Source organism: Lolium perenne, chromosome 3, assembly GCF_019359855.2.
Source record: "Lolium perenne isolate Kyuss_39 chromosome 3, Kyuss_2.0, whole genome shotgun sequence".
NCBI classification, from domain to species: domain Eukaryota; kingdom Viridiplantae; phylum Streptophyta; class Magnoliopsida; order Poales; family Poaceae; genus Lolium; species Lolium perenne.
Window position 1 is genome coordinate 19371878 of NC_067246.2, and position 107213 is coordinate 19479090.

A 107213-nucleotide genomic window follows, 5' to 3' on the forward strand; every position below is an offset into this window, starting at 1 on the left:
TAGGGGTTTGTACGCACGACGGGGAGGGAGCCACCCCAACAGGTAGTACGTGACGCTACTCCCTCTCCGTCCCGCTCGCATTTGCGACCACCCCCTTCCACCTCGCCTTCGTCGGACCGATCTCAATTCCACGACGCATCTCTCCGACTTGATGGCGTACAACAACGTCTCGTGCCCACCCCGCCCACAAACTGTTCGACCATGTGCCTAAGTACATATGTTTGGAAGATTTTGTTTTCTTGGTAGATTGTTCCGTATTTGATTGCTTCATTGTTCGATAAATTGGTTATGGATAGAGACAATGAGATGATGATGTATCAACTGATGCCATATGAAGTCGATTCTGCCACCCATAAAGAAGAGAAGTTGATGATCATATATTTTCTACTTCGTTTACGAGCGAAGATTAACGCCCCACTTTGGTGAGGAGTTTCTAGGAAGTGGGAGAAGAAGAACAAGCACATGCAGTGGATGCAGGGTGCTATGATGCTTGAGACTGCCTATTTTTCATATAACCCAACACATACATCTAAGGACTTTTGGCAGCGCTTGAGGATGAACAAAGAGTTGGTCATGAAGATTTTTATTGGTGTCAGCTAGTATAATGACCTCCTGGTATTTCCTGGCAACCACGACAGTGTTTCGACCATTCTATTTGAGAGTGCTAAATGAAGAAGACGCAACTGATATTTTGGAGCATAACGCGGTGAGAGGATTTCCCGGGATGGTTGCAAGCGTTGCATGTATTGAGGATGGAAGCATTGTCCATTGGCTTGGAAGGGAATGTACAAAGTTTATATTGGGAGAGTGGATCGTGGTTGTTTAAAGCTATGGCATATTATGGCCTCTCGACCATTGGCGATGTTTTCTCTTGAGTAGGGGGAAATACCACAAACCAAAGGAGTATATATACATCCAAAAGGTCCTGAAGAAGACGGAGAAAACCACATACGAAAACGAAAGACGGCAATGGTCGACAGGAACGTGCACCAGCAAAGCAGGCGACCTGCCCCCGTAGCCTTCTCGTCCCCGGCATCGCTACAGCATGTTGCAGCAAAGCCAATTTGGGTCACTCGCCGCACGTACGGCTAGGAGCACGGAGCGCCCCTATTCATCTACAGCCGTCGACCCATGCTGTCTTCTGTCTGTCGCCCATTCCAGGCCGCCACTCTCCATTTCTCACCACTGTAGAGACGACCGCGATATCTGCACGTACGTACATACACTGGCAATGGGTTGGGAGGGCCCGTCGATCTCATGCCTACCTGCCTAGAGATCATCGATCGTAATCTCTTTCGTATGCATTCAAAGTGTGATCGGCAGCTTGCCCTTGTTTATCCCTGGCCATGTGACCATGCTCCGGCCCGGCCTGCCTGCAGTGTTCATATTCGCTTTGGCGTTTGCATATACAGGAACTATACTGTACTGTATGGAGATTCCTCACGGGACTGGGGGGGGGGGGGGGGCTGCTTCTGAATCCTACTTTCGTCAACAATGTTCCAGAGAGACTGGGGTCATTAGCTAGTCGCGATATGCATGGGGCTGTCGCCCCGGTCGCTCCAGGGCCCCAGCTGCTAACCGGAGCATAGGCGGACCTAGAAAATTTTCAAAGACTGAGCAAACCGAAATGTGACAAAAAAAAATCTTATACACATCAACTAACCATAGACATCAGATAGGAAAAATAAACCCTCAACAAAAGTTTTCACATATAAAGATGGACATGGTACATAAAAATGCATAATAGCACATGCAAATGTTCATCGGTACCAAATACGAGATTTTTAACATTTAACAATGGTGGACCAAGAAGCAATCAAATGTTCATTGGTACTAGACAATATTGAAACTGGAACGCTTGACCCCAAAAGCTTGTAGGAGCCTTGGGAGCATATCCTCTGGTGCAGGTATGTGCTGCTCCGCCTGTGCTCGTAGGACAAGACGTGGCACCTTGGGAGACATGCCCTATGGAAAGACGTCAATCTTGTACGAGTTCGCAATTTGTGGGTTTATTTATAAAGCGGGACAAACTCTATTTTGAGAGAATTTTTCAACATTGTTGACAGGTTTCTTTTATTATATTTGATTTGTACGGTTGTGTAAACATTTCGTACCACATAGCCGGTACCTTTAAAAGAATATGAAATTCACTTTTGATCTTGGATGCATATGCAATGTCACCGGAAAAAACACTCTAAAAAATCAAGAAGTTACAAACAAAAAATTGACGCGTACTCTTGACATTCTACGTGTGCATCTTAAGTTTCTTGAAAAATCCAACATGTTTTGTTTCATGCATGTGTTGTCGTGTGAAAAGATTTTTTAAGTACCAAATTTCATCATTTTACACATAGCATCGAAACCATTGTTTTTTTCATGAAACAACTTTGTGAACATGTAGAATATCGAGATGTATGCACGATTGTTTTATTAGAATTTTTGCATTTTAAATTATATTTCATAAATCAAGAGGATGTGCTCTCCCAAGGTGCCACCTTGGGTGAACCTTTCTCATTTCAAGTCTATGGGCCCTTGAAGTATACACTGATCTTTGCAATCTTCTGGTGCATGTATGTGCTGCTTGTAGGAATTGCAACCATATGGGTGAGTGTATGTACGTACTTGTGAGTGTCTGCGTTCGTATTGTTTTTCGCAAAAATTTTTGCAGCCATCCATGATCGAACTAATTGTGTTTGGGAAATAATAATAAAAAGCTATCTTGAACGGTGCGATGATGGACAAGCTTTAACCTGACAGCAGAGGATCACCTCACCCGTGCAAATCTAGTTGGGCTTGGGCCCATGGAATAGGAAAGAAAAATGATTGCATGCTGATCTGTATTTTTTCTTTGGTGTGGACCTCGGTACGCATTTGATTATTTTTTAGACATATACAAAAGCAAACACCTACATATACTACCTAATAAATATATGGCGTATACTTTATTTTTATGCACATTTTTGAAAGACAGGGTCTAAGAAACTGATCCAATCGGTCTTAAGGTTTACAAATTTATCACAAATGTCTCGTTATCAACGGAAAACGTCGTCTCCAACTTAAATGTATTAGGGTAGTTGACAGCTAGAAAAGGGCAATATACCTTTATCTCGTTGTCATACTTTTTATATCCATATATATACTTTGGAAGCGACACGCGTAATTCTTTGCTGCCAAGTAAAGGGTTTTACACTTTTAGTCGTGATATCACTGATGCTACACTTTGCTTCAGTTTTAGTCTCTTGTGTGGAGTACATTTTCTGAAACCTTTCCCAGGATGCCCCTGCAGTTTATTTACGAGAAACCAAGATGGTGTGGTTAATTATCTGGTCGAGCGATGCCATTCCATTTATACTATATGAATCTTTTTTTAATTGTGTGAACTAATTTTCAGATACAAACAACTTACTTGCGTTTAATTTTTTTTGTTGCGACTTAACTTGTGATATGAAAAAACTCAGTTTCCACCTTGTTTACAACTAAATATTTACAACTGCACTTGCAACTTTTGAAACATAGGAATCGCGATACAAATCTGTTAATTTTGAACTTGGTGATTAGCAAGTAATTCTCAGCTACTCCCTTTGGACATGTTTAATCGACGCAGCCGTAGTATGTAGATAAGCTACTTCCGGTTAACACTCCGCGACAATTTTATCCGTCAGGAGGGAGTAGGTAGCAATTATTATAGGCCGATACAACAACCACTCCGGATAAGGAAACGAGAGGCGCCACAACTTTAGGTGCACACGCGACACGACAATACGGGACAGCGAAAGAGCCAAAAGCGAGACAGTAACGTGTGACACGAACGGGCACAAGCTCTCCATCGCCCTCTTCATCGCCACAACGGATGGGCATCTGTCGCCTGCAGCTCTTTCGAAAATACAACTCTACATATACGTGGGTGTCCCGGGCTTATCCTGGACGTCCACTGCTGCATTAAGATTCGTGCAACCCCTTTTGCATTTTGTAGAGAACACCTTGCACTATACATTTTTCGTGTCAGCAAGTCCCTTCCTGTTTACATGACATACCCTACGGTCTTCACATTTCATAGAAGGGAAATGATACAAGAAAGCGCCGCACGCACTTCTCACCGTGCGGCGGTTGCATCGAGATTTGCGCGTCTGCATCTAAGGAGCGCGCAAGAACAACAAAGCCAGTCAACCATATCACCTCACGGGCTCTCTAGTCCACTCGTTCCCCTCCCTCATCTCTCTCCCAAATCAGCTGCTCAGCACCTTATCTCTCTTCCTGCTAGGACGTTCGAGAAGAGCTGTGCCGGAGAGGCACGGAAGGAGGAGGCCGCCGCAGGGCCGCACGCATCAGGGAGGCCGGCGCCGCGCACGCATCGGGGTTGGCCGCCACCACCGCCGAGCACGCGAGGAGGATGCTCCCGTCGCTATCTTGAGGACGCCGACGAGGCCGAGCACACGTCGGGGAAGCCGCCACCGACAAGCGCCTCCGAGGCCGAACGCGCCGCTGCGCACGTCGGTGGAGGCCGCAGCCAACCGCGCGTGAGGAGCAGGCTTCCGTCCCTAGCACGGGGACTCGGCCGCCACCGAGCTAGCGTGGGGACGCTGTCGCCACCGAGCTAGCGTCGTGAGCAGTCCGGCGGCTTGCGCAGGGAGGCCGCCGACGAGCGTGATGCGAGGAGAGCGCCGTCGAGGAACACGAGGAGGAGGTCGCTGCGGGGGTACCAAGAGGAAGCCGCCATCGACGAGCAAAATGGTGGCGTGCGCGCTGTGTTCGGCGGCCTGATTTCCCGAGTTTTTCCTCTCCCCTGCATCTCAATCTGTCAAAACTTTTATCTCTTGTTTTTTTGGTGGATATACTACTGGATTTTCTGCTTGTAAACCATTCTCTGGGTGATTTTGGCAGTTCCATGTGTGTCCACTTTTTGGAGGACAGGGGATTCACGACATTTTTGCAATTTTTTTTGTTGGAAGCAAGTAGCAATAGGAATTTGGCAGCTGGGTTTTTGGAATTTGGCAGCCATCAACGTAGTATTTTGAAATTTGCACATAGTCACTAAAATCTGGGAGCTAGTCAGTGACAATCGGGCAATTAGACGTCATAATTTGGCAGCCATCAACATAGTATTTTGAAGTTTGCACATAGACACTAGAATCTGGAAGCTAGTCACTGACAATCCGGCAATTAGGCGTCATAATTTGGCAGCCATCAATGCATGAGTATCTGGCAATTGGGCATTTTGAATCTGGCAATTAAGTGCTAAAACTAACTTGATAATTAGTCATTGACAGTTCCAGTGATAGTAGATGTTTGCTAAATAACCTGGTAGCTATGGACTAAATAATCTGGTGACCGTATTTTTTAAAACTTGGCATTTGTTTTGGATAAAATCTGTAGCTTTTCTCAATCTAAAAGTTGCACAATAAGTTATGTGAGAGTTGGCTCAAACTTTTTAGGACATGCAAGCATTTTGCTAGTGTGTGAGGGTGACACTGCAGTTCTGGTAATGATATGGGAGGGGACTAATGCAAAAGAGTGACATCACAGTGGTACTACGGTCTACGGCTATTACTAGGTTACAGTACTGTATTTAATATTGACCTTTCAATGAAGACGGAGCTCGGCACGGGACAAAATGAGCAGAAAAAGTGAACTGCAGAGACACGGGTCTGGGAAATCGTAAAGTGGAAGGAAACCACGAGGAATCTTCCTTTTTCAGCCGCCGCACAGAAGTAGCATATGTGCGGCGCCGCCGTGTAGTTCGGTCCATATTATTACAGAGATATTTTGATTAGTTTGTACTATCATATTATTTGTATGTAAAAAAACCTTAATTGGAATGTTTACAGCAAGGTATGAACATTAACTTAATTGGATCTGGACTAAAAAATATTCCAGTACGTTAACTGGACCTGGACCAATTTAACATGTATGAGCAAATCTCCATTGTTCAGATTTAGGAGTACAGTATGTTCCCATAAGAGATTAAAGAAATCTATGAGCACTTAATTTAGTGTTACGGTGAACGTTTACTGCCCATGAACATGTCATACAGATTTTTTTTTTTTTAAGAATGGATTGTAGCATGTATCTGGAAGCATGGCAAAAAATTCTTCCATTTTTTAGTACAGATGTCATTGTCAAAACATTCACTCAACATCAGGATCTCTGAACAAAAATAAAAATCCATGGAGCATTTGGTTCTGAGAAAATCCATGGAAAATCCGTTCTCCTCAAACAAGAACACCCAAAAATGACAGCAGACCACATGGAAAAACGATGAAAAAAATCCATGTAACTATCGACGGATTTGAGCAAAGTAAAATAAATGGAGCATTTAGTTCTTGCCCTCCATGGCCAGATCTGAGACGAGGTAGGCCATCGTGTCCATGAGCAACGAGCTCGTCGTCCGGCAGGTCGTCGGAGAATCGCTCCACCCGGATCCAGATCTAGATCGGTGAGCTCCATGGAGGAGAACCGCTCAACCCAGATCCAGACGGCGATGCCACGGTGGAGGACCAGTGCCATCGATGGCCTAGTGGTGGAAAGGGTGCTGGGACACGAGCTCCGCGTCTAGCGGCCGGAGGAGACTGGAGAGAGGAAGGTGGAATGGCTGCACACGATGTGTACGAGAACGAAGTGTTCCTGTCCACTTTGGATGCCTATAGGAGAAGAGATGGGAACTGTACAACTTGGTTCATATAGGGTGGTGGGTGCAAAATGAACAGAACGGATCTCAAACACAGGATGGACAGTGAGGATAAGCCCGAGACGCCCACAACGTTGTAGAATCTCTGCGTCGGCAGCTCTTCGTTCTTCAGCGCTTCATCACTGTAGTCTATAGGTTCTTCAGCGGTTCGCGAAGTGACAATGGGTTGGGTTGTTCTTGTTCACCCGTCATGTTCATGCATTAGCATCACCAAGGTCAAGGTCGATTCCAAACTCTATTATTGCATATATCAAGCTAGCGATGAATACTTACGCAAGCTGATTGGCCAGAGAGGTTGGACGTGATCGGCAACTTGGCCCTTGTTTATCCGTGCTTCTACATGTGACGATGGACCCTGGCCTGGCTTGCGGTGTTGATATTCGTCTTGGCATGTACGTGTATGTACCTCTAGTGTAGGGAGGTTCCTTACGGGACTGCTCCTGAAACCAAATCTCCAGAACATTGTTTGGAAAGACCAATTGTGTGGGGAGACTTGTGTACGGCCTCTTCATTAGGTGAGATTATGATATCAGCTCATCAAAATTATATATTCAAAATGCAAAAGAAATACGAGAAAAGCTTGTACAGCGTACGTATGGGCTGTATGTTCAACTCCAAAGATATTCTCAATCTACATTTAGAGACCAAATTTATCTTTTTTTTGGATCGCTAAATGTAGCTTGAATTCGAAGAAAAAAAAATTCATGTTGCATGTATAACACAAAAGCATGTTGTCAATCTTTTTGATAATATTTGAACATGTTTTTTGTTTTGGAAAAAATCATCTCATATCGTCCTATCTAAAACCAGATCCTACCCAACCCTAATTGTGTGGAGTCAAGAGTTAGTTAGTTGTCACACAAAAAATCGTGTTTGTTAGTCGTGATCGACGGGCGTAGCCAAGCGTGCGTAGGGCTGCATGATCCGCCTATTTGCTTTTCTTCTTATAAATATCAGAGGAAGACCGCAGAGTTAATCACACATATATAGTTACAAGGAGAAAGATGCAAATCTCTAAAAAATGGAAATAAAGAAGGACGGCAAGGCGGACCACACAAATATGGCCCATGGCCTAACATAGAGCTACGGGCTAGAAACTAGTCATTTCCCCCAGTGTTGGCTGACAAGGGCAGCCTGACCAAGATAGGCGACCAGGTTGGGGGTGGTTTACACCGACCTGCTCGGTGGGTAGTGACGAGCCGCACACCTCCTAGCCATTTTAAATTAGAATAAATTTTAAATAGGAATAAATTTTAGAATTTTTTATTTTTTTATATATGAACAATTTCCGAAAAACATTTTTAAAATTTGAACAGTTTCTGAAGACCATTTTTAAAATTTGAAAAAATTATTAAACAATTTTCAATTTCAATTTTTTTTATATTTGAATAATTTCGAATTTGAAAAATATTATATTTAAACATTTTTTGTATTTGAACAATTTTTATACTTGAACAATTTTTGAATTTGAACAATTTTTATACTTGAACAATTTTCGCATTTGAACAATTTTTATACTTGAACAATTTTCGCATTTGAATTATTTCAAATATTTGAGATAGAAAATTTTACATTTAAAATATATTTAAAATTTAAAAAGTAAATCTTAAAAATGAAAAAAGAAATAGAAAAAGAAAAATAACAGAAAATAAAAATAGAAACCATAAATAAAACAGAAAACAAAAAATAACACAAATTGGGCCGACCAGACCGGTCCATACCGCGCGCGCGGGGCTGTGTGGCGCGCGGTAGCCACTGACGTGGTCGGCATATAGGATTTGCCACCAGGTTGACGTGTATGGGACAGAAACTGGTCATCCTCCCAGCAAACTGTGGGTTGTATGGGCCTAGCCCAGGTAGGCGTTGATGTTTTTTTCTTCTATTTTTCTACTTTTTTATCATTTCTGTTTCATTTGTTCCTTTTCTTTCTTTCTTTCTTTTTATTTGATTTTTAAGATTCAAAAATGTATAAATTTGTAAAATGTTTCGATACAAAATATCCATATTGGATTTTTCAGATTTTTTAAAATGTTAAAACAATCAGAATAAAAATTATGAAAATTTGAAAACTGTTCAAATTTTTAAAACTATTGTAACTAGAAGAAGCTAAATTTCTAAAAACTAAGTTTTATATAATGATCAGATTTGAAAAACTTTATATTTATAATTTCCAATATTTAAAAATCTTAAAATTTTAAAATAAGAAAAAAAGAAATAAATAATAGAAAAAAGAGAGGAAAGAATAGAAAATATAAACAAAGGTGCCAGGCCAGCCCAACTCTCCAACCTAGGGTGTGCGGCACATAGTAGGTAACGGCTGACCTGGCCGGTATGGTGAACAGAAGTTGGTCGGCAAAGGCCTTTCTGGGCCAGGATTTTGATGACAAACAAGGTCGGTTAGAATAAACCATTCCCGATAGACTTCTATTGCTAAAAGTTGTTTTGACACCCAATTGAGTTGGTGGAATTTGCTTTTGTGGTGTAGCAAATATGTTGAAAATTACTTAGACCCTGTTTGTTTGGGCTTCCACTTCTGCTTTTGCTGCTTTTTGGGGTCCAAAGGCAGAAGCCCAAACAAACAACCAAAAATAGAGAAGCGCTGTGGGCAAATGAACTACGGGAACCGCTATCGATCGAAGAAGCCCGGGAGGTGCTTTTGCCTGCTTCCCGAGCTTCCATAAATACGGTGGACAAAATTACCCTCATGGCTTCGGAAGAACTACGAAAAACTGCCACGGAGAGGTGCCCCAGACTGACACTCCCACCCCGAGTTCCCATTTCCCCCCACGCGCTCCCTGTCCCGAGCTAGGGTTTCCGCCGCCGCCGTCGTTCTTCCCCATAGCCGCCGCGTTTTCCACCGCCAGCGCCCGCCGCCGCGTTCTCCGCTGCCAGCACCCCCCACTCTCCGTTCCCGCCGCTGTGTTCTCGCGCCATCCCCGAATCGGCCGGGGCGCCATCTCCGAAGTGGCAGGAGGAGCTCGTCCACCGCCGGAAGCTCAGCGATCGTCGCCCTGACCCATCCGCCGCCTCCGGCCACTTCCGCGACTACCTCCACCCACGGAAGCTCGCCGCCGGGCTTGATTCGGCCGCCGACGGCCGCCCGGACGAGCTCGTCTCTGCCTCCGCCGACTCTGCCTCCAGCCTTCTCCGCCCGGTCGAGCCCGTCTTCCGAGCTAGCCGAAGCCTGCCGGCGCGTGGAGCTCATCCTTGTAATATTGTATTGAATTGATGTATTAATTTGATGTATTGTAATATATTGTAGGTATATTAAAAGTGCAAGTCCTGTCGGTGAGCACAATTTTTTTGATTATATGTATTCTTTGTGATTTACGAGGTGATTATGTTTGAATTATAACCTACTATAGGGCTCATCTGGACAAGTGTTGTAATATATTGTAGGCATGAGAAAGTTGTAATAAAATTTAATATTATTTTAGCAAAAGCCAAAAGTCAAAAGTCAAAATTATTTTAGCAACAAAAAGTAAGTTGAGTTAATTCAGTTTTTACATGCTAATTATGTAATAAAACAGTCAGAAACAGCAGATTTATTCCAAAACAGCATTTATACAACAATCTTCGATACTTAGGGACATTTCAGACATTTCACTCCTACAACCAGCAGCAGCAAATCTCGGCTTTCAACAGCAGCAGCCACAACTGATTTTTCACAGCCCAACAGCTACAGCTGCTTCTCAAAAGCTGCAGCCCAAATAAACATACCCTTAGTCAGGTTGCAAGCATTACAAGCAATAGGTCAACGTCATATGACATCAACATAGAGTACTAGTTCAAATCCAAAGTTATACAACCCATAGTCAATGGTTAACCCATTGTTCAATTTCTTGGTTGATATCAAATGCATAAGTCGGAAAACATGACATACAAAATCAATCTTCCTCGTGTTTGCTTCCAAGATCATCAGCTTCAGTAAGGTTCTTCTTTAGAGACTCGGTGCACAAGACACGCCCCCGGTACTCTCCAAGGGCCCAGATAGGAAAAATATTCCTGTATTGGGAGTAGCTGATCGTGCAATTTCTGTTAAAGACTCCAGTGATCTCCTGTTATATGTCAAAGCGCGTCAGGAAAATAGACATAGGAAAATCATGGGTAATTGCCAAGTGATGCATGCAAGTAGACATTCCTGTAGCATAACTGGCCGGGGACAATTCATTGATTATACCAATGCATTAAGGTAACTTACATTCAAGTATGCATCACTCTTTAGTTCTATAAAACTGGTTATGATTAAATTACCTGCTGAGGGAACTCTCCGTCATCTAACTGTAGGTTAATCAAAACCTTAGCTGCCCGGTGCAAAGGCTCGGGATCTCTCTCAGCCTGTTCCAGTGGAATATGTCATATACAAGTTGTTGTATATTACCAATCCACACTTAAATTAACAATATTAAACATGAAAGAGAAATAGGGATGCGGGGAGGAAACCTGTCCAGCATCAATTAAGGACAGCATGGCCCAACTAGTGTTGACTACATGGGCGCGTTTTCCTTCAAGTTCGGTGTAAACCTATTTGCAGAAAATTACAAAAAATGAATACGATGTGAGCAAATGGTATAAAGTTGTTTTATGGGATGAAATGTAAAAAAAAAGTAAAGTGGAAGCATCAATGGAAAACACTGATGTGATGTATATATCAAATCGAATTTTTATCTCATAAAATCATCTTCAACTCTATTTTTAACTCCTAATACTTCAACCCTTATAAACAATGCTCCTTAAAACAAAGCCACCGGGTCAATATAAATTATAATATATCAACCACCCAATATATGATTTATTTGGAAGTTGTTTCCTGAGGCGCGCGGTGGCTTCTCGTGCTATGCGCGGCAGATCTTCCATGGTGGTGTCGACAACACGATTGGCTCCCCCATTTCGAAAAAGCTAATTGCATTCGAAATACATATATGCCAAGTATTATCTTCCCGTGATTCTTATTTCTATAATTCAGTTGCCTTTTTGAAGTCGGTCTAAGCTAGCAGAGTACCATTTATGTACTACAATTGCTTCAGTGCTAAGTCCAAGACTGTACCATCTATTCATGTATTCATTCAACACTTCAAAGATAATTATCACCAATTTCATCAGATTTTTGTTAGATCTCACCTTTGACTCTTTCTGTTCAAATATTGTATGTTGTTTATTCTAATTTTTTTGATTAAGAGAATGTATTAATATCAAAAGATACTAATTACACCCAGCCTCTACAACAACGCAACACCCTAATGGCAGTACGTATGCACACATCAAAAAAAAAAACTAAGAAACAAAAGTCCCGCTAAAGCATTCTAGACCTAGCAACAACAATACATCCACCACCAAGACAACACCTGAAATACAGACTCTCCTAAAGCGACGCCTCCAAGAAGGGGACGGTGCACCAGTGACGTCGTCGCCCGACCAAAGATCTTAGGTTTTCACCCTGAAGATAGTCCTCGCTCTCAAAACAATGCCTCCAACAAGGTCATTGCTAGGCACAACCAGTTAAGGCCAGACCTTGGATTTTCACCCTGAAAGGTAGGACTCTGAACTTCACCTGTGCTATCGCCCCCACTTTCATACCTCTGCTGCGGAGCCCGGAATGCCAAGCAAGTCCCTCAACATCGCGGAGACTTGAACCTCCTTTAGCTTGTCTTCCAATCCGACCTTTATGATATTTCTTCTTCTGAATTTACCGCCGTCCAGAACCAAACGGTTGGAATAAAACCATGGGTGCGCGCGACCGAATACCACCTGATCCAGCAAACTCCAGGTAAAAGATGCACTGTTCCATTTTCCTGCGGAGCTTTCCGGAACTCATCACTCCAGCCAGATCAAGGCAGACTGGCATCCGACAGGTCTTCGTCTTCGCATGAGAGAAATCCGAGGACCGCCACCATTATAGCTAGACCAGCAGCCCCCACGCCGCCAGTTACTCATGCAGGATCACCAGAGAAGAATAAGATGGCACATAGCACCGACGATGGCTTGGCCGAAGCCATGGATCCTGCGTCGATTGGGGGCAAGAGCATCCAAATCATACGTTGATCGCCGCCAGCGCTGAACCTCCACTGGGGGCGAAGGCCGCCACGCTCCACTCATTCCTCCATGATGACCGCCGAAGTGCATCAGGCTACAGCCATCGCAGCCGTGCCGCCCGACGTCCTCAGCCTGCACCTCACCACCTCCCATGAAGCGCCGCCGTGGAGCCCTCTCCACCCCATCGTCCTTTGATGGGAGGGGCACCGCCACCGCCACCGGAGATGGTAGCAGCGGCAGCTGAGGGGCGGGGGATGAGGGGCCGCTGGGGGCTTGAGGATGGGGGCCTCCGCCACTGCCCGGGAGAGGGGTTATATAAGATATAATTTTTTACAGCACCTCGCGAGGTATCATCTAGTTAATATTACAATGTTCGAAAAAACTTGAGGATTGTGCGTGCGTGGATGGAAAATATAGTATGTTGGTGCATGAATGATACAAATCCAAAACATCATATTTGAGGTGTATTACTATTTCCCAATAATTAATGCTCCATTTGAGTCGCCTCTTATAAGTTATCATATCTCTATATGATAAAAGTTTCATGTTAGGGCATCTCCAACGGGGCGAGCATCCGTTTGCATCCGCGTGGACCGAAAATGCGTTAGGATCCTGGTCCAGCGGGGCGACGCAAAGTGACCGGGCCGTCCGCGGCGACAAAAACGCGATCCAAATATGCGGCAGGTTTGCGTCTCCGTGGATGCTGCGCGGACGCACCGAGCTGTTTTCTATCAACGAGTCTAGAGGCCTCCTAGGCATGATTGGCATCATAAATTGCATGCACTGGGAGTGGAAGAACCGTCCATTTGGATGGCATGGTCAATACAGCGGCCATGCGGAGGGACGCACTGTCATTCTTGACTTGAAGAAGTGATATCTCAAGATTTATGGATTTGGTATTCATTCTTTGGCATGGTCGGTTCCAACAATGACATCAATGTACTGCACCGATCAAGGTTTTCAATAGGCTTATGCAAGGCAAAGCTCCCCGGGTGAGGTACGTGATCAACGGAAAAGAATATGACAAGCCATATTATCTTGTTGATGGCATCTACCCTGACTGGGTCGCACTGTTGAAGACTGTCCGTAATCCCAACACGGAGAAGACGAAGAGGTTCGCCAAGATGAGGAACGAGGATTTGGTGTGCTCCAAGCTCGGTGAGAAATTGTCCATCACCCGACAAGAACATGGTCGCTGAAGACTATGCATGAACTCATGACATGATGTGTTATCATGCACAACATTATCGTTGAGAATAAGCATCCTAATGGCCGCAATGAGCACCAATGGCATTTCTAAGGTGAGCTGGTTGCGCCAATCCCTGAGGCATTATCCTGGGAGTAGTATCTGCATATGAATGGATAATTCACTGACGAGATCGTGTCCAAACGTCTACAAACGGATCTGACTGAGCATCAGTGAGCATTGGCTGGTCATGAAGACAATGCCTAGAGGAATACCATCTTATTTTCATGTAGATTTTTAAATTTTTTGATGTAAGCTAAGTACTTTGAACATGTTTATTTTGTTGTTTTAAACATCCCAATTCTTACGGACGCATAAATACGTCGCCCCAGTGGAGGCACCCCTAGGCGCAAATTGATGCGCAGACCAAAACGGTCATTTTCGCGTCCGCCAAGCGACACAAACGAACGCACGCGGACAATTTAGGTGTCCGTTTTCTGTCGTCCCGTTAGAGATGCCCTTATACCCCATTTGAATAATGACTGGGATAGGGATACAAGAGGGTTTCCATCGTCGCAGATTTGGGATAAATCACCCAAATCTTATGGTGGAGATCCTAGGAAAAGAACCAGCTGATGGTATCATTGACTTTTGTTGTCGATGATCGCATGCCCCATACCGAAGGGGTTAATTTGTCCTAAAGAGGAACCAACCACTAGATTATACGTAACAATCGCACTAGTAGAAAACAGGCCATTCGTCCAAAATCCCTAGGAACTTTAGTCCCGGTTTAAAAACGAATCGGGACCAGTGGAGGCATTAGTTCCGGTTCAAACAACGTAGGCTTTAGTCCCGGTTCGTTTGGACCCTTTAATCCCGGTTGGTAATACCAATTGGGACTAAAGGGGTGGCAACAAGCTACCTCCGGGGTGAAAGGCTTTAGTCCCGGTAGGTCTACCCTTTAGTCCTGGTTGGTGTTACCAATTCAGACTAAAGGTTTTCTAGATTTTTTTGGCATCCCACGCACCTTCACTCCTCCCTCAGTGGATCGTCTTTTTTAGCTTTGTAAAATACAAAAGAAAACGATAGAAAATTCAAAAAAAACTATTGAGATTCTGTTTTGTAACCTACTATTATGAAAAATTGACAAATTTAAATTTTGACTTTTATGCAAAAAAGGTTTGCAAAAAGGTAAAACGTCTTTTCTGGTTGCATATGACGTCGAAAAAAAAGTATAATATATCAAAATGATCCGTGGGAAAATTTACAACCGAATTCACCCGGGTTTACCCGGTTGGCCAATTTTCAGATTCTCAAAATTCCAAATGAAAATATGAAAGCAGGAAGATTTTAGTTTTTTCTAGAAATTCATGATTTTTATATTTTTTTTAAATTAAATAAATAAATGCATTTCATCATAAAGATTCCTATTACTTAACCATAAAGGAGGTTACCCAATTTTTAGATTTTCAAATTTTCAGGTTTATGTATGGCAAAAAATTTATTAAAAAATTAGAAAAATAAAACTAATAAGAATTTAAAAAAAGTTAATGTTTATTTACTCAATATTATTATTACATCATTGATTTTATGTATTAAAATAATTATTTATAATTCAAATAATAAACAAGTATGACAATGACCAACATGTTAATAGAATTCATATGATTCTAGTATCAATAATATGGCGTGCGAAGCATTTTGAAGCGGGACGGGAATGAACTTAGAAGTTAAGCGTGCTAGTGCTGGAGCAGTGGGATGATGGATGATCGAGTAGGAAGTTTGACCACGATTAAGTAATTTGACTAGAGATTAAGTGTAATTAGAGACTAAATTTGTCAAATAACTAAAATACTAGAAATTCTGTAAAAAAATGGAAAAAAAGAGTGAGTGAAAATAATTAGAAAAACAAATGGATAAAAAAGTTAATGAAATAGCCTTTAGTCCCGGTTTATAAAGGTCGTTCTCCCCGGCGCGTGCCAGTCGTCCACATGGCGGGGCCTTTAGTCCCGGTTTGTATTACAACCGGGACTAAAGGGAAGGGCCTAGCTTTAATCGTGAATGGCTAGTTCCGGTTGCAAAATTGGGACGTTCCGATTGCAAAACCGGGACTAAAGGCTCTTATTAACTGGGACTAAAGGTCCTTTTTCTACTAGTGTCTTAATTCACATCCCCAGATCCCCATCCGCATCTCACTTAATTTGAAAGAAGCTTTCGAAAATAGAGACTTGTATACAGATTTCATCTCGACATGATACGCTGTTTGATACGCTGTCACTGCTACATAGGACATCCACGAACAAATGGCCTTAGCTTCTGCATCAAAATGATGCATATGGTTTTTACAAACAAATAGCATTATTAACTTGGGGAGAAATGGGTATATATATATGTGTACCTTATCTTTGCACGACAAATAGCTTTCTCCCCAACCTCCAAAACGAAGCTCTTTTGACAACAAAAACTGGCACGCCTTCCTGATTGCAAGAGAGTTCGTGTATGTGCTTCCTGCAACAACTAATGCTCTCACTGCAAACCATGTCCCATATGTGAAACAAACAGCCCAGTTGCCGTACCTGTTACAAGGGAAATGTTTAATCAATGATAGCAGCAAGTGCCTTCTAGTTCTACTTCGAGTGGAGACACCAAGCTAGAGAACAGAAAATTGTATCACTATTTCCATATTTTATTTCAAAATGGGTGATCCTAGTTTCTGCATAAATCGGTGCATATGGCATTTATTTAAATTTTATTCAATAAAGACATGCGAAGAGCATACCTCACACACCACGAATTCACTACTCAACACTGAATACCTGACAATGGGCGAAGAGACGTGTCGTCGGGGCCTTATGCCTTAAAAACATGACCAACTCCTTATCGGCTAATTACCTAGGACACCACAGAGTCACTCTTTGATAAAATAGGAGCACACATCCGGTCTAGACAATCATTGTGGGTGTTTCATTCCCTCACTTCAAGGGTCGTCACTGCCATAAACCGTTGGTCCATCTCTAGGCAAAGATTTGCATATCCATTGTCAGGCCTATCATCAACGACACCATGGTGCCAGACAACGCCGCTACCCTGAGTGAGTCCATCACACCACAACTGTCATCGGGGCCCCTCTTTAACACGATGCCGAGACTCTCCGTCATCGACGCGGTACAAGCACACAACTCAACCTCCTAACTCCACTCCCGACATCTACTCCTAAAAGAATGCCTCATGAGGGAGAGAACCACCGACAGTGTGGCCATCGTACGATCTGGGAGATCTATGATTTCCCTAGAGTAGACACAGGCTGCAACGTCAATACCATCAACAAGGCAGCAACGTGAATATGTCGTCACCGCCATACTAGTACAAAACCAACCATTGAAGACGGCCCTTATAGCGTGTTTACCCAAAACAAAATAAAATCTAACTTAGGATATGAAACCCTCAGATGGTCGTAAATTAGATGTCGTCACTAATAAGTTTCGAGTCGGTTGAAAATAGCGTCCGTGCTTAAAGTTGAGCAGTCATGGAAGAAAAGTAGGCTCTAGATACTCCTCAGACGGCCAATATTTTTGGTCTTCTCTAGTAGTGCGAGACTGCTAGTATGGGAGGCAACCAATATTTTTAGCCACCTCTAAGAAGACAAGTCAACGGTTCACTTTTCAGGCACGACCATGCCACTTCACCTTTCCGCGCCACGTATGCAGAAACTTCTCGAAGTGGCCTCCAGTATATAACCCCTATGATTTCATCATCTCCCACGGTCCCCACTTTGACGCCCAAATCTGTCAAAAATTCAGCTTCTCGCCGCTCCACTCCTCTATTAAATCACCACCCGTGACTTCAAGATATATATGAATCCAACGAGCAGTGTGGTCGCTGCCATGGCTATTGCAAAGCGTCTGCCGACAATCGGCGCCTCCTTATAGGATGTGAACTTTAATAGACCCGTTGCCGGCGATGTCGACGCCGCATGCGCTGGACGCTCGAGGACAAGATGGCTGAAGGTGGCTCTTTTGCCAAGGTCAAGTAGCTTCAGTTCCTCCATCTTCGATTATGAGTTACACATCCATGCATCCTTGAACCTATCTAGTTGTTACGCACGGTCATGAGGGTTTTTTAGTTGTCTACTCCCCCATCTTTGATTAACAGCCACATACGCAGTTTAAGATAAACTTTAACCATTGATTTGGTAAAAAAAAAAATATGTCTACAAAATCTATATCATTAGATTCGTATGTAAAAAGCTTTCCAATGATATAATTTTTGTGACATATATTTCATATTTTATTTACCAAAATAATGGTCAAAACAATTTTTTAAACTACGTGTGCACCTATTAAACTGAGATGGAGGAAGTAATATAGTTCGTGCATCTACAAAAACATATTAAACTAATGGATGAATTCTACAACCAGATGGAGAGTGGGTACTTTCTACATTTCTTTGTCCATGTAAAAGAAATAGCAACATATATTGTGCAAACAAATTAGAAATTTATATATGTAATACCTAATCGCAACCGCTTCCAAATATTGGACTTCTCTTGTAAATTTAGATTTGTAAATACCTGATCGCGACTGGTGACCAATATTAGTTGTCTCTAGTAAATTTTAGAAATGTAAATATGTAGGTTAATTTTAGAATTGAACTTTGGTGGTAGTCCCCTTTAAGAAGAGATGCTAGACAGATCCGGAGCCATTTGGCCCGTTTCCAACAACTGACGAGAAGGAGGTATATATAAAAATTATCTATTATTTTACTGTGCATATAATTATGTTATTTCTAGTATTTTTTATTACTGGGCGTAAATTACTATATTTTTGTTAGTATTTATTGGAAAACAAACTTAATTTGTAGAATAGTGAATATAATGGTTTATCAATGTAATATTATAATTTGAGTAAGACTTTAAAAGGACAACTTTATGTTTTTTTGTGAAGAGGAAAGAGTTAGAATGTCTTCAGAGATCTTTAAAAAAAGATCCTTAAAGGGCATATCTAAGGACTAATTTCTGGCAAAAGCTAGTGAAAAAAATAAACTCTATGTCTCTAGATTTAATTACTTATGCTACCTCTTTCTTTAAGGATCTTTTTTGGGCAGGTGATAAAATAAACTCTATATCCCTATATTTAGTTACATGTTCCTTGTTCTTTAACTCTATATTCCTATATTTAATTACATGTTGCTTCAGCCGGTTACATATAACAATTTGTGTTTGATCCCTTGTAATTCTATGCTCATGTTTTATTTTATGCAACATGACGATTCTAATGCAGTACACAACAATTCCGCGTCCTGTGCTAAGAAGAGTAGAGATACACCCTTTGGAAGTTGCAGTAGGGTCAGTACCAATACCAGGATGGAGATAAGTACATCCTCCCCCTTCTGCAACACAACATGCTTATGCATACTGAGTCCCTTGGCTCCTCCTATATCAATGTTGAAGAAGATGTTTCCGTTCCTGTTTTCATGGCTAAACATGCAGCTTTTTCGGGTCCACTTGAGAAAGCTGTGTGCCTTGGCAATACAGTCGGGTGTTGTGCAACCGCCAATGCAGAGAAGAAACCGTGAAGGTCCAGGGACAGGGGAGCAAAAACTGGAGGATGTCTCGGAGGAGGATGATGTGAAGAAGTTCTACGTTGTTCCTGTTGTTCCTTGCCGGTGTCTCCTAATGTTTTAGTTGTTTAAACTATCTGAATGTGAATGTAACGGTTGCCTGAACTTCTTTGTGAAAATAAATATATATTGTGTTGTTGAACTAGGTACTCTATATATGTGCTTGTAATGCAGAAAGTTGGCCATATGGGTTACATATACGTTTTGGTTAATGCCTACACCAGCTTACTCTCTTGGTTTTTCCGCCCCTACATTTCTGTTTTTGTTTTGCATAGATTACAATTTCTCCGTCACATTCGGAGTGTCCAAATATATACGGACTGTCCGAATAACCAGTTTTGAGAAATCATTCAAGATAAATTCATATCCTTGCAAATGTTTCCTATCACTTCAAATACCGCATAACATGGCTAATGTGATTTTTTGGAATATTATAAAATTTGTTTGCTATTTAATCCTGAATTAAATGAATACTTAACTATTTAGCAGTTTTAAACGAAATCTTAACTAACTCTACATTTAAAAAAATAAAATGGATGAAAATTACGTACCTCTATAACCGCATTGTTTCATATCATAAATTTAAATTCGAAATTAAATAAATTGATTGATTATATTTGGACCTACAAGAGCAGTTATAGGGCTTTTGAATTTTTTTAATATCTAAAAATTGTTGGAAAATTATGAAACATGTCATGTTGGTGTGGTAGAAATATAAGTAAATTCTAATCACTTCAGCCAATGTTACATTGTAACGAGTACATCGACATTAGAAGCGTCATACCTTTCAGAGTTAATTCCCATCGTTATACTTTGTGAGTATATTTCCTTCAACGTATGAACTTCATTTTTCTATGTAACTTCATTTGAAGCTATTAAGCATAGATGCACCTTTATTTGCATCTTTGTTTTAAAAAAGCATCTTTTAGAGTAATTAATCATTCAGTGTCCGAATATATGTGTACTATCCCAATAACCAACTATGAGCAATTCTTCTAGATACATTTATGCACATCCTTCCAAATGATTCCTATCACTAAAATACCACATAATATATCTAATGTAATTTTTTGAATATTATATATTTTTGTTAATTATCTTGAATTAACAAAATATTTGATTAATTAGCAGATTTAAATAAATCCTTAACTAATTCTACATTGAAAATATGTTTTAAATGGATGTAAATTCATATTTAGGTACCTTGATAACCATAGCTGATATCATAAATTCACATTAGAAATTCAATAGATTGATTGACTTTTTTTTGGATCTACAGGAGAAATTATAGGGCTGCTGAATTTTTATGATGTCTAAAAATTGTAAGAAAATTATAAAATTTCCATGTTTTTATTTTAGGATACTAGATGGTTCTGTAAAAAATATATGTCAATTCCAAAACACTCTCACCCATCTTACATCGATGCTAGAAGAATCATATCCTTTACTATTGATTCCCAACATTGTACTATGTCAGTATATTTCCTTCGACCTATGAACTTAATTTTGGTATATGTATTCATTTCACACTATTAAGCATAAATGCAATTTCGTTTTCCTCATTGTTTTAAAAAAATGCATCTTTCGGATTTAATAATCATTCGGAGTGTCCCAATAATTCGGACTGTCTGTATCACCGGGTTAGTGGATTTAATGGAAATTTCTATGACCTTTACATGAAAAAGGGATGTGCATGAAAAAATTAGTTCCTCTATGGCTTATGGAGACGTGTGATTTGTATGAAAATTCATATCCGGAGTCTTTCCATTTTGTACAGGACGGTACAAATACCTTCTTATGGAGAGAGCCGTAAAATTTGGCTGTCTCAGGGTTGAGCAGTACTTCCTCTGTTCGACATTATAAGTCCCGAGATATTTTTTTGAATTGTTAAGAGTTATATGTCCTATCTCATTGATTGTCCTCTCTCTCCCAATGCATTTTTTTTTATCTCTCTCCTCTCATGCATGTGAAGCTATTAGTGCATGGAGTAACTAATGAGATAATTTGTAGACTTTCTCGATATTTATCAAATTGGCCCTCATGCCTTATAATCCTAAACATATGTAGTATTAGAGACGGCTATAAATTTTAGCCGTCTTTGGGGTCAATATATTGGAAGAAAACTAGATAATTTTTAGGGGCTTGAGTTATAACGTGGGGAAATTAAATTGGGGGAACATGTGAAATTATCCTCACCCCCCCCCCCCCACCCCAACCCGTCCAAACCCTCCCCGCGCTGCTGCTCCTCTTCACGGTCAGCCACCCACCGCCATTCCTCTTTGTGTACGACCATCCACCGCCGCTGTCGGTCGCCTAGCGCTCCTCCCTGCTTTCCCTCCCAACCCTCGGCCACTCTCGCACCCAAATTGGCTCGCCTCGGGCTCCTTATTCGTCCCCAATGGGCACCCTCGCAGATCTGTGAGTATCCCCTAATTTATAATCTCTCGGTAGCTCTTCTGGCTGTATCCATTTCTGTTTCTTTAGATGGATTCGTATCCATTTTAGAACTTCGGTAGGTCCTCCTTTTAGCTCAAAGGGCTCTGCCCTTAATTTACTACGCCCGGTATTGTTGTAGTTCATCCATTTGATGTGCAAGGCCATGTTGTTTTGCATTGTTCTTTATGTCAAGTGTTAAACTAAACACTAAGATTCAGTTTCGTCAGTTAGACTCGTGAATGTATTTTTTACATGTTTTACTTCGTAGATTGTTCTATCAAGGAGTTTTTTTTGCTAATTAATGCTTATCGTTAGACAGTGATTACATACTAGGCTAAGTAACTCTTGGTCACTGAATTGGATTTGAGAAATGATTAACAATGATATTTATACTAAATCGCCACTATATTTTATAATGTATATTTTCCTTTCATATAAATGTAAGAACATTTCTCAATGTTGCCACCCGGCACTTTAGTAAAATTGGTTGAGATCCGATATGGTTCATACAATTTTTGTTCCATGCTCCAGTAAAAATTCTTAATGTTTATACCATTTACTTTGGAAAATGCTTGATATGTGCATGTTCTTCTATGTTTATGACTTTAACAACTATTAGCTGAAGTATACTCAATTTTATTGGATTTTACGGTGGCCATCTGCTTTTATTTGGTGCATATCATATGTGCTTGACTCTTAGATCTAGAAAATTGGAAAGTGCATGGCCCATTTTTAAAAATATTATACTTTGAGTTTCTGTGATATTGATTAAATTTAGGATTTTTGAAATCCCTTGACCGGCCCATTCTCTTTCTAAAAAACAATATTATATTTTGGTTTTGTGTGCCGATGATTAAATTTAGGATGTGATCCCGGGATGGTATAGGAGAACCATGTGATATGAACAAATATAAATCTTGTGCAGGTCCATGGGCTCCGCCCCTGGGATTTTTGTGTCCAATGTAAGTATAAGGAAAAATATGATTTGTGTGTCAAATTATCTCTTATGATTTGGTTCAACCTTTTTTCTATTTGTTTGCACTAAGTATGAAGCTCCTGATTCTGCTAATGATGATTATACAAAAGAACCATATCTAATGAGGCAGGGTACCATTAAGACCATGTCATATGTCCATTCATATTGCTTGCGCATTTGATTTGGTCTTGTAGGAACTCTTTTTTCCTTGTGTGGTCTTTATATATGAGGCTTTACATATATGATTATTCCTTGTTATATTTCCCATAGAATGTCTCACTTTATTGTATATAAAATATCAGCTGATGTTTAATTCAGTTAATGTGAGCTCGTGTTACTTAATTCAGTTGATGTTACGTAATTACTATTGTATCATTTCACACCAGAGGTTAGGTATATCGTGACCTACATCAATCCGTTGGCCAGAGTGTTGTTGTAGCCGGATGCCACAAGAAGAAGGTTCTTGTCTATTTTTATGGTCGTGGCATGAGATCGAGTGTCTATCAACCTTCTCCTGGTTGGAAGCAAATGTCTCAGTCGGCTCATGTTGAACCGAAGAACGAGGTCCTCATGCACTTTATCATTCTGGGTGGGGGGCAAGAAGCGTGTTGAGCGTGCGCCTATATTTTGGTTGCTGGCAAGGATTGTAAGCAATCGAAGAGTAAGATCTTGAGGGAATACATGCATAACCAGATCACCCCTTTTGCCAAGTACTCACAAATCTCCAAAGAAGAATAGGCTGAGTTTGTGCGGGCCAATGTTGCCAACTAGCTATATATGACTTGCCATGCATTATGCATGCATGTAAGGAAGTGTTAATTGTAGTTCATAACAACATTTTTGTTCTAAAACTTTAGATGTCCTATTGATTTTAACTAGTTTGGATCCATATGCTGTGCTGTAATCTTTCACCCGTGGATTATATCTTTGCTCCTCTAATTATATTATACTGCTTAAATAATATGTGCATCCACACTTCCTTCTTAAATACCACAAATAGCGGGATTACCAAACTTTTCGGAATCCCCCGAATATTACAGTTTTGTTGCAACCATGTGGGCTGGAGAGAAAAGTCCGAACCTACAGAGGTTATGGCAAGTTAAAAATAAAAGCTGTCTCAGGAGTCATACAAATGGATCTGGCTATGAATAACGGTAGTCTCCGATAGTCATAGTACTATAGCCGGCCAGTAATAAAAATCGTCTCTTGTTGACAAGCTAGTGGAGACTGGGTATTTTAGCCGCCTGAGGGCATGGGTACTAGAGACGCTTTCTCAAACCGTTCTAATGTTAATCTTATTAGAGACCATGGTTTGAAGCCGAATGGTTATTCCGACTCTGGCCTATGTATAAAAACTGGCTCTAGGGGTGGGTTTTGTACTACTCCAACCATGACCAGAGTTGGGGCTCAGTTTTCACCGGGAGTAGCGCCACCTCAACTCACCACCAGAAATAGATGTGGAATCATGAGATCAGCCACAGAAAGCTAGCCAACCACCTTCGACGGAGGAGGAGGCCACCACAACCATGCTTGGAGCCGAATCCCCCCGGCTTCTCATGCCACATGCCAACCCTAGGAGGACCACCGGTTGCCAACATCGGGACCGTGGAGATGCAATTCATATTTCGCGGCCCGACCAAGTCCATCTTGGCTTAGATAGTGCCTTCCTGCTCCTCGCCGGCACCATGCGTCACCCGCCGCTGCTAGACCACCGAGGCACCCTGGTCCCGTACATCGCCTACATCATTGCCGCAAATGGCCGGAGCGGCAACCGCTACCGCCACGTCACACGGGCTTTCCCGGTGATGCCTCCGGTGGCGGGTGGGGATTAGATCAGGGGAGAGAGGGCGAAGGGCGCTGGCACTGGGCACCCTAGTGCTGTGTGGAGCGCCTCCTCAGATGGGTGGGAGGGTTCGGTCGGGGGTGGGAGGGTTCATCACAATGTGCATATAGTCTCTTCTGTAATGGAGTTTCAGTACTAACCATGAACCATCACTTCTTTGGAGACTCTCAATGAAGTTGCAAGCTTTATGGATGCAGTTGTCTATCTCTTCTCTTCGATGATCCGGGTAGTGCATTCTACATAATGCCAGGGCCTGGATCACTGCCGAAGTGCATTCAACACAACTGCAAATCGATCGAGTGTACATTTTCAGTTCTTTTTAACATGACAAAGCAGTAAAGTAATGTAGTTGGTTATTCATCTTACGGGTAATCACTCATTATGTCTTCAAAGCTCTCGGAAGGATTGAGAAGCTAAACAAAGGAAGCATCTAATATTAGAAAGCATAGTATACAAACATGAGTAAGTAAGAACAACAGTTCCATTTGTAACTCAGACGAAAGAAATTTAGTACTCACCTCTAGACAGGAGTAAGACCTTAAGAGTTCATAAGATCCAAACGAACCATTCTTATTCTTAAAAAAACAAAAAAATTATCATACACTATGTAAATCCCGTTTTGACAAATTAAAAATACACTATATATTTAGATCATTGCAAACAAAGAAACTTATTTGGAAGCATTAAAAACAGAAACAGATTCATAAGAACATAGACCGAAGATAGTGATTGATAACTATGAAGGCTGATTATAAATACCATCCATGAAAGCAAACAATTGACAGCATCATAAAGTCTCCTCTCTTCAAGTGCTTCTCCAACAATATCCGGAGAAATCTTTGACAACAACAGTGATGTCTAATAGAGAAAAGAGTTAGAGAGAGAGAGAGAGAGAGGGAGAGAGAGAGAGAGAGAGAGAGAGAGAGAGAATTACAACAATATGATCATTCATGCAGAGTTCAAGTGAAGGACGAGACAACACGACAGAATATAGTTAATCTGACACAATAGTACCTCTGCAAATATATAGAGTTCCTACTTCTTAGATCCTGGAACAGAGCAATCTGGAACTTTCCATGAATTTATCTATCTATCATGGTAATACCGATTACTGGCGACCTTATCATATACCATCTCCATTTCAGAATATTTGCATTTTTTACTAGTTCAGATTTCAGATACATTCCAACTCCCATTTTTTTTAAAATATATACTAAAAGTTCTATAAAGAAAAAAAAACTTTTGGAGTACATCCACTAGCAAATCTATTACTATCATTAACAACTAAAAATCTTAATACTGTATCCATGGTGCCAAGACTTCTTTTTTAGGAACAGAGATAATACCATAAATCCTTCTGCAGTACAATCTGATGTAGGCCAACCTTGATCAGAAGTAGAAAAGCCCCATCCACCTTTAGATATATGGCGATACCACAAACTCAAATCTCCATGGCAGTCCTTACGAATCTTCCAGAAAAGAATATATGTAAGAATCAAATGATACTTAACCTCGTCAGAGTATTAAGCAGTTACCTGTGTATTTTTTATGTAGTCGTGAGCTAATTTTATAGTATGACCAAACTCTTGTATAAGGCCAGTGGACAATATAGCTTGAACTGTGAAAGCTGTGTCCCAGAGCTGGCTACCATTTTCACCCTACAATGGCGGAATAGGAATATCTTAACATTAATATGTCCACATGCTCTTAGTATGTCCACATGCTCTTAGTATATCTCAAGATTTGACCTATATAATTCTCAAAAAATTATTAGAGCTAGATATGTTTAATTAAGTATGTTATACCTGAACTGAATTGATAAATTTAGGCTCTCGATTGAACTGTCAACTAAAACGGGTGGAGTAATGTATCAACAATATTACTTTCTTCTGTTCAAATTAATTACCTAAAAATTAATGTATCTAGAGGCAATTATTTTAAACTGGAGGGAGTAAGATATTTTACTAGTTGTTTAGATGAGCCAAAAACAACATGCGAATAAGTCTACCGATGGCCTTGTCCAAGAGTAAATATAGTGGATTAAAGAACAGCCCAAAAAGTCACCTGCATCTTCATGCCATCTTCAGCAAGCCACAAGTAATCATAGACTCGTGGAATATGTAGCTTGAAAGCTTCTGACTTTGGATTATCAATCCAGCAAGCAAGCATGTTCAATGCCTGTGTATAAACAAAAATCAACACCAGATGAGATACTGCAGCGTGGGAAAATATTAAGCTGATCTAGCTATTAAGGTATAAAATTCTAAAATAAGTCCACACCAGTGGAAAACTGGCCTTTTGCACCGGTTGGTAGGGGCTATATGCACCGGATGTCCAACCGGTGCAAACAATCCGGTGCAAAAGGCCCCACCCTTTTGCACCGGTTCAGTTACGAACCGGTGCTAAAGGGTGCACCACGTGGCGGCTGCCGGGCGTCCGAGCGGGAGGAAGGGTCTGCCGCGGCAGAAAAATGCCCCAAAACGCTGCCGCGGTAGAACCCCGCTACCGTAAAAAAAAATTGAATTATTTTCTACTCCCTATTTTTTTCTTTTTTCAGAATTTCTAATATTTTAGTTATTTCACAAGTTTAGTCTCTAACTACCCTTATCTCTTGTCCAATTACTTACTCGTGCTCAAACTTTCTGCTCGGTCACCCATCCTCCCACTACTCTAGCACTAGCACGTTTAACTTCCAAGTTCCTTTCCATCCCGCATCCAAGTGCTTCGCGCGCATGTATGTGATACTAGTACCAAATCAATCCAATTAACATGTCGGTCGATGTCATATTTCTTTATTGTTCGAATTTCAAATAATTATTTTAATAAACCAAAGTAATTTTGTAATAATAATCTTGAATAAATAAATAAACATTAACTTTATAATCTGTATTATTTTTAAATATTTTCAATTTTTAAATTTTCAATTTTTTTGCCAAACCTAAAACCTAAAAATTTGAAAATCTTATAATTTGCTAAAAGTAATAGTAATCTTTATGCAGGATGCAATTATTAATTTTAATTTTAAAAAATATAAAAAAATATAAAATCCTAAATTTCTGGAAAAAGCTAAAATCTTCCTGCTTTCATATTTTCATTTGGAATTTTCAGAATCTAAAAATTAGCTAACCGGGTAAACCAGGGTGAATTCGGATGTAACTTTTTCCCATGATGATTTTGATATATTTTACGTTTTTTCGACGTCGTATGCAAAAGTTCATGCGGTTTTACCATTTTTCAAACATTTTTTGCAATAAAAGTGAAAATTCAAATTTGTTAATTTTCCCTAATAGTAGGTTGCATAACATACAGGAATCTCAAAAGATTTTATTTTTTGAATTTTCTATCATTTTCTTTTCTATTTTACAGTGTTAAAAAAGGCGATCCACGGGGGGAGGGGGGGGGGGGGGGGTGGGTGGGGGTGGACGTGCGTGGGGAGCAGAAACGAACCGGTGCTAATGACCCTTTAGGCACCGGTTCGTAATGCCGCGGCTGGTCCCCTGGACGTCCAGACCGCACGAACCCGTGCTAATGACCCTTTAGGCACCAGTTCGTGCCAAATCCGGTGCAAAAGCTTTTTGGAGCAAAAAACCAAAACCCTTGTTTCTACTAGTGCTACAAGCTACAAAAAAGGAAGAACACATGGTCAGGATATGAGGATACTTTGTCCCCTAAAGCAGCAACTTATGGATGAAGCAATCAATCAACAAAATTGCTGAACATGCATAAGAAAATTAGTTCGTAAAAAGAAAAGGCGTCTGGTTTGTCAAATATGAGTCTCTACACAAAGAAGTAAAAAAAAGGAGAAGTCCTGTAATATTAAGGTTAACAAATCGTTCAGGTAAAAATTATTTGACATATCTGTTAGAGATATACATACCCCTTTTTCTTCTATGTATTGGCCTTCACCCCTTGTCAATGGTAGCTGCTTATTTCCGACATGATATCAAAGCCTAGCTAGGGTCTCTCAGTTGCAACTCCATGCATTTTCTCCACCACCATCGCCACCCGTTGCTTTTCTCTTTACTGGTGTGTGCTCCTTCTCCTTTGTCGGTGATTGGCGGCAAGTTCTGGATTTGGATCGAAGCGTTCGTACCAGATCGAAGCTACTCGTGCCCGATATGTTCGCAGATCAATCTACCGCAACTCTCTTCATTTCGGCTGGCCACCACATCAACTCCACATCCGTCCGCCGTCCTGAGCCGACTCGGCCCACCACTATCTCGTTCCAGCCGGATTCATCCTTCCGCCGCACCTCATTGGGCTGCCTCTAGCCCCGATTCGGCAGGCCGTCGCCCGGCACCGCCAGCCCCGATAAGGACAGCTGCTAACCATCCTCACTGGCCACGGCCTTTTTGGCCAGCCCCTACCCCGATCCATGGACGATCGATCCTCAATCGGCCATGTGCCTATTTGGTTGGCCCCGAACCCGATCTGGTGTCGTAAGTTCGCTCAAATGTGAGTTCATTTGTCAAAAAAAAGTTCCACTATGGATGATGCTTCTCAGGCTGCTAAGGAGGCAACCAAGGCTGTCGAGGCTTGACACTGTAGATGATGCTTAATTATGATCAGCAGATACTTGACTACTCAGCTTCTCTTGGTGCTTATCGTGATGGTCTGGCTGCTTGCAGTCAGTGGTGTGATGAGGATGCTAAGGGTGCCGCATTTCTCCGTCAGAATGTTCAGCTTGGGTTTGCTTCTGAGTTATTGGGCCTCATTACCGTCTCTATGATAGTCTCACCTTCATCAGCGCTATTAGCCCTCTAGAGATTCTCTCTATTTGTCTATGGTTCGTTAGGAGCATATTGTTTAGTAGGGTGACTCCACTATTGATGAGTTATATACATAGAGCTTTGCTATCTAGCTTCAGCTCGACTCACTCCATAGTGTTGTTTGTGGTTCTTCTGCGTGTTAACAGACTGTTACCCTTGGAGTTTTAGGGGACCTACTAGTTCCTGTCTTGGCTTCCCCCAGATTTGAGCCCCGATGTGCTCAATACCTTGTTTGGTCAGGGATGTGTTCCTATCTCAGAGGTGTTGTCTGAGCTTCGGGCTGAGGAGCGACTCATTTGCATGGTGTTGGTTTGCTTTGCGGTACCCTCTATTTTTACCTCTCAAGCTCCTCCCTTGCCAACTTACGCACTAGGGCCCTCTCGTCATAGTGCTTCCTCATCGCTCCTACACACACTAGATGTTAGCAGAGGTTATTGTTCTCATGGTACCAACAGTATTGTCCTATATATTGTACGGATATTGTCAAAAGCTAGGACACCCAAGGACTGATTGCTTCAACAAGATGCCGGACTTGCGCCACAGTGTGCCACCTCCTCTACTATTACGCGTGCTCTTTCTTCAGCGGCCTCTCGCAATGAGTAGGAAACTATGAGCCTTAAGGACATGCTTGCCACTTCTGCCTCTTATTCGATGGTTACTGCAAGATCTAAGATAGGTACTTCCAGTACTGAGCGTCCACCATCTACACAGTTTAGTACATTTTCGTGGGTTCTTGATTCCAGAGCTTCTTTTCACATGTATTTTGATTCTTTTGTTGTTTCTTCTCTTCGACCTCTTGATCTTCGTGTTAAGGTTCTCACTGTTGTTGGTACTTCCCTTCATATTACTAGTCGCGTGGACCTTTTATTACTCCGTCCTTCTCGGTTTCTGATATTTCTCATGTTCCATGTCTTACCATGAATTTGTTTTCCAATGCTCAGCTTAGTGATTCTGGTTTTCATGTCGTTCTTGATGTTGATTCATGACATTAGTTGGGATGGGCCCTCGGCGTAGTGACTCCTAGGTTCTTTGGGAGCTCGATTGGCTTCGTGATCCTTCCACTGCCCGCACCCACCACTCCACGTACTCTTCTCGTTTCAGCAGTGGCATCATCGGCTCAGTCATCTGTGTGGTTCTCATTTGTCGTCTTTAATTCATCATGGTATTCTGGGGCTTGTCTCAGGAGATTTTTCGATACAGTTTCAGGGTTGTAGACTTGGCAAATAGACCCGGTTACCTTATCCCACTAGGGTGTCAGTGTCTGAGTGTCCTTTTGACTTGAACCGTTCTAATGTATGGGGTCTGGCTCCCTTCACTTCTAAGGGGGCAATCATTATTATGTTATATTTATCGATGAATTATCTTTCTACACTTGGCTTTATTTATGATTTCTCTCAGCGTGGTTCTCTCTCTATATAAGTGTTCTATTGTGAAGGTTCACACTCAGTTTTACATGCCTATTCGCATGTTTCGAGCTGACTCTGCTGCCAAGTATGTCTCCCACATATTGCATGGTTTTTTTGAAGAGAAAGGTACTCTTGCCCAGTTCTCTTGTCATGGTGCTCAATATCAGAATGGCATGGCTGAGCGCAAGCATTGGCACCTGCTTGAGACGGACATGCGACGATGATTTCCAGCTCTCTTCCTCCTCACTGTTGGGCTGAAGTTATGTATGTTTCCACATATCTCACCAATATTCATCCCTCAATTTTCCAGCAGGGTGGCATTCCTCTCGAGCGTATTTCTAGTCATTCTCGTGTTTACTCAGCACTCTGCTTGTTTGGTCATTCTCCTAATTAGTCAAAACTGCATTCCTCATGGCATGGTTTTCCATCTCCGATGCTCCCTATATGGCCTTAAGCAAGTCCCTTGCACCTGGTTTGAGCACTTTGCCTCTATGGTGACTCCCGCTGGCCTTTCCCCTAGCGAATATGATCCAACGATCTTCGTCCACATATATTCTCGTGGTCACGCTCTCCTTCTGCTCTATGTAGATGACATAATGATCCCAAGTGACAACTCTGAATACATTGCCTTTGTGAAGGCCCGTCTCCGTGAGAGGTTTCACATGACTGACCCTCCTGCTCGTCTTTGCTACTTCATTGGGATTGAGATTTTTTCTACCTCTGGTGGCTTCTATATCTCCCAGAAGAAGTATATTCAATTGGTTGGGAGCCTTGTTTGTCTAGATGTTACACGCCTAGAATCTCCTATCATGTTCACATTCTAATTCAGTTTGTCTTTTCTCCCACCTCACTCCACAAGAGTCACCTCCTTTGTGTCCAGCGATATCTTTGTGGCACAACATCACACACTATTTTCTTCCCTCTTTTTAGCTCCATGCCTACTCCGATGCTACATGGGCTAGTGATACTTCAGATTGCCGGTCACTTTCTACCTAATGTGTGTTTCTTAGTGGATCCCTCATTTCTTGGAAGATGAAGAAACAGATAGTTGTCCCTCGTTCGAGTGTAGGGGCCGAGTTCTGAGCTATGACTCTATTGACTGCAGAGGTGACTTGGTTACGTTAGTTATTGTAGTACTTTGTGGTTTCTGCTGCCACACCGAATCCTCTCTTGTCTGACAGTACATGCTCTATCATCTTTGTGCGTGACCCGATGGCGCATGAGCTCACCAATCACATCATGTTGATGCCTCCTTTTGTGTGTGTTGTTCTGCAGGATAAGGTTGTCGCTCTTAAGTATATGCCTTCCGAGTTAATGTTGATTGATTTCTTCATGAAGGTCCAGACTAGAATGCATCATGGGTTCTTTATCTCCAAACTTAGTGTTGTTGATCAACTATGAGTTTTGGGAGGGGGGTGTCCTAGAGATATACATACTATTTTCTTGTATATTCCAGTGTATAAGGGGTTCCCTCTATATTTTCCCACACGTACGTGTTTGGTCCTTCGTCCCCCTATGAATGATAGTTACTAATTCCCAACAATATCTAGCTTGGCCTATGGGAACTATAGCTTGTCATTTGAGCCAACCAATTGAATTTCATAACTTGTAATATATTATCATGCAGGATGCAATGACTACATAATTCTGCAATTTCTAATCTTAAAATTGAAAGAGATGTGACCTTCTTGTGGCTTACACAAGAAAATAAAAGAACCCATATCTTTCTATAAAGAATCATTAGACTATCACATTCTCTTTTTTCCAATTTTCATAACTATCACATTCTATTGTTTGCCGAGTTTACAAGGAAAACATAAATGAATCAACTGGAGTTACTTTGTGTAAAAAAACGAAGCAATCATACATTATCCTTTATTTTACCTTGTTTACAGGACCAAGACAAATGTAGTTAGTGCTCTCATCTTCATAATGGATGTGTTGCATGACAAGTTTCAAAGCTTTCTCCCTCATTTCATTTGCAGGCCAACACATCATAACAGGTTCAACAAATTTATGGAGAGCGGCCCATAAAATATCTTGTATTAATGGATGGGGATAGTACAGATCTTCCTGCAATGCATATTAACTAAAACCTCAAGATAGAAAAACATAGATCATAACAAGATATCTTTTAGACAAAGAAATATATGTATAGATGATCTTAATATGTGTCTTAGAAGAGCGAGAGTTAATTTTAGTGGACACAACTATCTTGGCAGAGCTAACCCCTCCCTGTAACCTAACCCCTCCCACCCTCATGCGGCGGCGCTCCGCGCCGCACCAGGGTGCCCAGCCGGCGGCCGTCCTCCCTCTCTCCCCCGTGCTCATCCCCTCCTGCCGCCGCTGCCGGAGGCGCCACCGGGCAAAGCCTGTTTGGCGTGGTGGTGGCGGCGGATCTCCTCGGTCGCCGGCATGGTTTCGCAGCGGCGGCGCCCGCTCCGGCCATCTAAGGCACTGCTGCAGGCGGCGGTGGCGGCCAGGGCCCCTCGGTGATCTCCGACGGCGGACGGCCATGGCTGCGGGTAGGCGGGCCAGATGTGAGCCCATCTGGGCTTGGTCGGGCTGGGTATACCTGCATCTCTGGCGTCCCTGTTGGTTGTCGGTGGTGCTCCTGGGTCTGATCTGCAGCATGAGGAAGCTTGGGCGGTGGTGGTCTCCTCTTTCGTCGGAGGGGATCGGCCAGTTTCGTGGCTATTTTGGCGGGTCTCCAGATCCGTCATCTAGTCCCCAACGGCGAGACGTGGCTGCCGGTGAAAACCGGCCTTGACTGCAATCGTGGCGGACGATGGCGGCACCTGTTTGTCGCATCCTTGTTGAAGGCATTGTTCCTGCAACTGCATTAGTCCTAGACGGCGGCGTGGCTGCCGGTGAAAACCGGTCTTGACTGCAGTCATGGCGGACGATGGCGGCGCATGTTCGTCGTATCCTTGTTGAAGGCATTGTTCCTGTAGCTACATTTGTCTGGGCTGCTCTGGGGGAAACCCCAGACTCGGGTCTCCCGGATCGAACGATGGCGGTGCGCAACGCTGTTCTCCCCGTTGGGGGTATTGTTTTTGGAGCAGACAACGGATGGCAGTGGTGCTAAGGTGGAGCGGTGTGCTTTTGTTGTGTCGGCGTCGTCGAATCGCCATGGCATGGTGCAGTGGTGTCTCGGGACGGATGCAGTGTGATGGACACGCGCAGGATGGTGGAGTCGTCTGGCGCCGTGGCTACATCGATGGAAGGCATGGCATGGTCGATGCGATGATCTCTCTTGAAGATGGAGTCGAGGAAGACGGTGGTAGCAACTTCTACGGCGTGGGCATTGGCGTATGCTGAGAGTCTGCTTCACTGGATGTGCTTCTCATCTGCTATTGGGCGGCCTGGAAAGGCATTTGGTTTTTGGATGATATGAGTTGGTGAATTGTCACCCCCTTCATCCCTCTGTAGGTTTAGCGAGGTGGCTTCGAGTTTTGATCTTTTGTATTGCTCTTGTAAGGTGTTGCGAACAAAATAATAAAAAAAGTCATGTGCATCCTTTGGATGCAGACACTACTAGAAAACAGCTTATGAGTGGCGCACATGTTTTGCTTATCAGTGGCGCACTAGTGGTGCGCCACTGATATCACGCCACTGCTAACTTTTAGCAGTGGCGCACCTACAAGTGTGCCATTGGTAAGTTATGTAGTAGTGGCGCACTAGGAGGTGCTCCACTAGTAAGCGTATAATGCCCCACTGTTATAAAAACGAGGTGCGCTGCTGCTGTAGCGTTAGGGTGCGCCACTGTTACTACGAGAATAAAATAAAAAAATAAAAAAGCCCACATGGCCTGGTTTTGGCAGGCGGTGGACCCGAACAATAAAAAAGTCAGTGCTTCAGTGCTCCCTGAATAAATAAGAGTTTTTACAAGAACAAAATAAATACAACCATAGTTTCTATAATTTGCAGCTAGGAACCTAAAAAATATAAGAAAAGCAATCAAGTCCTTTTATGCAAGGGCTCGTACTTTATCTGAAACTGCTCGTGGCCACGTCGACGCACTGGGGCACGATCTGCTCCTCGATCTGGTACTGCTAGTGCTCCTCCATCTGGCCGCCCGGGAGCTGCGCCTCGATCAGGTCCTGCAGCGCGCACAGCTGCGCGAGCCCGCGGGGCACGGCGCCGGAGAAGGCCTTGAGTTGGAGGTGGAGCTGCGCAAGGAGCTCGTCCGGGAAGGCGCCCGTGAGGTTGTTGTCGCGGAGGCTGAGCACCTGAAGCGCGGCGGTCGAGCGTGCGGTGTGGGACCGGGCCCGTGAGGCCGAGCCCCGGTAGGCGCAGCTCGATGATGCGGGCGCCGTCGGCGCTGCAGAGGACCCCGTCGAGTTGGCGCAGATGGGGAGGGAGGCGGCCCAGTTGATGCGCGCGCGGACGGCGCCCACCCCTGCGAGGAAGTCGAGCAGCGCCGCCCTGTCGGTGTCCGGCTCGGGCGTGGTGGCATCGTGTTGGCGCCGCGTGCGCGTGGTGGAGACTCGAGTCCGACGTCACCACCCTGCTCACCTACCTCCACTACATCCTCCCCGGCCGCCCCCTCGTCTGCCACTCCCACCACGCCGCGCTCTCCGCGCTCCTTCCCCCACCCCACGACGCCGCCAACCGCATCAGCGACCTCCCCGAGGGCCTCCTCCGCAACATAGTCTCCCGCCTCTCCGCCAAGGACGGCGCGCGCACCGCCGCGCTCTCCTGTCGTTGACGCACCCTCTGGCTCTCCATCCCGTGCGGGGTCTGAGGGAGTGGGGAAGGGTTGGGCTGCTGCTGCTCGTGGTGCGGGGTTGGGGCTAGGTCGAGGTAGGAGATAGGGAATCCATGGATCTACAGAGATGAAGTTGGAGCTTGTTGGGGGGGGGGGGAGAGAAACTAGATCTTGGAGGAGGAAGAAGAGGGTGCACTAGTAGGAAAAGCCTTATAGACGGATCTTATTTCTGTGGCGCACCACCAAAAAATGCGCCACAGAAATTTGTTTTGTGGCGCACCAGACACGGTGCGCCACAGAAATAGCTTAATTTTGTGGCGCACCAACAATCCATGCGCCACAGAAACTTGGTGGGGCCAGCCCCAATCATTGGTTTCACTACTTCTGTGGCGCACAGGACCACGTGCGCCACAGAAATAAGACATTCTGTGGCGCACTGGTCCTGGTGCGCCACTGAATTAAGACTTTCTGTGGCGCACGTGGGATGGTGCGCCACAGAAACTACATATTTCTGTGGCGCACATGAGTTCCATGCGCCACAGAAGTTTTTTTTGCTCCCCACGCAACCCCCCCCCCCCCCTCCCCCCCCTCCGTGGATCGCCTTTTTTACCTCTGTAAAAAATGAAAGAAATAGATAGAAATTACAAAAAAATAAATTCCATCAAGATGCCCATGTATTATGTCATCTTTTACCACTGCAAATTAACAAACATAAATTTCGACTCTTTTTGCAAAATTGTGTGGGAAATCATCAAACTGGATTTCTGGTTGCATATGAACTCGAAAAAAGACGCATAATATATCAAAATGATCCCACGAAAATTCTACATCAGAATTCACCCGGGCTTGCCCGGTTGGACAATTTTTAGAATCGTCAAATTCAAAAAGAGTAAAAAGTTACGGCCAGTTAAAGTTTTTTTGCTGCAAAATACAAAAAAAGAAAAAAATTCTGTGGCGCACCTAGTGCCCATGCGCCACAGAATTAACGTCCAAAATTTAAATTTTCTGCCGCCCTCCTCCACTTCTCCTCACTACTCCTAACTTCTCCTCTTTGGATGCAAACTTCTCCTCCACTTCTCCTCCTCCACCACCACCACCACCACCACCACCACCATCACCACCACCACCACCTCCTCCTCCGGCCGGCCTCCTCCTCCACCACCACCACCACCACCACCACCTCCTCCTCCGGTCGGCCTCCTCCTCCTCCTCCTCCACCACCACCACCACCTCCGGGGCCGGCCTCCTACTCCGGCGACCTCTTCCTCCGTCCGGCCTCCTCCTCCTACTCCGGCGACCTCCTCCTCCGTCCGGCCTCCTCCTCCTCCTACTCCGGCGACCTACTCCGGTGACGACCACCTTCTCCTCCTCCGGCGACCACCTCCTCCTCCACCACCACCTCCTCTTCGTCCACCACCTCCACCACCACCTCCTCTTCCTCCACCACCTCCACCACCTCCTCCTCCTCCACCACCTAGTCTTCCTCAAGCGAAATTTCAAAAAAAAATTAAAATTTTTGGCGGCCCCAGATCTAGATCTAGATCTGGCCGCCATTTTTTTGAATTTAAAAATAAAATTTCTGTGGCGCACCACCGCCAGTGCGCCACAGAAATAAGTTTCTGTGGCGCACCACCGCCGGTGCGCCACAGAAATAAGACTTTCTGTGGCGCATGGGCAGGTGCGCCACAGAAAGCTTATTTTTGTGGCGAGAATTCTGTGGCGCACCGCCCATGCGCCACAGAATCATTTTTTGGTGTGCCACTGATGAGGCGTTTCCTACTAGTGGTGGGAGAGAGAAACTGGATCTTGCAGAAGTGTGTCTCTCGTGCGGTGGTGAAGAGATAAGGCACGAGACCACGCAGGAGTGGGTGGGCCCAAGCACTGCACGAAGCAGACGATGGAAATGCATGTGCCGCGGGAACTCGCGCGCGGCATGCATGTGTGGTGGCCGGTGGCGCATGACTCTAGTGCACTATTAATATCTGAGGTAGTGGCGCACCACTTATGCATGCGCTATTGGCAATTTAGTACTAGTGGAGCACCACTTTTTGGTGCGCCACTGCTATTTAAATAGTAATGGCGCACGTATATTTGGTGCGCCACTACTAACTTTAGACTAATCTATAACCCAGTTACACACTTAGTAGTGGCGCATGACTAAACTAGTGCGCCACTGGTAATTTACTACTAGTGGAGCACCACTTTTTGGTGCGCCACTGCTATTTAGCAGTGGAGCACCTGTGTAGTGGTGCGCCACTGCTAGCAATCTTACGGCAAGCCTTTTCCTAGTAGTGAGAAGCTGGGGCGATATTTGCCCCATTTCGAAAAAAAACTATCTTGGCAACAACGATTTATCATATGCTTTCCTTGGACTTGCCCTCGTGGTTCTTCAACTATATCAATAAAATATACTGTAGGGGCTTCTCCTACGGTTCCACGGTCAAAACAACAAATTGTATCAATAAGACACTACGAGTGTTATTCTGATCCGCTTCCAATGAGACACGAAAAGACTAGTGCTTAGTCGCGTGGACACATTGTGTGCACCCAAAACCCTAGGCAGCCTTGGAGTAAAGAACATGCACCTATTGAATCATGCCCTACGCTTCAGATTCGGAGATGGGTTGAGAAAGTGGACTCGGACAAACCCTGGCCAGGTTTAGATTTTTCGATTGCGAAAGAAGCATAATAGGTGTTTATGTGTAGCACAACTTGTGAGCCGGGGAACGGAAAGAAGGTCAGTTTTTGGTGAGATATGTGGTTGAATGGACGTAGTGTTTATGCTCTAAATCTGATGTAACTCCAGCGTCCTAGACAAGGCCCTCACGGAAGACAGATGGGTGGTACAAATCAGAGGTTCCCCTTCAATGGCCACCATTGCCAAATTGATTGAGCTGTGGGAGATCCTCAAGAGAAAGAATTCGGTGGATTCAGAAGATAGGTTCACCTGGAAGTTGATAGTGAACCGTATTCGGCAAAGTACGCATATGAGGCGTTTTTCATGGGTAGGTTGGCGGCTCGATGTGCAAAGGAGTTTCCGAAGGATGGGCACTGGAGAGCAGCAAAAGTACCATCCACGGGACATCCCGTCCATTTGAATCATCATATTTCATTTGTTCCAATGCGATTAATTCTTCAAATACACTGAAACTAAGAGGTAACATATTGCACGAATCTTAAAGAATTAAATTGAATAAAATTGGCAGAGGAGACTCCGAAAGACCTCCATTAAATTGAATGGTAGAAATTCATTTCACCAGGACAGTACTACTACAAAAAGTTAACATGTGGTTGATGCCAAGAGCAAGCTATGGACAGCGGAAAGGTTGCAAGCTCGTGAATTAAAGCACCCGACCCAATTCCCATTGTGTCAAACTGAATGAAATCAACAGATGAGACAGCACGGGCGATACATGTAAAATGTATGCATGAACTTTGTAGTTTTTTGACACATATTCCCATATATTTTCAACATATACGATGTTATATCCATATTTTATATTGATTTTTGGAGATTTACCAATGATCCTCTTTATTTTGGTTATAACCATGCAGGACAGGAAAACCCTTTTTTTTTTGTATATTTTTAGGTTTCAGGAACCTAAACAAAGTCAAATGGAGTTAAGACTTTGGGGATGTCAATATTTTAACAAGAGAAGCATCTGAGACACCTGGACCTCATGAGATGGCTAGGAGGGCCAAAAGAGAACAGGTGACACGCCTAGTTAGGGTGGCCGTGCCACCCAACCTCTTTGGCTCCTCGACCATCCAATCACTTGATTCTTTCACCCACAAACTCTGTCTGAACTGAACACCTCTATATAAAGGATTTCCCGAGGCTTCCTCAAGGAGAGTGCCACAGAAACACCGAAACACTAAAATAGAGCTAGAACCAGCGAAGATTGGAGGGTGAAACTACGTCAGAGCCGTTGCCGGAGGGATCACTAACTTCTCCATTGTCTCCACCATCATCACCATGATGAAGATGGAGTAGTCCACCTCTGGACTATGGCTTTGTGGAAGTAGCTTGATCTATTTCTCTCGTGTTCTTCATAGATCTAGTACCATATGACCTTCCCAACATGTTTATCGTCATATATGTAACTTCTATGTGGTCGATCTTTATTCTGTAATTTTATATATGACATTGGACCTATTAATTGTAAGATGTATCGATAGATGCATATCATGTACCCCGTTTCTAAGTACTTGTTCTGATCCAACTTGTATGCAAGAGCATGTGTGGGGAGAAGTATGTATTAGATTGAGTAGCATGGTGGTAGTGATTGAATAGTGAGAACAAATTTAAGATCTACTATGGTATTACCTTTCTTTTTTTCTTACTCACTGGGGATAAAGTAAATTCATGTGCTATAATTATCTTGTGATAGTTAGATAATTTTGTTTGGTCAAGGTAGCATATTTTTTATTCAAACATCATGTCAAATTAATTAAGGCTATACTCTATTGATTTTTAATTCAAGAATACTTAGAGTTTTCCCTTTCTTGAGGAGTATAAAAGGGATGTGTTGCAGTATCTCTATGTTAGGACGTGATTCCCATATGAATGCTTATCAATCACATGTTGAATTTCCACCAATATTATTATCTTTGATGAACTGTTTGTGTACACTACAACTTAAAAAAAGAGTAGACAAGTAAACCCATGAATTCCGTTCCATTTTAAATCATAAGAAACACCTTTCCAACACAATTACCACCATTCATATTTTTGCAGTTTATTGATCCAAAAATACAAAAAATACTTTCTTCACTTGCAAACACATACAAAAACCACAAAACAACTATCCTTTTATATTTATCTTGCTTGCTCAGTATATTTGCTTTACTTTACTTCTGTTTATTAGTATATTTTATATTATTAATATGAAACCTTATGCTTGACAGCAACACGGTGGAGTTGAGGACACACTTGCTTTGCAGGTTGTTATAATAGGAGGAGAAAAAAATCGCCCTCTAGCCAATTTCTCAAAAATTCGATATAAATCCTCGAATCACCCTTATGGGGAAAAGACCATTGATACAATACTACACCTCGAGTTACACACGGAGTTGTTTCCATCAACAGGACATCCCTTGCACGGTATAATAACATTTCACTGGCTCACTACTGCTACACAAAGTTCACATACGGTTCATGATCAAGACATGATGTGAACGGTGGACATGTTGAAAGCTCATGGATTACAGAACATGGCCCAATATCTCCTGTGTTTTCAGAAGTCGGGGACATACGAACACCTAGCCCTGCAGTGCTCCTTTTCGTTGCAGGATTGGTACTCCTTTCTTTCCCATACCTCCTTCATCAGTTAATGTTGGGTGCAGCAACATAATCCCTAGTTGGTTGGCAAGGACTTTGGAGAGAAAATTACAAAAAAACCTGGAAATTCAATTCGACTCCCGGGTGCGTATGCTCCCTCTACTAAAATTATATTTCTAAATGTCGAAAAATTCGGACAAAAAATTCTACATGTACATCTTCATTCGTCAAGTTTCACGAAAAACCAATATTTTGTGCGGTCTATATAAAAAAGAGAAAGTTTATGTTGTTAAAAGCATTATTTTTAGCACTGAATTTTGTCTTTTGTGTACACGTCACATGATAAGTCGATTTTTTATGAAACGACTTTGTGAACACGTAGCACGTGAAGATGTACGTGTGAAATTTTAGTTTCAATTTTTAAAAAAATTTAAAATGTATGTAAGATGCATTTCGAAATATAAAGAGCATATGGACCCATGATCCAAAACACCGCTCCCAAAAAAACCACCACATATCAGGCAGACGTTTTAAAAAACCACCACTATAAGAAAAAGTTTCAAAAAACAACCACTCTACGGTTCACACGTTGCAAAAAGCACTAATTCCACTCTGATGTTGATTTAATCGCGAAACTGACATGTGGGTCCTGCTGTCGGGTTGACGTGATATGCACATTTTGCGGAAAAGACCTTTGTACATTATAAATTTTAATTTTATGGCCCATATTTTTTTCTTACTTTTTCTGTCCCTTTTTTTCTTAATAATTTTTTCCACCACATCATTCCACACTACCGACATTCTCTCAAAAAAGAAACAGAAGACAACCACCAAGCGGCACGACCTGTCCCTGCTTCAGCACGGCGAGGCCGGAGAAGCACCAGGCGGCGGTGCTATGCGGGAGCACCATGGTCAGCTCCTGGCTCGCGCTCGCCCCACCTGGCCCATTCCCGGCCCCTGGCCGGACCTCGCCCGCGCCCGCTCTTGCCAGCACTCTCCTCGCGCGGCCCCTTGCGAGCCTCTGCCCGCGCCACCCTGGCCGGACCTCGCCGGCGCCGTCCTGGCAGGAGTTCGTCTGTGGGGGAGGCAGGATCTAGGTCTATGGATCAGGGACACATGTCAGCCATCGCGTCGATGGAGCATGGTGGTCGGCGGCCGCGATTGCTGATTAGGGTGGGGTCGGCGGGTTAGCGCAGGTTCACGGTGGGCATTGGAGGCGGAGCTCCTCTCGTGCTTGATTGGGTGGCGCAGGGAGGGGGATTCCAGGGCGGCGGCTGTGATTTCTCGCCGGAGGGGCGATTTCAAGGCGGCGGCGGAGGGACGACTCTAGGGCGGTGGCGGAGGGGCGATTCCAGGACGGTGGCGGATGGGTCCAAGTCCATCACCTACGCTGCTCAAGCCAAAAGGGCCGCGCCTCCTCCCACGCGGAGCGGCGGTGGCTGTAATTTCTCGCCGGAGGGACGACTCCAGCCGGCGGCGGAAGGGAGACTCCATGGTTTGGCAGAGTGGCGATTCGGAGAATGTGGTGGAGGGGCCAAATCTGCCGCCTACGCGGTTTTTTTCACGTGACTAGCGGTTTATTTTTAGAAAATCAAATCTTAAATATTAGAACCTCTCAAACATTAGTTCGTAGAGAAGAGGATATTATGACAAGTGGGTCCCACTAAAATTTGCAAAAAAACCCAGAACTAGAACCGTCTTCTCCCTTCATCATAATTGACCGCCACGTCAGCCAGACAGCGGGACCCACATGTCAGTTTGGCGATTAAAACAACATCATAGTGGAATCAGTGCTATTTGTAATGTGTTAACCTGTGGAGTGGTGGTTATTTGAAACTTTTTCGTATAGTGGTGGTTTTTTGAAACATTTGCCTAATATGTGGCGGTTTTTTGTAATTTTCTCGACTTTGGATGATGTACCAGGACATCATAAAGAACTGATTTTCCTTGTCATACTAATTGCACGCCACCTCTAGTTGTAGCGGAACAAGAAGGTGTTTGACAATGTTGCTACCATGCCATGGGAAGTGAGTAGGATCATGAAGGCTAAGTTCCAGTTGTGGAAGAAAATTAAGCTTTGTGGAGTGGCAGGTAGCATTTAGTTAGCTTTTGGTCGTGTGTTGTGGAGAGGATGATATGAACCACTTATTTTTCATTTGCCCCAAAATGTTTTGAAATATTTTTTCAAAATTGGATGGCTCCCCGCCCTCTTCATCGAAGGATGCACACTACCTTCACTAAATATCTTGTAACAAAAACCTTCTCTATTTGAATATAGAGGAGACGCAAGTCTCATGCATGTTCTCGAAAAAAGTCTAATACCAACTTGTGGACACTAAAATAGTTTCTTGACTTGTGTCTGTGTATAAACAAAAATCCCAATCCCATCATTTCTTGACTTGTGTCGTGTATAAACAAAAATACTTTGACCATGTTTGCATGGAAGATGTACCTAGATAAGTATTTTATCTTAGATGGAGGCAAATTTTCTGCCTCAATATATTAATTAAGAAGAGAATTGCAGATCGGTATTATTACACTGCCCATTTAATGCCACAAACATAGTTTTTCTGCAATAAGCCACGCAAGTAGAAACTTGGATGTATGAGGCATTGTGAATGGCTGCTATGGAGCTGCCGTTGAAGAAGCCGTTACACAGATCGACTCTGCCATGACAGGCTATTCCTAGCTTCCCATGCATAAAAATTTCTATGATGCATGGCTTGGTGGATTTTTTTTTAGTTCATGGGGATTTTAATGGGACTTGATTTGATTTGATGGCTAATATTATTGCATTTATTATTTTGCAAAAAAATATTATTGCATTTATTAAGTCTGATATTTACTTTAAATCCAATTTCCGCAATAAGTGATTTTTGGGGAAAATGCTTTGCCTCAATCTATTTATTAAGGAGATTGACAAGCAATTTAAAACTATTATTACAAATTCCTACTCTCCTAGCATCATTTCGCATAACTGCTTAGTACCCGTGATAAGCCACAAATGGGTTTCTTTCTTAATCTTATGTAAAAGAACAAAAGGTGGTCCATGCTTATTATGAAAGAGAAAGACCCTCACATTGCAATCATTCCAAACCTCCTAAGAAGTGAGCAAGGGGAGGGAGCAGTGGCGAACGCAAGAAAGAATTGGAGGGGGGGCACACCTCCAAAAAAAAAATTTGCACCTACCATAAAATTTTTTTTCGAGAAAACGCAAAGAACCTTTGCAACCTCCATCATAAATTTAAACATTTTCTTCAGATCGAACATTGCCAATTGATATATAAAATGCTAACAATGCCTATGCAGAAGGTAACAATATAATGGAAAGAAGGCATGCACATTGTCAATTTAAAGAAAATTCTAATCTGTAGTAACCTGTGAAGTAATAGATGATGTTTGTGATATTCAACATTGAGTAATACCGGTAATAGAAATGGCGCTCTTGTCGCCAAAATACACGGCAGAGATTTATAAATCAACAAAACTAATTGGGACTGTGCTCTAGCCAACAAATCAAATGTGTTCCGTCAGGATAAATGAACAGTGTTCCCTCGACTTGATACGATCACAAGAGAGCTCTTAACCATACCTTAACCACACAGACAACAGAACTGTAATTCAGTAATACGGATACTGTCCCCTTGAAAGTTCAAGTCCTGCTAGATACAAACTGGATGCCATTAAAGAGTATGAAATGAGTATGAAACTGGATGCGATGAAAGTTCAAGTGCTGCTAGACACAAATTGAATACCGTGCGGAACCGGACCTGCTGCCCTGCTGAACTTCTGGAGCGCAGGCGGGAATAGCCGCGGAGAGCGGCGGCGGTGTGGCGGCCGGCCGGAATAGCCGGGGAGAGCGGCGGCCGGCGGACAAGCCAGGGAGAGCGGTGGCAGATGGATTCCGGGAAGAAAGCGTCGAGGGCCCGAGCTAGAGGGGGCAGGGCGGGCGGCCGGCGAGGAATCGGGCGTGTCGCGTGACCTCGTTTCTGCTTCTGTTCGATACAGCTGGAAAGTTGGAGCGTGGAAGCGAAATTGGGCCTCTTGGGCTTATTTTTCCAAAGGGTACCCAAATTTTTTTTCACAGATTCTGGGTGGGCCACGGCCCCCCTGGCCCCCCCGCTGCGTCCGCCCATGGGAGGGAGGCCATAGCTTTGCGGCTTGGGATCAGTCCAACCATCATGTACGTCCACCAACTTTCAATTGTTTGATCTTCCCCTAGCCATTGTTGCAGATGGGTATCTTGAATGCCTAGAAAATCCTTAATAGAACTCAAAAGACGAATGGTGTACCTACACTTAAAAAATAGTGCGACTCGGAAGAAAATGGTCAATGTCTATAGTTTCCCCCAAATTTATCTTCCCAATCAAGCTCCAAAAATTGCACAAGATGGTCAATGTCTATAGTTTCCCCCAAATTTATCTTCCCAATCAAGCATCAACATTTAGGGCTTGAGAGACCTCCCACTTCTTTCTTCAAAAATGGTAGGTGGAATTTCCATTTGTTATTTTTCATCCAGCCATCGTGCTTTCCAAAGGGTGTCTTGCGAGCATTGCCGACCGTGATTGAAGTGGCGGTGTAGAATCTCCATATCCTTATTGGTGCAAGGCTTTCCCGACTCCTCCCGAATATTTGGGGTCCTTCCACTCTAACCAAGGCCAACGAAGCCTTAGCCTCATCGCATAGTTCACCAAGTGAATCACTCCATACCCAACAAGCACCTTGGGGCGGCACACCAAGTCCCAATTCACCTTGCATTTTGCACTGTTTGTTGTTTGTATCTTTAGCATACCAAAGAAAAGCTCTCTCAAGCTTCTTGATGAAGTTCATTCTGGGAATACTTGTGGCATGGAAATAGTAGAGTGCTTGAGAGGAGATGACAAATTTGACAAGCGAATCATGTCCGACAGTGGTGATAAATTTTCCATTCCAAATTGGTAGCTTCTTGGTGCATTCATCCTTGGGCCTTGTTCAGTTCAGACGTAATTCAAGTGGATTGCAAGGTATTTACGGAATTTTAATCCCATTTAAGTAAATATACACTCCAATCCACTCCAATACACTCCAGTCCCATGAGGCAGGGGATTAACTGAACAAGCCCACAATGTGTTGAAATTCCAGTCTCCAAAGACTCCAAATCGACAACGGGGGCCAAAGGTACTTCATTGGGAAGGAAGCACGCTTTGACAGAGTACCATGAAGAATGTTATCAAGGTTGACGTTCCCGCAACGGATAGGAACAGTGATATGATACCAGTGGGTTGTAGTTTTTGTCGATGGTGCTGCGCAGCTTGAACCTAAGCGAGATATTTTTATTCGAGCTAGCCCAAATCTGTAATAAGGAGACTCTCCCCTTTATGCGGGAGCTTCAGCTTTATTTTGTTCTATATGGATCCAACGCAATGGTTTGTTTTTTCATTTTTTTTAAAGATAGTTGCATGCTTTTTTACGTGTGATGTTCTTCTGAATTCACTTGTTGCAGTTACTGTCTACCCTATAATGTATGTGGAATGGCACCAAGAAGCTGGAATGGCTTACCAGTAAGTTTATGCATGGTTTGGAATTTGTGCGGTGTAAGTGCTTTTGAGTGTGTGCTATGTGTTTTGACACATTTTTCTTGATTGAAGTAGGATCAATAATTATACTGTGTGCAGGGTGCCAGTTTTGTTAGGGCAACCAGCAGATGCATCCATTAAGAGAGGGAAAACTGTACGATGGGTCATGTTTTTTGTTTCGGAAATCCTAGACGTACGAAAAGATTGTTACGGGATAGTCTTACGGATATACGTGGAAACATTTGGTTGGCTTAATTACCCTACCCTGCCGTGATTTGAGGGCTGCAACCCGTCGTGTGATCTCCACGTGAGTCCGTAAACAGAATTCCGTAAGAAAAATTCCGTACATGTAGCATTACTCTTTTTGTTTACGGTGCAACACTACCAGAAAACCCTAGGCATGCCACATTTATTATTGGGCTATGATTGGTTTAGATGTGGCATGTCGCACTTCTTGACCTCAAAAGCTCCACTATAGAGTTTGGTCCAGTATGACCCCGTAAAATGAAAGTACTTAATCTTATTGCCACACAATTTAGTTACACATATTTATATAAAGATGATTAGTAAGTATTAACAAACCTTAGCACATAGATTCCGAGACTTTTCCCAGTCAATCTCACCGTATGGGACTTTGTAGATTTCCTTTCTTAGTTCCAATACAACCGGTGTAATTTGGCCAACAAACCTCTTGCCGTATATAAAACACATGGGAAGATACACCATTCGGCTATGACACCACATCCGACCTGCACAATAGTGTAAAGCCCATACAATCAAGGAATATCCTATCAACATCGAGAAGAACAAAAAACATATTATATGGTAACCGTCCTTATTAATACTATCTCAATCCTAAAGCTTAAGGCTCATATTATTTATAGAAAGTCAAACTATGTCAAGTCTGACTAAGTTTTACCAAAAATCATTAACATGCAAAATACAATCAATATCATTAAATAGAAAATGAAATATATTTTCGTATGGCATCTACAAAATACTATATGTTTTGATAGATTCTTCTAAAAATTTGGTCAAACTTTACTTGGTTTGATTTTTCAAAAAAAAGCCTTAAGCTTTGGGATGGAGGTAATAATGAATAATCTGGTACATATTTCTATGAGTGTCAAAATTAATTCGATACTCTAGACTAGCCATGATGGGAGTAACTTAGGTAGCAAATGCGCAGATAGCGGATCTTCTCCGCGAAGAGGAGCTTAAATGGTATCAACGATCCAAAGCTCAATTAATATTGGAAGGAGACTCAAATACGCGATATTTCCATGGCGTGGCCAATGGGAGACATCGGAAAAAACTTATTCATTCTCTGGTACAAGATGAAGGGTTGATTGAAGGCCATGAGCAACTTAATCCTACATTATTAATTATTATAAGAGTCTGTTTGGTCCTCCGGAGGAAAGCTCTTTTTCCCTGAACGAGAACTTTACAGATGACATACCCCAAGTATCTATGGAAGAAAATGGCCTACTGACCGCACCTTATTCTGAGGAAGAGGTTCAGAAGGCTATTTTCAAATGGAATGCAACAAAGCACCGGGTCCAGATGGTTTCCCAGCAGAGTTTTATCAAACATTCTGGGATACTATTAAATTGGACCTTCTGGATTTGTTCAGTGCTCTGCACTCAGGACAACTAGAATTATTTCGTCTAAATTTTGGTGAAGTAATTTTGTTACCGAAAGTTAATGAGGCAGAGAGGATCCAACAATATAGACCTATTTGCCTTTTAAACGTAAGTTTCAAAATTTTCACGAAAGTGGCCACCATTAGACTTAATACGGTTGCAGAACATGTCGTCCAGCCCTCACGGACCGCTTTCATGCAAGGAAGGAATATCCTTGATGGAGTGGTGGTTTTGCATGAGACGGTACACGAGATGCATACTAAGAAACTTCATGGGGTTATTTTAAAATTAGATTTTGAAAAGGCGTATAACAAAGTCAAGTGGTATTTCCTTCAGCAGACACTCAGGATGAAAGGTTTTTCTCCTGAATGGCGTGCTCTAATAAATGATTTTGTGTATGGAGTTAGTGTGGCAATCCGGGTTAATGATGACACCGGATACTATTTGCAAACACGAAAAGGGTTACGCCAAGGGGATCCGTTATCTCCAATGCTATTTAACATTGTAGTGGATATGCTGGCTATACTCATTGAGCGGGCCAAGTCTGATGGCCAGATTGAAGGTGTGATCCCACATTTGGTTGACGGGGGTTTATCTATCCTTCAATATGCCGAAGATACAATTCTTTTTATAGATCATGATCTCGAAAAAGCTCACAATCTCAAATTAATTTTGGCGGCTTTCGAGCAGTTGTCGGGTTTAAAAATCAATTTCCATAAAAGCGAACTGTTCTGTTTCGGTGATGCCCAAAATGATACGGCTCTATATACAGAGTTGTTTGGTTGTGGGCAAGGTCAATTTCCTATTCGCTACTTGGGTATTCCGATTCATTATCGGAGACTTACAATTGCTGAATGGAAAATTATGGAAGAAAGATTACAAAAACGCCTTAGTAGCTGGAAGGGGAAATTGTTGTCCCTAGGAGGAAGATTGTTACTCATTAATTTGGTACTCACAAATATGGTACTGTATATGTTATCATTCTTTCTTCTGCCGAAAGGAATTCTGCACAAACTCGATTATTATCGATCCAGATTCTTGCAAGGGGATAGCGAGAAAAAGAAATATCGGCTGGTTAAATGAAGTATAGTTTGTAGTCCCAAGGATCAAGGCGGGCTTGGAGTTCATGACCTGGAGGTCAAGAATTCAGCTCTGCTTGGTAAATGGTTGTTTAAGCTTCTTACCGAAGATGGGATTTGGCAAAATATTCTCAAGAGAAAATATATCGGCTCGAAGACACTATCCCAAGTGGTTTGGAAACCTGGGGATTCACACTTCTGGGCTGGTCTTATGGCGACAAAAAATGTCTTTTTTTGCCATGGCACTTTCTCGATTAAGAATGGAGCACAGATACGGTTCTGGGAAGACAATTGGTTAGACAATGCACCCTTATGTGAAGAGTATCCTGCCTTGTATAGTATTGTTCGTCGCAAGGGTGATACCATTGCTACGGTAATAGCTACCTCACCTCCGAATGTGACGTTCAGACGAGTCTTACTTGGGCAAAGGCTAGTGTCATGGAATTCTTTAATTCACTGGTTAGAAGATATACAACTATCGACTGGACCGGACGAATTCAGATGGAATCTACATGTAGATGGCACTTTCTCAGTAAAATCGTTATACAATGCGATCCTTCATTCTGACAAACCAGTTGATAATAATAAAAAAATCTGGAGGATGAAAATACCATTAAAAATTAAAATTTTTGGATGGTATCTTCGTCGAGGGGTTATCCTCACCAAAGATAATCTTGTTAAGCAAAATTGGCATGGGAGTACACGGTGTGTTTTCTGTCATCATGATGAAACTATTAAACACCTATTCTTCCAATGCCAAGTTGCGAGATCTATATGGTCGATCATCCAAGTAGTGTCTATCCTGTATCCTCCAACTAGTGTAGCCAATGTCTTTGGCAAATGGCTTCATGGTATTTATTCAAGGTTTAAGTTGCTCCTTAGGGTGGGGGCGCTATTGGAGATATGCCCAAGAGGCAATAATAAATAGTTATTATAATATATCTTTGTGTTTATGATAATGTTTAGATACCATGCTATAATTGCATTAACCTAAACATTGATACATGTGTGTTATGTAAACAACAAGGAGTCCCTAGTAAGCCTCTTGTATAACTAGCTTGTTGATTAATAGATGATCATAGTTTCATGATCATGAACATTGGATGTTATTAATAACAAGGTTATGTCATTATGTGAATGATGTAATGGACACACCCAATTAAGCGTAGTATAAGATCACGTCATTAAGTTATTTTCTATAAGCTTTCGATACATAGTTACCTAGTCCTTTCGACCTTGAGATCATGTAAATCACTTATACCGGAAGGGTACTTTGATTACATCAAACGCCACTGCGTAAATGGGTGGTTATAAAGGTGGGATTAAGTATCCGGAAAGTATGAGTTGAGGCATATGGATCAACAGTGGGATTTGTCCATCCCGATGACGGATAGATATACTCTGGGCCCTCTCGGTGGAATGTCGTCTAATTAGCTTGCAAGCATATGAATGGTTCATAAAAGACCACATACCACGGTACGAGTAAAGAGTACTTGTCAGGAAACGAGGTTGAACAAGGTATAGAGATACCGATGATCAAACCTCGGACAAGTAAAATATCGCGTGACAAAGGGAATCGGTATCATATGTAAATGGTTCAGTCGATCACTAAGTCATCGTTGAAAATGTGGGAGCCATTATGGATCTCCAGATTCCGCTATTGGTTATTGGTCAGAGAGAGGTCTTAACCATGTCTGCATAGTTCGCGAACCGTAGGGTGACACACTTAAGGTTTGATGTCGTTTAAGTAGATATGGAATAAGCTATGGAGTTCGAAGTTTTGTTCGGAGTCTCGGATGGGATCCAGGACATCACGAGGAGGTCGGGAATGGTCCGGAGAATAAGATTCATATATAGGAAGTCATATTCCAAGTTTGGAAATGATCCGGTGCATTTATGGCAGGTTCTAGAAGGTTCTAGAAAAGTCTGGAAGAAATCACCATGGAAAGTGGAGTCCCGGAGGGACTCCACCTTGCATGGCCGGCCAAACCTTAAGGGGAGGAGTCCCAGGTGGGCTCCACCATAGGTGGCCGGCCAACCCCCCCCCCCCCCCCCAAGGAAGGGGTGGGAGTCCCACCTTGAGTGGGATTCCCCCTTGGGTAGGTTTTGTCCCTTTGGTAGGTTTTGGTTTCGGGTCTTATTCGAAGACTTGGATACCAACACTTGGGGATTTCCACCTAGATAATGAGGAGGAGAGGGAGGGGCTGCCCACTCTTGGCCGCACCACCTAGGGCCCCCATGGTCGGCGCCCTACCCCTCTCTCTCTCCCCAAACCCTAGCGCCCCTCCTCCACATAATACTCCCGCAGCGCATAGGCGAAGCCCTGCCAGAGTTCTCCATCGACACCGCCACCACGCCGTCATGCTGCCGCGATTCCGAGGAGAATCTACTACTTCCACTGCCCGCTTGAACGGGGAGAAGGACGTCGTCATCAACACCGAACGTGTGACCGAGTACGGAGGTGCTGCCCGATTGTGGCACCGTCAAGATCTTCTACGCGCTTTTGAAAGCGGTAAGTGATCATCTTCTGCAACAACGAGATCTAATCTCGTAGGCTTTGGAAATATTCAAGGTTTAGTCTTGTTCATCCCCTCGTTGCTACCGTCTTCTAGATTGCATGTTGGCTTGGATTGCGTTCTCGCGGTAGGAATTTTTTTGTTTTCTATGCTACGAATCCCATCAGTGGTATCAGATCCGTGTCTATGCATAGATTGGTTGCACGAGTAGAACACAATTGTTTGTGGGCGTTGATGCTTTATTGTCTTTAGTTCGAGTACTTTGCATCTTTGTGGCATGGTGGGATGAAGCGGCTCGGGCTAACTTTACATGACCGCGTTCATGAGACTTGCTCCATGTTCGACATGCAACTTGTATTGCATAAGTGGCTTTGCGGGTGTCTGTCTCTCCCACCATAGTGGAGATTCAATTTACTTTTTCTATTGACAACACTAGTATCACCGTTGTGGTTCATGTTCGTAGGTAGATTAGATCTTACTCGAAAACCCTAAACCACGTAAAATATGCAAACCAAATTAGAGACGTCTAACTTGTTTTTGCAGGGTTTGGTGATGTGATATGGTCATAATGTGATGATGAATATGTATGAGATGATCATTATTGTATTGTGGCAACCGGCAGGAGCCTTATGGTTGTCTTTAAATTTCATGTTGAGTAGTATTTCAAAGTAGTTGTAATAGTTGCTACATGAGGTGAACAACCATGAAGACGGCGCCATGGACCTTGACGCTACGCCAACGATGATGGAGATCATGCCCGTTGATGATGGAGATCATGTCCGTGCTTTGAAGATGAAGATCGAAGGCGCAAAGACTAAAGGGCCATATCATATCACATATGAATTGCATGTGATGTTAATCCTTTATGCATCTTATTTTGCTTAGAACGCGACAGTAGCATTATAAGATGACCCATCACATTAATATCAAGATAATAAAGTGTTCTCCCCTTGTATGCACCGTTGATATAGTTCGTCGTTTTGAAGCATCTCGTGATGATCGGATGTGATAGACTCAACGATTCACATACAACGGGTGTAAGCCATGTTGCACACGTGGAATACTTGGGTTTGCTTGGCGAGCCTAGCATGTACAGACATGGCCTCGGGACAACGGAAACCGAAAGGTTGAACACGAGTCATATGGATGATATGATCAACATGTTGATGTTCACCATTGAAGCTACATCATCTCACGTGATGATCGGTTTTGGTGTAGTGGATGTGGATCGTGTGCCACTTAACAACTACGAGGGATGTTGTATTAAGTGGGAGTTCATTAGTAATTAGATTAAAACATGAACTAATTATCATGAACATAGTCTGAGTAGTATTTTGAATTAATTTTATAGTATTGGCATCCGTTTTCTACCATGCCTAGTCTTATAATTGAGATAGATTTACTGTTAAGTCTGACACGAATCTTTACGGACTGGTACCGTATTGTTAAAAAATCAAGAAATGATTAAGTCCTATTGCAAACTTTTAGTAAACCTCCATGAAACTTGAAGTTCAAATCTGTTTGAAAAAGTAAGGAGCTGAAAATTTAATTTTCAGAAATAAGCAAGGTATGAGATATATGTGATATCTAAGACCTTATTGCAAGATGATAGAATACAGTGAAACTACATAAACTCATAAGTTTTATGGGAATGTACGAAGGTTGAAGACGCTCGGCGTCCCAATCCTCCAACTAAGTTGGACACTAAAGATATTCGCATATCTATGAAGTGATCGTCCTTAGTATGCACCGTTGCTAAGACTCGTCGTTTCGAAGCATCTCGTGATGATCGGGTGTTATAGATTCTACGAGTGCATGCAACGGGTGCAAGTCAGATTTGCACATGCGAATACTGAGGTTAAACTTTACGAGCCTAGCATGTACAAACATGGTCTCAGAAAGTCATCATGATACAATGGATAAAATTATGAGTGAAATTGTACATCATATTACAAGTTTACTAATAGTGAAATCCGGAACACTTATCATATGATGATCAACTTCAAAGTAAGAACCTCAAGGTTATTGGTATTTGACCAACAAACCTAGAAGTTATTGATGTTGAAGTGTTTTTCTGAATAATGAGGAAAGCTAAAAGAGAAACTACAAAAGATTTTTGGCAGAAAGAAAGAAAAGACTAGAAAGTCTAGCTCAGGTTAGATGATATACAGGTTATGGATGTATTCCTTGTTTGGTAACATAATGAAATTCTTGGGTATTTGTACCAGATTGGTTGGTATGAGATGTCATACAGTACAACGCAATACATGAATACGATGGCCTAAGTGACTGATAAGGAATATGGTAATAATGCACGTCTGGAACATAATAAAGTGTTATTATGTTTGTCATTCTACCTAGCCCTTAGAATTTATAATCAAGAACTTAATAATTTTTATTTTGTTCTGGTCAAATAAAAACAATGAGTTGTTCAAATTATGAGATTACACCATGTACGATGGATAAGTTATTATAAATCTTAATGGCGAAACACACATGCATAACACTGACGCTAAGGCAAATGATTTGAATTCCACTTATCTGTGGAACCGCCATTTAGGTCATGTTAGAAAGGAACGCATGAAGGAACTCCATGCAAATGGATTTTTGGAGTCATTTGATTTTTGAATCGTTTGGCGCTTGCAAAATCTTTTCTAAAAGTAATGACTGAGATACCGTTCATAAGCCAAAAGTTGAACGGGCAACTAACTTAGTGGAAACATACATAATGATGTATGTGGTTCACTGGGCATAGTTGTGTGCGGGAGATTATTCTACTTCATGAAAACTTTCAACAATGAATTGAGTATATATATGTGGATATATTTGATAAGGAAAAAGTTTGAAACATTTGAATAGATTCAAATAAATTTCAGCATGAAGTGGAAATCATCGTAATAGAAAATTCAAATATCTATGATTGGATCATGGTGGAAATATTTGAATTACGAGTTTCAGTGAACATCTAAGAGAGTTATGAAATTTTTCTACAAACTCACGTTTCTTGGAGTATCATAGTGATGATGTAGTATCCAAGAGATGTATCCAAACCTTGTTGGGTCAATGATGAGATAAAATATTGATGCCATTATATTTTTGTGGATTATGCTTTAGTGACTACCGCTTTTACACTGAATAGAGCATCATCATGATCCGTTGAAATGACACCATACGAGTTATGGCATGGGTATGAACCCTGATAGTCCTTTCTTAAATTTTGGTATGCATAGCATAAGTAAATAAGTTTACAACCAAAATCGGATGAATGTCTTTGTTGGTTATCCCAGAGATTTGATTAGGAATTCTTCCCACGAGACAAAGACAAAAGTGTTTGTCAATGTTTCTTATTTCCGAGAAATTGTTTCTAGCGAAGTATTTGAGTGGAAGGACAATAGAACTTGATAAGGTTTATGAACCTGAGCATAATGATCAGAGTAGCGCAGCATCGGAATTGGTTCTGAAAGCGGCCACGACGATCATGGCTCCCATGACTACAAAATGTTTTATCCATGGAGAACAAAGTACGTATTGAACCTTGTAGGTATGATTTACTTTGTGATCAAATAAATGATTTGTGGACAAAGGATTGTTTTTGAACAATGATAAATCAACTACATACAAAGAAGTTATGATGGGCCCTGACTCTGTTAAAATGGCTATACGCCATGAAATCCAAGATAGATGAATACTATTTGAAAGTAAATGGATCTATAAAATTGATGGACTTGGATGAAATATCCTTGAAGAAGCTTGACTTGTCGAAAAGTTGTTTACGACAAAGTTCAAAGAGTTGACTACGATAAGATTAGATCTTCCGTAGCAATGCTTATAGTCTATGTTGATTATTCTAGTAATCGCTACATATTTCTTTTATGAGATATGCTAGTAGGATGGCAAAATATATTACTTAACAGAAGTGTGTATTAAAGGTGTATACAAGATACGACCAAGAGTTTTGCTGGTCCGTGAAATACTAGATAGGTATACAAACTTCAATTGGATGAAGTGAGTATCGCGGAGTTGGAATCTTCACCGGATGAAATAGTCAAAAAGTGTTTGATTTCATCAGAAACAATGAAGAGGCTTGAATTTGCAAGAAATTAAGTGGGAGCGCTCAGACATATTTATAATACTTATGTAGATGACATATAGTTGGTTATAAATGATGTAATAATATACTTGATTAAAAGATTTCATTGAGAAATTAACTTCAATGAAAGGATATGGACTGAAACAAATTTAGTGTCAAGATCTATGAAGATAGATTGAAACACATAATAAATTTAAGTCAAAGTACATAGAATGGATATTGAAGTGGTTCAATATAGAAATATTAAGAAAATGTTCTTGTCATGTGAAGGTTTAACAAGACTTGAGTGTATCTGACACTCAATGAGTAAAAACACATGAGTGATTATAGATCACGAATAATATGTATACAATCAGATGTCATGTGCTCTAAAAGTGTTATGGGCATGTACCAGAATGATTCATGTGATGATCATTGAAAAACAGTAAGAATATTCTTGAGTACTTAAGAAGAACCAAGGATATATATATATATAGTTTTATATGGAGAAATGACAAACAAATCGCTGTAAGGTGTTGCACCGATATTTGTTTTGTCACATAAACTAAAATTTCAAATCTCAAATTAGACTAAGTGTTGTTTAAAAGGTAGCACAATGAGCTAGAAGTTGTCAATGCTAGATTTAGAAGAGTTCTAAATATTGTGACGGATTCTACAAACGAAGGCAGAGTATGTCATTGTTTTGATAATGACTGAGGATGTTAAGTCAAGAGGTTCTTTAAGAACTTGGTGTAGTTCCGATAGTGTCAGAACTTTGAAGCTATATTGTGTATGAAAATATTAGTGACATATTTCAGACCGCGGAAATAAGGTTCCACCAGAAGACCAAACATATTTGATGCCGACTCATTTGGAAAATGAGTGATGCTTTAAGAAGCAAATGAATTGCAAAATACATACGTTTCTGAGCATGTCAGATCCGTTGACTAAAACTTCTCCCGTGAGCAAAACATGATAAAGCACCGGAAGACCAAGGTGTTATATCTTTACATATGTAAACTAGATTATTTACTCTAGTGCAAGTAGGAGACTGTTGGAGATATGCCCAATAGGCAATAATAAATAGTTATTATAATATATGTTTGTATTTATGATAATGTTTACATACCATGCTATAATTGTATTAACCTAAACATTGATACATGTGTGTTATGTAAACAACAAGGAGTCCCTAGTAAGCCTCTTGTATAACTAGCTTGTTGATTAATAGATGATCATAGTTTCATGATCATGAACATTGGATGTTATTAATAACAAGGTTATATCATTATGTGAATGATGTAATGGACACACCCAATTAAGCGTAGTATAACATCACGTCATTAAGTTATTTGCTATAAGCTTTCGATACATAGTTACCTAGTCCTTTCGACCATGAGATCATGTAAATCACTTATACCGGAAGGGTACTTTGATTACATCAAACGCCACTGCGTAAATGGGTGGTTATAAATGTGGGATTAAGTATCCGGAAAGTATGAGTTGAGGCATATGGATCAACAGTGGGATTTGTCCATCCCGATGACGGATAGATATACTCTGGGCCCTCTCGGTGGAATGTCGTCTAATTAGCTTGCAAGCATATGAATGGTTCATAAGAGACCACATACCACGGTACGAGTAAAGAGTACTTGTCAGGAGACGAGGTTGAACAAGGTATAGAGATACCGATGATCAAACCTCAGACAAGTAAAATATCGCATGACAAAGGGAATCGGTATCATATGTAAATTGTTCAGTCGATCACTAAGTCATCGTTGAAAATGTGGGAGCCATTATGGATCTCCAGATCCCGCTATTGGTTATTGGTCAGAGAGAGGTCTCAACCATGGCTGCATAGTTCGTGAACCGTAGGGTGACACACTTAAGGTTTGATGTCGTTGAAGTAGATATGGAATAAGGTATGGAGTTCGAAGTTTTGTTCGGAGTCTCAGATGGGATCTAGGACATCACGAGGAGGTCCGGAATGGTCCGGAGAATAAGATTCATATATATGAAGTCATATTCCAAGTTTGGAAATGATCCGGTGCATTTATAGCAGGTTCCAGAAGGTTCTAGAAAAGTCCAGAAGAAATTACCATGGAAAGTGGAGTCCCGGAGGGACTCCACCTTGCATGGCTGGCCAAACCCTAAGGGGAGGAGTCCCAGGTGGGCTCCACCATAGGTGGCCGGCCAACCCCCCCAAGGAAGGGGTGGGAGTCCCACCTTGAGTGGGATTCCCCCCTTGGGTAGGTTTTGTCCCTTTGGTAGGTTTTGGTTTCGGGTCTTATTCGAAGACTTGGATACCAACACTTGGGGATTTCCACCTATATAATGAGGAGGAGAGGGAGGGGGCTGCCCACTCTTGGCCGCACCACCTAGGGCTCCCATGGCCGGCGCCCTACCCTTCTCTCTCTCTCCCCAAACCCTAGCGCCCCTCCTCCACATAATACTCCCGCAGCGCATAGGCGAAGCCCTGCCGGAGTTCTCCATCGACACCGCCACCACGCCGTCGTGCTGCCGGGATTCCGAGTAGGATCTACTACTTCCGCTGCCCGCTGGAACGGGGAGAAGGACGTCGTCATCAACACCGAACGTGTGACCGAGTACGGAGGTGCTGCCCGATTGTGGCACCGTCAAGATCTTCTACGCGCTTTTGAAAGCGGTGAGTGATCATCTTCTGCAACAACGAGATCTAATCTCGTAGGCTTTGGAAATCTTCAAGGGTTAGTCTCGTTCATCCCCTCGTTGCTACCGTCTTCTAGATTGCATCTTGGCTTGGATTGGGTTCTCGCGGTAGGAAATTTTTTGTTTTCTATGCTACGAATCCCATCAGGCGCTATCAGTTATCTGGGCGCTTTGGCTATGTAGAAATGACAAGATTTTTAATGATAAAAATTGTTCAATTTTGCAGGTCATCTACAGATGTACAGGTATTCTTCGTTCATGGTTACCTCTTCAGCGAGTGGAGAACCGGGAGCTGTTTACGGAGGTCTGTACACGGTTGGAGGCTACGGCGAGGGATACTTTTTCCCTACATGGGTGACAGCATAGTTTACGGATTACAGCACCACCCACATCCTAGGCGTTATTTGATTCATCGCTCTGATATGTATTTCGCCTTTTATTTTATCTGTTGGCTCGAGACATATAAACGGCTGTGTGCATCCTGGTTATGCAGAGGCTGGATGTAATTGCTTTTTCAAAGTAATAAAGCATCCTTTATCGAAAAAAAGGTAGCAATACGCAATTACATGCAATGTTAACTAGACATTTTAATGACATGACATATCAATAAATAGAGAGAGATGCTTGTAACTACATATGTTACCATAACATTACATTTTCAAGATATAATGTTTGCATAAGCTAATTAATGGAGTTGTATATGATATACTATCTCCATGTTACCTTGACACTACTCCACGATACTTCTCAGTATGACTAGCCTCACTTACTACTCGCTCTGTATAGGGTTTACTTGGCTCAATACAAAAGTAGAAAAATCCCAAGAGTTAGGCTCATATAAGCCTTACTACCTCCATCTTAATTTTTTTGAAAAGTCAAACCAAGTAAATTAGTTTGATCAAATATAGAAGAATCTATCAGAACATACAATATTTGTAAAATCATATGAAAATATATTTCATTATCTATCTAATAATATTAAAATTTATTTTAGATATTAATGATTTTTGATAAAAACTTGGTTAAATTTGACATAGTTTGACTTTCTCAAAAAATATAAAACTTAAAACTTGAGATAGAGGTAGTATTTAGTAGTAATTAATGCCCAACGTGGCCCATCTCCTTCTAAAATCTCTCCCAATCGATCCTATGCCACCTTTAAAACCAAACCACTGATCGTGTGGACAGGTTTTGCATGTGTGTGTTGTGTGTCAAATCGACCAGCTCCTTTGCATGTCCTTTGTACGTGGGCCTGCAGCATAATTATATTCTTTACTGTACAACTTAACAGCCGTACAAATTTTTTTTAGAAAGTTCCGAATCTATTTCATGAGTTCACAAAAAGTACAAAGCACCCGAAATATATTATAAATTACATCGAGGTACTTGGGCCACCTAACGACCACTACTGCTGCCATAGCGAGCCGCCGATGCGCCGCTGTCGCCGCTCCCATGCCGGAGCTAGCCTGACGACGTTGATGACAATTAGGAAGTCTTCGTTCACGTGCCCCTAAGGACCAACACCCCAGAGCCGAAGTTGTCGCCATTAAACCCTTGAATTGATCCAAAGCTTCTAACACCAAATCTCAAACACGCGTAGACTGGATGAGATCCACCACTACATGGAAGCGGCGGCCAGACGAATGACCACCCTCCTCAAAGCGATCGGCGAGATCGCCGTCGACGAGGTGGACGAGGAGGCGGGAATACCTTATTCTTGTCCTGCACAACACCTCCATAGCCACCCTAGTGACAATGCCAATTGACCAAACTCTTAAATTTATGGACCTTCTATAGCGTCGAGCGTAGGTCCAAGGTCCCCACCCCCTCCCACCGCCAGAGCGGCTAGCAGAGGAGATGGGGACCCGCGATACCAGGTCGTAGACAGCGAAGACGAGGCAGAGCGGCGGTGGCTGCTAGGGTTTCCACCGTAGCCACCGCTTCTCTTTTCTTTCACGAAAGGGTGTGCACAAATATTGATATACGGTGTCGTACACTTAATTTAAGATTAATTTTAACGATTAATTTGATCAGTAACACATAATTATATGTCAACAAACACTATACCATTAGATTCGTATTAAAAAAGTTTTTCTACGATATAATTTTTGTCTCATAATTTCAGATTTATTAAAAATGGCTAAATAAATTTGATATTCGATGTGCATGCATGTTAAACGGATCCAGAGTGAGTAGCTAGGATCCACACAAAGACAAGCTATTATGTACTCTATACATAAAGTTTTTCTTGTCCAATCGACAACCACGTACACTATTAGGAAATAGAAAATAAGTGGCGCACCACTATGTGCTATCAGTGGCGCACCAGCGCCACTACTATCACGCCATTCCTAAATGTTAGCAGTGGCGCACTAGTGGTGCGCCATTGCTATCTCAAGTACCAATAGTGGTGCACCATTGCTAACTACTGCGGTGCGCCACTGCTATATTTGTAGCAGTGGAGCACCCGTTTTTGGTGCACCACTGCTAACTAGTAGTGGCGCACTACTTTCGTGGTGCGCCATTGACATCCTTCTTACGGCTAGTCCTTTTCCTAGTAGTGCTAGGTCGTAGCACTCAGTCCATTAAACCCAATAAAAGGGTGTAGAGGAAGTAGATATGATCAAAAGTTTTATTTCTTCAATTCAATGCTATATGCAAGTCATTAACCATAAAGAGTTCACAAATACTTATTATGTCATATCTTTCTATAAACTCTCAATGTGTATTTATACACTATATATACAATATTTTGATGTTTAGGTTATATATTTTTAGAAATATCTGAAGGGCTACAAAAGAGATTAGATTTTTACCGGTCTCGTTTTATGTGGCAGAATGACCAACTGAAGAGAAAATACTGATTTACTGAATCAAATATATTTCCCGTCCTGAAGACCTTGTTGGGTTAGGAGTAGGGGTCCTTGAAATAAACAATAGATGTTCATTAAGCAAATGCCCTTTTAAACTATTAACATAGGAGGGTGTGTGGGCAGGAATTGCTACAAAGCAAATACCTCCATAACAAAACATTATCACAAGTGACAACAAAACCTACCGATTCACCATTCTCGATATGACTGATGGGAGTGAAAGACGATTTTTTTAAACAAGGATCTTTTACCATAGGTAATGGGAAGAATAATCACGTCTGGAAATAAATCATGTTAGGTGACATGGAAGGATATCTGCCCAAGAGGCAGTAAAAAAGTTACTATTTAACTCCAAGTTTATGATTAATGTTTATTCTTTTATGCTATAACTTTTGTGTGTATTTAATAATAGATTCAAAAGAAAAATCATATGTATGTGTAGAGAAATAAACTAACACTTGTCTCTATTGCCACCTCTAGGACTAAGGTTTTCTTTTGTTTCGCTGGTTGATCGTTATGTACACCCTGTGTGATATGTACGCGATGTAAATTTTGAACTACAAAGTCTGAAAATGCGTAATCAAGAGGCCATGTCCAGCATTGCCCGGTGACTATGCTCCCCTTTTCAAAGAAAATGCAGTATAAATGTCTATAATTGATTGTGTTTGTGATTGCAGTGACGGGCAATATCATATGTCATCAGTATACGTAAAGGATTACGACACTGTATAAGTGCATTTTCCGACAACAGGAGACCCGGCCTCTGCAGATTAGTGCACGCCTCCATATGCATGTGTTGCCGAGTCTTGATATTCACAGGCTTACAAAGAGAAAACCATGGACACAGAGCTCAATAGACAAAGCAGGAAATACACCTATGCATCATAAGTCCTAGTACGTACAATAATGCAACAACTATGGAGAGCTACAGACGGTTTATGCGATGACTAGGATAGAATCCGGTGTGGGCGTGTGGATCGGGATACGCCTGTAAGAATCATTCTGTGACAACTCATCCGTAAACATGGCATTATTCGAAGTGGATATGCTAGTCGGAAAAAAAAAATCCAGGGCGCCCGCTAACAATCCGCTAATTATGCAACAAAAACTGCAACATCACCACTGCACGTAGGTTTTTCCATTTGTTCAGATCGACAATGGCACCGTCATGAACCTGCAGATAGACATCGCAGTCGTACTGCCGCCAGCCGATCGGCTCGCGGTCGACGGCAAGTACCCGGAATCACGGAAGGCGAGAAGCTCACGAAGGTTTTCCATCGTTTAAATTGATCCAATTAACCGTTCTTGACTTTTGCTACAGCCTAGGGTTAATTAATCACTTGGCAGCGATCTTGTGCAGAAAAACTGAAGCAAACGAAAATCAGAAAATGTCTTATCAATGTAACATGGTTGCATGCTTAATACTTATATCTATGTATATATAACTGAAGCAAGGAGAGTTTATGGGAGGGCCTCATTCGCCATGTCGATGGCAGAACTATGTGATGCCGGCCTGCCGGGTGCCACCGCCTGGACCAAGAGCTTGCCACGATGTCGTTGCGACTGAGAGGTAGCTGCACGGGCACTTGCGGACACCACCCACCAGCTAGCCGCACCCCCATGTGTCCGACAACTTACAGCGACGCCACCTACGATCAAAGCTAGCTACCTACCTCTAGCCACGTTGCCGACGCCAACCAAGAGCTGGACCGGCCGATGCCGACCACTAGTGGGAAATGGTGCTTTTGCACCGGTTGGTAAGGGTCATATGCATCGGATACCCACCGGTGCAAAGCATCCTGTGCAAAAGGCCCCCCTCCTTTTGCACCGATTTAGTTGCGAACCGGTGCTAAAGAGGGCACCACGTGGCGGCCCCTAGGCGCCCGAGCGAGAGGACCTTTAGTAAAGGGTCTGTCGTGGCAGGAAAATTCCAAAACGCTGCCGCGGTAGAACCCCGATACCGTAAAAAAAAATTCGAATTATTTTTCACTCCCTCTTTTTTTCCTTTTTTTTAGAATTTCTAATAATTTAGTTATTTCACAAGTTTAGTCTCTAACTACCCTTATCTCTAGCTACCTACCTCTAGCCACGTTGCCGACGCCAACAAAGAGCTGGACCGGCCGATGCCAACCACTAGTGGAAAATGGTGCTTTTGCACCGGTTGGTAAGGGCCATATGCACCGGATACCCACCGGTGCAAAGCATCCGGTGCAAAAGGCCCCCCTCCTTTTGCACCGGTTTAGTTGCGAACCGGTGCTAAAGAGGGCACCACGTAGCGGCCCCTAGGCGCCCGAGCGAGAGGACCTTTAGTAAAGGGTCTGCCGTGGCAGGAAAATGTTCAAAAACGCTGCCGCGGTAGAACCCCGCTACCGTAAAAAAAAATTTGAATTATTTTTTACTCCCTCTTTTTTTCCTTTTTTCAGAATTTCTAATATTTTAGTTATTTCACAAGTTTAGTCTCTAACTACCCTTATCTCTAGTATAATTACTTACTCGTGCTCAGACTTCCCGCTCGGTCACCCATCCTCCCACTACTCTAGCACTAGCACGTTTAACTTCCAAGTTCCTTTCCATCCTGCATCCAAGTGCTTCGTGCGCATGTATGTGATAGTAGTATCATATCAATCCTATTAACATATCGGTCGATGTCATATTTCTTTATTATTCGAATTTCAAATAATTTTTTTAATAAACAAAAGTAATGATATAATAATAATCTTGAATAAATAAATAAACATTAACTTTATAATTTGTATTATTTCTAATTTTTTTCAATTTTTAATTTTTTTTGCCAAACCTAAAACCTGAAAATTCGAAAAACTCATAATTCGCAGAGTGTAATCTTTATGCAGGATGCAATTATTAATTTTAATTTTGAAAAATAAAAAAATATATAAAATCCTAAATTTCTAGAAAAAACTAAAATCTTCCTGCTTTCATATTTTAATTTGGAATTTTGAGAATCCATAATAAGTAGTATTTCAATTTAGGTTGAGGTTGTTGGCTACTTCTTATGATCTTCAAAAGAATAACTTTTGAAGAACATACTTCTTAAGGAATAAGAAGTATTACAATTAAGGTTGAGGTTCTTGGTAATAAAAATTATGGTTTACATTTGGTTGATCCTATTTGATTATCTAGGTTTGATGGGTATGCATAAATGGAGTATTAAATTCTTAGTGAAAGGGTTCCTACATTTTATGGGGACTTGGTGAGTATTTTGTTACTATTGTGATTCTATGGATGAAAATAGAATAACATTATCACATGTATAACCTAGGGTTTAGGTTTATAAGTGATTTAGGGTTCAATTCACATGGAATAATGAAGCTAGGGTTCCTAATTGAGTTAGGATTTTAGGGTTTCTCATGAAATGATGGGGTTCTAGTTTTCTTCCTTATGGAACTAGGGTTTTCTAATTACCCTATAGTTCTTGGATTAATAACTTTATTAATAAAGTTGAAGTTATTAGTAACTTTGAAACAAAAATAATATTAGTTTTGACATTTTCTTATTTTAAAGAATTAATAATTCAGATATTTATTAATCATGGTTTGAAATCCTTATAATAAATATTTCACAAGATAACAAATAAAGAAAATTTAGTTTTCATGTTTTCTTTATTTCATACCGGTTTTTTATTTATTTTAGAACTTTTCTTAATTATTGAGTTTTAATTGAATTTAGAATTAAAAGAAAATACTTAATTAGCAAGTTTGAAATAATTAAATTTTATTAAAAATAAAATTTTCATTTTGTATTTTTATTGGATAGGGTTTACTTTTATAAGAATTTTGATATCTTATTTACATTTTTCTGTGTTATAATGAATTTTATAACTATTTGCAAAGTTTCAGTAATTATTGGATTTGAATTAAAATAAGAGAATTACTAAATACACCCGCTGACCCTACCCACACAGTCACTGACTGGTGGGGCTGCTATCAGGTCAGCTGCCACGATGGCTTGACCAAGTCAACACCACGGTGGGGTCTCTGGCCATGTCCTCTCGCTGGTCAAACACCGCCGGTCGGGTCAGCGAACGACGGCGACGATGATTTAGGCTACGGGAGGATAGCCAAATGGTTCCGTTAGACGCGTCTTGATGCGCTGAGGATGATGGTGGTCTCGCCGCCAAGAAAGGGTCACCGGAGGAACTCCGGCGAACCTTACTACGGCGGCGCTCGCCGACCAATTTGCTAGATGGAGCTACAGGCTATTAAACGACGTAATTTAAGGACCTAAAGATGCGTGAGATCCACCTGAAGCCGATGAACTGCTCGACGAAGCCCGGGATGGTCGGAGATGACGGCAAGGTCGAGTTTTCCGGCGAACCTGAGCGGAAGGGAACGCCCAAATTCGCCTTACTGAGTACGCCGCCTCTCGATTCCTTGATGATGGTTTATCTAGACGACGTGGCGGATCCCCTCATCCACACCACAGACTCCGGGGTGGCCTCTATCGATGGTGGCGTCATGAACTCCGGCGAGGTGCTGCGGATGATTGTGGGCGAATGAGAGGGAACGAGAGATCAAGAAGGGTCGGAGGTGGTCTAGGGTTTTCTGGAAGTGCTCCTTGTCCTTTTATAGCTCGAGAGGTATTCAGCAACATCGACACGACGACAGTGACTGGCCGGGATGCACGACGATGTCGGTGCTGCTTCTAGGCACGAATCTTGGCGAGTTCGGATAAGCACGGACATGAGAGGGTTAGAATGAGGCTCTGGGATGATTGGCGATGTCCGGCCATCCTTATCGATGGCGTGGCCGACGCCGACTTGCATCGCCGCGGTGGCGAGCAGACGGAGGTGGAAGAAGAAGCTTTTCTTCTTCTATTTTTTCACGAAGGGTTACGGTGGCTGGACTGACTTTTGGTGGTGTTGGGCTCGGGTTGGGCTGCACTTGGTGGGCTGCGGTGCTGGGCTTCACCCTGGGCTGCGTCGGCTGGTAAGCCAGGTAAGGCTTTTCTCCTTTTTCTATTTTATTTATTTTCTATTTTGTATTTCTATTTTGAATTCAGATTTGAATTCATATTTTAACTCTTTTCTATTTTGCAGGTATTTGACAATTCGTATTAGGATTTGATAACAATGGTCATTGCATTATTTTATTGCCCAAGACAAATGTGTAAAGCATGATTTATTTGTATCCTTGTGGTTTCTCTTTAAATTGTAATTTCGCCATAAATCTATGTGTTCTTTGAAATTCCTTTTTCTCCTTGGAACGCAACTTTCTTTTGAATCATTAAATGTGGATAATTTCTACTCAAAGTATTTTAAGGATTATTATGAGGTCTTAATTACTTATAAGGATAAGTGGTTGATCCCACATATGGTTTTAATCATATGGTTTAGCACTAGGTTATACTTAAGTTCCATATTTAAGCATAAGCTTTAACTAGTGAGCAATTCTAGGGTTCTAATCATATTCACCTAATGGCATAAGGTTTGGAACTTAAATGTGGTCTAGGTTTTAATCTCCCCTATGTATGATGATATAATTACTTAGGGTTTAGTCTCCACTATCAATGACAAGATGGTTTACTTGCTTAATAGTCGTGGTTCTCCTTTAGTTACTAAGGATTTGAGAATTTATTTTATCTTCTACCAATAGACTTCTAGTATTATCCTTAATCTATCACTAAAGTAACTAAAGTGGCTATGGTTCTTTTAATGGTTAACTTTGGTTCTAATGATGAATAATTTCTCAACATATAAAGTATAGAGTTTGACTCTTAAGGTTTTCTTATGTTCTCTAGTTGAGGAATAAGTGGAATATAGATGTGGTAGGATTCTACTTGTGATCACCCTATAATTTTATGTGAAGGTTGATATCTCCTTATCATATTGGAATTTAACTCATGGCTTATTCTTCTATTTCTCCAATTCATGGTCATGGCATTATCATGAGCAACTTATTCTCAGTGGTTTCTACTACCAATTCTTAGAATATATGATCATTACCCAATTTGTAATGATCAAAGGTTTAGCTTCCTAAAGTATCTCTCAGGAACTAGGTTTCTCACTTCTAAGATCAAGTATTGTCTTGATCATCTAGGGTGTAATACTTCTATCTTATTTTCTTGGATGGACATGGTTATGGTTGTCACATTAGTTTTATACCCCATGAGAATGCCTGGGATAATTACTTAGAGTTCTTTCCAAGGTATGATGATATAATCATCTTGATAAATGGATAGTTATCTCCCTAAAATTCAAGTGTTGCCTCAACTACTTGAGTGTAACTCTATCTCTTGAGTTCTCTTATATATGAATGGATTATTCTAGGGTTTATTGTGTACTCCTAATATCTCCTCCTTACTTTATCAATTCATGGATATGATAGTATTCCATTTGATCCAAGATTACCTCACCACTCCAAGATGAGATGGTTTATATCCTAATACTATAGTTCAAGAATTGTCCTTGGTTCTTAAATAGGTAAAGCTAGGATTGGTATGAATGATCTCTCGTTTGGGAAGGACTTGAATAATATCCCAAGGTTATGTTCTTAACATGATGTTTTGATTACATGGATCTATATCCAAGATTTAGCTCAAAGTTTGTCATTGCTTCTCTAATAAATAATATAGAACTCTCACCTCTCTAGGGTTGATGTATATTAATTTGGAATAGAGAAGAATATATATTTCTAGGGTTGATCTCCTTGTTATGTTTCCAAGAATGAAATAAAATGAATACCATGAGGTTCATGGTAGGATCATGGATTGGTTTAAGACATGGAAGAGATAAGTCAAGAATAGTTTCTCATTTTAATGTTACTTGATTTGCAATCAAATAGATGTTTATATGTTATGGCAAGGATTACCATATTATGATCTGTTATAAGATCAAGCAATTGATCATTGATTAAAGTGTTGTTGTCTTAGTTTTAATTCCATTTGATATAACCCCTTAGATCAAATCATCTCTACCCAAGGCAAGGTTTTAGCAAAGTCATATTGAGGTTTATAGTGCTTGACTTGATGAGCTACTTCAATTCCACCAAGGTCAAGTGAAACTTCAGTTAATGTGACTATTTTACTTTAAAGCGCGAAAATTCCCCAGATTTTATATGCATGAATCAATGCACACATCTGTTTTCTCTATTTTTGTAACCCCAATTCCTGGGATATCACAAGCGGTTAGCCTCGCGGCGCCGATCCTAAGCTTAGCACTTCCGCACCGCGCGCCGCCCACGGGGAGACTCTCCCCGGTGGCGCGGCACCCGATCTCGATCAAAGATCGGATCGGTACTTAGATTAGATTATATCCAAAAATCTCCCAATTTTTGGATTAGATCCAATTTAGCCAAATAAGTTTCTTGATCTAGATACTCTCGGTAAATATCTGTGCAGAATCACCATGGCGGCGCGTGACAGATCGGCCTCGAAGTCTCGCCGGCAGGGGCGAGCAGGGGCTAGACACCACCCCCCCCCCCCCCCCCCCCCAATGGATCGCCCCCCTGAAGGTTTCACCCTAGCTTATGGCCGGAGAAGATACGTAATTGATTAGCCCATAATTAGTTGATCCAATCGTTCTGCAGCGAAGTAAAGCCCAATAGTCCATTTCCCCGTATTGCCTTGTTTTACAGGATGAAGTTGCTCACAGGCCTGGTTGCGCAGTACATGTCCATTAGGATTCAGTCCATTGAAATTAGCAGATGATCGATCATCTAAGACCGTATGTGATACATCCCCTACTTCCTCTCTCTGGTAATCCTGCTAGGGCGCCGCCGCCGCTATACGACCTGTGATCAGACCGGGATGCGGCCTGGCAGCCTAGGTGCTAACTTGCTCTGCCGCTTGGTGCAGCACATGTAATAAGGTATGTTGTGCTCTGACGCTGGCCTGCAATCTACAATATACCTCACCTGAAAGATATGCCGTGTTTTAGAATTACAATTCAATCTCGCCTGACTACATTATGTTGTGTATTTACAATTCAATCTCTCGCCTGACTAAGGAATGCATGTGTGTTAGAATTACAGTTCAATCCATGCATACCATTGGTTGGTTATTTTGTATTATTATTAAATCGAGCAGAAAATAGCATGAGAAGAATTGAATGTGCAATTTATTTTTTTCAAAAAAATCTTCATGATGAGGAAAGATAAATGATTTGTCACATTGTCACATTTTGACAGTGGTGCTATAGTTGAGATATCTTATATTGTATTATATGCGTTGTTTGTTTTTGTTAAACAAATTCTTCTATACCATTCGGTGATAGTTGTCTTCCTCGCCCCTCCCACCTCCCCCCCCCTATTGTCAAATCCTGGCTCCGCCCCTGCTCGCCGGCGTGGCATCGACGCAGGGGCACGCCATCATCCAGTAGTCGCCTTCACCGCGGCGGCCACACACGCTCGGCCAGAGATGTCCACACCTAGCTGCCCTAACGGCTACGCATGTGCAGATGAGGCCACGACTCAAAGTGGTAGCCAGGCTCTACATCAACGTGGCCAGGAGCAGTAGCTAGCAGCGCCACGCACGTCCAGGACAGCACATCTATCGCCACCAAATCGGCTTGCAGTGCGGGACACGCCTGCCTGCAGATCTTCATCGACACCACAAGCTCCACGATCTACACGGCCGCGCATGCATCTACCGCCGGATAATCCGCTACACCACCGGATAATCCGGCCCCCGATAATCCGGCCCTAGCACGGCTTCATCAAGATCTTCATTGATCCGGCACCATCTACCACAGGCCGGCAGCCCGGCGTTCTGCTAGGGGGATCGTTGCAGCGCCGACGCCCTAAGCGCCCCGATCATCTCGCCTGCTCGGTGCGCTGCCCGCATGGATGGGAGCCGACACGTACGAGGAGAAGAAGAGGAGGTGGACAACTACGTCGCCGCCGATCTGCACCGACATGAACAACTACGTCAAGATATACGACTACACCATGATCTTTGTCGAGTTCTACATCGCCAACTCCATCGCCAAGGTCTACGTCAACATGGTCTCCATCGATATCCTCGTCAACACTGCCGTCGCTGCCTACGACACAAAAAACCCCGCCGCCGCCGCAGAACCGCTGCCGCCACCGCGCTACGACAAAGACCCGCCGCCGCCGCAAATCCACTGCCGCCACCGCCGCACTACGATAAAAACCCGCTACCGCCGCAGACCCGCTGCCGCCGCCGCACAATAACACAAAACCCTGCCGCTGCCGCACAAAACCTAAAAACTCCACAAAAACACGCATTTTTTTTGCGCCTTCGGCGAATACGGCTACACCATATACGACGACTACGACATCAACCACACCTCGACCACGGCTACATCACGACCGGCTACCTCGACATCGACATCAAGAACACGTCTACGGCAACTCAAGAACTCCAGTCAACAGCGTGCGCGTCGTCACTTGCGCCCACGACACTCCCGCTGTGACTGCGGGAGGGAAGAGAATGAACCAGAAGGGGACGCCGATGAAGACAAGGAGGTGAAGAGGGCGAAAAGCGCAAGACTTCAAATCCAGTCGCAAGCGTCCGCTTTACTCCCGCTACGACTGATAGAGGATGTTAGAAGTATAATATGTAGGGGTGTATACGTAAGACTATGACTCATCATCTTGTACTACAAGTTTACTCCCTCCCCTTGTACCTCTATATATACCTCATGAGGATCTAAGCAATAAATACACAAGAATTAGGGTTCTATATTTTCCACAGGTGGCACGGTGGGGTTCAGAACCCTCCTCTACTTCCTATGGCAGCGAACAGCGTGGTGAGTCATGCCTTATCGCTCTCCTTCCGTGGCTGGTGGCGTGGAGGAGGTCCGCAGCCTCCTCTTCTTTCTATGGGAGAAGCTGACGTGATCGGTGACTGTGGTGAGTCCGCGCTCTCTCTTTCTCTGGATGTGGCAACAACTGCAACGTCTAGGACGAGATCGACGTGCGTCTACTTTTGTTCCTACCACGGATTCTCCGTCTGATTTTGCTTGTATTTCGAATGTTTGAAGATATCTCGAGCTGTTCTCTCCAAATGGTTGTGTCCAAACTTCATAGTACACATACTCTCTTCTCACCCCAGTGTGTAGTAAAGAGTCTTTAAATGCGTCGCAAGACCCCTTTTTGGGAGGCCCCTTGGCTTGATGGGAGCAAGCCCATCGACTTGGCTCCGCTCATCTTTGCTTCTTCGAAAAGGAAAGCTTGGAATGTCAAAAAAGCATTAGAAGATAATGCTTGGGTGCGCATGATCAACCTTGATGAAAGCTTCACCATGGACCATCTTACACAATTTGTGGCTTTATGGATAAAACTACAAGACGTGCATCTTCATGATGAGGCCCCCGATGATATTTCTTGGAAGCTTACGGCCAATGGCCAATACTCGGCCAAGTTGGCCTATCATTTGCAATTCTTGGGCTCCACTTTCTCCTCCCTTCACAAGTCGGTGTGGAAGGTTTGGGCACCTCCTAAGGTCAAGTTCTTCGCATGGCTTCTCACTCAAAATAGGATTTGGACCGCCAACCGGCTTCAAAAGAGGGAGTGGCCAAATTGTGGGTTGTGTCCCCTATGCAAGCAAGTGACGGAGTCGGTCAATCATCTTTTCATCCATTGCCGGTTCGCCGTGCGACTTTGGTGCTCCGTGCGGGATTGGCTTGGCCTTCCCAACTTGCAACCAAGCCAATGGGCGGGTCTCTCTATCAAGTCTTGGTGGGATTTTTTGACCACCAATGTCGGTCCTAGTCGCAAAGCCGTGGCCTCCATCTCCTTGCTTGTCCTTTGGGAAATTTGGAACGAGAGGAATGCGAGGGTCTTTCGCAACAAGCATGCCCCACATGTGGTTATTCTTCAAAATGTTAAACGTGAAGCCCGTTTGTGGGCCTCCGCGGGAGGAAAACATCTTAGGGATATTTTGTCGGGAGAGTAATCCCGTTGTACCGCGATTTAATACCGCTTTGTAAGGACTATCTTGTCCAAAAACTTCTTCTTAATTAATAGATTGAGGCAAAGCTTTTGCCTCCGTTTCAAAAAAAAAGTCTTTAAATGCGTAAAGTACGTGGGGAAGAAGAACCTGGGTGAATTGGCAGGCAATATGGCAACATCCATACTTCTGGTGGCACTGGATTATTACCAGACCAGTCATATACACCAAGTACCTTGAACAAATAGACAGAATTGGACGGAACATTTTAGTAGGGCGCAAAACCAGAAGGCAATACAAGAAACAGTACGGTATTAAGTAATTTCCTACCGTGAGCCAAAACTTGCCCCATGAAGTTATATAAATTGCTCCCCCATGGTCCAGAATCCAGGTCCGACCTTTCTCCATAGCTCCATCTCCACTATCTGGCCCCTCTCCCAGCAATCTCAAACAAACGTAGGACAAGGCTGAACCAAACATGGTACTTGGGCCCTCAATGTGCAATCCCCACCCACCATCTTCGTTCTACACACACACACACACATGCTTTATTAGTTATCGTTCTGTGAGATGGAAGATATCAAAGTCAGTCTCTTGCCTGATGATTATATAGATATCGGCGTATCTCCTTCTGATGTTGCGATGATAAGACGGCGTTCAATGCTCCAGTGAGATGCAATGTTATAATCTGGGAAATTAAATAGTACATGTACCAAAAAATATAAGGAACATGTGTTCTTCTCTCTAGCTAAATATAGGTAAAATACTTCCTACATCCAGGTAAAGTAACACACGCATCCACTATACTACCATAAGAAGTATACGTAATACTTTAAGAGGTATATTGGTTGTGAAAATATATACTCTCAGGAGACTATTAAATGCATATATTGAGCTAAATTAAGGAGGAGGTACCAAGCCTGGCATGAGGAACATAGGACCACCATAATCCCCAGGCCAATGTCCATCATGTGCCTGCAGAGTAGAATAGCGTCCAATCGCCCTTTTCAAACAGATTAACACGGTTTCTTTTGTGACTTCTTCATCTTCACCCAGCTTCTTGATAGGAGGAGGAATATCCAACATAGGAGGGTTCAACTCGGCAAACTTTAATGCACATCATGCAGCAAATTAATGTTTTTTACAGTGAGTGACATTGACATCCATTCCATGTAAATTGAGAACAAGTATTTTTTGAATTAGGAGAACCTGTAAAATATAAACAAGAACATCAGAGGCTCAGAGCTGATATAAACTACAAGTCAAAATAAAGATAAATTTATATCTGCCACATCATTTTCAGCTTCTCTAGCTTTCCCCGTTTCCAAAGGTAGCTAAAAGTAATTCTTTGTACTATTTAACTAATTGAGAAGTAAATTTTATCTAGTCGATTTCATCAATGCATATGATTTGTTACTCCTATGTTGGATATTCCTATCTTGCACACTCTATCAACTTTGTGTCATATCTACATGCAACAGTTCACTACTTATTTCTTGAATGTACATACACATCCTACAGTTCACTACTTGACTGTACGTATCATCAAACAGATTGTAGCCCCTTATTCTATCTAAATATATTTTTGTTGTCCATCTGGTTTCTTTTGTTAGTTGATGACGTGAATTGGATGTTTTATGAGCAGGTTGTTTCCTTCTCTTTTCTTTACATACTTGCAACAGCGCAAGACACTTCAGAAAATCACAACTTGAGACATGCAACATTATTGTACACGGGAGTTGCTACGGAGATCATGGACGTAGACCCAAAGGAACTATCAGAGTGTAATTATTGTTTATTCGCTGGTGAGCCATATATCATACATGTTGTCGAGCGATCAGCTGATCAAGTTTCTTTATTGATGACATTTACACTCTTTGGTGATGCCAGTTGAGCTGAATGTATGTTCTGCAAATTGTGTTGTTGATGTATGATATTTACATTAATAATAGATAAAACTCCTATAAAAATGGTTGTGTATCCTATTTATTACATTTTGCCTTTCTAGAGAAAAACAGCGAATTGCGAAAGCTCTAAGATGCACAAAAGCTCATAGTTAGGCCTGGATGCATGGTAGAATGACTTCTAACCATGCATAAGTTGTTATACAGGTTCATGTTCAAGTAGGAGAACTAGTTGTTAAAGTGATGATATTCTTCCATTTTAACGCACAATTTGACAAGAAAGGATTTTTTCCACATTCACAATGCTGATATTTATAAGCTAATTGATTAGGTGTAATATTATACAAGGCATACACAACACAACTGGTATCTATTAGGGCAATATGCTTGTTGTATTACCAGGGGCCAAAGGCCATGTTAAGCTCTATGCACTAGCCACTTGAACAAAAAAATCCGTACTGATGGAAAGGGCGGCAGGAGGCTGCGAGAAGAGAGGGGAGAAGAGATAATTTTTAGAATAAATTGTGAAAGCCAGGATTTGAACTCGAGACCTGGGGCTCTAATACCATGTTAGGCCAATATGCTTGTTGTATTACCAGAGGACAAATGCCACAATATATAGTACATGTACAGGTGGAAATATGTAGGAAGCCCCCTAACATATGGGGAAACTAAAATATACAGATATATACATCTAACAGTATCTATAATTTCGTCTCTGCAGAGGCCGGATAGATTGCTTCTAAAGTAATAAAGTGCCTACTATCAAAAAAATCTATAATTTGGTGTAAGAAGGTCGTTCCTAGTCAGCTAGCTTATACTTCAAATATTCATGTATGCCTCGTATAATCTTTGTACCAAATAATTAAAGAAAGAAAGCAAACAGATGCAATACACGCCCGTGGCAATAAATACAGTTTTACTATCCGATGTGATTGTATTCTCGAGAATAAAACCGGCTTCCTGCTTCTACAGTGTTTACCGCAACATACCAAGATGGGGACGAATCAGATATTGCTCATTGCTGAAAACGTTAAACAACCGACCGACGCAATCAGCATTTATGCCCAACGGCACATACTAGAAGGTGTGGTTATTCTCCATGGAACTCTCCATGGACTTCATAGGAAGAAGATGGATGATGTTGTTTTTATTGATTTTGAAAAAAACATATGATAAAGTCAATTGTCATTTTCATACAGTAGGCCTTACACATGAAAGATTTTGATTCAAAGCGGTGTGATTGGATTGAGTGGTTTATTCAAGAAGAAGATAGTGTGGGCGGATTAAAGTTAACAATGACATATGTTACTATTTATAACCTCAAAAAGTTCTATGAACGAGGGAACCTTTGTATCCTATTCTATTTAATATTATTGTGGATATGTTAACAATACTTATTAACCTTTGAGAAGTAAGTGGATGTATCCTAAATTTTGTTGATGGGCGCTATCTATCTTACGATGTACCAATGATATAATTTTTTTATGGAGCATGATCTAAGAGAAGGTTATAAATATAAAAATTGTTTTATGCATGTTTGAATAACTGTCGGGCCTCAAAATTAACTTTCAAAAAAGGGAGATCTTCTGCTTTGAAAAGGCAAAAGATGTTGAGAATGTGCACAAGACTCTATTTGGGTGTGACATATAGGATCCTTCCCACTTAGATATTTAGGAATATTGATTCATTTTCGTAAGATAAGAAATGGTAAATGGAAACCGGTATAAGATTGTTTTGAGAAAAAGTTAAGTAGTTGGGTTGGTAAATGCTCTCTTATGGAGGTCAATTGGTTCTCATAAATTCGGTGCTCACGAGCCACACAATGTTTATGTTCTCTTTCCTGGAGATGCCTCAAGGGATTCGAAAGAGGGTTGATTTTTTAGGTCATGATTTTTTTGGCCAAATTATGGGTTGCAAATATATAGGTTTACTAAGTGGGATATTGTTTGTAGACCAAAGGAGCATGCTCCATTAGGAGTGGATCTTTTAGAATTAAAAAGATAAGGGTTTAATTTACAAGTGTTTAATTTTATAAACACACTAATGAAGAAGGAGTATGGCAGGAGATCCTCCATAATAAATATCTCCGGTTTCCACTAAACCAACCTAACTTACCATTTTGTAAATGTCTTGTGAACATTAAGGATGGTTTCTATGAGAGGGGGTCCGTTGTTGTTGGTAATGGTGACCTTAGTAGGTTACGGGAAAACACCTAACTTGGGGATAAGCCTCTTGTCGTGCAATAACCGAGCCAACATGATATTTTTTTATCCCAAGAACTTCATTGTGGCAAATATAATGAATCAAGTTTCTCTCAACTTAAGAGTTCGACAAATCCAGGAACAGATGTGATAGATGGCAACATTTGGTCCAGAGACTTATGTTAGTGCTTCTATCAATGAAGATGATGCGTTTCGTTGGAGCTTAATCTCCTCCAGTAATTTTACCGTTAAGTCAATGTATTTATATTTTATTAATGCTCACACAGTATACCTTAACATGTACATATGAGAGATTAAGGTTTCATTTAAAATAAAAAAAATTATATGGTTTCTTCATAAGAAGGTTATTCTTTAGTCAAATGACAGTGACAAGGTTGTACCAAATGTTGTGTTTGTGTTCATGATGAAACAATATAACATATTTTTATAATGTGTCATTTTGCAAAAAAAATGGAAGATTATGTATATGACTTTCATATCCCACCACTAATCACTAATGACTATTACAAATTTATTTGGGAATTTATGCAAACTATACTTTATGATAAATTGTAGTACTTTCTTAATAACATAATAAAGGCCGTATGCATCAATTAATGCAAAGGTTGAGGCAGTTCCCTTTTCGGAAAAAAAAAATGCTTCGTTTGTTGCTCTAGGCGAGCGCCTCGCTGGAGAGTAGATGGTGAATTATGCGTCCCTAGATCGGGCCTCTGCTAGCTAAGGGCATTTTCAATGGGACGATGCAAACGGACATTTTTAATTCATTTGTGTTAGCACGGACAAAAAATCACCTCCAGCGGCTAGACGAAAAATGACCGCCGGCGTCTGTCTAGATGCAAATCAAGCACAAATATGCGACAGGAATGGGTCCGCACGGACACGTCCGCACGTCCGTTTTGCCCCAGCTGGCTCCTCTCTCTCCTCCCCGAATTAATGCCCTGCTCATGTGCGGCCACTTCTAGCCACACAAATCGTATCCAAAATGACCTAATGCTATCTCAGTTCCGGTCTCCCCAAAGATAAAGAGCTCCTCTAACAAAAACAAAATCTACCATGGTAGCTGGGACCATTCTATTGAATGGGGCTACCAACAAAAACTAGAGGAGATAAAAAATTGGTTTCATAGAATAGTTTGAACGAAAACATGCTAAATGGAGTAACTAGCATCAAAATTGTTAAGCTAGGGATAAAAAAGGAATTTATTCGTTTTAATAAGAACATTCAAATTTTATCATATGTTCATAGCGCTCCATTTTGCTCACGTATTGCTCTTACGTTTTCTCTAAAATAGACGAGATCGAGCAGCCAAAGTGAGCCTCACTAGTCTAGTTACTAGAGTTAATAAGCGAACAATCCTGCAGCCATGTGCTCGTCTTTCTTAATTCAGATATGGTAAAACAAGGTACTCCCAATTCCCAAAACATTTTCAAAACCCTGTAATCGCTTTTTACAAATTTATGGTTAAATATCATCTAGTAACAAAACCGCTGTTTTAGTTCCGGTTTGTGGACAACCGGAACTAAAGAGGAGGGTTTTTTTTTTGACACAACTAAGGCCTCGTTTGGTACAAGGGTATCTGCAGGGATGGGAGAGTATTATCCCGGCCCATTCTCGAAACCCCGCTAATCCCCGGAAGCCCATTTGGTAGAGGAGTTTTGGGTCAAAAAATCCCCGCCCATCCCCGGTTAACCCCGTCCCCGACCCATTTTTTGACTTGGGCCGAATCCCGGACCTGCACCTCGCGTATTATCCCTGTCCCCGCTCGTCCCCGACCGAAACCCTACCCAGACTGCACGCAAGCGACGGCGGCGATCGAGCGAGCGGAGCTGCGGCGAGAACCGCAGGAGGGGCGGGAGAGGCGGAGAACCTTGCCGGCGAACACAAGGATGGATCCCGCCTAGCCGCTCCACATCAGATCGCAACCGTTCTTGGTATCTGACCGGCGACGCCACCTCCGGCCGGTCTTGTACTCCAGTCCGCATCCTCTCAGGTAACCCCCTTTTCTTTCTCCCTCTCCGGGTGCTAGGTCTGGACGAGCTCCGGTAGGCAGTAGTAGCAGCACGGTGGCGATGGCATGCAGAGACACCAACGCGAGGGCCAACGACTTGCTGTTCCTAATCACGTATTTCTCATATATATATGTTGTTCCTAATGATACCCTGTGACTGAACCTTCCTAGACTTTCACTTCATCACTTGTATTCACATTTATCCGTTACTTCATTTTTGTCTCACCTGAATCTACATGGAAGTTCTGAAGAGTTAAAACTGTTGAATAATTCTTGTGCATCTTCAGTTTAGGCGCATGTTTCAGCCTATTGTCGGCAACAGCTAGTAATTCTGTCAGTTAAGTTGTTAGGCTTTGCATGTTCTAAATTCAGTTAGGCTAGTTGTAGGATGGCACAGAAGAATTAGTCAGCTGTTTAGTAGTCAGTTGAGTTGTTAGAGACCGTTTCCTTCTGTTGATAATAAGGAGAGCAAAGAGGACAAGTTGCATGCAGTACGCAACACCAAAAAATACACTCGCGTCTCTCTCTCTGATCTGAGTTATTCCTAATTCGTGTGAGTTGCATTAGTACTATATGCTCTTGTGAGTATGCAGCTCACTTTCCAATATTTTACATCAGTACTATATGCAAAATTTACAACATATATGCTGCATTGATTGGTGCTGTGAAAACTGCTTGCTCCCACATCAGGTCGCCGCCGTTCTTGCAGTCTGACCGGCGCCGCCACTGCTGCCGTTATAAACTGATTGAATTTATAAAGTTGATATAAGGTTGCCCTGTTTCTACTGTATGGTGTGCGTGTGGACAGACCATGCTAGCAGCAGGTGCTGCTAGATTGGGATTGCAGCAAGTTAATTTATAAGTATGTTTTGCATTGCCTCCAACAAGTAGCTTGTTCACGGTTTGGTTTAGCAGCACATGTATCCACTATTTATATCTTTGCATGAACAAACAGTATTGGGGAACATAACTGTGAACTTTAGCTTCTAGGTGCTCCAATGGCTTTTCACTGTCTACACTACTTTATAATCCTTGTGCTTTTGCACTCACTTAATTCTAAAATACTGGTTATTGTAACTGTTATATTTGTCATTATTCCTACTTCATGTATTTCAAATACACAAATCACCCTTTGTCAGTCTTGATATTAATTATAAGAAATTTTCATCTTCATATAGTAAAATTAGTCACTTTGTTGTGATGCTTTGTTGATCTGGTGGTGATGTGCAGGGAGCAGGTCAGCAAGCGTGGGTTTGGAGTCGGCGCCACCGTCTGGAGCAAGGGTTGGGCTTGGGCTGGGCGACGGGAGCACGCACCTGGTTCGAGACAGGTCTTCTCTACCTCCATGCTGTTATTTTCTCGCTTGTTACGGCGAGGCAATTAATTATCATCATCACGGTGTTGTACGATTGATGTTCATTCTTGGTAGGAAGTCATGAGCACTGAATTAATTAGTATGTATTTATCATTGCAGTATTAGTGTTGAATGTATGTAGCTGCTCCAGATATGAAGCAGTAACAATTTCCAATTTTCTGACTAGTTAGTTACAGTTCTGTACATAGAAACTAACATGATAGTTACCTCAGTTAGTAAATCTAGCTACAATATGTCAAGAAAATGAACTTGATTGACAGTCTAAATATGACTGAAAATGTTGTTTCTACTGAATAAAGGTTATTACAACACTGCTATGAAGGTTATAATCTAAATATGCTTAACCGCAATAGATTAATCACCTCCTTGTTATTGACAGGAACAGTCTGGTATTCTCTCCGACTAATTCATTCAGTGGAGAGCTCCCACCTTCTTGGGATCGTGTAGCAACACCAAAATTCGGTATGTACCTGCTAAGTAGTACTCTGTTATTGGATTTAGTTTAACTGTTTTGAGTGCTTGCTGGTTTGTTAAACAATTTTCTGTTTATTCATGTTTCCTCAATTTCATCTCTCGGTATATAAGTTCGATGCTTTTGCTCCCTATTTTGAATAATGTACTATTGTTACTCCCTGTAACATAAGGAATTCCATTAAACTAAACCATGACAACTCAGTTAACTTGCGAAGTGTATTTTCTGTGTATTAATATAGGTTGTCATGGACTTGCGGAGTGTAGAACGTGGTAGGAAGAGGAAAAACGAAGATGAAGAGTTTATGTTTGTCATTTTGCCTGCATTGTACTTCCACTTGACATGGCAAAAACAAAGACAGCAAAGACACCTTTCGTTTGTATATGGCAAGGAGCATGTTAGAGAACTGCTTGGAGGACACCTCAAGAACTGCTTAGCTGCCTTTAGGATGGAGCCGAATATTTTCATGTGGTTGGCATCATATCTTAGAGAGGAGGGATTGATTTTAGATTCTAGGATCAAGGTTGAAGAGAAACTTCACCTTTACCTCTACCGCTGACCAAAAACCACACATGGATATCGAAACTGATTCTGATGATGATGATGAAAATAGGGATGCTGATTTCGTGATCTTAGAGCAACCACATGTGGAGCATGTACATGACAATCAGGTCAACCAAAGACAGGTTGGGTTGGAGGCTGGGTTGGAGCATGTACTGGCTACTCAAACACAAGCTAGTGTGACAAGTGTAGAGGCGAATCAAAGAAATGGTGCTGGTCCCTCAACAAACAAGCCAAGAAAACGCAAGAGCAACCCCAAGATGAAACCTAAGAGCACTGGAGATGCATTAGTTGGAGTCATTGACCGGTTTGTCAACATCAAAGAGAAAGAAGTCAACAACGAAGCTGCTCAACAATTCACCATAAGCAAATGCATCGCTGCCTTGAGAACCTTGGAAGGTTTTGATCCTGCTAAAAAACCAAAAGCCTTTGTGGTCTTCAAAAGTGTCGATAACCGCGAGATATTTTTCAGCTCCGTCGACGATAATGATGGCAGTGCACTAGCTTGGCTTAATGGTGAGATGGCCATGCACTACAGGAATGGACGCATACGCCGACGGCCAGCTGCCCTCGGCGTAGCCACGCCTGGCCCTCGGCATAGGCTACGCCGACGGCAGCCCTCGGGACCACGCACGTGCCAAATCCGCTTCCGGGGCATTGCTTCCCATCCCGGGGACCACGCACGTGCCAAATATGGCCTCGTTCCGACAAACTATGTGGTGTCACAGACCGTTTCCTACTCATTTGCCCTAAAAGCCATAGAACTCCGGACGTGATAGCTCTGTTTGTGAAGGGTTTTCCAAAATAATTGTTGTATCCTAATTCTGTCTTTTGGAGTGGTTACTAGGACACATAAAATGACGCCATGCGGCTCCAAGGGATTTTCTAACTTAGTTTAAATTGCCATCCGGCCAAAACGGGCCCCCACGGAGATGCGGTATGGCCGTACCGGGCGCGCTGTTGCACCCATTCACCATCGTGCTAAACGGAAAAATTTTAGCACATAAAGTGATGAGTTGTAGACCTAAAAACATTTTCCCATAATTTATTGAGTGACGGAAAGTGTACCCCTAGTTCAAATCCGGTCACTTTCCAGCGGATTCAGCGGGACACAGCAGGAAGCCGCAGGGATTCACAGATAGCTAGCATGCACATATGACATGTGATATGTGGTGCGGAGGCGGTGTCCTACTACTACGCGGAGGTCTCGCGCAATACAAAAATACGTCTCATGTAGCTGGTTCACAAAAAAAACCCGTTTTGGCACCCCGAAAATGAAAAAACCATCGGCCATGGGTCGGATTGGAAATCCGCTTCCGGGGCATTGCTTCCCATCCCAGGGACCACGCACGTGGTAAATATGGCCTCGTTCCGACAAACTATGCGGTGTCACGGACCGTTTCCTTCTCATTTCCCCTAAAAGTCATAGAACTCCGAACTTGATAGCCCTGTTTGTGAAGGGTGTTCCAAAATAACTGCCGTATCCCAATTCCGTCTTTTGGAGTGGTTACTAGGACACATAAAATAACGCCATGCGGCTCCGCGGGATTTTCTGACTTCGTTTAAATCGCCATCTGGCCAAAACGGGAACCCGATGACATATAAGAAAGTGTTTGAATTGTTACTATATTAACATGATATACATGATTCAAATATGCATGATTTTGACAGAAACGGATAGAGGATGTTTTTATGAACATTTAGATACCTTATACGCATTTTTCTGACATCATATGAATTAGTTATGATTTTTACAAAATTAGACAAATTTGACAAATAGTCTACGCCGAGGGTGGCCGTCGGCGTAGCCCTGTCTACGCCTAGGGCCAAACATATGCCGAGGGCTGCCCTCGGCGTAGACTTCGCTACGCCGACGGCAACGATACGCCGAGGGTGAGACTCGCTGGCTGGCCGTGCCGGGCCATACGCCGACGGCCCCGACATTTGGCCGTCGGCGTATGCCACGGCCCTCGGCGTACGTCGCCATTCCTGTAGTGATGTTATCATGAGGTAATAGCCTCATTCTCTCTCTCCTTTTATTACACCCTTGTGATTTATTTAATTACTCCCTGATGTCAAACCATTATTATCTGAAATGCAAAGGCACTTAACAATTTAATAGCTTTATTCTCATTTCATTGCTAGGCATCTTGAGACTTTTGAGTATACATGTTGGAACCAGCGTGTATATATATGTCGCCCTAGTATGTTGTTTTTAATTTCTCCTGCTAGTCAACAACTAACATTGCTACTTCACGGTACCAGAAAAATGCATGCTTTGCTATTGTACTATAACCATACTGGATGCTTAGAATGATGGGAAGTCACAGTACATGGTCATTTTAATCACAATACATGGTCCTTTTATTCCTGGAGTATGTAGCTCACTTTCCTGGAGTATGCTTAGACTGGCTGTTCTGCAAGTGTTACACTGAAGATAACACTGCTGTATATGAGGCTTGCTTTAGCATGAAACTGTATTTTTTCTAGCCTTTGTAGACCTAGACTCTCTACTACTTTTTCATGGCTCATACGTGTACTTGCTTTGCATCTGTTTATCAATGAAAAATCAAAGCTATCCCTTCTTCTAGTAATTATGGAAGTTGCTTTGCAAAATATATCTTTTTTGAGCATTTCGGATGTTGGAACAACACTTATTCCAATGCCTCCATGTTTTGTTCAGGTTTCAGTTTCCAAAAGCCTTCGTAGCCGCTGCTCCGGTCTACGTCTACTGTCGCACATGTCGCTGCAATTTCTACCAGTGATGGCACCTGTGATGTGTGCTCGCGTCTGATGTTGGTCAAAAGACTGTTTGTTGTTGACTGGTGTAACCTGTTATGATATTTTGTAGTGTCATGGTTGCTCAGAAGTTGCAAGGTTCACATGTTATGTTGTCTGTGATGAGAATTGTGACAACATGAGTTCCTTTTCCACTGTATCCTGGATTTTGGACTTTCAGTCTCACTGTCGTATTGGACCTGATACACATGGATAGACATAGTGACATAAAGGTTCTTTAGTTCAGATTTTAAGGCCGTGTGGCCAGTGACGTAAAAATTTAATCTCTGCTACTATATGTTGGTTTGTCTTGTTGATTTCAATTTTCGTTGTGTGCACCAATCCCTGCCAACCAAATGATAGTTTATAAAAGTGGAGATTAGGGATTGAACGGGATGGAGTTTAGTGGGGATTGGGTGAAGGCTGGGGTTTCACCCAATACTCTAGCGGATTATCCCCATTAATCCCCACTAATACTCTCGAACCAAACAAGGCCTTAGTGATCTGATCGAAAATCTCTAAAAGGTAATCAAAAAATGATTAACTTGTTGAGTGGGTGTGAGTCACGGACCTGTAGGCGCATGGGGAGGTCGGCGCTGTGCTTCATCTGGTGCCGCTGGCGGAAGAACTCATGGCGCGCGGCGTCGAGGTCGTCCACGGCACCAACATCGTCGGCCGTAGGGTCGAACTCCCAGACCTGCCGACCGACGTGCCCATTGGTGGTGCGCAGCCACGGGTCACCGCCGGTCGCCTCAGCGATCCTTAGCCGCCACATCGCCTGAGGAGTTCAGCTAGCTATCAGGCCGGCTTCCTGCGCAACTGGAGTCGTTGGTGTGGTACTTGCTAGCTGCTAGTGATCACAGTATTTATAGACCACTCAGGTTTGGGTCAGTTAGCTATCAGGTTTCAAACGTTTCACTTATCACTTACTTAAATCGGCGACAAGTACGTATAAAACAGAGGATCTATAATCTCTCTCCTCTCTGCTGTAAAGTTCAAATCGGTGATGATGGTGCGTCACGGAATGTTTCCCTTTGGCCCCTCCATTATTTGAAAATCTTGGGCCGCCACATTCAATGCGAGGTTACATGATACATGCGAGTATATATTCAGTACAGTATTTAGGAGTATGGACCTGGTGTAGATTACGAGTTAATATGCTCGACTGCTCCCATGTGGTTCACTTGTTTGCATCTCTAATCCTTCCACCAAAACGAACGCGCTAGGCCGTCTATTTTATGTTGTTTGGGTGGTCGTGCGGACACGCGAATAGCGTCCCGCGTCCGCGTGTCCGTTTGGTCGCACGCTGCGATCATCCCCATTTGATCTATTTCTTTAGAAAATAGGCCGTTTGGTCACACATATTTATAAATTTTATCTAAAAAATATAGAATAATATCAAATAAAATGTAGCATGATTAAGAAACCAAATGTGTCATAGTTTAAATAAATATAAAAATTACAAATTGAGATTGTCAACTCAATTTGTGCGCTCTAGGATCTCCTTATGCCCCTTCTCGAACCAAGCTCTCTTCACCTTGTTCATGGCGGTTAAGTCGGGATTCATAATCATGTGGTCCTCGGCTTGCCGTTTCAGCTCAAGTTCTTTCTCCTTCAACTCCACCTCTTTGACCCTTGCTGCTACAATGAGCTCTTATTCTTTCTCTTTAAGCTCGATTTCCCTAGCCTTCGTCTTGGCCTTCACCTCTTCAATATTAAGCTTCCTCTTCTGGACATCGAAGTAGGTCTTCATGTACTCTTCCTTCTCCCGGCGCCTCCTCTCATCCCTCTTGTACGTGGACACCTCTTTGTCAACATACATCTCCTTCAAAGTGACGACCAACTGCATGGCCAAAGCATCACGCTTCAAGTCAACCTTGGTTGCCTTGTGGCCTCGTGGACGGCTAGCACGAGAAGCGGAGCTAGCGCAAGGCTGGCCACCATCAAGGTCAATGACCGTGGCATCTTTGGCAGTCTTGTTGCCCTCGTACCCCTCCTGGAACTTGGGGGTGCCCTCGAGTTCCTTCCAACAATGAGGGAAGCCAAAGGACTTTCCTTCATTCACATTTTTTAAGAAATCCAAAGCTTTCCACACCTAGAGCAAAGCGAGATAACAATGACAAACATGTGTGCAAATAACGAATGAACAAGTTGAGGTTAAGAATCATACCACGTCCTTGACGCCGATGCCGCTAACGGGAATCCGGTTCACGTGATCATACGCCACCTGGAACTAGTTGCATTCTGTTTGAATTGTTCCCCACCTCTTTTGGAGGGAGCACTCGTTGCGGTCGCTGTCAAATCGCTCCTCTCCGTATCAGCGATGTTCATGAAAGTAGTCATGGATCCGGCGCCAGGATGCGGTCCCCTTCTTCTCGGCACCTATCAATGGACTTGCCCAATGGCCAACCATGCGTCGACGAGCATTATGTCCTCTAGTTGCGTGTTGATGGTTTTTTGCTATGCTGGCGACCTCGAGCTTGTGCAGTTGCGGCTTGTGTGAGCTCGTCACCGAACAACGGCTCCTCATCAATGTTCATGCTACCGGGATGGCCAGTGATGTCCTCCTCTATGTCAATGGGAGGTGGCGGGGGAGCCTGCTCGGTCAACGGATATAGCATGGTGGTCGCCATCATCGGCGGGTAAGACGGAGGGGCATGCATGGTGGACGTTGCATGCATAGACGGTGGCGCGCGCTCGCTCGACAAATCATCGAACAGGTTGTGGGCACCGGTCATCGCTGCTGCTCCCAGGTGCTTGGGGGCATTGGAGTGCGCCGCCGGCGCACGGTTGAGGTCAATGGACGAAGGCGACGGCCCCGTCATGGACTCGCTCACCTCCGGTGACCCATCCCGTGACGGGCAGAAGTACCTCCCCAACGGTGCCACCATTTCCTGCGCATCGGGCGTGTACCCAAACGGGGCAGTCGGCGGGTTTGTTGACCTTGGAGGAAGGGGCCGGCTCACGGACGAGGCGGACCTTCCCGCCGAGGCCGTGCCGACGTCCGGGACGACCATGTGTTGAGCGAGCGCGGCGTGGCCGTAAAAGAGCATGGCCTTCGCCTTTGCCTCCGTTTGGAGATGGAGGAGCTGCTCGGCTACCTTCTGTCGCCCCTCCGAGGCAGCGGCCTCCTTCTTCTGTTCTTCGCGCGCCCTACGCCGGTCGGCCCGCTTCTTGCACTCAATCACCCTCTGCTACATGGTGAGCTTGGGCTTCGCCTTCTTCATCGCCGTCGCGGGCTGCGGGACCACTGGAGCGTCCAGGACAGGAGCCTCCTCCATGGCATGAGCGATAAGGGCCGCCAGCTGCGCTTCGACTCCGCTGGTGGCGGTGGCGGCGGCAAGAGCTTCGTCGGCCATCTCTAGGTTTTGGGAGTGGAGTGGAGTGACTATGTTTTCGGAGATAGACAGGCGGGCCAGGGGAGGAAAAGGGGAGGACGCGAGTGGACAGCGATCGGCGTCCACAGCCACGCAAACGCGGCCCAAATTTGGGCCGGGTTTGGGTCGTCCCAGACGCCGTGGCCATCTGGTTTAGGGATGAACTAGTAGAAAAAGGGCCAACAGTCCTAGTCCATTTGGGCCATCAGTCCCGGTTTTGAACCAGGACCAACCAGGCGGGACAAAAGGGTCAACCCTTTAGTCTCGGTTCAAATGTGCACTGGGACCAAAGGCCCCGCCACGTGGTGCGGCCAGGGGTCTCGTGGTGGAGGACCTTTGGTCCCGGTTCATGATACGGACCGGGACTAGATGGTCTCTGCCGCGGCAGAAAGAATGACCATTTCTATGCCGTGGCAGAGGTTGAGGGTGGAGCAGCGTTTCTCTGCCGCGGCAGAGAAACTGGTCGTTTCTCTGCCGCGGCAAAGTTATAGGTTTTTATATTATTCATTCAATTCTGCAATGCATATATCATTCAAGAAACCACAAACTTCGTCATGTATATATAGACATCATCATGAAATACAGTACAAGTAATGCATGTTTACAATATATATAGCCAGGACCAAAGGTATCATATATATTCATATCCCTAAGTCATAGCTGATATATGAACTCCCGATGGTATTCTCCATTTCGAGCTATGACCTCGTTGAGAAAAAATCCTGCAAGTTCCTCTTAAATTGCTCGTATGCGATCCTCTGTTAGGAGAGAGTCCCGCAGGCGTTCCATCTAAATTTAAAAAAGGAGATCAATATATATGAATGGAACTTAATACAATTGATGGTAATAAAATAAGGTTGTGAAATATTGTTCACGTACACGAATGGTTTGTATAGCCTCGTCCGGTTCCCTGTGACATGTCATCTCGCGAATGAACTCGCAGACATAATATCCACATAAGTTATTCCCGGGTTCCTGCTTCAAACACTTTACGAAAAAAATAGTTCGATCAAAGTAATAATCAAGCATGGTATTGAAACAAAATATCAAAGAGATTCGCAGACATAGCTATATATATATATAGTACTACTTACAGGGAAATCTTTAAATGTAAGCTTCGGTTTCCATTTACCCGGAATAGTAATAATGAACCGTTTCCAAGCCCTGTCCGGGAAAGAAAAAATGTGTTAAATGAGTTATTTGATTAGTTGATGATATCATGAATGAGAACATATGAAGATGACGGCCATGACAAGTACCTCTGAAGCAGGGCAGCCATGTTCGTCCATTCCTCGTGTTCTTTACGTTCCGAGTCCATGACAAGGACTACTCATTTGTTAAGCTTAATGATTAGAAGAATATAGTGGAAGCTGCACACACATAACTCGCCGGATTATTTAGACTTCACATCGAGTATGCGAAAATCAAATGTATGTAAGACAGTTATAACACTCACTTGAAGTTGTAAGGAAGGAATATTTCCTCTTTGTTTGCTTGCTTCAGTAAAAACATTAGAATGTTGTCCTCTGTGTCCTTGGCGTACCGTCGAACTGTAACTTCACGAACGGTGTTTGGGTCAATGAACCCAAGTTCATAGAGCTTGCCTCTTTTGCGTTCGAGCATCTTCATTCTGCATAATATATAGCGTATAAAAAGAATATAGTGAGGATAATTGTTAGTGCAAATGAATGAGCTGAGCTACAGACTTAATTACATAAATAAATCACTTACATGCAGTAGCAATTGATGATAGATTTGTCGAGGGCGTCTTGATTGAATAACTGAAATAGTTCTTCAAACTCAAGGTTTATCTCCTCCTTCCCCCGGAAGTAGTGCTCATCTCTAACTGCCACCGTGAGGTAGCGATCAATGTTCCGATAGGCTTGCAGGTACCATTGATGCAACCTTCGCATCTGAGTCCCTAGACACGCGAGCTGGCCAGGTTTGATGAGATCATGTCCTTATCGATACTTGTTTACGAATTCAGCCATTGGATAGTAACATGCGTATTGAACATCTGCTCCATGACCTCTAGCCACCCGTTCGATCATCGATGCCGTCTCTGGATCATCATAGGACTACAGACGAAGCGGGTAGCGACTGATTTTTCTGTTGTCCAAGCTGGGCAATTTTTGTCTCTTTTCTCGCTCTAGAGGACTATCCAAGAGAGCGATCATAATCACTTGACAACTCAGCTTTCTTTTGTCTCGTCTCGGGAAAGTGCTTCATTATATTCGGTGCTATAAACAGCTTTGGCGCAGGCTTCGTTGGCGCAAGAAACGCCTTCACCTCGGCGGCTGCGACTGCGTCGGTTTGCTCATCAGTCTTCTCATATGGTAACAAATCTGGAGTCTTGGACCTCTTCGGAGCTGATGATCTCTTTGGAGCTTTAATACTTGTCGTGGTACTTAGCTTCCTCTTTTTCTTAGATGGTTGGATACTTGCAGGAGTCTCCTGACGAGGAGGAGGCGGCAGTATTCTCACGCGGAGGAGACATTGAAGCCTGAGGAGACTGCTCATGCATAGGAGAATCATCACGCACAAGAGAATCATCATCGCGTATAGGAGAATCATCACGTGGAGGAGACTGCGCAGGTGGCGGAGGAGGCGGAGAATGAGATGGAGGTGGCCTGCTTGGCTTTGAACCTCGAAACACAATGTTCTCCTTCCGCCATTGAACAGTGGTTCTAAGGGCTTCTCCCAGTTCTTTGATTTCCCCATCTTCACCTGCAGGTTGCTCAAGGATCAACTGCTCATAAGCTACCATCACTTCATCCACCATCACAATAGCATAGTCATCTTGGACCAGACGGCAATGGTAAGTTCTTGTAGGTAAGAGATTGCCGACTGCCGCCTTGAAGGATAGGTTGAAACATTTAACATGCAACTCACAAGGACGGATCTCAGTGAGATCATCCACGGGGTGGGGGGGGGGGGGGGGGTAGCGAGGAGGCTCGATCACCTGTTCATCATCATTATCTTGATGAGTGGAAGCCACGCTGCTTTTCCGGTGTTGAGATTGCAGCGGGACGATAGCATCGAGCAATGCAACATCTACATGCTGCCCCTGAGCCATCTGGGATGTAAGTACTTGGGTTACTTGTGCAACGGTGGCTTGAAGGGTGCTCATATAATTCTCTAAGGATGCTATGCGGTCTGTTTCCCTTGCCTTTCTCCTCGCATGGCTTTTATCATGAAATCTCTTCCTTTCCGGAGGAAAGCAATACTTCCCCGGAACAGAGCCTTTTGTGCCTCGTGTTCGTCTGCCGTGTTCTTTGTTCCCAAGGGCGCGTGTCAGCTCATCGTTCTCTCTTTCGGGGTGGAACCTCCCCTCCTCCACGTCCCTATGTGCTTGTTACAGGCCGGGCTTGAATGGGGTGCTTCAGATGTTCTTTATTATAGATACACTTCCCTGTTTCTGGGTGCAACCTTCCCCCAATCCCATAGAACCACTCCGTCGACCCAACCGTGTGTCCCTAATCGGATCCCTTTCCTGACTAGTTCCGCCTCAGCTGTCTGCCACTTAGGTCGGTTAACCCTCTAGCCACCTGGACCCATAATTTGGTGATATTTCTTCAACGCAACATTTGCCTTATTTGTTGCCGACCTTTTCTTAAATTCTTCTGACTCCGTGTTGTACTTCACAAATTCGCCCTAGTGATCTTTTACCTTCTCACTGTCCGGAGTCTTCTTTTTCATGATAATGCTGTGCAATCTTTTCTTGTGGTGCTTGAATAGTTCGGCCATCTTCTTCAAAGCAAAGTCATGGACTGCCTCCTCCATCTTTGCCTTTTTATCGGCATCCTCCTCTGGAGGTAGGTTGAAATGTGCCATGAGCTTGGTCACAAGGCTGCGTTTGGCTACATCATCGATATAACGACCTTTAGCTGCTTCATCAGACTCTACTCCCTTCGGCTTGTGCCATTCTCGAACGGTGATCGGGATGCAATCCCTAACAAGCACTCCGCATTGATTTATAAATAATTTTGCATGCTTCTCGGTAGAAATCGGTTTACCACTCTGATTGATCTCGATGATGTCGTACCTAATACCATTGTTCAACATTTTGGCCGGGCCTCACTTCGACCTTACGAAAGAATTGCTCGATCCGGAGGGCTAAAAAAGAAGTAATTCATCGTCAATACAAATAAGTTAATGTATCTAGTTAGCAGCGGCTTAATTTATATACCTCGGTGATAAGTATGGTTCCATCACCGGAGCCATTTTGATCTTCTTCCTCACCGGAGCCATCTTCTCTTTGGTCAACATTCTCCGCTCCCTCACCGGAGTCATTCAAAAAAGTTGCGGCGACATCGTCACCGTCATCTTCCAGAGTACCGTTGGCTATGAGGTTAGCCATGAACAAAATTTATCTAACAAGTATTACTTTTTTCTAAGATACAAATATTTCTAACATATAAATTTCTCAACTTTTTAAACTTCGCTAACATATAATTTTTTATAACTTTCACTAGACTAATTAATCTAACAATACTACTAATTTACCAATACTAATAACATATAACTTCTTATAACTTTCACTACACTAATTAATCTAACTGATAAGGTGGATCCCAGCAGATCCACCTTGGTTGATGCCCGATCTTTCACAGCGAGAACACGGGGTAGTAAATCCTCCCAACAACACGATGAACGCAGCCTGGAGAAGAGGGAACGAATCCAGCAAGCAACGGATCGATGAACGATACGCCTCAAACCTCGAGCTAGATAATCCTTGATGAACACAAGAACCTTCGCAGCGGACGTAATAGATAAACGGCATCGCCGTACCCCCGGAGGGATGATACACGTGAACACACGCAATGGGGAAAACCCTAATCTTTAGACTAAACTTCAACTAACTAAAACCCTAGCCATCCCTCCAGCTTATATGAGGGGATGAGGTGGCCAGCCAGCCTAGCTAGGCTGGGGCGCCCCACTTGGGCATAACCTGGTTTGGTTTGGACAGGCCCAACACCAAACGCAACACTAATTTATCCCTAATTGGCCCACCACATGACCTGGCTACATTATTTCCTAACATAGAATGAATGACACAACCTTATACTTAATTATTACATGGCGTAGGTCGTCCTAGTGTGTCACTCCTGAATCCTCGATGGCGTACCACCTAGCTTGGTGGAGTCCTGAAATTGGGCTCCACAAAGGCCTCCGTGCCCATATCATCCTCCCCCCTTCAAGAAGCGTTGTCCCCAACGCGTGTGGGTCTTCTGGAAAAGGTGACGTGATATGAACATGACACGTCCTCGCCGTCCTCAAGTCTTGCTTGCCTTCCACACCACATCCTCCCTTGCGGCCTTCTTGACTTGATACAGCACTTGGCGCCTCTTTTCTTCTCCATATGAGCTCGGACTTCGGCGCCAATACCTTCTTCTTGCGAAGTTTTGATGGACCCCTGTGTCGCTGCACATGACCCTGCACAAGATGTGTAATTCCTGGGCCACATAGATGTCTCACACGTCCATCCTTGCCTCGATGCATCTGCGGTGTCGCGGAAAACTGGACTGCAGTACTCCTAGCACGGTAGTGCCGCTGCCCACTGTCTCCACTGGCGCGCTCGCCTCCCACTCCTCCCACGCGCATCTACGCCACATGTACTAAAATATCATCAGCACAAACATCATCAGTCTGTATACTGGCATCAACACAAACTGGAACTGTAGCACATGCTGCAACATCCACATCAACAACAAGTGTAGCTTCATCTGGCTTTTCACCAACAAGAACTGGCTTGTCATCTACAGGCATGGCTGAAACATCACCGACATCAATGGTCGGAACATCATGCAACTCTTGCTGCACTTTAGGCTTGTGCAACTTCTCTTTATGCACCACCAACTCCACATCGGACTTGATATGATCATCACCCAAAGGCTTCAAAGTCCGTTGTTTGCCACCATGCATAAAAGAATATGTATTTGCTCGCCCAGCATGTGTCATATTTCGATCATACTGCCATGGATGCCCAAGTAGCAATCCGCACACCTCCAATGGCAACACATCACATTCTATCTCATCAACATACTCATCAACTGTAAATGGCACCGCACTTTGTGAGTAATCTTCAACATACCACAGCTATTCAACCACTCAAGACGTTTAGGTTTAGGAAGACGTCATGTAGACAACCCCAACGCTGTCACCATCGCCTTGCTAATGCCATTAGTACAGCTACCACCATCAATCATCAACTTGCAAGCTTTGCCCTTGATAACGCACTGAATCTGAAACAAACTCCACCGTTGTCCTTTGTCAACTGTCTTGCAAGCATCATCTTGTACCTTCTTGAGTTGCATATTTAGCCCGCTCAATGGTACATCCTCCTCAACAGTCACAGTAGTGCTCTTGGTATCAGAGCCAGGTTTCCTTTCCTCAGTGACTGCCTGTACTGAAACAACCTCCTTCACGGTAGTGTTAGAGCACACCACCGGCTTATGCAACCGTGGAAACTTAAATCTAGCACGCAGAAACTGCTTAAAATCTGCCCAACTAGACCATAGACCAATGATACCTTGAACTATCAGAAAGTCATGATACCACTCAGCTAAATTATCAACACGCCGGTACGCTAGATCAAATTCAATTTGTCCACCGAACGTACTATCCACTTCCATGCATCGCTCAAAACCACTTTCAATATGTGACTCCCAAATCTGAAATTCCATAGGTGTCGCGGAACTAGACAACCTCCACTTGATTGTAGAAGCATCAAATGGTGTACCCGCCCTCTTACCGAGGTAGTCATAGTAGATGTCTGCCTTCTAAAACAGAGCACGCACACGTAATGCAGACGGAATAGCAGAAATATCAGCAGCAGCACGAGTTTTCATCGCCGGAGAAACATAAACGGCAGCAACCTGCCCGGCCCAGAGACCAGTTGAACCGGCCTGGGAACCGGACGGTCCGGCCCAGGGCCTGGTTGGACCGTCCTGGGGACCGGTTGGTCCGGCTAGGGGTCCTGTCTGACCGGCCTGGCAACCGGCCGACTTTCCTGGCGCCCCAGTACCCTGGCCGGTTGGCACCAGCCTAGGGCCCGGTTTGGACCGGCCCGGCCGGTCCTGGGCCCGGTCAACCGGCCGGGAGACCGGATTGTGTCGCGATCTGTCTTCGTCTTCCCGATTCCGGACGCGAATTTTCGCGATTTTGACCTCCGAAACAGCCATGGATGACCTGCAACCTAGGTGGATCTAGTGGGTTCACCCCTCATCATGTGGTATCAGATTGCTAGGTTGATCACGATGCAGATTGGTTTGTTGCTCAGTTGTTTCTGCTCGATTGCTGTGGCTACCATTGGGTACGTCGCCTCCATGCTGTTGGTAAAGATCAAGGAGGAGGAAGTGGGCGGTGGAGTCAAGTTCCAACGGCCTTCGTTCATGCGGAGGTGGTGGCTGCAAGGGAGAGGAAGGAGGAGCGCTACCAAAGCTCTGCCACGACAGAAGTTCGCAGCAATTCTCTGCCGCGGCAGGAAAATTCGTGGGGAGAAGGACAGATTCGTCCGGCGGCCGGCGCCATGACCCGGCAGACCGGCCCTACAGCCGACCGGCCACCAAACCGGCGGTTCCGGCGCCCAGGCCGGTTGGACCGGCTGCCAGGTCGGGCAGTTCCGGCACAAACAGGGGCAAGCGCTGACGCCAACCGGGGCGATTACTGGGAGGCGGGACGGTTCGCCCGGTGCCTCGGCCGGTCAACCGGGCCCCAGGCCGGATGCACCGGTGCCCAGGCCGGTTGGACCGGGTCCCTGACTGACCCGTTCAGCAGGATCGGCGTCCAGGCCGGCGGCTGCTGCTGCTTTTTGCTGCTGTTGTTGTTGCTTTTGTGTCGATGACTGTATAAAAAAAATTCTTCATAGAAGGAAGACATTGGTGATCCAAGAGAGTGCGTACTCATCTGTGTTCCGCTTATTTGGATCCATAGCGGACATGAGTTTGTTCTGTTTGTTTGGGTGATTTGTATGGCGCGCTTCAGTGGCATTTGGGAGGATGCTTGTGTCTTCAATTCAGGTTGCTAGCGTCGAAGACCAAAGGGGCGCCAAGTTCAAGACAAGCTAGTCGAGAGGGTGGATGAGGTGTGGAAGACTGGCGAGGCTTGAGGATGAAGTTCGGCGACGTTCTTATCTGACGCTACCCTTTTTCTAGCAGTCCCTCACGCATTGGGGACAACGCTTCTTGAAGAAGGGGAGAGATGATATGGATATCCAGGCCAGGTACACTACGACAGCCATTGATATGATAATTAGGTCTAAGGTTGTATCGGTATTTTATTATAGTCTTGTTATTAGGAAATAATAATGTAGCAAGATCATGTGGTGGGCCAAATTAGGATTTTAATAGAGTCCATTTGACTTGGGCCTGTCCAAGTCGAATTAGGGTTAGGCCCATATGTGGGCGCCCCAACCCAATAGGGGTTGGCCGGCCGGCCACCCTCCCCCTCATATAAGGAGGTAGGGCGGCTAGGGTTTGAGTGAGTCTAGTTTTGATTCAGATCATGTAGAACCTTGGGTTCCAGTTATCACCATCCCTGCGTGGTTGGCCTTATGACGGCATCTTGGATGTTCGTCTAGTTATCCAATAAAGATGTGTGAGTTCTTGAGTTGTCAAGAGTAATCATATGTGCTTGAGTATCCTTGAATCTGTCAAGGGAGTTCAAGATCTATCGGTCCTATGGATCATCAAGGTGCATCGTGAAAGATCGGGAAGCCAGCCCTCATCACTAACAATACTAACTAATTACAAATACTACTAATTCACTAACAATACTAACTAATATCAATATTTGTAAGTAACAAAAAAATAAAAAAAATAAAAGGGGTCGGCCGGCCGGCCGGCGGCCGGCGGCTGGCCGGAGGAGAGAGGGGAGAGGCGGTACCGGCGGCGCGGCGGCGCGTGGAAGGCGTGGTGGTCGGCATAGAGGCGGACGGCGGCCGGAGGCGGACGATGCGCGCGGTGACAGGGAGAAGAGACTCGGCCGGCGGGCCCGTGCGAAGAAGAAGAGGAGGCTCGGGCGTGCGCGCGGAGAGAGGTGGCGGGGGCACCGGCATCGTCGGTGGCGGCATCGGCATGGGCGGCGGGGACGGATGGTGGCATCGACACGACGTGCGGGTTTGGCAGCCTGGCGGCGCTGTGAAACTGCTCCTCCGCGCGATTGATCTGCGTGGAGGAAGGAGATGAGCAGTTATAGGGCCCCCCTTTGGTCCCGGTTCATGCCATGCACCGAGACCAAAGGCCTTTTTCGCCTGTCCTGCTGCCTTCGCACGCAAAATAGGCCTTTAGTCCCGGTTCGTGGCTCGAACCGGGATTAAAGGAAAATTTGTATGTGCCCTTCAAATTATTTTTGTTTCCCGCCTTATTTCAAATAAAAAAATGACATATGATATATCAAAATATTCAGAAAAGAAATCTCTATCTAATAAAAGTATAATTTACATATGAATTTGAATATGAATTTGAATAACTTATGAATTGAGTTAATGGCACCCACAGTCACAAAACTTGTCTTACATGTGCACTTAAGTCACACATGTTGCAAAACAAACTAACCGGTCACACAACTTGCGAAACGTGTGCATCCCAGGTCACAAAACGGTTTGATGTCCGGGTTTTGGAAAAAACCGGTCACGCGCGGGCCACACAAGGTGCGTGGTTCAGTCAAATTTTGCACAGAACCGGTCAAACGCTATTTCAAAACATGTTTATTCGAAACACAACTATTCCAGCTGTAAAATGACTCTCCTTTTGCTGCCAAACATGGCCAAACTGGACTGCGTTGAAAGGAGGAAAAAAAATAGGGGGGTTTGTGTAAATTTTGAATGCCCCGTCTACCTCACGTGGCCCGCGTGTGACTGGTTTTTTGGCAAAAACCAGACATCAAACCGTTTTGTGACCAGGGGTGCACACGTTTCGCAAGTTGTGTGACCGGTTAGTTTGTTTTGCAACATGTGTGACTTAAGTGCACATGTGAGACAAGTTGTGTGACCGCGGGTGCCATTAACTCGAATAACTTATGAATTTGAATTTAAAGCCATGTACCCGCCGCCGCTTCCACGTGCCACGCCTCGTCGCTTCCCCTTGCCACTTTCCACGCCCCGCCGCTTCCCGGCGCCAGGTGTCGCTGCTGCTTCCACGTGCCATGCCCCGCCGCTTCCACGCGTCGCCATTGCGGTATCCGGCGCGTCAAACTTGCCGTGTCGCTTCGCGCGCGCTATAAAGCGCCGTGTGCGCGCGCAAGCAACCGCCACGGAAACTTCACCTCCGCGCAACCAACCAACCACCTCTCGTTACTTCCCCCACCACGCATCGCTGCCGTCTCCGGGATGCCGCCGCGCCGTCGCGGGTCGTTTGGTTTCTGCAGCATCCGAGCGCGTTCGAATGGTAGGTTCTACGCCGAGATGCGCGCCGGCGGCTTCCGCCTCACCCTTGGCACGTACAACACGCCGGAGTTGGCAGTGCACGCTTAAGACGCGCCCGCGTGGCGATTTTGGCGGTCACGACGCGACATGAACTTTTCGGACGTCGAATCGCTAGAGGAGGTGGAGTTCCTCGCACCAGCGTCGTGCCTCGTCGACGACGAGGACTGTCTTCGCCGCCGGCAGGTGCAGCGCCGGATCGCCATCGCCGAGCACGACGAGGAGTTGATGCGCCAGTGGAGGGCACAGTTCCCCAGCGAGGTCGACAACACCGACGCGTTCTTCACTGACCTCAGCGCATAGCGTAGGTCCGACGGGCGCCACCGTCGGGTCGTCGCCGAGTTCGAGCTCGACAACCTGAATACAACTTGGGCCGACAACGACCCTCGGTGGGACTACATTTGGACCGAGACAACCTCCGACGACGAGTAGACTAGACTAGTCATTTATCTATTTTAATTGTATTTTCAATATTTTTTAGACTATGTTCGATCTTCTATGTTCTATCAAAATGTGTAACCTTTAGTCCAATCTTCAATTAACAAATTTTCTATTTTCATTTTCTATCGGTGGGATAAGGATGCATGTGTAACCGGGACTAATCATGTCGGTGGGATAAGGACGCATGTGTCCTTTAGTCCCGGCTGGTGGATGCAAACGAGATAATTAAGGACACATGTTTCCCGCTGATACGTCTCCGACGTATCGATAATTTCTTATGTTCCATGCCACATTATTGATGATATCTACATGTTTTATGCACACTTTATGTCATATTCGTGCATTTTCTGGAACTAACCTATTAACAAGATGCCGAAGTGCCAGTTGCTGTTTTCTGCTGTTTTTGGTTTCAGAAATCCTAGTAACGAAATATTCTCGGAATTGGACGAAATCAACGTCCAGGGTCCTATTTTGCCACGAAGCTTCCAGAAGACCGAAGAGGAGACGAAGTGGGGCCACGAGGTGATCACACCCTAGGGCGGCGCGGCCCCCCCTTTGGCCGCGCGGCCCTGTGGTGTGGGCCCCTCGTGCCGCCTCCTGACCTACCCTTCCGCCTACTTAAAGCCTCCGTCGCGAAACCCCCAGTACCGAGAGCCACGATACGGAAAACCTTCCAGAGACGCCGCCGCCGCCGATCCCATCTCGGGGGATCCAGGAGATCGCCTCCGGCACCCTGCCGGAGAGGGGATTCATCTCCCGGAGGACTCTACGCCGCCATGGTCGCCTCCGGAGTGATGTGTGAGTAGTCTACCCCTGGACTATGGGTCCATAGCAGTAGCTAGATGGTTGTCTTCTCCCCATTGTGCTTAATTGTCGGATCTTGTGAGCTGCCTAACATGATCAAGATCATCTATCTGTAATTCTATATGTTGCGTTTGTTGGGATCTGATGAATAGAGAATACTTGTTATGTTGATTATCAAAGTTATATCTATGTGTTGTTTATGATCTTGCATGCTCTCCGTTACTAGTAGATGCTCTGGCCAAGTAGATGCTTGTAACTCCAAGAGGGAGTATTTATGCTCGATAGTGGGTTCATGCCTCCATTGATATCTGGGACAGTGACAGAAAGTTCTAAGGTTGTGGATGTGCTGTTGCCACTAGAGATAAAACATTGGTGCTATATTCAAGGATGTAGTCACTGATTACATTACGCGCAATACTTAATGCAATTGTCTGTTGTTAGCAACTTAATACTGGAGGGGGTTCGGATGATAACCTGAAGGTGGACTTTTTAGGCATAGATGCATGCTGGATGGCGGTCTATGTACTTTGTCGTAATGCTCAATTAAATCTCACTATACTCATCATAATATGTATGTGCATGGTCATGCCCACTTTATTTGTCAATTGCCCAACTGTAATTTGTTCACCCAACATGCTGTTTATCTTATGGGAGAGACACCTCTAGTGAACTGTGGACCCCGGTCCAATTCTCTATACTGAAATACAATCTACTGCAATACTGTTCTACTGTTTTCTGCAAACAATCATCTTCCACACAATACGGTTAATCCTTTGTTATAGCAAGCCGGTGAGATTGACAACCTCACTGTTTCGTTGGGGCAAAGTACTTTGGTTGTGTTGTGCAGGTTCCACGTTGGCGCCGGAATCCCTGGTGTTGCGCCGCACTACATCCCGCCGCCATCAACCTTCAACGTGCTTCTTGGCTCCTCCTGGTTCGATAAACCTTGGTTTCTTTCTGAGGGAAAACTTGCTGCTGTGCGCATCATACCTTCCTCTTGGGGTTCCCAACGAACGTGTGAATTACACGCCATCAAGCTCTTTTTCTGGCACCGTTGCCGGGGAGATCAAGACACGCTGCAAGGGGAGTCTCCACATCCCAATCTCTTTACTTTGTTTTTGTCTTGCTTAGTTTTATTTACTACTTTGTTTTCTGCACTAAATCAAAATACAAAAAAATTAGTTGCTAGTCTTACTTTATTTGCTATCTTGTTTGCTATATCAAAAACACAAAAAAATTAGTTACTTGTTTTACTTTACTTAATATCATGCATGTTTTTATTTCACTAGTTAAGCATAATGGAAAACAACAAAAATATGAGAGATCTTTATGAACTTTATCTTGAATTAGGACATGATGTGTTTGAAGAGAGAATTAAAAAACCCATGGAACTTTATAGGCATGCTAATGGGAATGTTATTACTATGGATGCTTTGAACACCATTGTTGCTAATGCTATGGAAAATTCTAAGCTTGGGGAAGCTGGCTCTGTTGAGCATGATCTTTTTAGTCCCCCAAGCATTGAGGAGAAAATTTTCTTTTATGATTACAATATGCCTCCTATATATGATGATAGCCACTTTGTTGAATTTGCTCCCACTACAACTAATAAAATTGATTATGCTTACGTGGAGAGTAATAATTTTATGCATGAGACTCATGATAAGAATGCTTTATGTGATAGTTACATTGTTGAGTTTGCTCATGATGCTACTGAAAATTATTATGAGAGAGGAAAATATGGTTGTAGAAATTTTCATGTTACTAAAACACCTCTCTATGTGCTAATTTTTTTGAAGCTACACTTGTTTTATCTTCCTATGCTTGTTACTTTGCTCTTCATGAACTTGTTTATTTACAAGATTCCTATGAATAGGAAGCATTTTAGACTTAAATGTGTTTTGAATTTGCCTCTTGATGCTCTCTTTTGCTCCAAATACTATTTCTTGCGAGTGCATCATTAAAACTGCTGAGCCCATCTTAATGGCAATAAAGAAAGAACTTCTTGGGAGATAACCCATGTGTTATTTTGCTACAGTACTTTGTTTTTATTTTGTGTCTTGGAAGTTGTTTACTACTGTAGCAACCTCTCCTTATCTTAGTTTAGTGTTTTGTTGTGCCAAGTAAAGTCGTTGATAGAAAAGTTCATACTAGATTTGGATTACTGCGCAGAAACGGATTTCTTTGCTGTCACGAATCTGGGCTGTTTTCTCTGTAGGTAACTCAGAAAATTATGCCAATTTACGTGAGTAATCCTCAGATATGTACGCAACTTTCATTCAATTTGAGCATTTTCATTTGAGCAAGTCTGGTGCCTCGATAAAATTCGTCAATACGAACTTTTCTGTTTTGACAGATTCTGCCTTTTATTTCGCATTGCCTCTTTTGCTATGTTGGATGAATTTCTTTGATCCATTAATGTCCAGTAGCTTTATGCAATGTCCAGAAGTGTTAAGAATGATTGTGTCACCTCTGAACATGTTAATTTTTATTATCGCTAACCCTCTAATGAGTTGTTCTAAGTTTGGTGTGGAGGAAGTTTTCAAGGATCAAGAGAGGAGTATGATGCAACATGATCAAGGAGAGTGAAAGCTCTAAGCTTGGGGATGCCCCGGTGGTTCACCCTGCATATTCTAAGAAGACTCAAGCGTCTAAGCTTGGGGATGCCCAAGGCATCCCCTTCTTCATCGACAACATTATCAGGTTCCTCCCCTGAAACTATATTTTTATTCCATCACATCTTATGTGCTTTGCTTGGAGCGTCGGTTTGTTTTTGTTTTGTTTGAATAAAATGGATCCTAGCATTCACTTTATGGGAGAGAGACACGCTCCGCTGTAGCATATGGACAAGTATGTCCTTAGTTTCTACTCATGGTATTCATGGCGAAGTTTCTTCTTTGTTAAATTGTTATATGGTTGGAATTGGAAAATGATACATGTAGTAATTGCTATAAATGTCTTGGGTAATGTGATACTTGGCAATTGTTGTGCTCATGTTTAAGCTCTTGCATCATATGCTTTGCACCCATTAATGAAGAAATACATAGAGCATGCTAAAATTTGGTTTGCATATTTGGTTTCTCTAAGGTCTAGATAATTTCTAGTATTGAGTTTGAACAACAAGGAAGACGGTGTAGAGTCTTATAATGTTTACAATATGTCTTTTATGTGAGTTTTGCTGCACCGGTTCATCCTTGTGTTTGTTTCAAATAAGCCTTGCTAGCCTAAACCTTGTATCGAGAGGGAATACTTCTCGTGCATCCAAAATACTTGAGCCAACCACTATGCCATTTGTGTCCACCATACCTACCTACTACATGGTATTTTCCGCCATTCCAAAGTAAATTGCTTGAGTGCTACCTTTAAAATTCCATCATTCACCTTTGCAATATATAGCTCATGGGACAAATAGCTTCAAAACTATTGTGGTATTGAATATGTAATTATGCACTTTATCTCTTATTAAGTTGCTTGTTGTGCGATAACCATGTTCACTGGGGACGCCATCAACTACTCTTTGTTGAATTTCATGTGAGTTGCTATGCATGTCCGTCTTGTCTGAAGTAAGAGAGATCTACCACCTTATGGTTAAGCATGCATATTGTTAGAGAAGAACATTGGGCCGCTAACTAAAGCCATGATCCATGGTGGAAGTTTCAGTTTTGGACATATATCCTCAATCTCATATGAGAAAATTATTAATTGTTGTTACATGCTTATGCATAAAAGAGGAGTCCATTATCTGTTGTCTATGTTGTCCCGGTATGGATGTCTAAGTTGAGAATAATCAATAGCGAGAAATCCAATGCGAGCTTTCTCCTTAGACCTTTGTACAAAGTGCATAGAGGTACCCCTTTGTGACACTTGGTTAAAACATGTGCATTGTGATGATCCGGTAGTCCAACCTAATTAGGACAAGGTGCGGGCACTATTAGTATACTATGCATGAGGCTTGCAACTTGTAAGATATAATTTACATGATACATATGCTTTATTACTACCGTTGACAAAATTGTTTCATGTTGTCAAAATCAAAGCTCTAGCACAAATATAGCAATCGATGCTTTTCCTCTATGGAGGACAATTCTTTTACTTTCATTGTTGAGTCAGTTCACCTATTTCTCTCCACCTCAAGAAGCAAACACTTGTGTGAACTGTGCATTGATTCCTACATACTTGCATATTGCACTTATTATATTACTCTATGTTGACAATATCCATGAGATATACATGTTACAAGTTGAAAGCAACCGCTAAAACTTAATCTTCCTTTGTGTTGCTTCAATACCTTTACTTTGAATTATTGCTTTATGAGTTAACTCTTATGCAAGACTTATTGATGCTTGTCTTGAAGTGCTATTCATGAAAAGTCTTTGCTTTATGATTCACTTGTTTACTCATGTCATATACATTGTTTTGATCGCTGCATTCACTACATATGCTTTACAAATAGTATGATCAAGGTTATGATGGCATGTCACTCCAGAAATTATCTGTGTTATCGTTTTACCTGCTCGGGACGAGCAAAACTAAGCTTGGGGATGCTGATACGTCTCCGACGTATCGATAATTTCTTATGTTCCATGCCACATTATTGATGATATCTACATGTTTTATGCACACTTTATGTCATATTCGTGCATTTTCTGGAACTAACCTATTAACAAGATGCCGAAGTGCCGCTTGTCGTTTTACGCTATTTTTGGTTTCAGAAATCCTAGTAACGAAATATTCTCGGAATTGGACGAAATCAACGCCCAGGGTCCTATTTTGCCACGAAGCTTCCAGAAGACTGAAGAGGAGACGAAGTGGGGCCACGAGGTGGCCACACCCTAGGGCGGCGTGGCCCCCCCTTGGCCGCGCGGCCCTGTGGTGTGGGCCCCTCGTACCGCCTCCTGACCTACCCTTCCGCCTACTTAAAGCCTCCGTCGCGAAACCCCCAGTACCGAGAGCCACGATACGGAAAACCTTCCAGAGACGCCGCCGCCGCCGATCCCATCTCGGGGGATCCAGGAGATCGCCTCCGGCACCCTGCCGGAGAGGGGATTCATCTCCCGGAGGACTCTACGCCGCCATGGTCGCCTCCGGAGTGATGTGTGAGTAGTCTACCCCTGGACTATGGGTCCATAGCAGTAGCTAGATGGTTGTCTTCTCCCCATTGTGCTTAATTATCGGATCTTGTGAGCTGCCTAACATGATCAAGATCATCTATCTGTAATTCTATATGTTGCGTTTGTTGGGATCCGATGAATAGAGAATACTTGTTATGTTGATTATCAAAGTTATATCTATGTGTTGTTTATGATCTTGCATGCTCTCCGTTACTAGTAGATGCTCTGGCCAAGTAGATGCTTGTAACTCCAAGAGGGAGTATTTATGCTCGATAGTGGGTTCATGCCTCCATTGATATCTGGGACAGTGACAGAAAGTTCTAAGGTTGTGGATGTGCTGTTGCCACTAGGGATAAAACATTGGTGCTATGTTCAAGGATGTAGTCACTGATTACATTACGCGCAATACTTAATGCAATTGTCTGTTGTTAGCAACTTAATACTGGAGGGGGTTCGGATGATAACCTGAAGGTGGACTTTTTAGGCATAGATGCATGCTGGATGGCGGTCTATGTACTTTGTCGTAATGCCCAATTAAATCTCACTATACTCATCATAATATGTATGTGCATGGTCATGCCCTCTTTATTTGTCAATTGCCCAACTGTAATTTGTTCACCCAACATGCTGTTTATCTTATGGGAGAGACACCTCTAGTGAACTGTGGACCCCAGTCCAATTCTCTATACTGAAATACAATCTACTGCAATACTGTTCTACTATTTTCTGCAAACAATCATCTTCCACACAATACGGTTAATCCTTTGTTACAGCAAGCCGGTGAGGTTGACAACCTCACTGTTTCGTTGGGGCAAAGTACTTTGGTTGTGTTGTGCAGGTTCCACGTTGGCGCCGGAATCCCTGGTGTTGCGCCGCACTACATCCCGCCGCCATCAACCTTCAACGTGCTTCTTGGCTCCTCCTGGTTCGATAAACCTTGGTTTCTTTCTGAGGGAAAACTTGCTGCTGTGCGCATCATACCTTCCTCTTGGGGTTCCCAACGAACGTGTGAGTTACACGCCATCACCCGCCAAGACACCGAGTGGGAAAGTTTCCCGCCTACATGCCTCTATAAATAGCTCCTATGTCCCCGTCTCCCACTTCACTCACCGAACCCTACCTCATTTCACAATGCCACCAAAGCCGCATCCGCCATCGATGGAGGTGGACACGCAGCCCGCTGGTGGATGTTTCTTTTTCTGTATATAGCTCAATTAAAAATTAAGATACATGGCCAGATTAAGTCACAATCGAACAAACTTTTTTTCCAATGTTGGAGTGATTCAGTCATACTCGTGCCTAGCCCTATAAACGTCGCCACTGTAGTCGTCAATGTCGCTGACGTCATCATCGCTGACATCGGGGTCGCGGTAGTCGAACCTCGACGGGTGAGACGCGTGGGCTGGGAATGAGGGTAGTGCAGGTGGGGGCCACGGTAGGCCATGACACTTTGGAGAGTCTGGCCACGCCACCACAGCCGACGGCCGGCCTCGTTGAAATTCGAACGAGGCGGGCCATCCTCCTCGTGTCTAGCAAGCGCACTCTCATGCCGATTGATGAAGAAGCCGTCCCAAGTCGGGCTGTAGTCAAGATGCCACTAGGGATTCCTCCGCTGCTCTGGCGTGAGCTCGAAGTAGTAGTGGTTCATGATGGCCATCTCACGCGCCACACCTAGAGGGACATTAGGGACCGGTACGCCTCCGATGCTCAGCATCCAGCCGGTGGGGACGCGGTAGCCCGGCGGGCAGGGGTGGTTGGAGGCGCAAAGCACCTCCGCCTCCCGAGGGGTTAGAGATACGATGGAAGCCAAGGGAGTGAGTGATGAGAGGTTTGCCAATATGAGTCTAGATGTGATATGGAAATGGAGGCCAAGCCTACATATATATAGTGAAAAATGGTGGGAAGACGGAGGCGGGAAGCGGTGTAAAGCGCAGGAAGAAAATAGGCGGGAACGCACTGGCGCCGGAAACATTCATCCCGGGTGGGGGCTCAAACCAGGAAAAAAGATGGGGGGGGGGGCTTAATCATGGGGAGGCTTATCTGGTGTTTGCCCTTTTATCCCGGGTGGGGGATCAAACCGTGACAAAAGATGGGGGGGGCTTAATCTGGGTGAGGCTTATCTGGTGTTTGCCTTATTTGGGGGGGGGGGCTTACTTGGGGGGATTAGTCCCGGCTGGATAAGGACGTGCGGGCAACCATTAGTCCCGACTGGTGGGTACAACCGGGAGTAAAGATTGTTTTTGTGTCATCTAACAAAACTGTCGGTGGGATAAGGACGTGTGGGTAACCTTTAGTCCCGGATGGTCGGTGCAACCGGGACTAAAGCTGTCGGCAGAATAAGGACGCGTGGGTGGACGCACCGCTCGATGAGATAAAGCATGTAGCGCACGACGCCCTGTCGAAGGAACAAGACAAAGTAGAAGCGGCGACGTGGCTATAAAAGGAGCATCGATACGCCTTGCCAAGCAGATCAACAAGCCAACCTAGCAGGTAGGGAGCACCTCCGCCTCCCGAGGGGTTAGAGATACGATGGAAGCCAAGGGAGTGAGTGATGAGAGGTTTGCCAATATGAGTCTAGATGTGATATGGAAATGGAGGCCAAGCCTACATATATATAGTGAAAAATGGTGGGAAGACGGAGGCGGGAAGCGGTGTAAAGCGCAGGAAGAAAATAGGCGGGAACGCACTGGCGCCGGAAACATTCATCCCGGGTGGGGGCTCAAACCAGGAAAAAAGATGGGGGGGGGGGCTTAATCATGGGGAGGCTTATCTGGTGTTTGCCCTTTTATCCCGGGTGGGGGATCAAACCGTGACAAAAGATGGGGGGGGCTTAATCTGGGTGAGGCTTATCTGGTGTTTGCCTTATTTGGGGGGGGGGGCTTACTTGGGGGGATTAGTCCCGGCTGGATAAGGACGTGCGGGCAACCATTAGTCCCGACTGGTGGGTACAACCGGGAGTAAAGATTGTTTTTGTGTCATCTAACAAAACTGTCGGTGGGATAAGGACGTGTGGGTAACCTTTAGTCCCGGATGGTCGGTGCAACCGGGACTAAAGCTGTCGGCAGAATAAGGACGCGTGGGTGGACGCACCGCTCGATGAGATAAAGCATGTAGCGCACGACGCCCTGTCGAAGGAACAAGACAAAGTAGAAGCGGCGACGTGGCTATAAAAGGAGCATCGATACGCCTTGCCAAGCAGATCAACAAGCCAACCTAGCAGGTAGGGAGAGTTTCATCCCATTGGATGGAGGAAAGGGTTGGGAAATCTCCCGTGGCGCAACTTCTCAAAGATGTCGTTGGTGCACACGCCCTACGACATCTTCGGAAGTTGCGCCTCGGAAAATTTTCCTGCAAGCCCATGAACGACTCCTCTAACAGTGTTGGGGAAAGGGTTGGGAAATCTCCCGTGATGTAGCTTCTCGAAGATGTTGTTGGTGCACACGCCCTACGGCATCTTCGGAAGTTGCGCCTCGGAATTTTTTTCCTGCAAGCCC

The 107213-nt window shown here is 43.4% G+C and overlaps 1 protein-coding gene and 1 long non-coding RNA gene across 7 annotated transcripts; one reads left to right on the forward strand and one right to left on the reverse strand.

The window, feature by feature from the left end:
* Positions 1-10205: 10205 nt before the first annotated feature.
* Positions 10206-84419, reverse strand: LOC127341070 (cycloartenol synthase). 5 transcript variants are annotated; one of them, XM_051366843.2, is made up of 19 exons: positions 84135-84419; positions 73156-73347; positions 72839-72928; positions 72571-72765; positions 72391-72475; positions 47083-47249; positions 32838-33026; positions 26843-26956; positions 26314-26436; positions 26125-26247; positions 25538-25636; positions 25297-25353; positions 25145-25191; positions 24919-25062; positions 16303-16480; positions 11129-11209; positions 10940-11023; positions 10569-10743; positions 10206-10384 (listed from the first exon to the last, which is right to left on the reverse strand). In XM_051366843.2, exons 1-18 carry the CDS (start codon positions 84336-84338, stop codon positions 10573-10575), a joined length of 2343 nt encoding a protein of 780 aa, XP_051222803.1. In that variant the 5' UTR covers positions 84339-84419; the 3' UTR covers positions 10206-10384; positions 10569-10572. The 5 variants fall into 5 exon arrangements, with proteins under 5 accessions (XP_051222803.1, XP_051222802.1, XP_051222806.1 ...); XM_051366842.2 differs by having other exon boundaries at positions 10206-10743; XM_051366846.2 differs by having other exon boundaries at positions 10206-10743; positions 73156-73449; positions 84135-84265.
* Positions 78108-83817, forward strand: LOC127341071 (uncharacterized). Of its 2 annotated transcripts, none has more exons than XR_007875178.2 (4): positions 78108-78359; positions 79608-79707; positions 80132-80214; positions 83469-83817. It is a non-coding gene; the product is annotated as an uncharacterized lncRNA (long non-coding RNA). The 2 variants fall into 2 exon arrangements; XR_007875179.2 differs by having other exon boundaries at positions 78109-78359; positions 80138-80214.
* Positions 84420-107213: the final 22794 nt, after the last annotated feature.

Excerpts from the sequence above, each read along its gene's own strand:
- LOC127341070 (XM_051366843.2), bottom strand. The coding sequence starts at position 84,338 with ATGTGGCGGCTAAGGATCGCTGAGGCGACCGGCGGTGACCCGTGGCTG. Across the intron at positions 73,348-84,134 it reads ACCTCCCCATGCGCCTACAG|TTTGCCGAGTTGAACCCTCC; the intron begins GTCCGTGACTCA and ends TGTGCATTAAAG. Across the intron at positions 25,637-26,124 it reads GTACTGCAGAAGGATTTATG|ACATCACTGTTGTTGTCAAA; the intron begins GTATTATCTCTG and ends TTTCTCTATTAG.